A 121235-nucleotide genomic window follows, 5' to 3' on the forward strand; every position below is an offset into this window, starting at 1 on the left:
ACAAAGTCTTCATAAGCTTCAACTCTCAGTTTCTCAGTGTCTGCAAAATATTTTTAGACATAACGACTCTCTGGGAGTCACAGAAGAGCACCGATTCCTACAGTCACTGGATTATTAGGTAGTTATCGACCGCATGGGCAGGGTATTGTACTTTCTGAGCCTGCAGTTGGCTCTGTATGGTGTCCGTGTGGGCCAGGACTACAGGGCTAACCAAGGAGGCTAATCAGGGTCTAACTGAACACTTCAAACCTCCGAACCCTTTGGCCTCCCTCTCTTCTCTTTTTGCTGTTCCTGGTTTGTAACATAGATCAAAATGGATATATTTCTTCATTTTCTGTAAAGGCTGTTAACAGTTGCATAGAATCATTTGTTGTAATACACTGTAAATGCTTGGATGATATTTTTGATTATAAAAAGACATTTTTGAGTATATAAAAATGTTTGAGTTTATTTTTTATATATCTGATGCTCGGAGAGGCTGGTTGTAAAATATGTGTGTGTGTGTGTGTGTGTGTGTGTGTGTGTGTGTGTGTGTGTGTGTGTGTGTGTGTGTTGAGCCTGCCATCAGTCCTGAGAGTGGCACACACATACACCTGCACAAGACAAGTTGTCTACTTTCAAGTTTGTGCCCATTTTTGCTTGAAGGGCATTATTTTTTCTGATGAGATTTGAGTTTTTAAAACCAGCTAAGAACAGTAGCTGGTTTAAAAAACAAAACAAAACAGCTACTTTAGAACTTTATATAAGGGCATTGGTGTCTTTCAAAAGCCAATTAAACCTGGCTCTCAGCCTGGCTAAAGGCATAGCACAGCAGCATCACATTTAACTGGGAAGCACACCTAGGGGATCATGTTAATGATGTTTAATTGGCGAGGCAGTGTGTGCTGTTCCTGCCATAGTGCGTACACAAAATATTTGTGTGTGTGTGTTTGTGTGCTACTTGCCTGGATCCATATATTAAGTGGTTATACAACACTCTACAGAGGGGAGTTTTCTTCTCCATCTTCGCCAGATAGAGAGCTCTTGCCGCCAGGACTGAAGGTTCCTCCCAAAAGCCCAGTCAAGCATTCTTAATGCGCCTCCACTGGGCTATTTGGCGGCCTGCTCTCTTCCCCCCGTTGCTCTGAGAAACAAAGGTTTATTATTACACATGATTTGCTCTCGTCGGCCTCCTCTATCTCCTGCAGGCATTGCATTTGAAAAATTAGCGTTCATGCACTTGTCAGCATACTAGTCCTTGTACCTGAATTAATAATGGGGAATGAGTATGTTTTGCCTACGAGCTCCTACAAGGCTTTCCTTCCTTGTTGCATGTATTCATTATTAACAGCATTGTTTTGAAAGGGGAAGAGGGTTTCATGGGTGAAAAGTAATCTGTTGTGGGAGTGGAGTTGTTTGCACGTTAAATACACTATGTAACCTCCAATCCACTTAGTTTGTAGGCTTCTGTCAGGTGTGATTAGGAAAGAGAGTGAATGCTGGTGCTCTAATGCAGTGTATTATTTTTTTATATGTAGTCATAGCAATATCTCAGAGCAAGGTTCAGGCCTGCCTCTCTCTTCTTATGAGACATTTTCCAGTTTTTTGTTATGGTGATGATGTTACTGATAGATGAGGAACTGCAAATCCAAACTTTTCATCTTCTGCCTGCTTGATGGCGCACATGGGATCGTGAGAGATGCTGCCTGTGCAAAGTTGTGCATCACTACACTTCCTCTCCACACTGTAAGACTTGATCTCAGCAGAACGTCCCTGATGACAAACTCTAGCACACCTCACACCAGCCTCTTCTCTCTCACTCATTAGGTTTGTCTCCTGCTCTCCCTGACATAAACAAAACTCTAATACGGTGCATTCTTTTCTTTCAGAAGCTGCTTTCTGTCTAGCGTTTCCTCCCAGCTGAGTTGCCATTCCTACGCACTGATTGACTGGAGGCACTCGCAGTTTCTCTTTTACAGCTTTGTGTGTGTGTGTGTGTGTGTGTGTGTGTGTGTGTGTGTGTGTGAGAGAATGAGTGAGTGTGCATGCACAAACATGCTTGTGATTGTGCATTAGGTTCTCTGGCATCACACAAGGAGGTAAACACAGACTAATTAAATCCAGCAGTAGTCCCTGGTGAATGCCGCTCTCCATTCACTGTTGTCTTCTCACACAGCGAGGAGCCTCCTCATTAATTCAATTCAAGGTGTAGGCAAGCGAAAGCTATTCATGGGTGTGATTTACCTCACCAGCAGTGACGATGCCGTAGGACGACTCCCACTTTGTGAAGTCTCTGGGAGAGATGTTTGACAACTTCCTTGGGCGTCTGCTGATTTTAAGCTTTAGCAAATACTGAGCTTGAATTTTAAATTTTAGGGCACTAGTATAATTCTGGGTAGATTTCTTAAAATGAGTTCCTAAGTCCATTTATACATACTCGCATCACGTTTAAGATATATATAATTGTATAATTGTACGTGAGGAGATAACCAGGTTCTTTTGGGTGATATCATGATGCTCCAGATACCCTTAATTACCTTTCCCTCTCATGTTGCTTCCTGAAGGCATCCTCATCTACTTAATTATGATTATGGCCTCCCTTGAGCGAGCAGGTGAGAGGATGCTAGCTGTGTATGCAGCACATGTGGCCCATTATAAGATGCACATTTACCCCGGAAAGTGGTTTAGAAGAACACAGAAGGGCATCACTTTTGAGCTTGTCCACATTGGTCATGCAACAGGTTTGCAATTTGAAGACTTTGGACACTGACAGACCGGGATCTCGCAGAGCTGTTTTGGCTGTCACCAGATAAATCCCTACATATCTAGATCTTAACTAGATGAAGCACAAAAAGCTCATTCACGTGAGGTGGTGAGTCAACAGCTCCTCCTATTGAGCACAACAGCAGCTACACCTACATTTTTTTTAGCCAGTGGGCAAGCACCAGGTGTGATTTGCATTGACAGCAGGTGTATGGCCACAGCACAGGGGGACATGTTCATGCGGGTTTCTTTCTCAGTAAAAGCTCCATGGTCCTCGTTAATTTATGTATGCATAAAAGCTCCTAAAATTTACTCTATTTCCAGGGTGCCAGTGCTGCAGCACAGAGATGCAGTACAGCTCCAGAAACAGTTGCCTGCAGGCACTTGGAATGACATCGTAGAAACCAAAAACTATGGAATATTAAAACTAGAACTAAAGAGATTTATATTTCTTTGAGGATTATTAGTTTGGCAGGGGGCAAATCATGTTTTGTACAATGTTTTTTTGTTCACTGCGTTTCGGTATGCTCGGAGAATTGCATGCACTTTCAGCCTGAATGAATGGCAAGTGTTGGAATAATTGCTTTACACTGCTCTCTGGGGTGTCTGGGCACAGGATATTAAGCTGTGGAGTATGACACACAATGCACCTCACTGTTTCTACCCAATCCCTGTCTCTCTCCTTCCTTCTCTCTCCCATACATAGATCTTCATACAAAGTAAGAAAGCACAGCAGTGAATGCCCATAAGGTATTTGCACCCACTAAGTAGGCTCTGCCACATCAAATACCCGGACCTTACAGGTGAAAGGAAAGGCATGGAGGAGAAACATTAGAGGGGAAGACTCTCTCTGTACTTTGGGAAATGTATTCATGGGATTCTTCTAAAAATCTTTGTCGTTTAATACTGTTCACAGGTAAGAAAATGTCTTGCCCAAAGATCCTCCTGCTGTTAAGTCCAGCAGTGGTATTTCTGGCCCATTAGTTGGTGAAACCAGTGGGCCCGATCACTGTGTTTGATCTGAAATGCCAGCAAAGTGCGGCTCATGCCAGGTTAGATGGGATAGTGAAACTCTCTCCTAATGAGCGATGGCCACTCTTCATGCTGTTATGAATCAAGTGACCTTTATCAAAGAGGAATTGCTTTGCACGGACAGCAATTATCTGCACAGTGGAAACTTATTTGAGAAAAGTTTATTTTTTAGACATGAGAAGTGGTTTGGTTGGCATCAGTTCTTTAACATGTTTTATAGTACGATATTCATCATGATGTAGCACATTTTTTGGAAAAGCAGATGGGAATGTCTATTTTTGTCACATTAAATATCTGACAAGTCAAAGTTCCTTAATACATTCATGCAGAAATCATGTAAAACTCCAAATCAGGCATGGTGATTGACTTGTGAGCATTGTGAATATTGTCCACAATGGCCTAATGCAGCTAGACATAATACAAAGACCTATGTTCTAATTATATGGGAAAATCTCTGACAGTAGACAAATTTATATTATATCACAGAATATATTGTTATATTGCCTGAACCACGGAGGTAAATATGAGACTTTCAGATTTCACATTGTGCTTTTGTCATTTGTGCAGATTTGTTGAGTTCCTTGACATTAGATGGAACCAGTGTTACAGTGAATTTGGTTGCTGTATGGGCACCAACACAGTCTCAACGAGTCTCAAAGACAAGCTTAACTTGTGCTTAAACTTGTTATACTAATCCTGTGTAATTTTCACCATCATTTGCTAGTTAGTAAACCAAAGGTCAGTTCTATCATTGCAGACTGAAAGAAAAATGAAGAGAAAAATGATCACTGATATGATTTTATAATGTTACACACAATACACAATCTGTACGGCTAAATAGGTAGAGTCTAAATGATTATTTACATGAAGCCGGAATAGAAATAGATCTGACGATGACTCAGTGTCCGATGTAAACGCTTCCTGGAGTTGCATCTTCAACTCAGGGTAGATGGATGAGACATGGAGCAGAATATCAGATGAGCTCACTGGACCTGGACCCTGAATCACACAGAGGGGCTGGACCTGATGAATGCTGGAGGTGGAGGGGAGACAGGTGAGGGGCATCAAGGCAGCACTAAAATGACAGCTGAAAGCATCCCAGAGATGAACAGTTGTTCTTGTTGAACAACAAGATGATTGGGTAACAGAGGTTGTAGTGGAATCATATTGGTTGAAGTAAACAGTGACAATCAGCTGATTTAGTTGACAGCATGGGGAATATGCATGTGCATATATATGGAGAGGACAGAGCATTTACTCAAGTACTGTACTTAAGTACAATTTTGAGATACTTGTACATTACTTGAGTATTTCCAGTGTATGCTACTTTATACTTCTACACCACTACAGTTCAGAGGGAAATATTCTACTTTTTACACCATTACATTTATTTGACAGCTATAGTTACTTTCCAGATTAAGATTTTGCAAGAAATAATTGATAATCTTATAAAAAAATACAGCCCAGTGTTAAAGATTAAACCAATAGTTCCCAACTTTTTGTCTCGTTGACTCGTACAAAAAAGCAGTGTGTAGTTGGGGCCACCTGTAGCAGTGCAGATGTCTGAGTTGTTAGCAGTTCCACCAAAGAGACATTTCCCCTTTAAACTTTTCAGATAGTTTAAATACAGTAACTGTTTGAGGCCCAGAGAGGTAAAATTATCTGATATTTCACAAAACAAAGAAAAGATTCCAAAAAATGAACCCTGACCCTTTGGAGGGAGGGGCCCGACCCACAGGTTGGGAACCACTGGACTAAACTACTGTATATAAAGTAGTTAAAACTAACTCCACCTCCAGCAGCTACAACCCTAAAATGCTGCTTACACATTGATGCATCGGTATTAAAAACCTGATAATGTCATAATAACGTATCAGTCACAGGGACAAAACGAGTACTTTCATGCTTTAAGTACATTTTGCTGATAATACTTCTGTATTTTTACTTAACTAGCTAAGATTTTGGATAGGCCTACATGACTGTTACTTTTACTTAAGTAAATGATCTGAATACTTCTTCTACCACTGTAACCATGTTATCATTGTGGTTTGCTACACTCTTATCCCTTTGGGCCAATCAAACTCTTGACCTTAGTCAAATTACTAGCTTACTTAGCCTACCTAATACTCCTGATAATTCGCCTCTCTAACAATTAACTGCTGTTTAAACTGTATAAACGTCCCTAAAATTATTATCAAAGGTTTGAATATATTATGTAAGAATGGATGCATTTAGCTTACTGTCATCATCTCATTGAGTCTAAAAATAGTCTACTGTATGTTCACAAAGTCGCAAAGTGATTCTACTGTTAGCTACTAAACATATTGCTCTTTATCAATACCATAGACTTTTATATACAGTCTGTGATCAATACTCACTTGATAGTAAACACAGTACTTTGGTCCATGTCAGGGTATTAGAACGATTAGTCTAGTTTTTCTGGCTGTTCACACATTTTGATCTGCGCTTGCTATCTGCAATCTGAACTGAAGCTGCCCATCACTTCAAGTGGCGCAGTATCGGTTACCATGGTGACCTACTTCATTTGGTGACGTCGAAATTATTCCGCGTTAACCCCAAAGATTGCAACCTAGCTTGTAATAATAGAGGGTCTGCTGGACGTGTAAGTAGACTAATTGTTTACCTATTAATCTAGTTTAACATTATACTGATATTTTCAAAAAATGACTTTGACTAATACTTTGGTTTATGACCATTAAGACTTGCAAAACTAATGACATTTCCACGTAGCCTCAAGTGCGTTAGTAATGTTAGCATGCTAAAGCTAAACTAAAATAGTGAACATGGTAAACATCATACCTGCCAAAAATCAGCATGTTGGCATTGTCATTATGAGCATGTTAGCATACTGATGTTAGCACTGAGCTCAAAGCACAGCCTTACTTTTGTTGTCTACCCTGTCCATGTGCCTGGCACACACTAAAATGCAGTAAACACAAAATCATTCACGTTATCTAACGTTATTTTTGAACCAGACAACAAAATAGGGAAGCCCATTTGTCATTGTCCATCACCTAGCAACAGTGTTCTCATGATTTAAACTACTTAAACGCCAGGCATTGTGGGAGAAAAACCTTCAGCTGGACCAGATGTCTTCAGGTCCTCTCACACACTGTTTAATTCTTTTACAATAAAACACTTGAGTCGAATAGAGTCCAATGCAATACAGATTTTACTGTAATATCAAAACAAAGTACACATAAAACCGAGTTGGTTCATGAAGCAACTGAACAGGCTCAGTTGTGCATTCACTTATATTTTCAAAACATGCTCCTCCTGGCTGGTTGTTGGGATGTTCCCTATTGGCCCATAATCAAAACACAGAAATCATTGCCATCATTGTCTCTGATTGGTTATGAATTATTGTGCCATTGCACTTTTACCCGCGTGAGGGTGCCATTACACAAGGAAACTTCTGATTAAAGACACGAAAACATGATTACCTCATCTGTCCTTGAATAAATTGGATAAAGATAAGGGTAAGGTTGTTTTTTGAGAAACTAAAACAGGAGGATCCGGGCAGAAAGATATGACTCCTGGGAAGAGCGTCTTTTCTGTCTCTTAATTAGACAGAAAGAGTTTATCGCAAAACTTCCCAGGCTCTGTTCAACGAAATACAAACTTTCGTGTGTTGTTTCTGGATCATAAATTCAATGTTTCCTTGTTTAAAATGGAGCACATCATAACTCTGCAACAAATGAGCACCCTCCGACCTTTGGTAAAACACATCAAAGCCCACAGCAGTTGGTATTACATGTGAACAGAGAGCATGCACATGTTCTTCTCTCAACTCTCATGTATGTCCATCTACTGTAGACACTTATTATAATCAATAGTATATTCTAAAATATATAAAAATAAAGGCTTTGTTACAACACTATATGTATTAATCAGGAAACATATTACTTGCGACCAAAGAGTGAGCTAATTCATGCACTAGGAACACAGAGAAGGGGGAGGTCACTCTGCCCTGTGTGCTTCAGAGTGTATACACAATTAGCAGTGTCATTGCAAGGGCAGAGGCATACAATTCATACAATGGGCACCCTTCCACAGGAATGTAGGTGCAGTACAAGACTTGATTGTCTATATATGTCTATATCAAGGAAAATATTTTTCACAGCATGTCTTGTAATTGACTTCCACACGTTAAAGGTACAACTTCATTTTTGGGCCGTGTGTCTGTCTGTTGTGTTTGATTTCTTCTTACCTTACCTCACCTAGTGGGGGGAAAAAAAACAATTCAATGAGAAATGTGTAGGATGTAGTGGCATCTAGTTGTGAAATTGTAGTTTACAACCATTTGAATACCGCTCGCCTCACCCTCCCCTTCCAAGCGTGTAGGAGAAACTACGGTTGCCACAAAACTAGCGAAAAACACGAAATGCCTATCTAGAGCCAGTGTTTGGTTTGTCCGTTCTGGGCTACTGTAGAAACATGGCGGTGACACATGGCGGCCTCCGTGGAAGGGGGACCTGCTCCCTCTGTAGATATAAACGGCTTATTCTAAGGTAATGAAAACACAACGATTCTTATTTTCAGGTGATTGTACACTAATGAAAACATGCTTATGAATATTATATTCTAGTTCTGCCAATAGCTCCTCCTAAATGTTACACACTGGTCCTTTTAATGCAGCTTTAACAACCAGCATAACAGTACCTGAAGAAAAAAATCAACGGAACTAGCATCGCAGTAACTACACTGTGTGCAGGAAAACATTGTAAATCAATATTCAGGTTTAAATCGTCTTGATGCAATTTGAATTATTCTGTGGCCTTGTATTCATTTCTGTAGCACTTTGCCTAAAAATCTCCTTACTGCCATTGTATACATCGTATAGTGGTTACTGCCCATGTTAATCAACATTCATAAAAATTGCTAATAATCATTCATTAATTAACAATATATATAATATAGTTCCCGTAAAATATGAGGAGGCTTTTTTAACTGCAATTACCCTGGATGAACCATAGAGTTGAGTGTGTCAGTGTCATTAAAACTGCATCAGTCTTCAGTTAATGACTTTTGATTCCTTGCTGCACAGCTTGATCAAGATCCCAATGATACATTCTAGCAAAATCAACAGTGACAGCCCCTAAGCTTTCGCTCAATGCGTGACTGACCCCTTATTAAACCTGACTGATTGTCAACTTGTAAGCTCTGTTCCCCAAGTTACTGTCAGGAATTTTGTATTCCTCCAAGGAAGCAGCATCTCAAACAGGAAGTACAAAGATACCAAAACCACTGAAACAAGCTGTGTACATTGCTCATATTAGTAGCTGGGTAGTAGCTTCAGATTAGGCGTGACCATGACATGAAAACTTCAGGAAGTGTAAGATCACTCTTTGAAAGGAGTGCTGAAGCAATTCATTCATTCAATTCATTTAGATGATTGAAAGAAAATGAATCACCAATAATTGTAATACCTGATTAATAGTTTAAAAATGCCAAAAAAATCACTGCTTCTAGCTTCTCAAATATGAATATTTGATGGGTTTTCTTTTGTAACAGAAAAATTAATATATTTGGGTATTGGACTGTTGGTCAGACAAAACAAGCTATTTCACTTTTTAATTTTTAGCTATTTTCTGATATTTTAGACAAAACAATTAATTGATTAATTGAAAAAATAATCAGTAGTAAACACGGCAACAAAGATCATTCTCCAGTGAAGTGACAACATTCACAATTTCCTCCAAAGTGTGTTCATGTTTCGAGCTTGTTTCTAACATGGTAAACCTGAAAAATCTATGGAATTGACTCAACTACAGTTTACATATGCAGAAACATCTTGAAATTAAATTAAACTACACACAGCAGCACTGGACACAATAAACAATTAATTTGGGGGGAAAAGAACCCTGAGTCATGGACAAACAAAGTTGTTTATTTGGATGGCACATACTAATGCAGTACAGGCCTGTTTCAGACTTTCACTCAAGTGCCTCAGTCCTCCCTTTCACATTGATTACACTTGTGGAGTACATGACCTCCTCTAAGGTTAATGAAAATGTCTCCGTGTGAGACGTCTGCTTTATGTCAGTTTCCTTGCACACCCAAATCCTGCAACATTTGCACCACTCTCTTCAGTTGCATTATGTGAATAACAAGAAACCTGCATTCTAATAAATGCCAAGTAATTAGAATGTGCAATGCTACTGACTGATTTATGAATATTAATGACATTTCACAACTCTTCACAAAGAAACAAACAAGCTGTGCTCTGCATTTATCTGCTGGAACATTTAAGGTATCATCAAGGGAGAAAGAATTTGCAAAGAATAGTGAGCTTTTCTCTGAAATACTGTAAACAAACAGCTATGTACCTTGCATATATTTAGCAGTTTGGCAATGTATTTTTCCCTGTGGATAACTGGTCAAATGTAGGCAATGTAATGTCATGTGGAGATATTTCCTATGCAGCTACACTAGAGTTTAATGGAAAGAATTTTCCCAGCCAGCCATCTACATCAGTGGTAAATCTAGAGCTTTTTTTGGTCTCTCAGTCTTGCAGAAACAGCAGCGTCCTTTTTCTAGGCTCACCATTTTACACCTATATTCAACAATCACTATCATAGTAGAGGCAGAGAAACCAATTTATTCCGGACAGTAGCCTCAATAGGCCATAAATATTGGAAATGCCTACCTTACAGCAAAGTTCACAGCATGGTGAGGGACCATATTAAATAACTTGTGTGAGGACTGTGTGAAGGTGAACAGCGAAAAATTCCAAATGTATCTGTGAAAGGACCGTGTCAAACGCTCAAGTCTACATTGGGTACATTTCTGGTGTCAGGAGCTTTAGATTGAGGAATCATTCCCACCTTAGAGCAACTCGTAAAAAATGTACTGTGAACAGATAGCCCTTTCTCAGAACATGTCCATCAATGACAACATAGCCCTTCTTAAATTCCATTATTTACTTCAGTGTACACTTCCAACACAAAGTTTTACACAAAATATAAGCTACAGTCTGAAACAACATAATACACATGGTTGAAAAAGAGCAGGAAGAAGAAAAATGTCATATTACCAGCCCCCTTCTCAACACAAATAACATAAATGGTCTACCACATATGGTTTGCCATCTATTTAACAACCTTTTGTGTATGTGTGTGCCTCAATGCACACATCAAAACAAACGCAACCAAAGAATTCCACAGTTTGACTCCACACACTGAAATACACATCTGCTTTAATGTAGTTTGTGCAAACTGATTTTTAAAATCAAATTTCCTTCTGTGATCATCATCATCTGATTTTAACACACAAAAAACATAACTAATAAGGTTTCAAATTCAACTAGATTTTTCAGTTGTATTACCCTTGACTTGATAAATAGTATGTTGGTAAATGTTCCCTTGAATCCACCTTTGTTATCCAAGGCATCTTACCATAATTTTGTTTCCTATCACACGTCATTATATAAATGTGTATTATTTCAAAAATGTATCACATGCAACATTCACCTCCTCATATACTTCATTCCAGTCCTCCTCTAAAAGGTCATTTCACTTATTTATTGCCTCATCTATTCTTAACCTGACATCTTTAGGCCTTTTTACTTCATTATCTTTCTTAAGTTGACAATCATACACTGCAAATACTAGTAAGTGATCACTTGTATCATTTACTTGTAGCCCACTTTGAACAGTACTCTCCACTACATTTGTATGTAATACTGGTTGAAAATAAAAAGTTGTGTGATCATACTGTGCTCTAGACGTAACTATGGCTTGGCAGTTATCAAGGTCCCAGGAGGTTAATAGCGAAGTCCAGATTCAGAGCAGTGATTGCAGAAGTTCAGCAAATTTCCCAGCTCAGTAAAGTGAGACACTGTCGATGATTTTCTTCACTATTTCATGTATTGCTTTTTTCTGTCTATCAGTGGTGCAGAGAAGGCTGCCAGAGAGATTGCATCACTGTATTAAGTCATAGTAGAGGTAGAGGCAGAGTCTAAAAACTGTTGAAATTCTCTTTATATTTGCTGACAGCACAGCAACTATGCAGTAACTGTTGGATATAACATAATTAGTCTCATGTTGCTCGTATCAAACCTTAAAGTACTTTGAATTAATGATGGAGTAAACCTCTCTGAACAAAAGCCTGTACCGAGCGGCATGCGTTATTTATTGTATTATAAGAGTTTTCCTTATCAATACATCTTTGAAATTGTATTTTGTGTCATTTCATTAAGGCTGAAGGAGAGACACAAACTCAGCAGGTTTGTGCATGGCAAACAGGTTTTCAACACGTAGAGTTTAGCTAAATATAATGCCCAAGGAGATTTGATTAAACACCGTTAGAAGTACTCCTGAAGTGCAAACATGCCCACACCGACGCGACACTTAATCATGTTGTTCACAATAGATGTTGCACATCCTGAGGAAGTGTTATTTTCTATGACAGTGATGTTAACAGCAGGACATCTAAACTAAACGACAAGCTGTTGGTTTGAATCAGAGTTTTCCGCTGCTTTTTCATTATGTGAATTTGGTGCATACACATGGGTAAATGTAGTTCACCCTCTGCAGAGGTGGGACAGTATTCGTTCCCTGTGTAGACAGTGGTCTGGACAGATGCTCTTCTGCCACAATCATGATGGTTCCTCATGATAAGAGCTATCAGATATGTCTATTTTCATCCTCTGTGTGTGTGTGTGTGTGTGTGTGTGTGTGTGTGTGTGTGTGTGTGTGTGTGTGTGTGCTTTTACTGTTTCCTAGTTAGTTAGTTCTTTGTTTCAAGAAATGCAGGTACTTATTCTGGTATCATCTTTTAGCACGACCATCAGTCCAAACCGCAACTAACTCTTTCACCTGTAACTTCCCCCTTTCCTGAGCTCTTTTTTTTTAAGTTTAGTTTGGCAAATCAATGTGACCATAATTTTTATGTGTTTTAAAGCCTTTCTTCACTTATCAACAAAGTCAATCAACCCAGATAGGAGGCATAATTTGGCTCATCCAACTGAAAGTAATTTGGATGGAGAAAGAAGGAAGTGAGTCTGTTTCTCTGCATTGTTTCACCCAATTATAGTCAGAACTGCTCAGGAGACCATCACTGTACCTTTTAGCACACAACAAAACCCTTTAGTACCGCCATCAGGCCACCATCATTGATTGAAGAACCAGTTCGCTTCTGGAAACTTTTTTGCCACTAGAGGCCAGTATAGGAAATTCAGGTACACAATTTGGGTAAATTAAAGTCTGTCTAGCGCCATCATTATTCCACACTCACATTTTGGCCTGTAACTCTTGACACTTTCTTATATTTTGTTGAAAATCTAATCAAGTGGATATTTATGCTCCAAAACCAAAGCTTGGTAAAGGGGACTTTAGTTATGTGATATTGATTTAGTCAAAGTTTGAAAGATGTTTGAATCCTATTTTATCCTATTTTCATCAGACAGACTGAAACATTCAGAACCCGCATGTTGCTCTTGATGTGACACGTAGAGCAGAGGACTGATTATCCCAGGACCACAGGCTCAAATCCATAGTTAAACATAAAATCCTAAATGGCAAAATATATATTCTAAATAGAGAGTACATGCATTATTTATGTGGTACACCACAAAATTGTGCAACCATATTTGTGTATTTTTTTATTAGCCAAACACATATTTTAAGAGGTAATATAGGTGATAATAATGTTAATTTGTTTTCATATTAATTGTGAAGAGAAATAATAAATCCAAGCAGCACCCAGGTGGGAACTTTTGGCACCAGAGCAGCTGCGTCCGGGTTGCCTTGGGGAGAAACTTCCGCCCAAAACCCAGATGTAACCTGGAAGACGAACCGAGTGCACCTGTATCTTTCAGGATTGCTGCTGTGGTACCAACACAGTATAATAATTGGTCTTGCTAATGAATCACAATGCAAGCATTTTAAGATTACGAGTTTCTTACAGCAGTGAGTGAATAGCTAAAGCATGCCTGCCGTTCAGTCAGAAACAGTCGCGTCATTTATTGCAGATCATCTAACTGTGACTAAGTTCGAGCGAAGACAGAGGCCCATATCTCCACAATTCTTTCTCTATAATGAAAAATTGCTCACTGTGTAAACAAGCCTCAGTTTACCTGTGTGCCGTGTACTAAGCTGGATGCATTTTTGCTTGCTGCTAAATTGCAGCTGTGTTGTTGTTTTAAATTAGCTTTATGTTCAATGCTGTTTTGTTGCGCACAGCCAAGGCTTATAAATTACTATTGCTTGACTGCTTTGGCCCATTAGCAGGTCTCAGTGTAGCTGTTATTTGTATAGCAAGCTGGGCTTAAGGTCTTTATTATTTACGTGGGGACAACGTCAAGTCACTATACAGAGAGTTTACTATTTATATGGCAGATATTTCTTCAGTCTAGCTCCTCCATGCACCTGTCAACGGAGTAAACAAAGCATAGTTAGGATGTTGAAACTCTCCCAGCTAGTGACAGCATTTTTATTAGCACCAGCAGCACAGCTTGATAATTCCAGTCTATCACAACATCTGAAGCCCCTCTATATGCTTCAGTGTTTCAATTTCTTTTTGTTTATGGCCTCCTAATTTTGAATCCTTGTCCTTGGTAGGATGAACTGCACCAGTTGGGATTTGAACACTTGGAATTTATGATAAATAATTATTTCAAAATGTTAGATCTAAATGTGATTGCAGATGGTGACAAGTAAACAATGAGGGAGGTTCCTGAATCGTATGGGCACAGAGGTACATTTATTAAAATATGACTGACTTTTAGACTGACATGTGCATGGATTGGAGCTATGTGCAGGTTTATATATAGTGACATGAATATAGGCGCACACCCATGCTGTCGGTCACTTCATGCAATTTCCTGTAATGTTCCGAATTATACAGTTAATTATACATAAAAGCATGTGTTATAGCAAAACAATAACATAAGTCATAATTTCACTTAACCTTAACCTCAGTCAACAATTATTCTAATATGTTATGAAAGATCCAGTGACATAACAAAGCTCTTTGTTGATCACAGGACACTAGGGCTGCAGGTGAAGATTATTCTCCTCTTTTTTTATTAATTAATTTACTGTTTCGTCTCAATACTGTGACAAGGGAAAAACAAAGAATACTCAATTTATAGTGATACAAAAAATGCATGAATGTATGGATGTATTTGTACTAAGTAAATGATAATGATAAGTCTAGTAGTCAACAAAAAATGAATTGGCAACTCTGACAATCAGTCACTGTTTGTCTTTTTTTAAGCAAAAATTATGGTTTCAGGTTTGCAAATGTGACAATTTGCTGCATTTCCTTGTGTTTCATTATAGTAAATTGAATATCTTTGGGTTTTGGACTGTTGGTCGGACAAAACAAGAAATTAAATGACATCACCTTGGGCTCTAGGAAATAGTGATGGCATCTTTCACTGTTTTCTGACGGTTTATACACCAAATAATTAATCGATTAATTAAGAAAATCATCTGTAAATTAGTCGCTAATCTACAGATAATAATATGGTAATATGCAAATAAAGTATATATAAAATGCTGCACACACATCTGACCAGAAAGAGCCACTTAGTTTTAAAGGTGAGCAAGCCAGTGTTTTTACCTTAAGGCCTTACAGACAAATACGCAGTAGTCCTCCAAAAATCAAAGCCCAAGATTGTGTGTGATTTGGAATATTAAAATAAATAAATAATAAAAAGCATGTTGCACCTTCCTGCACTCCAAAAATAGGGATAACCTCACACATGCAATGTAAATAATTATATTATAACCATGATGCCTGATCTGCTAAAAAGTTATTTTACTCAAAATGATGAGGAAAAAATATTGTTAAATAATATTGATTATTGTTTTGAATTTTTTGCTGTGAATGTTTTCATCATGATTGTGATTTATTTGATATAGCAGCGACTCTTTAAATTAGTTTTTCTTTTTTAATTACTCTTCCAAAAAACTATTAATCACACAATTAATTATTTCAAACTTCAAGTTGCTTCAAGGTGCATCTCTTTTGGTTACATGTTCATCCTTAATTAGTAAAGTGGACAATACTGACGTGCCCCCCCCGACCCCCCCACCCCGCCCCGGGCCCCCCACCCCTCACCCCCGGAGCCGCCCCTGTCTCGAGCGTATACTTCCTTATTAATGTCAGAGGCGTTGTTACTACGGTGACTGTTCAGCACCGTCACCGGTTGGCGGAGCCGCTTTGACGTCAAAGTGATATCGGGAATTCCTCTCCCCGTAGAGCTCCGTGTGACGGTGAACCGGAGCTCCAGACACTGCTGGGAAATAGCAGCACGTACTGTATACACGTGAGCCGTCAAGTGTGCCGTGTTTCCTGCCCATGTTTTCATCTGAGCCCCGGTCCGCTGCTGGAGAAGATGTGTATTTATGGTTGTGGAAATTAAGTTTAGGTTTAATGACAAAACTTAGAAAAAGAGACAACATATGTCAACTGCATCTTCATCTGCATTTCCTGCTTATAAACACAAGAGCTGAGATCTGTGCTGCCGCTAAAGTGACCCGAGCAAGGCCGACTTGAATGTAAGTGTGAATGAAAACTTAAATCAGCACTAACACTTACACTGCAGCACTACAACACAGTTGCTGATGATAGTAATTGTAGTAGTATAGAGTTTGTGTCATGACGATGAGACAAATTAAAAGTGATATTGATAAAGTAAACCAGGCAATTATGCAATATTTCTAGCAAAAATAGTTTGAAAATTTGGGTTTAAAGTTGTATTTGTCACTTAAAGTGATGAGCATGTAGCCCCTTGATTTATAAAAAGATATTCAGAATCGGCTTTTTTTGGCCAAGTATGTGTACAAATACAAGGAATTTGACTCCGTTTTTCATTGCTCTGTGTTACACACAGTTCAGTAGAAATATTCATAGCCTACAGCTAAAAACAAGGACAACAAAGATAGGTAAAAATACACATGGAACTATTTTATATATATATAAGTTGGTGTATATATAAATATATATAAAAAACAACAATGATCAACAACATACAGTGTCTATATATGTCAAGTGTTTCTGTAAATTGTAAACATTATAAATAGTGCAAAGAAATAAAGATTGAATGAATCTTAAAGACAGAAATGGTGGGAAATAATTATGTTCAATGACGTTTTCAAAACTGCTGAGGCAGTAGTGATTATATTTTATCTTAATTCTTATCTTTTTGGAAACACTGATACATGAAAAGGTCGGCTAAAAATATAGGGGAAACAAAACGTCTGTGTCTTTGACATTTACTTAAGTTTACCTTCGCCAATATGGAGTAGTTCTGTGTGCACCATAACTGTACTTATGAACTTTCTATGCCCTAATTTCTAGTTTTATTTTCTTTGTCTTCGTCCTGTATCATTTGGTATATACGCCATATAGAGCTGGTAGTCAGCCTCTCCGTGTCCACGCTGGAAACACAGAGAGTCCGTTGGAGCTTTCACAGTCACTAGAAGCACTTTGATGGCCCTTTGTAAGAGTTTCTGTGTGGTACCTGTGTTGTAGCTGAACTAAGTAAGTAAGTTAGCCGTGGCCCTGCTGTTTATGAAATTCATCAAGGGAAAGAATGCAGTCCAGTTGTGCTTCTACAGTCATTAAAGGCACAAGTCCGAAACCATTGTGCCAAAATAGAAAAATACTATGTAGAGGGTTAGCAAAAACTTTGCAGCTGGGAAAGCTACAGTGCCGACCCATTCTAGCCACTAGCTAACAAATACTATTGCTGCGTTCCAGACAATGTTGGAGGTCTGAATTACCCAGTTTAAATTTCTGACATCAAACGTAAACAAAAAACATGGCTGACCGTGACAAGCTGATGTCGATTTGGCAAGTGTACACACAATTGAACTCTCAGCAGTGCAGCCTCCTTGCATATATAAACAAAACAGAGGAGGAAACAACAACGCGTGAACAAACACCATTATAGGCCTACATATTATTTTACGGCATTTTCATACTCGGAAACGTATCTAAATATTCCATTCACAAACCTAATGCATTACTGTAGTCTACAAATGCATCCCATCCCCCTCCCCTATTGATTGAAATGTAGCCTAATGTGCACTTCCATGGGTGCTGCCATTGCTGTGTGACATCAGACAACTGCTTCTTCGTGAAGTCGGGGTAGATGGATTTCCTCCGAGTTCCCAAGTAGAAACTCCGACTTTAAGTGACGTTTCATTGTACTTTTTCTTGTAGGAGGCTGGAAATTTTCGAGTTCCAAGTTGTCTGGAACGCAGCACAACAGTCTGTAGAAACGAAAGCTGGCTCCATATACGTCACCTGCCTCCAGATCAGCCAATAGCAAAATTTAATGGCAATCGCCGGGTTTCAACCTGTAGAGGGCAGTTGCTATGTATATTTATGTGTAGAATTCAAATACTTCCCACTAAAATGTAAAGATTTGGACCTGAATCCATCAACAACACTAATAAATACCCATATGCATTGGTTTTGGGCTTTGGATTACACGTTACACCCTTAACCTATCCGTTTTAAATTTAATTTCTTTTATTTAGGCAGCTCTCGGATTGCAGGGCTACACTGTTCTTGACTGTAAACAAAGCTCTGCAAAGTTCACAGCCATATGACAAACTTCACATGATATAGGCACTGAGGGCTGCAGAAGGAAACAAAGCCTCTTTTCATGCTTTTTCTCAACCCCAGCATTTGGCTTCCATCACACTTACATATACATGACACGTTACATTTGTTGCAGTGTATTTCTCAGCAGAACTTATTTTATCAGTTTCTGTTATGTGACTCTGTTTGTGCCCCCACTGGGCCATCTGTATTGAATCTCATTATTGACCACATTCTCTGGACAGTCAATCTGCACCCCACGCAGAGTCTGGCTGACCTTGTCACGAAGCTTTGCCATAGAAGGGATCAGTGACAGTGTACAGACGTACTGGCAGCTCAGATGTCTGCTCCCAAGCTCCTGGGGCTGCTGGCAGGTTGTCTTTAAATAGATAAGCATTTTAGTTGTATGCCAGAGAGGCACCGTGACCTCTGAACAAGGTGATTTCTCAAGTCTATCTGCGTCTCAGAGGGTGATTCAGCCGAACACAGCTTTTCTCTAATAGTTCTCTGGGTTAAAGGCAAATTGCTGTGTTTTATTCTTCCTTTTTCCCGCTGAGAATGTAGCTGAAATGTCAGCTTGGAAGTGTTTTTTTCTTGAAGAAAAAAAATCTTGAAGCATCTCAGAAAAAAAATAAACTGTAGTCTACTGTATATCACACCATTCCAACAGATTGCTGAAACTGTGTGAAGATGTTTAATGTTTTCAATAGTGCTTAAACAATGAATTGATTAGTTAATTGACAGAGAATTAATCTACAACCATTTGGATAATAGAATAATCGTTTAAATACTTTTTCAAGTAAAACTGGCAAATAATTATTAGTTGCAGCCCTTGTTTTCAATGATTATGTCAAATCAGATCTCTGACGTATCAAACGTAATCAGATCTTGTGTTTTTCATTGTTCAAACTGCACAAGTTGGAGTTAAAGGTTTTTATCTGCAGCGGTGATACCAGGTACCAATGGGTACATATCTGTAGTTGTATATTTGCAGGCTGTTGTCACACATCTGAAATGTATTTGTGCTTAATGTAGTTTTGCTGCTCTCTCCCCAGAGGGTCTGCCATGTTCCCTGATGCCCTAGAAGCAGCTGGCCGGGTGGAGGGCTTGCCACTGTCCTCCCCGCAACCGCTACCACAGCTAGATGAAGAGGAAGCAGAGGCATCAGTGGAGAGGGGGCCAAAGAGACAAGGCCGCTATCGGCAAAGCCTGCAGCTTTTAAAGCCCTTCAGGATAACTCACAAGTAAACAAAATTGTATTTAAGTTCATGTGGTGACTCTCTGACAGTGAGCCAGATAAAGGTGGACATAAAGACATACAGACAGTTTCTGGCTGGCACATTGACAGACAGATACCCATTTAAAGACACACATAGACACAAAAATTCACATGCTGACTGTTGGGGAGTAGCAGGAGGCCATGATAAGGGGTAGGAACTTATCCCCCAGCGACAGACAGCACAGTGTTTGAACATATGCCGACTGATAAACTGCCCCTGCATGTTTTTTTTTTTCTTTTTTGCTGCTCTCTCAGATTTCTGTGAAGAGCATGCAAATTACTGTTCAAACACTGCGGGCATGACTCACCTTTCATTGACTCTGGCAAGCAAAGACGCCGCTTCTTTCTCAGTGGCCTATGTGGGCTTGCTCCCCCAACGTAGCACCTCTGTGTGTGCCCGCACTTTTAGACATCTCACCCATTTCCACATCTTCTTCTCTATTCCAGGCACCAGCACCCAGTCGATAACGCCGGCCTCTTCTCATTTATGACTTTGCACTGGCTCTCCCCACTGGCACTGAAGGCCTACAAGGCGTCCAGCTTGTCTATAGATGATGTGTGGGGACTGTCTTGCCATGAAGCCTCTGAAATCAACTGCCAAAGGTGAGGTAACTGTGGCACCGCTGAGGTTTGCCTGATGAAAGGGACCTGCAGTGTTCAGAAAACTCCATTTGGTGCTGAAACACAGTATTCCCATAAAACTGTAGTTGGGGTGAGATCTGACATGAAAAGGATTTGTCTAAAGGTGAGGTTATACCGCATAAAGCCATTTATAAGACACAGCTTATTCCTGTGCCATAGACTTTCATTGTTGTCCAAAACTTATTAGGCATCATGAGCCACCTCACTGCACTAAGTGATATGTTCCTTCATTACCATGAACATGGGAACTGTAGTTCATTTATAGTCAATCCCATGTACAGTGTACTGCTCCCGTAAATACTCGCTTGCACACCAACATGGCAACTGAACATAATCCTGAACATATGCACTATTTGCTCCTAAAAAAAAGTGCCCCAGCTGTTTTAGGAAATAGCTCAGTCTTTTTTTTTTAAATATAAGTAACAACCTTCATTTAAAAACTGCATTTTGTGTTTGCTTGTGTTATCTTTGACTAATATTTAAATTTGTTTGATGATCTGAAACATTTAAGTGTGACAAACATGCAAAAAAAAGGAAAAGAAATCAGGAAGGGGCAAACACACCACTGTATATGGGGCGCCCCGGTAGCCCGGTAGGGCATGTGTACCATGTACAAGGCTGAGTCCTTACCACATGCGGCCTGGGTTCAAATCCAGCCCGCAGCCCTTTGCTGCATGTCATCCCCTCTTTCTCTTAATAATCTTAACTTTACTTCTTAACTTTTTTTAAAATTTGTGACATATTTTTAAAGTTTCCAGTGGGCGTGAGGCTAGGAGACCCAGACATGCTGGGGAATGCGAAAAGTACTGAGAGACTAATTTAGAGGTATGGTTGGTTTGGGTCTTTTCATGTGATTTGTTGACATTAAGAAAAGTATATAATATTGCCAGCTTTATTCTTTTCGTACAGTGCAAACAGCAGACTGCACATGGCATCTCCCCTATATGCTCAGACACCCAGAGATCAACTAGCACTCATATGCTGGAATGCTACCTCGTCTCAGGTTTTCTATGTGTCAGTTAGTTTGTGCTAACTTGATAAAACTCAACTTTTGACACAAGGTACCTCTACAAAACAGGGTCTCAATATTAGCTAATGCTATAGGATCTGCTTTTTTAATAATGTACATAAGTGGTGCAAATTCCCTTACTAAGTTGCAAATAATCAAATTACTATTAACATGTAATGAACCCGGGATGTCTTGGGCCACTGGGCAGTTGCCTGCTTTGCCTAGTAATTCATCCCTGGTGGAAATGCATTGCTGTGCCAGTGGAAGATTTTATGTGTCTGCTAGTTTTCCATTAAATCCAAGTCAAAATGGTGCTATAAACCTGTAAGTTTGTCATGTTTTGTAATGTAGACACACATTATGATACAATGAATGATCCACTGAGGTGAAAAAGTCATGTTTTGTTTCAAGTACCCAGTGGCGCTTGTTGTATCAGGGCATATTCAGGTGAACATATCTACATCACACTGTTTCACTCTCACACTGTAGGGTCCCTGGGATTGTTTTTCTTATTTGAACAAATATTGAGAAACCTTCTTTGCATTCCTTGCCCTATATGTGAGCTAGATTCATGTGGTGATTAAAAAAAAAAACATACTGTAGATAACAAGAACAGGAAAACAGTCCAAAGTTGCATTTTCAGTATGAATATTTAATTCCCTGCTATGTAAACAATTGTATAGGATTTTGTATGTTAGTACTGGATGTGGTCAGTCTGTGCAGTGAAACCTCATTGATGAACATCCAGTCTTTACCAATGCAGGAACATTGTGTTGTTAACACAAGGCTGCTAAGAATAGCAGGGATTAGAGATTACAGGGAGAGTTGGTGCCTGACTTGGGTGGTTATGTCATTAACTCCTCTACCTGCGATGCACTGTGTCTCCCTGTCACATTCATTAGCTGTCATTGACTGGAGCCAGGCTGGAGCAGACCATGAGATAAAAGTCACTGTTTGCCTGCCAAAGCACATCTTGAGAAATGCCTTGTAGTAATGCACTAATTCTATGAATGAACAATAAAGACTTACAATAAGCTTATTAGGGGGCATTTAGTTTTTATTGCTCTATTGAAAAGAAAACCAATGCTTTTTCTATTACTCATGTACTGTTGAGTCATGGTGCCATGACTTGGCAATATAGAGGAATGTGACTATTTGAAGAAGTTCACTCTTGTGTCTGGTGACAACTGTGTGGGTTGTAAATGACCTGTTCTGTTTAAAGGCTCTGGCTCAGGGCCTGGAGATTTAGTGCTGCTGCTGCTTTGTGTGTGTTAAAGAGCACATAGAAGGGCAGCAGCAAACGAGCACAAAGCTATCACATTGGCACGGGTGGGCGCTGCAGAGTCGATGAAGACGGAAGGTCTTTATTTTGTGTTTACATAGCAAGAACAGTTATGCAACCCCTGATGCAAAGCAGAGATGGCGAGAGAGGGAATGGGAAAAGCACCCTGGGAGAGTTGACACTTGTTGGTGCTCAGTGAGGTGCGAACCTTGAACACGATGTCCTGGCCAATACACTCTCGAAACATCAGCTTCTCTTGCCATCTGGCAAACTGAGACAATGGCTGTTAGGAACATTTCAGCCATATTTAAAAGCAAATCATTCCTCCTCTGGATCCCACACTGTTGCCCTGGTGCTCCCATTTTCATTTATGTGTGTGATCACTCATGCGCATAAAGCTCTGCTATTATATCGTGGAGTTTTTAAATCTTGGAAATGATCTGAATTCTGATGATGAAAACTATAAATACACATGACTTTGGATATATAGTGTATTAATATTTACCATTATGTAGGTACATGTTAATTAATTAGTTCTTTCAGTACATTGTTCACTGTTCCTTGTTTGGTCCATTGATGGGATTTAGCAACACAAAATGTATTACTCACATAGAAGTCTCATTTCCACTGACTCAAGCTGTGCTCTATGCAGATATTGGGCTGCAATTAATTGTAATTTCTTAGATTCAACATAATTTGACTTCAACTGGTAATTATCAGGCTGTGCGAGAGTCTAGTTGGTTTAATGTTCTGTCTATCCCTGATACGTTTTTAATAAATTCATTAGGGCATAAATTACTTTCTGCAGCTGCTCTGCTGCTGCTTTATAGTGTCATTAGCAATGATGCATTTGGCCAACAAGATATTTTACCCTCTTTAAGGGGTATTATACAGCAATAAAAGTACATTAGCACATCTTTAACATGTGCGGGAGTAGCATTCACATTCTAATTATGTGATGCATCATTCATGATTGTATATTGTAGGTCACCTTTAGATTATTATCAGCCTAGTTGCCTTAATTTTTCTTTTGTGATTATCAACTGCCATGATTGCCTGCCAAACTGTTTATATCCCCGATTGTGCTTTCAGTTAGTCGATAAATCGGAAGTGCAACGCTACAGTTTTTAAGGAAAAATAACAATACGTAAAGTGTTCTTTTGACTTAATTTTGCCCTTCAAAAAATGCCACCTTTTACGTATATTTAATTGGTACTATAACAGCACGTTGCATAGCATTCATGTGCAAGAGTGGAAAATTTGACTCATTATTCAGTAAATTAAGTTCAATAACAATGTTATGATGTTTGGTTGAGCTTGTCATCATTTTGCGCTCCTGGTTTCTGGTTCTAGGCTCGAAACTTTGTGGCATGACGAGCTGAAAAGACGAGGGCGAGAGGGGGCATCCCTGTTAAGAGTCTTCTGGAGGTTCTGCCAAACCCGCATGCTGGTGGCCATCTTTTCCCTCCTCCTCACAATGGTGGCAGGCTTTGTTGGGCCCGTGAGTACTGTCCAAATCCTCCTTTCCCTTTATATTCCGGTGATTTGGGTAATAAGACTTTCAGCATGGTCGCTGGCTTGGTGTCTGGGTGTATTTTCTGAAAATCGCTTTATCCCGTTTCACGCTGGTCTGGAAATTTAAATGAAACCACACTGGGAGATAACAAAGCCCTAGATAGTGAAACCCATTTTAATACATATATTAGCTGGTTTGTACCCAGTCGCGCTTTGGTCCAGAAATATGCAGTTTTTTTATCTGCCACACTTATGGCAGATTGGATTTCCCTCCAAAAAATGCACATAGATGAGCATCTGACAACAGAGAGCTTCAAAGTGCAGATTTTTATAAACATTCCTTATCAGAAATTTAAAATAATCACCTTAAACTAAAGGGTAATTATGTTTGGAATTCCCAGTTTATGATATTACTGAGTCAGTCCCATTGTTCCTCGTGCTCTAAGCTGTTTATTTTGATGTGATGTTATGTGTACACTATGTGCTTGCTACTATCCACAACTAATAGCATTAACCGGATTTAGTTTACACAATGACGCATGTGTCTCACATTCCTGGCTGATTTATTTTATGCACTTGCTGATAAAGCCGTGTTGTATATATTCTCTCTGCAGTTTATCAATTTCCAATCTTATTTTACATATTTGACTCATCACAAAATGTCGTTGGTCTTCTCATGTCATCCCCATTAGGCCTTTAAATTGACAGCCTGTCTGTTTAACCATTCTTTCCAGTTTTCTATAATTATTTTACTCATATGATCTTTAACCTATTGATTTAAATTATTCTCTTTCATCTTCTTCTACTCATCTTATTTTTTTCTTTTTCATATGGTTGCCCTGCTTATCTCTATCTATGGCATTTCCTAAATCGTGCCCTCTCCCTTTCATCTCCTTGTTCTTTTTCTCCTCCTCCTCCTGTCCCACTTTATCTCCTCCATGTTCCTGGTGTTTGTCTGTGCTGTTTTCTGCTCATTTTTGTTTTGTTGCTATTTTTCTGCCATTTCCTTTACCTTCTTTTCCACTTTCTTCCCTTTCTCCCTGTTTGTCCCCAGGCTCTCCTGGTTCGAGCTCTGCTGGAGTATTCCCAGAGCTCACAGAGCTGCGTGCCGTATGGCCTGTCTCTGGTAGCCGGGATCTTCCTTATGGAGTTGATGCGCTCCTGGTCTCTGGCGCTCATGTGGGCCGTCAACTATCGCACTGCAGCACGCCTCCGTGGGGCAGCTCTTACTTTTGCCTTCAACAAGATCCTCTGCCTACGCAGCACTAAAGACATCAGTCCAGGCGAGGTAGGTGATATAACCCTGGAAGGGACTCATCTCCAAATGAACTAAATCATCCCTCACTGCAGGGCACTACATAGAGATGATTGAGATGGATTTAATTTCTGCTCTTACACCATTCCTGCTTAGATCTCGACAAATCCCATAGCTTGAGGGAAGGGAGGCTGTCTAAGATTAGTCATTACACAGCTTAAAGGTAAACATGGGAGTAAGGACAACTGTATTTGTAAAATTGCTTTTATTGCTTAGTGGTGAGGTTTCAGTATGTCTTGTTTGACAACATTTAATTCATTGTAGATTTTTAATGTAATTTGTAATGTAAATCACTGTCTGTCTACATAGCTGATCAACATCTGCTCCAGTGACGGCCAGCGGGTGTATGAAGCAGTGTCAGTGGGATGCCTACTGGCCGGGGGGCCCCTGGTGGGAATACTGGGTCTGTCCTACACTACATACTTCTTGGGCCCCACTGCTCTGCTGGGGTCAGCCATTTTCATCCTCTTCTATCCTACCATGGTACGACTTCAGCTAGAACATCTGTAGCAGTGAGTTAAAGGATAAAAAGCTCATTCAGTTCACGTTTAGAGGCTTTTGTGCAATTCTGTTGTTACAAAGACGTAAACAAAATACAGGATACATTTATTACAGGCACACAGATTAGAGTAGATTAATAACAACACACACACAAAGACAGGCAACTGTCTGTGTTTTTAATATAGTTTAAACTGCTGTCAGTAACAGAATGTAGCTTCATTACAGACTTGAAAATTTACACCAAGTAATGATCACATGCATTATAGCAATGAGAAGCAATTTAATTACGACAGTTTTAATTTCTAAAAGTTTTACCAAAAGTTAATGACCAGATATGATATTTTAGATATGATACTTTATTACTGACTCATTATTTTCTGAGCTACAACTTATTAAAAACTGTAGAAGACACGAGTACTCATCGTTTTAGAATCTTTATGTTAATTCAGATTGTTGAAGAATACCACCAGCACTCATCATAACTCTTTTGCTATAAATCTCCTGTCAACTTTGTAGCTGTTATTTTCAAATTACACTCAGTCTAAGCCGGAGCCTGACAGCCGGAGACCCTGGTATTGATGTGAAAAGCATTTATCACTCTGGTCCCCCGGACAGGCCTGCAACACAGCTAATGTGATTGTGTCTGCTTTCATTTCCTCCCCTGCCACTTATTTCTCTTGTCATCATTTCCTCTGTTCCCGTCTGGGCAGATGCTTGCATCAAGACTGACGGCGTATTTCCGCAAAAAGTGTGTGGTGGTGACTGACCGCCGTGTGAGGCTGATGAACGAGATCTTGGTCTGCATAAAGTTCATCAAGATGTACTGTTGGGAAGATGCCTTTGCACAGAATATTCACAGTGAGTGGCTGTCATGTTCCCAAATGACTCAGCGGTATCATAAAACACTGCTCATTTCTTGTTTGTGGTCAGGATCGGGTAGTTTTCTAGAGATGCAAACTTCATGCTACTTATTGTTTTTATTATTATTCTCACCTCACTTAAACTCATTTAAACACCTGTCACTGTTGCAGATTAGTAACTAAATGGTCAGTTTATCACCTGAAATTAGACTTTTTCTTAGTGAACTGGCAAGATAACCCTGACCCTAATTCCATTTTCATTAGCTTGCTCTGTCTTTCCCTGTGCCATCCTTTATAAACAAGGCCAGTTGAATCCCCTGGCTTCAAGGTTAATTTGCAAGTTGTTTGGGGCCTTATGATACCTTGAATGACTGTCAAGGCTACTCTACTTATCCATGAATTAGCGATGGCCTTTTCTCATGAGGCCCTTGCTGTAGGTTGTGGATAAGGATCATTTTCCCCGTTTAATCATGCTCCAAATTAGCCAGGTGGGTCTCGTTTCCACTGCTGTCCTTTGATTACTTATTATAATTATAATCATAATTAATTGGCATTCAACATAATGGCCATTGAGTCTTAAGAGTTACAGTGTCATTCCCTTCGATTACTATTGTTGTTAAATTGATGATCACAGTGTTTTTGCCCCGGGCGTGTGACTTGCTTTGTAATCCACGCAGAAACACACATAACATCCAAAGCGAATCCCATGGAAAATAACATGTACCAGGAAGAGGGAGTTCTTTTATTTCACACACAGTGCTGCTGGGGCTGAATTAAAGATGCACATTAGCTTTTTGTTCCAGTGTTTGCGCCCAAAGAACTGAACTGGGTGAACAAAGCAGCTAGCGTGTGCATTTGGGAGATACAAACATAGAGGAAGGGGGGCAGGATTTGGGCATTACACTTGAACAGTTTTCAAGGTTCAGCAGGTTTTGAAGCCCCTTTTATACCATGTATGGATGTGGGGCCCTTGTCCTCCCTGTTGTATCTATTTCTGTCCACTTGCTATGTGTTGGTTAGTGACTCTTATGGTGTTGATTGAATGTGCACTGGAGAACCCTTTGGGAGTCACTCAACCCTCAACCCAACTTTATTTTCTCTCTCCCATCTTTGCCTTTTTATCATCTCTCTCTCTCTTATCTCCTTAACAGAGGTGCGATCAGAAGAGAGGGGGATACTGGAGAGAGCTGGGGTCATCCAGAGCCTCACAGTGGGTGTGGCTCCCATCGTCGTAGTGATAGCAAGCGCATGCACTTTCACCCTACATATGGCTTTGGGCTATGACCTTTCTGCAGCTGAGGTATTTGACTACGGGAACCTATAGTCACAATGTTTACTGCATATTTCCATTTTGTATTCATCTGTCTTCACTGGAAACACACTTGGTATATGTTTTTGCTAACCATCAACATGCCCCCGTGGTTTAGGGATTAAGACCCCAACCATTAACCGCTACATTCCCGGTTTGAATCCGGCCAGGGACCTTTGTTGCATCTCTTTTCCTCATTGCTTGTCATCCCTCTGCTATCACTGTCTAGTAAAGGCATTAAAATGCCCCTAAAATAAAACATTCTTTACATTAACCAAATGGATATTTTTTCAATTTGGAAGTTGTTTTGAAATTGTTGTGACAAGTCTCTTGCCATTATGAGCATTTATAGATTTTAAAGTCAGTTGTAGCGCCAGGTAAAACATTTTGCAAATAACTGTCTCCATCTCTACACATCCTACTTCAGGCTTTCACTGTGGTTGCAGTTTTCAACTCCATGACCTTTGCCTTGAAAGTCACACCATTGGCTGTAAGGTCACTGTCGGAGGGTGCTGTCGCAGTCAAAAGATTTCAGGTGAGAAATATAGACAAATATAGACAACTTGTCAAAATGTACATACACTTTATAAACATCAACAGACTAAGTAGACTTAGAGACTGTGGTTACAGTACGTCAGCGGGCAAGCAGGTTTTACCATGCCAATCAAAAGGTCCTCCTGTTGATGCTAAAAACACACCCACCCACACCACATACTAACATTTTCGACATTCTGTATTCGAAACACATGTAAAAGTTGCATGTTAGTGAGAGATGGTTTCACAGAGCCAGCTAGGGTTAAGTAAGCAAGCGTCTCTGCCAAGGATGCACAAAAAGGCTTGAGACATTCTTTGTTTTTACCCTATGCATAATGAAGTAACGAATTAAAGAAAAAACAGCAGTCACTTGTCCTTTTGCGAGCACAAATTTTAGAAATTTTGTCAAGTCACAATGTGTGTCAAAATTAAATGTTGAATAAAGTAACTCATTGTGTCTGTCTCCACAGAGGCTCTTTATGATGGAAGACAGAGAGGTTGTTTTGGTCAAAATGGAGGATCCTAGCAATGCAGTGGAATTTCAGGACGCCACATTGGCTTGGGAAAAGGCACGCTCTCTGGCTGCAAAACCTAATCCGCATCCCAAGAAGCGAGGAGGGATGAAGCGCGTGCTGCGCAGGGAGAAGCTAAGCCTGTACATTTCCACAGAGGACGAAAAAGGAAACAAGGAAGGTCCCAATGCACAAAGTCTCCTTACAAATATGGAGCAGGAGAGTCCACAAAGCACCATCTCCTCCACTCAAAGCATACGACCTCCGCTGCACAAGACCCTGCACCGCATTGACCTACGCATTAAGATGGTAACATCACAAACACATACATTAAGTGGATTAAGAACATTTTTATTTAAGGAGTTGGACAAACCTTTGCTGCTTCATGTAATTCCCACATTTTTTTCCCTTTGTAGGGTTCACTAGTTGGAATTTGTGGAGGTGTTGGTAGTGGAAAGAGCTCTCTTCTGTCTGCTCTACTGGGACAGGTGAGATTCAACTGGATTGCTCAGTTTAAGTTTCCTTTTCAGACTCCACAGACATGAATAACAGGATATAGTGTATGTAGCGTAATAAAGGATAGCATTAGTGTTTTTGAACCTTTTATTCACACACAATGCCACGCAACAACCTACAATTCGAAAAGGAATGTATCAAGTGTTCTCTCTGCTTCCAACCTTCTGTTTTTATGTTGCAGATGACCCTGTTAGAAGGCAATGTAGCAGCCATTGGTGGCTTCGCTTATGTGTCACAACAAGCCTGGATTCTTAATGACTCACTGAAAGAGAACATTCTGTTTGGAAACGAGTGTGACCAAGACAAGTACGATCAACTACTATATAATGATGTTATGCAGAACAAAAGTAATAAAGGTTGAGATTTATCCCTAATTTAACATCTTTCCTCATTGTTTCCTCATCAGATATAATGCTGTCCTGGAAGCCTGCTGTCTTCTACCAGATCTTGCAGAGCTCCCATATGGAGACATGACTGAGGTATCCTTAAAATAGTCTGTGCTCACTGCTGTGCAGCAGTTTTAGTTTATGTTACTGACTGTTTGCAATTCATTGCAACCACAACAAAAGGAGTTTTATGGAGCTTTTTTTTTTAACTTTCTCTTTCTAGATTGGAGAGAGAGGTGCCAACCTGAGTGGAGGGCAACGTCAGAGAGTGAGCCTGGCACGTGCCCTTTACAGTGAACGGCCCATACTTCTCTTGGATGATCCTCTCAGCGCTGTTGATACTTGTGTGGGTTCCCATGTCTTCCATAAAGCTATCAGGGGTGTTGCCAAAGGCAAGACGGTGCTGTTTGTAACCCACCAGCTGCAGGTAAGGGACCTGTGAATTTCTAATGATAAAAAACTTTCTTTCAGAATGTGTAATTTTTCCTAAAGCATACAAACTAACTTTTTGTCTGTCTCAATCCTTTTTGCTACATTAATGACCAGAAGGGAGTAGTTCTAAAAGCAACCTTGATTAGCTGATTAAAGTGTAAAGCTGTCCGCTGTATGTGTCTACAACATTAAATTCTTGCTATTTTGCCTCTGTTTTTTATCTTTTTATTTTTTAGTATCTGTCTGAGTGTGACAACGTTATTCTGATGAAGGACGGGCAGATTGCCGAGCACGGCACCCATGCTCAGCTAATGGGTAAAGAGCATGACTACGCCACCCTATTCAGAAGCATGCAACAGGAGGTAAGGCCAGGGGCACATGAGGCACCAGGCCAGCCCTTTTGAATTAGGCATCTTTGCCCCCACTGCACAATAATATTGAACATTACAAGCTGAATAATTCATAAGCCCAGTAAGGCAGGCCCAATAGCTGGGAAATGTTAATGCATACATGGCCTAATTATTTATGCATGCATTGATTTACGCGTGAGCTGCTAAAGACCTTGTCACCAATATCTCTGTTTAAATGACTTGCAGGGTGTTGTTGTTAGGCTGCTGTGATTTGTGCTGGTGGCATGTTTCAAAACTCACTTTCTTTCCCTACCATTTTGTCTCTTAGAATCTGGTGAAAGAGAATTTAAAAAGCAAACGGCAGAGGGCAGGTGCAGAAAAGGTTGACAGTGCTGTTGATGTTGCCAAGGTCGGACCAAAGGTGGAGAGCAAGAAGAGAGGTGAGAGACCCTGCCATGTTTCATGCACCACATGTAGAATGAAAGCTAAATCCTTATTTTCCTTGAGAATGATTCACAAGTAACTTCTTTCTTGCTTTCTTTCTTGCATCTTTTATTTAGAACAACTGATGAAAGCTGAAGAGAAAGGCTCTGGTGCAGTCGCTTGGTCTGTGTATGGTGCCTACATCAAAGCAGCAGGAGGTCCAATAGTCTTCATCATCAACGTCTTCTTCTTCCTCTCCACTACAGGCAGCATAGCCTTCAGTAATTGGTGGCTGAGCCACTGGATCAGGCAGGGCAGAGGGGTGAGTTTGGAGACGATCCTGCTTTACTATAATAGACACCTCTCTTTAGTGTGTATTTGGCTCCCAAAAGAAAAATAACTACTCTTCTTCATTGAGTTGTGGTAGCCGACTGAGCATTAATCTGAATGTGCGTGATTAAAAAAGTAACGACACCACCGTAAACTTAATTAAAAACAAGCACGAGCAGTGAGGAAACAGATGTGCAGCAAAGCAGGTGGTGGCTGCTATTGAGAAATGTGCTTGTAATAGTAAACATCATTGAACTGAACTTTTTGTGTGCCAAAGTGTGCTTTTCTCAATTTCATAAGAGGCTAAATTCCTACATGGGGAAAAATGTGATTTTTTTTTTCTCAGTCTTTGTAATTTGTTGCTCCATCTGCCCTCAGAACACATCATTAATCTTGGTGAATGAAACGATGGCGAGCAACAGCATGAGACTCAACCCTCACATTCAGTATTATTCAACTGTTTACGTCTTATCCATGGGAGCTGCTTTATTGCTGAAGACAATGCGAGGGCTGGTGTTTGTGAAGGTAAGCTTCCCCCACTGTTTTCCTCAGAGACTCGTCTCTTTCTGTCACACACTTAGTCCTCCTAATCACCGGTGAACTTTAAAACGGTATTGATGTTTGAGAGGAATATGAAACATTTATATATTAGTGGTGTACAGTTAGCAGTGCTCCTCTCTAATTGTCATTTGTTCATGCTCTCATGATTCCAGTGCTATAATTGAAAATGCCTGTGGGCCAAATCCATTTATCCGTCCACTGCCGTGTCTTACAGCTTTACAACGACTGCATGTGTGTGTGTGTGTGTGTGTGTGTGTGTGTGTGTGTGTGTGTGTGTGTGTGTGTGTGTGTGTGTGTGTCTGTGAGTGCAAGAGAGAAAAGAGGCAGCGAGAAAGGAAGGATGTGTGTGCGTGGATGTCAGTGCCCCTTCGGGTGTGTGTCCTCTTTTTCAAGCTAACCCATCCTGACACTGCATTGCAGAGGTTAGGTCCCCACGTTAATGTGTGCCACTTGAAATTGCTAATTTTTCAAAGATGGCTAATCTTTTTTTTACCCCTAGCTGTGATGAGATCTTTGGGAGTGCTGAATATTTCATTAATAGATTTAATTTGTTCTCTACTGCCACATGTAATTTCTGTCCAATTGGTGAAATGTCTCTTGCTCATTAGGTCATGACCTTTATGTCAGCCTCCCAGAAACTAATTATAAGTGAAGATTTGACAGCTTGCCTTGTATGAGGAAAAAAATAACTACCCACCACTGTGCACATGCCTAGCATATGGTGAGGTAGCGTTTGCAACTCTGCAGGCAACATATGTGGCCATTGTATTTATCCATTGTGTGTTTTTGTGTTTGAAGCTGAGCACATTGACAGACGATTTCCTTCCAACTGTCTGTTTATCCAAGCCGTGATTCTTTCCATATGTTTCTTAAAGTTGTTTGTTTACATGTGTCTGGTCTCATGTTCAAACACGGCTGTTGTTTGTGTTGACAGTGCACGGTGAAGGCTGCTTCCACACTTCACGACAAGCTGTTCCACCGGCTCCTCCTTAGCCCCATGCACTTTTTTGATACAACACCTCTGGGTCGTATCCTGACCCGCTTCTCCAGAGACATGGATGAGGGTGAGGCTTGATTTGTCTTGACGGGGAACCTTTCCCCAAGAGAGCTCTCAGACAGTGAAGTCACCCTGGTTGACAAGGTGTAGTGCCAAGACACAGTGTGCACTTACATGAGTATTTTGCCTAGTGAGTGGCTTTCTGTTATCCACTTCACTGGTGTCCTTGCCTGACGTGTTGATTTGTACGTTGCTGTTTTTTTGGATGGTTAGTTTTGTTTCTAAGCATAATATTTTTGTTTTCTTTCTCTGTTTGGTGAAAAAAACACTAAAAGACACTTAGGGGGACACAAACAGAAAGTTTTCTTCACATATAGAGATAGATATATCCAACACCACACAGTGTGTCTGATATATAGTATGCCTCCTCTCCAAAGTTGATGTGCGTCTCACCATGCAAGCTGAAATGCTGCTGCAGAACCTGACCCTGGTGCTGTTTTGCTTGGGAATGGTGGGCATTGTCTTCCCCTGGTTCCTGATTTCCATCTTGCCCCTGGGAGCCTTCCTCTGCATTGTCAACCGTATCTCCAGGTGAGACACTCATCACTCCTGTTGTTATCATTGCTATTGGCATTGAGCCTGAGATTCAAACACATTGTTTGCACATTACACTTCATCTCCCTGCGAGCAATCTGAGCAGTGTTTCCGGTGGCAAGTGATTAATAAGCAACAAGTGCTCAAGTTACTTTAAGTGGCAAATAGTAACTTGAATGATTTTTGGCCACTTGGGGACAGAAAACCTTTCAAATAAGCTGACAGATAAACGCTGACTTATAAAGTTAATAGGGCTAACGTATCAGCAAACAATTGCCAGCAAACACAGAGTGATATTTGCATCATGTTTACATGTAGTGTTAGAGCCAAAATTGCTTTTTTGTTATTGTGGTTATGGAAGTATATAAATATGCAAATATAATTTAAGTTAAGACGGTGTAGTCCCTCATTCGTCCAGGAGTGTTCCATCGTAGAAAAGGTTTCAGTCGTAGTCATCTGACACTGTTTTCAGAATCAAGACGTTTCGGCTCCCATCCGGAAGTCATTCTCAATTGTGGAAATGGTCTGAGAACTCAGAAATTTAAGCTAATCTGTGTTGCTTAAGCCCTGCCCTCAGGGAAGAGTCTTCCTGAGTGTCTGCTGTTTACCCTGCCTTTCAGGTGAAACTAGGCATGCCGAAACGTCTTGATTCTGAAAACAGTGTCCAGATGACTACGACTGAAACCTTTCCTACAATAATTTAATTTAGTTATATTGTTTGCAAGCAAAGACATTACATGGGTCAAATTATTTAAGTATTGTTTATTTTGTTACATTTTAAATTGAATAGTATAGCACTGTGGATAAGTAGAGTATTAGACCGAACCTTTAATACAGGTGTGTGTCTTCATTTTGTGTGTCAAGCGGGAGAGCGAACAGTTTTTTGACCGCAGTGAAAATGTTTTGTTTTGAAAGGTTTTAGGCAGACAAACTAGCATGACATTAGTTTAGCATTCAACAACTGTTATGCACAGATTCAACCTCACTCATTCTCCTTTTTGGAGAAGGATGCATCAGTGTACTGTAAACATGCAAGGGTATTTCCACAGCCCATCTTAGAGGAATGTTTGTTTTCTCATTGTTAAACCGTCCGATGTTTGGCTTTATTATTTTTTTAAATGCTCAGTGCTTTAGTGCATGTCATAATCGACAGTTGTGACAGCCATTTCAGAGAATTGTGAGGAAGCCAAATCTGTTTATTAGGCTGTACATGTTTTTATTGCTTTACTGCTGATTTGTGGAAGTGGAAAAGCACATGTAAATACCAATACATGTTTGAGTCATGTTTCTGGCCACCTTACAACTGCAAACAGTAAAGTATACATTTTGCTCCATTTAGTTCTCCAACAAGTCCTGAGAAAAATGTCTAGCTCTTAAGCTGCTGACTTTGTCTGTCTGTTGTTTAGTTCAGGGCAGGTAGTCTACAGTGGGTTTATCATTGTATTTTTGCTTCTGCTGCAAAAGGGGTTGATGAGAATGATGAGACTGAACCATATAGTAAATGTGGGGCTGAAAAAACACTGACCTAAAACAGGCTAGAAATCTATGTAGAGCTCCAAAGTTGTGATTAATTTTTATTGTTCTCTCTGATTTTAGCACTATGAGCGACCTTTTTTTTTTTTACAATGATACATTTGATTAAATGTTAAACCAAACAAGTTTCATGCACAAAAAATGCTGCCAGTTAAAAGGAGCTTTCTGTATGCTGTGAATGTGATTGGCTTCGTATTATAAAAGCAGAGCATGAACTACATTACAATTTGAAACAACAGTACACATGGCAGCACAACCCATAATGATTATGAATTAGGTGATGCAAACTTATTCTAATCAGTAACTTTTGTTGGAGGGTGATTTTAAAAATGTAACAGGACAGTACTGAAGGTGCAGCGAAAGAAGTGCACTGATAACCTTTATCTGCAAGTATGCGGAGTGTTATCGGTCAATGATTTAATTTTCAACAGCTTCTGTTCTGTGGTAGATGTTCTGATGACTCTGCTTTAGACATTATTTATGGTTTTGCAGCAATTGTACAATATAAGTAAATCCACTGAGGGGAACAACAGCACGCTGGTATCATGGGAAATAACCACAATATCTTGTTATTTCCTCTATCTGAGAGATCAAGAAGAACATGACAATGTTATTGTGCTGGTGTAGATCAGAAAGTACAAAAACAAAATACATGACTGTTCCAAATGTCATTATAGATATAAACAATGCATGTGATTTGTGGCTTTACATTGTCTAACTAAAATGGAAGGAGTCTCTGTCTCTCTGTATGGATGTATGCCGGTCCTTTGATTTTCTCAACAACCGTTCATCTGATCGACTTCACACTTGGTGGGTGTGTTTCTGAGGACCCAAGGAAGTGTAGTGTCGAGTGTGAAGTTGTTTGGATGAGCGGTTCTCGAGAAAGCTGCAAGCAGCAATACTGGAGGCCAAGCAATCGGCGCATTCCCAACAGGCACGTTTTGAACGGACACTGCACTAGTATTAAATAATGACAAATATATAATATCATGTATGCTAATTTTGGTTTAAAAACATTTTTTTGAGTTTTTTGGGGAAAATTAATGACATTGATTGGTTTCGGTTCACCGCTGAGCTGCCTCCCTGCTCAAAAATCACACACTACTTCCGCTCCCCTTCTGCAGATATGAATCACTTGATATCTTGTCCCAACATAAACTGGAATTCTTGATTTCTTTAATCAGATCTAATACCAGTCTTGTCTCCTGAGGGATCAATTTAATTACAAAATATCCTCATTTATCTTTTAAGAGACACTTGATTTGTAGGCAATGCAAGTGGAATTAATGTTGAACTTTGATAGAGTATATTAAGCACACAAGAACCAAGAGGAAGAGAGGATTCCCAGCTGTTACCCAAAGGTAGTGATCACCTTTGGCAGCACTTTAAAAGAATGAAATACTGTGTCTTACAAAGTCACGACATCCCAAGATATGTATGGATGTTACATCAAACTAAATCTCCCATTGAAATTACTCACTTCTAAAGCAGCCTTTATTGAATTCTGAAATGAAACTGCCCAGGGCATAAATATGTTTGTCTGGATCACAGGCTGGAAGCGAGGAAGTGTCATGTTCTTTCCCTCTCTCTTCTGGGATTTTATGAGAAAACCAAATGATTCATGCAAGACTTGTAATTCACATGCACCATCCATTCTATCTTGGTGTCTAAAAGTAGAAAGACACCTCAACTTTGTCAATAAACCTCTCTCACTCACACTACCACGTGGACGGCGAGTCTGGTGTCTCTCTGGCTGCCAGTTTCATGGCCATCTGTGTGACGATGCTCATAATATTGCACATGCATCAGATAGTGGGAAACGACCGGAGGTCTGTCAGGAAAACGGGTGCTGCGTCCAGGACCATATCCCTCTCTGTCCACTGTGTCATCATTACCTGTCTGCCACACAACTGCATCATTAGAGCTGATGCATTTTCCATTCCTTCATTCTTTAGTGATGTTTCGGTATTTAGGTGTGATGTCTGTGCTCAAGATCTTACAAAATAAATAAGTGGTAGATGGCAGCAATGTGACCAAAATGTGACGTGCATATTTGAGATCTTAAAACCAGAACAAATTACCTTTACAAAGGTTTGTACCTCACATTTCATACAGGATTTTAAAATTCTGCCTTTTTTGTACTTGCTGCGGCTCATTGAAGGAGTAAAGTGTTCTTCATGATGTTTTCCAATTTAACGTAATTTATTTGAATGATTTGCTCCTCAATGCTGTAGTCTATTTGCACCCTACCATTTTCATTCAAATGAGGCAAACCTGAGTGGAGGCTTTCCAATTCTGCAGTGCTGCAAACTTGCCTAATTAGGATTCTCACAACCATTTAGGGCTACAAATCAAAACAAACTTAAGTTGTAGTGCATTTCTAGATGTCTGCCTGTAAATATGAATGGATATTTTAAGTCAGTATAACTTTCAGTCACTCACAAAATGTAATTTATGAGTTACAGACAGTAGAAAAACAAGTTCAAATGATATAAATGTTTAGCAAACATCTGCATTTAATCATTTTGAATTGCATATTTACAAAATATTAATTATTAATATTATTAATATTATAATATAATATAATAATAAGATTCAATTCCTACAGTAGGAAAAAATTATCTTTCTCTATTTCCAGGGTTCTGATTCGTGAGCTGAAGCGCCTGGAAAACATCAGCCAATCACCATTCACCTCTCACATCACCAGCAGTCTTCAGGGACTCTCCACAATCCACGCCTATGGAAGAGGGCATGACTTCCTCCAAAGGTTTGTATAATGGTGTCTGTCAGAGATGGAGATCATTAAACTTTAATTTCATCTTATCATATTTTTCAGTTTACTCCTAGGTTAGTAAATATACCAAACCTCATTCCAGAAAATTTCCCCTCAGCAAGCACGGGAGGATAAAGTTCTGCTTGCTTTTGCTCTGGCTGAAATGGGTTTATCTCTCTTTTTCCAGATATCAGGAATTACTGGACACCAACCAGGCCTCCAACTACCTCTTCAGTTGCGCTATGCGTTGGCTGGCTGTCCGCCTGGACCTCATCAGCATCTCTCTTATCACTGCTGTAGCACTTCTCATTGTCTTCATGCACAATCAGATACCTCCAGCCTATGCAGGCCTGGCCATATCATACGCAGTGCAGGTTTGTAAACAAACACATGTAGTAACACAGAATGTACAGGGACACTGGCAGTCCTAGTAGTCTAAAAGATTGAAAAGAGAGAAGTTTGAAGCTACAGACAGGATGGGAAATGCGGCAAAGTAAAGTCTTTTCTGCTTCTAACAGTGTTTTAGGGTTTACTTTTGTTTTCACATTTTGCCTTAATGGAGTTGCTTGTTTCATGTCTTGCTGGCCAACTGTTTGGATATAAATATGAGCTAAAACTTGTCTGCACTTATTTAAACTGTTCCCTAGATATATAAAACTTAAAGTGAGACAATGTAACTTTAGACAGAATATTTTAGCTTAGATTCAACCTCACTCATTCTCCTTTTTGGAGGAGGATGCATCAAAGAACTGTATACATGCAAGGGTATTTCCACAGCCCTTCTTAGAGGAACATTTGTTTTCTCATTGTTAAACTGTACGATGTTTGGTTTTATTAGGGAGGGAGCCATATCAACAAGACTGTTTATTAGGCTGTACATTTTCAAATTGTTTTATTGCTCATTCGTTGAAGCAGAGGAGCACATGTAAATACCAAGTGTTTCATAGTCATTGGTGCGACAGTGTTAAGGATTAACCTTCCAACTCTCTCTCTCTGCTTTTCTTTCACCTCCAGCTGACCGGCTTGTTTCAGTTTACAGTGCGGCTGCTCACAGAGACTGAAGCTCGGTTTACATCAGTTGAGAGGATCAATCATTATATAAAGGTAAGAGCATTGATTGGCACATTCTGGGAGGTGGATTATTTGGCACTCAGACACATTGTACATGTTCACATAGACTGGGACACTGTCAAGAATCACACCATCAGACGCAGACCAATCCAGTATAACAGAGCAGTTGAATTTAGGGTAGTTGGCATGTCCGGACATGTGATTTTGTTGTGTGCGATTGTATATGTGTGATAAACACAGCAGGAAGCAGATAGAAACCCTTACACACTCCATAGCACATGACAGGGCTTGTTTCACAGAACAGCCGTCAAACTGCAAAGATACGAACATCAACTCAACTTTCTTTTCTGTCTCAAGTGCAAAGAAAAGCTCATAGAGAGAAAATCACTACACATCAGTTAGGGGACTTGCACCTCCACAGAGATTTAGAGATTATTACCAGATACCATCACTGCACCTTGTCTCAGTGTCTAGAGAGTGAAGCACCTCAACGAAGTACTGAGGCAGCCGCCCCTGCCCCCTCCTGGCCCCAGCAGGGAAAGATTACCTTCCAGGAAGTGGAGATGCGTTATCGTGACGATCTGCCGCTGGTGCTTAAGAATCTATCCTTCAACATCCTGCCTGAAGAGACCATCGGCATTGTGGGCCGCACAGGATCAGGTATAAGCGACCCTTTCTGTTCCCCAGCCAGCAGCATTTTCAGCCTATTTGTACATCTCTTTTTCAACATGTACACACATTTCTTCATGCAGTATCTTTTCTGTACGTGTTTGCAGGAAAGTCCTCTCTGGGTGTAGCTCTGTTCAGACTTGTGGAGCTGACCGGAGGCTCTATTATGATTGATGGAATCAATATTGCACAGATTGGTCTGGATGACCTGCGAAGCAAGCTAGCCATCATTCCTCAAGAGCCGGTGCTCTTCATCGGGACAGTCAGGTAATCCAAATGATAATTACTTGTATTAACAAGCTTTGTAATTTATCCATTGTTCCAGCTTTACAGAATTTCAAAAGCAGAGGAGAGGGAATGAATGAGAAACACCTACCCCTCAACCAGTAATGTGCTCTTCAGCAATTTCTCTAATGGAAAATCCCTTAGTGTCTAGTGGTGCAACAATGTGGTCAAACTGGGCATCTGTAACTTTACATATGTTTAACACTTCCTTCCCAAATAGTGGGCTACTCCTTGCTGCAAACAGTGATGTTCCTTCAGTCAACCTGCTTGTTTAAAGCCACAATATGTTTTTTACATATCAAAACTTAGCAGGATATATTGTACATCTGTGTCTGTTTAAAATGTATACCCATATATCCCACTGTTTGCCTGGAAATGGTTTTCTAAAGATTTTTGAGTTATACTATATACCATTTGCTGTGTGTGGGCCCAGCAGTGACCTGGGCTACATGTGTGTGAATGTAAAGCCACACCAGAGGGAAATCATAAAAGAAACAAAAATGGTTCTATGTAGTAAAAAATGAGAGACCAGTAGCAGCAGATACAGTAAATTTGACGGGCAAGACTGATTCAAACAAAACCTCAGCATTGCTTTTATAAAAACTAGTGGTCAGTTGTTTTATGGATGCCAATTACCTCAGGCTCAGGTGAGAATTGACCTTGGTAGCAGTGTTGTATCGGCAGCATACTGTACCTCTTGTCTTAAGATGTTTGATCCAGTTAATGAATATCACAATTATGTCTTTTTTTCCAATAGGACAAATTTAGACCCGTGGGATCAATACTCTGACTCCCAGATATGGGAAGCCCTTGAGAAGACACATATTAAAGAGATGGTAAGTGACAAGATGGTTAGACACTGTCAGAATATGCCAAATTCTGCTTTACTTGGATAGAATAAGCCCCTAACATTTGTCTACATACCTCTATATACCCCTTTGACCTTCCTCAGGTAAGCCAGCTGCCTCATTCGCTCCACTCAGAGGTGACAGAGAATGGAGAGAACTTCTCAGTCGGAGAACGACAGCTACTCTGTGTGGCTAGAGCCCTGCTGCGCAACAGCAAGGTGCTGATTGTATAATACTGCTAGTTTGGCATGGATGATGATAGCAGCTCAAGTAAGAGATTCTCCTCAGTTTTATAATAAGGAAACAGAACCTCCCCATATCATAGAATCATCAGTGTGCATGTATTCCTGCATGGGATAACACTGCCAGCTAGTGGTATGTATCAGAACTGTGGCTCATAAACTGTCACATGACATAGGCATGAGCAGCATACAGTATATAGTATGATGTTTTTCCCAATTTTGTGTTAATAATAATCTATAATTTTACATTTTATACAGCAGGCCCAGGCACCAAGACCATTTCTTTGTTTGGAAAATCTCATCTCCTGTTTTGTTGTTTATTGTCCTGTCTTCACTTCACTACTTTGTGTTATTTCTGTAACATTTGCAGTTTTTTTGTTTTTTTTTTAGATTCTTATATTGGATGAGGCAACAGCAGCCATCGACACTGAGACAGATCGTCTCATCCAGGAGACCATTCGCTGTGCGTTTGGCAGCTGTACCACCCTCATCATCGCCCATCGTCTCAATACAGTGATGAGCTGCAGCAGGGTCATGGTCCTGGACAACGGCCAGGTGTGTATAAAGGCAACATGACTGACTGCACGTTTGCAAGATTCAGCTCCTTGGTTGAAACTCATTCCCAACATAAAACACCCCTGATTTATTGTGTGAATCGGTCCCTTTGAGGTGATGCATTGGAAAAGGCAGTGCACATTTTACTTAGGTGGTCTGCTCAAGCTGACATTTGATGCATGTAGTGAAAATTAAATGCACACGAATGATTACCAATTTCAGTGTCACCCCTTAACCCTGTTAATAAGTTGAGTTTACCTCTCTAAGGATTCATCAGTATGCAGAGCTTAAAGGGGTGAATGAAACGTGATCAGGATAGACAAGATTCTTGGTGTAAATTTACCCCTAATTTGTTGCCACTGTGACCACGTAACCATGCTCTCTGGCCTCCCTGCAGTGGGGTGCCAGTGAAAAGGCAGTTTCTACACAGACACTACTGAAGTTGAATTATTTTATTATTATTAGATAGCCCTAAATAGTTTAATACTTGTTGTTACAGATTGCATTAAATAGCACATATTCAGCTTTGATGGTTGGTAGCTTAGTTTGCTAGTGTTTACTATGTAGATGTGACAACTTAGCTTTTAATTCAAGTTTTTCATCTGTTGTATATCATCTCCGATCTAGTCTGGCTGTACTATAAGATATCCAATGTAGCAGAAATTACAAAAAAGGTCTTTTAGTTTGTTTGAGCCACGTCAACAGCATCAACATTTGAGTGTTAATAACTGAGTGTAAAGTACCTTTTAGTGATCAATTGGCATTGGTTACAGAAACTTGTGTCATACACCAAAAGGAACAAGACTGTCCGGGGACAATATTTTATGGACATTAAAATTCTTCTCATATGCTGCCTGTGGGAAATAACTTTGGTAATAATAAGGTTACAATATTCTTAGAGAAAATAATATGCCTTGATTTTTATTCTGTCTGTGCAAGTTTATTAAATGAGCAAGTAGGACCTCTGAATTTATATGCTGGTTTTATCCTTTTCATTCTCAGATTTTGGAGTTTGACAGTCCCGCTGCCTTGCTGGCAGATGAAAACTCAAGATTCAGAGCCATGATAGAAGCATCAGAAAACCAAAGCAGATAAAAGACAATGGAGCTGAACTTTGGATGTGAGTGGCGACGCCACAAAATATTCAGTGGCATACCTGAATTGCACAAAAATCACAATTAACTCAGTCCTGCCATGGTGTGAAAGTGATGTGTTAAGAAATACAGAGGCTCTTGCGATGGCTGCTATGTGTAACATTGTCTGTTTATTTCCAAACCAAAGACCCAGGGACCACGTTTCTGACGGACACATCAAATGTCACTATGTAAACAAAGAAGTAATAGCCTCCTACTCTTTGCCACCGTGTCACAAGAGTTGTTTCCTGGAGGCCAAATAATTAACTACAAGTGAAGCAGAGCAATGACTCTGAAAATAGCACTTTATATTTCACATGGACACATGGAAGGACATGTAGTGCTTCCTTTTCCTCTGGAAGTCAGCTAATCATTGAGACTCCAAATTAGTTTTAGTCATTTTATTTCCATAACTAAGACCTCACAGTGCAGGAACTGTTGAGAATTTATTAGTTATTATTCAATGCAGTATATCTAAATATATGTCTAAAAAATCAGCTATTAACCATTCATGAGGCGCTGTCTAAAATATGCTAAAAATGTTTCACTGTCACTTTTTTTAATTAATTTTTATTCATCTAGTTCAATGTTATGATGCAGTATTTTCAGTAAATTATCACAGACGCGATATGTGCCTAGAGCTGTAAACATTTTCAGGTCATATAATGGAGTAAGCCATGTAAGCATGCTTTTTTAGACTGCATGCAAGTACTGTGTTTTGGAATTAGCTAATAGTTCCTCTAAATCCGAATGCTGGAGTTTAAAATCTGCACATTTTACACTGATTCTAATGTTTTTACCAGCAAGGTAATTCTGGTGTTGAACAAAGTGTGTTATACAGTTGCAATTGAGATTGTAAACCATGGATGTATGTAATGTGCAACAAAGCTGAAACTGATCAACGTCAGGATGTGTCTTCAAATGTTGTGTTTTCACAAAGCTGGAGATTGTAAACTTCTGCCTTATAATCAAGTATGTGCTGAACAATCTTTAGGGGTGCATCATCTTTCTATTGCATTGATACATTCTCAAGATTGCTTTTGTACACTTGAGATTGTAATGTTGCAATATATTTTTGCAAATGTTTGATTTTTGGTATTACAGTTCTTGTTTTTCAATAAAAATGTTTTTATATATGCTGATGTCCAATTGTCTAAGGTGTTTTACGTGTTGAAGGGGAACTCCACTGATTAAACACATCAAAGTCTGTTTACAGGCCTTGGGGAGTACTATTGCATATGTGAAAAAAGTAGTATAAAGCCTTTTGTGGCTCAAGGCACTTAATTTGCTGCACACATACCTGTTCCACAGCTGACAATGTGCTGCTGTCAGCCCATAAGGTGCACTGTGGGGAAAGTGATCAGCTGTTTAGCAAACAACATAAATTCCTTAACAAGGTAGGAAAATAGTTGGAATTCTCGAAAGCTGCACAGGAGTAAAAGGATACTTATTTATTCATTTATTTACAAAACTTGCAGGACAACACAACACAAAAGTTACACTACATGTCATTTGCCAAAATATGTGTGTATGTCTGTGTGTGTGAGGTGGGGAGAGATAAACAACAATGTCCACAAACAACTAGTCTCCATATCACTTACTTATCCTACTTTTTTTGCTTCTTATTTTCCTGACACTCAATTTTATTTAACAGTCAGTCTACCTGTCTTCCTAGATTAGAGTCTGAATTGGAAAGTCCTGTTTTAACATTGCATTGAGAAGACTGCTGAACTGCTATTGCTGGATGTTTTCACAAATAAGATTAAACATAAAACAAATTGTAAATATATGTCCTTCATTCTTTCTTTCTTTCCTTTGTTCCAGGGAAAAAAATAGCTGCTGGGTCCCAGTTAAGCCCCCGTTCCTTCCACTCTCCATGCAATGTGTACAGTTTTCCTTTGCTGAAACAGCTTTTGCTGTGTGGTATTTTGATTAAACACATTAATTTAGGAATATACACCTGCTGAAATACTTAAGCTCCTAAAACTAGATGTTGACACAAGGAACCTTTTCAGAACAGGGCCTTATGAATAGAAAATAAAGCAGGACCACCTTAAGGCCCATATCATTTCAGATGCGCTTTTTTTTGTATTGCAAATTTTCAAATAAATCTGCACAAACTTGCTGACATTTAGTAAGCCTGGAGCTGTCAGGGCCCCTGGGATTCTGGGGCAACTGTTTGTTAATCAAGCCTGCCCTACAACTGCACATTGATCAACCCAGAGATAAGTTTCAGGCTTGCACAACAATGTCTCCTTACTGTGTCTATTGGCTCAAATAAGGTTAATAGGATTTTGAGCTTGTAAATTTGTGCGAAAACTGCATGAGAAATTCAAGTTTGTGAATGTGTAGAAAGGTTACACATTAAAAAAGAGGCACACACAAATTTAGCTCTGCTTTTACGACTGATAGCAGTCAGGGCCAGAATTTATACTTGTAACATACAAATACAAGTGCTGACTTTCCACGTGTTTTCTCACATGTTCACAAAAGCAACCTGTACGAATCTTTTCTACACATTCACAAACTTTAAATTCTCATGCAGTTTTTTGTTTTTGTTTGCACAGGTTAACAAAGGTTGCTGTACAACCACAGGCTTTGAAATTATTTCTGAAGACCATTTCATGAAATCTTTTGACCCTTATTTTAGCCCAGCGTGTTCCCTCCATTCATCCTAATGTCAAAGGAGCTGATTTTTTTTTTTTTTTTACATTACAGCACGTGTTAATGTTATTGTCATTTTTTTTTCTTGTTGCAGAAATTATTATAAATTTAAAAAAATAAATAAATATCCTTTTACTTTGAAGTTCAGGGATGAAACCTTACCGGAAGTGTGTTTCGGCGTTGTAGCTCGGTTCAGGCTGCTGGTGAGGAGGAAAAGCCCTGGCTGTGATGCCGCTGGATGATGGCTGCTTTCGGGATCCTAAGTTACGAATACCGGCCATTAAAGCGGCCCAGACTCGGCCCTCCGGACGTTTATCCTCAAGATCCAAAGCAGAAAGAGGTCAGTTTTTACGATGTGCAATATGAGAGACCAAGAATAATGTTTTGGGGGAAGAACATTTTCTGCCAAGAAGCTGTGCAAGCTAACACTAGCTAGCCTGTTTAGCGAGCCCTCAAGACGATTTGGGCCTAGCAATAACAATGAACAGCACCTAGTTGTCAGTTTGTTAGCTAGCTCGCCAGCTTTACTTAGAAAACAAACGGCTGGTTAAATAGCAGAGTTCGCTAAGCTAGCTCATCGGCTGGCGGATGCTATTCAGTTTGATATAAATTACAACCAGTATTTTGCTTTGTGATGGAAAACAATATGCGTTGGTTTTTTGGATTGTGCGTGAATGGTAATTATTTGTTAGCTTGATGTTTTGGTATAACGAGTTAACGTTAGCTAAACCTGCACAGCTAACCTTCAGCAAACTGTAATGTAAGCTAAATTAACTGTGCTCAGGTTAAATATTGGAGTTTGGCCTAGCTGGGTAGTGCTGCTGGCTCCTGATCTATTATTAACCTAAGATAATCTGTTGATGTAGATGGGAAAACTGGCTGCTTTACCTCCGGGGTATTCTGTCAGCGTTGCTGCAAATATCTCTAATAATGACATAGTAACGTTTCATTATAGTTATGTCCATTTTCCTGGTGTCAGCAAACCCTGTTAAACACATACCCTGATTTTCTCCAACTACAACTAGCTGGTCTGGGATCAGAAATGATGAGATATTGTAGATTGCTACTAGTAACTTTGCATGAATGTTTTTAATTTTCTATCAATATGCACTGAAATGTGTGTTTGTTTCAGGATGAGCTGACTGCTCTGAATGTGAAGCAAGGATTCAATAACCAACCAGCTGTGTCTGGTGATGAACATGGCAGCGCTAAAAATGTCAACTTTAACCCATCAAAGGTAATGACTCTGGCACTTTAGCTCAGGTTCTGGCCTCCATGCTACTTGTTATATTTTTTATGTGAGTGATTTTGATTGATTTGGCCATCATACGTGTTTCCCTCAATGCTTTACAGATCAGTTCAAACTTCAGCAGCATCATTGCAGAGAAGCTGCGTTACAACACGTTTCTAGACACAGGGAAACGTAAGCCGCAGGTCAACCAGAAGGATAATTTCTGGCTTGTCACAGCAAGGTCACAGAGCTCCATCAATAATTGGTTCACAGATTTAGCCGGGACTAAACCTCTAACACAGCTGGCTAAAAAGGTAAGACCCTGGTGTGAGTCTCCAAAAGCCTTCTTTTCTATATTATGTTTCTTCATGTTGGTTTAACGGGTAGTATAATTGCTGGAGAAAGGACATGTGGAGAAAACAAGGTGCCACCTTGGCCTCACCCTCTGCGCTTTTGGCGGATTAATCAGTCTCCTGTGTATGGTTTTTGTTTTGTTTGATTGTTTTCATGTTTTCTTCTGCTGATTTCCATTATTTACATTTGAAAAGGACTGGTATGGATTTATTAGGCTGTTACCAAAACATTTTCACCCATGTCCACACGAAAGGAGATGAATTCCCCTAAAAATCTGATTACTTTGCTTTGTTAAAGCACCAAAGTAAAAAAAGCCTTTGTTAGTGCAGTTATATGATTAATGGCATATTGGTTGCACTAGTCTTTCTTCAGGCTCAACCATTTTCCCACCCACATTGAACAATACTGATAAGATGTGAATTGTGTGTCTCCTGTTTTTTCTTACAAATACTAATGAAAATACGCTTTTTCATTTTTGTCTTCCATGAGGTAATTAAGTGGCTTTCAAAATATTATTATATATTATTCTATAATAGCATGCTAACATGTTGAACGTTAGCATGTTGAATTCACAGCTAAATGTTAGCATGTTATTATTCTTAACTTTTGCTACTGTAACAAAAAAAACTGCTACTGTGCTATCCTGCTAACATTACTAGGCTCAGCTGTGCCTTGAGTTGAGTACTCAAGCCTGAACAAATCACAGCTGAGCCTAAATACAGCTGAGCCTAACAAAGTCACACCTGAGGATGACAAAGTACATCTTAGACTGAGGAAAGTTAGCCAAGTCTGACAATGTAGCGTTGAGCTTGACACGCTAGTCTAAGATGTCCTTCCTTAATCGCTCATAATGACCAGACTTCACCTCTTTGTCCAATTAGTAATAATAATGTAAGAGTGTGTTTTCTGGCGTGTAATGAGCATTACATCCTCACAGGCTAGTGTTACTACATTCATTTCGTTTTTTAAAGCTGATATTGCCCGATACTCACAGAATGCAGATATATCAGTGCGTGTTTATGTTAATTGTGCTAACATCTCATAATTTTGCGACATCAGCCCATGGTCTGGCAGGGTTCGATGGACTTTTGCTGCCTGGGCAGAAGTAGCTAACAGATTAGGTGTGTAGGATCTGGGTGTGTATATCACTGCTTGGAGAAATTTACGTGCCAGTTCTGTGAAAGCCAAGAAGAGAACGAATGGCAATAGTTGGAATGGCCGTGGTGATTAAACAGGCCCTAAACTGTGCCGAACTCTCCTGAATGATTCAATTCAACATCACAAAACAAGAACAATTCAGAAAAAGTAAGTAATACAGTGTTTTCTATTTCCTTGTTAAAACAAATTGATGCTTTTGTGTAAATCAAATGTATTGTCAGTCTTGTTTGGTTGTATTGATCCAAACACAACGAATGTCAGTGTTTGTCAGAGGACATAGGTTTCATTGCTGTGTAGTTGTTTTTTAAACTTTATCTATATACTAAATCTATTATTTATAGTGTTTGTTTGGTGGGGTGTTTTTATTCTCACAACAAAAAAATTTCTCTGTAAGTGCTCTTACAAGCGGCAGCAAATAAATCTTGAATTTTGAATACATCGGCCTAAATTAAAGGCGAGCTTCCCCCCTTTCTCCTTTTATCATTTTCTTTTATTCCTTCTTGCATTGGTACATACATATTTCATTGTTTTCTCACTATAATGAACAATGTTTTCTAACTGTGTTTCATGACTTTGACAGATCACTTTTCCAGAAGAACACAATTTCCAGGTTTTTCCTCAGCTACTTCATTCAGACAACAGAAGAAGTAGCATCAGGAAAACATAGCAGATGTGTTTAATTGAATTTGTGGACTTCATGGATGCAATTCCTCTAGTGCATTCATTTTCAAAACAGAACAGGCACAGTTGGAAAGGACATGTCATCTAGCTAAAATGTTTATTTTATTGCAACAGACAAGGATTTCTGAAGCCTGAATTTACATAATTTGGAAGTAACATGTACACCTAATGTATATGGTTTATCTCATGGTTTTTATTTTATTTTCTGTTGAACTGTCAGCTGTTTTGAAAAAGTGATTAGCACTACTCTTGTCATACTATTCAAAATATTTTAAATAAATTACTTTGGCCTTACTTTTGGCAGAGTTCTTTTTTCTTGCAGTTTGTGGTGTTTTTGAGAAATATTCTTGGTGTGTGCATTGTTTCACTCACATCACTGACACACATGAACTGTCTTTGTTACAGGTTCCTATCTTTAGCAAAAAGGAGGAGGTTTTTGGATACTTGGCCAAGTACTTAGTCCCTGTCATGCGTTCAGCATGGATGATTAAGATGACCTGTGCGTATCATGCAGCCATCACAGAAACTAAAGTCAAGAAAAGGCATGTGATTGATCCTTGTATAGGTAAGCAAGTTACTTTGTTAATCGTTGGTAAAGCTGTGTGTTTTTGGTTATTGTTTCTTGCTGTGATTGATTTGTTTTGAGTCATGTTTCATGTTCTCTTTTGGCTAAAGATAATTAAAACATAAAATGATTTTCTTCTATGAGATAAGTGATTTCTTTGAGTAGAATATGTTTTGCCATTTATTCAGTTTCTGTTGATTTTTAAGATGCATTTTTGTGTGTGTGTAGAATGGACTCAGATTATTACTAAGTACCTGTGGGAGCAGCTTCAGAAGGTGGCCGACTTTTACAGACAGTTCCCCAGTCAAGGCTGTAGCTCACCCCTACCAGCCACTCCTGCTGATGTGGAGACAGCCATGAAGCAGTGGGAATACAACGAGAAGCTAGCCATGTTCATGTTTCAGGTCAGTTCACGCTCTGAAGTCTGCTGCTTGACAGTGTTAGGGGTAACATGTTACAGTATAATATGTTACTGTAATCAGATAAATTTTTCCAGTAAAACAGTAGTGTAATGCGCTACAATGGATCTTCACTAATAGCATTAGTTATTAGGTATTACTTGCATTACACGTAAAATTTCAACAGAATTATCTTACAACATATTGATGAGCTGTTTGTTGCTTTTCGTTCTGCTTTTCGTTTCGCTGGAGTACAGAACAGCTGAGGAGGCTACAAGCTTTATTGAACAGGCTGATCTTAAGCTTTTTTAATAACCAGGCTAAGATCAGTTTTAACCAGATCTACTGCAACTGCCCATGTCTGCTGTAAAATCTGTGTCTTTCAGACAAATTGTTCTCTATGAGTAATAAATAAAATAATCTCACTACATTTGGGAAGAATAATTCAGTCAAGGAATTAGTAACGGATTGCTTTTTCTGATTAAACACTGCTTCTATATACTTGACCTACCCAATTCCTTGAAGAGAAGATGGTGATCGCTAAATATTTCAACGAATGAATTTTAGTTCTCCACATTAAACACTGTAATTATTGTGTTCATCTACATGATATTCAGATGCCCTTGTGTTTGGTTTCTGTGTTCAGGATGGTATGCTAGACAGACATGAGTTCCTGACATGGGTGCTGGAGTGTTTTGAGAAGGTGCGACCTGGTGAAGATGAGCTTCTCAGACTTCTCCTGCCCCTTTTACTACAGGTATACCCCATTCCATCCATTTACTATCATCTCACCATCTCTACCTCAGCCTCACACCACCACCTCACACCACCACCACTTGTGCACTGATGGATTGCTTTTGGGAAACATGCAGTCTTGCTTAACATTCATACAGCTGTACAGTGACATGCACTAGCTGCTTGGCGTTATGCTCCTACAGCTGTCAGCAGTTTAACATGAACCAGTTGTGTGTCTTCGTCCACAGCACTTTGGTGGTGTTGACCTTTGCTTACAGCGGCCCACTGGGGCCCACAGCCTCTAATTTTGTTTCTATTTCCAAAGCTGACTGATGTTAATGGACACTGATGTTAATGGAGTGCTGTGGGTAATGCTGTGACCCTCTCCTCCGTCTTTCAGTACTCAGGGGAATTTGTACAGTCGGCTTACTTGTCACGGAGACTGGCTTACTTCTGCACACGCCGCCTCAATCTGTTGCTAAGCGACGGGAGCCTGGGCCCCAGCACAGGAGGCCATCCAGCCCATGGCATCTTGGCGCAGCAAGGTAACGCCCTGCCCCCCACCCCAACCTCGCAGCCGGCAGGAGGGAACCAGCCCCAGACACCTTTCACAGACTTCTACATCTGCCCTCAGCACAGGCCTCTGGTGTTCGGGCTCAGCTGCATGTTACAGGTATTATGTGTTCATTTTGACTGATATATAATCGATACATAATGTATGAGACATGTTTTCTCTGTTTTGATAGATTATCAGCTTTTTAAAATGTAAGTTAAGACTTAAAATTCTTCACTTACCAATTTGTCTATTTTTCTTTCCCCTGTTATTTGTGTATTTGTGCATCAGAGCATAGCGTTGTGTTGCCCCAGTGCTCTGGTGTGGCATTACTCTCTGACAGACAGCAGAAACAAAACCGGGTCACCTCTGGACCTCCTGCCCATCGCCCCGTCCAGCTTACCAATGCCAGGTGGCAATACTGCCTTTACACAGCAGGTACCTCCATCATTGTTCTTGTTCTGGCAAACTGTAGTTGTTGTTTTTTTATTTTATTTTTATTTGGAAAAGCAGTACAGGTAAATATGAAATACACTGTAACGGATTTTGGTTACACTTTATTTGGATAGTGAGTATTTGTGACATTTCAACAGCTTATTAGTTGAGATTCAACAATTCTTCTGTTTCACAAATACAACCATTTTCTAGGTTTGGTTAGGTTTAGGCACAAAAAACATCTCGGTTAGGGTATGTTCATGAATGGTCACATATACTCTATTAATAATCTGTTAAACATCTACAGATGTTTGCCATTTAGAGCCAAGGAATAAAAGAAAAACAAACAACCGATGCATATACTTTATACTCGTACACATACACAAACATACGTACATATACACTTACATGCACATTAATATCTGTGTACATTTATACCTACTTACACGCATCCATACATATGTACATAAAAGGGATTTAATGAAAAGAAAATGAAGGCAAATAAGAGGGAGAGGGAAAAAGTCAGCTGCATACATGTATACTTAAATGTATAATCATGTCCCCAAACCTGCCTTAACTTATGCAAGAAATACCAGAATAGCTAATAACACTTGAGTAGCTAAGAAATTAATTAATTAATTTATGTAGTACTATCGGTTTACTTAAAATCTGTTCTTAATGGTATTAAATACTTAATCCAGGATTCCCAGCAGCTTTCAAACATGTCCTGTTAGAGGCTTAAAGCAAGCATTAATTTCTCCATCACAAAAATTTTGTGATATAGTTTTCTTTCTTTTTTAAAAAAGTTTCGTACATTTCTGCTAATGCATTTCAAGATGATTTGTAAACGTGTATTTACAGCACAAATGCGTTGTGGTGCTTTTCTCATTTGTTTGTTTTTATTTGAGATGTCAAAATAATTTTTTCTCACCTTTTCTTTCACCACAGGTCCGTACAAAGTTGAGAGAGATCGAGGAGCAAGTTAAGGAGCGAGGCCAGGCAGTGGAGTTCAGGTGGTCGTTTGACAAGTGTCAGGAGACCACAGCAGGTTTGAAAACTGTTCCTTCATCTCTACAGACAGCTGTTTACAGCTCATGAGAACAGGTTTGTGTGAGGACAACAAAGTCAGTTTTTGAGATGATTTCTGTAATCTGTTGCCAGGGTTCACCATCGGAAGGGTTCTCCACACCCTGGAGGTTTTAGACAACCACAGCTTTGAGAAGTCTGACTTTAACAACTCACTGGATTCACTGTACAACCGAATATTTGGCTCAGGCCAGAGTAAAGATGGCCATGAGGTATTCATTTCTATTTTTGTTATGCATAAAGCATGAAAAGACTGTAAATCTTTATATTACAAGGCAATGTTAGAATGATCAAAAATATACTGTTGGCATTAACAATGACCAAGTTGTTTTTAATCACTTGGAACTGAAAAGTGGGAATTTTGATGCTAGCATCTCTACTGTACTGATAACATGTGATTACTGATCACCAGATTATAAAATGTGACGAGCACTTCTATTTCTAGCCGTATTGTCTCATAACGCATGTTTCTGCTCAGATGTCACCAGATGATGATGCCGTGGTGACCTTGCTTTGTGAATGGGCAGTGTGCTGTAAGCGTTCTGGCAGACACAGGGCCATGGTGGTGGCCAAGCTGCTGGAAAAGAGACAGGCTGAAATAGAAGCAGAGGTAAGAGACGCGCTGCCCTCTGTGAGTTACTACATGTATCCGTCACAGCTCCAAACTAACTGTTTTAGTAGTGATCAACTCAACTGCTCAGTCATAGTAACTGTACTGTCATGTCTGACTCTATCAACAGGGTTATAGTACAGACGTTTTTTTATTATCTTGTAAGGGTGCTCTGATTGATCGGCCGATGTTCGTTATAAATACTTTGATACTGCTTCCAGAGATCGGTGATTGGCCCCAAATATCCTGATCGGAGCACTCTTATTATCTTGCACTTGTCTCAGTCCCGGCAGTCAACCTCGCCCCTCTCCTGTTAGTGTTCCCCGTAAGAAGTGTTGGATTCCACCATTCAACGCAGTTGCAGTCAGCAGTCAGCAAAACACGCATTGGTATCGTAAAACTAGTGGCACCACAAACACTGCTACTCATTTAACAAGAATACATGGGCGCTGACTACCTGAGGCGCTTGCTTTAGCAGCTACTACGGCACATGAGGCATACTAGAACATTTTTTTTAGTTAATATTGATGTTTCTTTTTTAGCTATTCTAAACTGATACACTGAAGTTCAAATCTGAGCTGAATCAATTTAATGATCTTAATAAAATCGTACTGCATCAGCTTGGAATGGCAATATATATATATATATATATATATATATATATATATATATATAATATAGTATTTATACTGGCCACCTGGCAAAAAAAAAAAAAGTGTATTTTATTTTTCTACTTTTTCATTTTGTTCAATGAACCAATCTGATTTTCTGCACATTTATCTTCCAACATGATGATCTAAATGCTGTTTCGAAGCCTTCATGACACTGCCAGGAATATAATACTGGTCAAGAAAAACTAAATACATTTTATTTAGTTAATAAAAAGTTCTGCCAAAAACAAGTCCAAGATACTGATTTAATAAATAAATGGTATACATGGTTAATTTACATGGTTACAAGGAGCCCTGAATATCAACCTTTTGATATTAGTCTGCACAGTGCTTATATTTGTGTTTTAGGGTTTAGTCAGTAGAACTAAGTCCCAAAGTGTATTTTCTTGCTTCCTCGTGGCATTTTATCTGGTATGAATTACTGCTGGGTTGGTCCTACAGTCCCATCATGCCTCCCAACATTGCAATAACATGTAAAATATTCAGACTGCATAATTCATATTTTGTGGTGTCTTCTGTGACATCTGTAGACAAACTCTAAAACCAAATGAATGTGTCAAATAAGGAAAACTTGTAAATAGGTTTTCTACATTTAGCACTCAAAGACTGCTGTGTGTTGTCTGTCTGTCTGGTGTGTATTTGTTTGCAGAGGTGTGGTGAGTCGGAGGTGGTGGATGAGAAGGGCTCTGTGTCGTCCGGCTCCCTCTCAGCTGCCACGCTACCAATCTTTCAGGATGTACTGCTGCAGTTCCTCGATACTCAGGCCCCCACGCTGAGTGAGTCTCTCTCTGGTTTTTTCTTTTATCCTGTGGCTGTGATTCTCAAATGTGTCAAACTTGGTCTCAATCTGATAATAAAAGAACATTATATCCTTTTGTCTTTGCCTCTTATTTCATTACCCAGTGCATATTTATTATAAATGATTTGGCCAGGGAAACCTGGTATTAAATTATTTAAATCCTCTTTCCCCCTCTGTAGCGGAGCCTGGGAATGAAAATGAACGAGTGGAGTTCTCCAACCTGGTCCTGCTCTTCTGCGAGCTCATCCGTCACGACGTCTTTTCCCACAACATCTACATGTGCACACTCATTTCCCGTGGTGACCTGGCTTCTGACTCCCACCTACCGCGTCCTCGCTCCCCGAGCGATGAGCCCTCCGATGAATCAGAACGCAAGGAGCAGGAGGCAGGCAGCAGTGGCAAGAATGAGGCATGTTGGAGGCATCTGTTGTTGGTGTTGTGTAGTGTGATGAGTCATTTGTGCAACAGTACAAAGTAACCGCATGGTGTGAAAGGCTAACATGAGGTTATTGTTTATTCAACAGGATACCGGTCTGTCGGAGTCCATGGAAATCGATCACAACTCCAGTGCTAATTTTGACGAGGTACACACCACATTTAACATGTTATATTTCCTACCATAATGCATGCATAAATATCATTTGGAATCAAGTGATATTTTTTGTAAATTATAATCACCTCTTTAGCATGCACTTTGCTGCTATTTTGAAAATTTGGAAATTCTCATGTACCTTTGCATGAAGTCATTTCAGTCTCTTTTTGCCTCGCAGATGTTCTCTCCTCCGATGCACTGTGAGTCTAAGGGGAGTCCCTCCCCTGAGAAGCCAGCTCCAGAGCAGGACAGCAAGGCCAGCTGTAAGGACAAGGGCATGGACCCTGCCTTCCCTCAACTGTATGAGCAACCTCGCCACATTCAGTATGCCACTCACTTCCCTATTCCTCAGGTAAGAGAACTCACAGCTTGGCATTTAAAAAGAAATCCCATAAAATTACACTTATGCGTTGTGCAGCTTGTCACAGGAGGCATTTCAGTCATCCAAACAGATGCACTTATATTTTAATCAGTACACAGGCCATGTAACTACATTGATTTTGTATTTGGCTCTGAGTGCTGCCAAAACACGGGTTACCTACACTCTATGCCTGCTGCTGCTCTGCTGACGTGCTGATTTGGCTACACGGGCTGTGTAGATTGTTTTCTGGTCTGGTTAAACCGCAGTCCGTTATACATATAATGGCATGACTGCATGTAGTGGTGTAGTGGACAATAATCTTTATTTCCAGAGTAATAATGTCAACTAAATCATTTAGAGCCATCCTGGAATGTTAAAATATTAGAGCTCAATTAGTTGGTTAATCGATTATTTCATCAACAGAAAATGAATCAACCAGTTTTAATAATTGATTTTAATAATTTTGTCATTTATTAAGCAAAAATGCCAAACAATTACCTAGCTCCAGCCTCTCAGTTGTGAGGATTTGCTGCTTTTCTTTGTCTTATGTGTATTTTTGGGTTTTGGGTTCTTGATTAGGGGTAAAAAAAACAAAATGAAGACATCACCTTGAGCTCTTGAAACTTGTGACTAGATTGTTGCTGTTGGAAACCCAGAAATCTAAAACAAATTAGAGAAACTGTCTGTTCTTGTAGTTTAACAATTCCGTTAAATTTATTCCTCAAACCTTGTCACTTCTGTCTGGCCCAAATACGTTTTTTGTGTTGTTTGTCTTACTATGCAGTTCAGGTTATCAGGCGCATCCAGTTTATGAGGATCTTTTTGTCACCACTTATAGGAGGAGAGCGCCAGCCACGAGTGCAACCAGCGGTTAGTGGTTCTCTACGGTGTGGGCAAACTGAGAGACGAGGCTCGACACACCATCAAGAAAATTACCAAAGACATCTTGAAGGTGCTCAACCGAAAAAGCACGGCAGAGACAGGTAACTGTTCTTATTTTAGCAGCTTTTGACTAATAGCTTAATGTCCTGTATTTCCCATTTACTTATGTTTTACATTACCTTAGCTGCAGGCATGCAGTTTGTCTGGCAGCAAACTGCTGTTTTTTTAAGATTACGTTTCAGTTTCATTTCACCTACTTTTCATGTTTACAGATGAAAATGGAGTCAGTGAAATCACTATAAAGTTTTGATATGTGTCCCCCAATTTATTTTCTCTGCAGAAAAATCCATGTCTATCACATGAAAGAGATAATGTTTTGACAGACAGCAGTGTGGAAGCTTCATGTTTGGATGTTTGTAAAACATCGCTCACATGCAAGCTGATTGCTTGCTTTCTCACTGTGGCCATTCCAGCTGTTCTAATAACTCTCCCTCTTTGAATACATTTCATTTGTATTCCCTTTCTTTTGCCCTTCTTAAGAGAACAAGCTTTTTTTTTCTTTCTTTATTGACCCTAGTGGGGGTTGCATCACTCAATCTTCTTTCCACTCAATTTCTATGCTAATAGCTCTCATCTGTTCACAGCCACTTTATCTCAGATACATGTGACCTTATTAAGGTGATTTAAGGTTTTCAAAGTTACAATTGCATAGATTGGAGTGTTTTGTGTCACCTTATCACATCCCTGTGAGCTGATGATGACCTTCAACTCAAAATCATGCTTCTCTCAAAAGAAAAACTACCATTTTTCTTTTCTTTAAAGTGCCTTTATAGCAGTGTCTTTTGCACTGAAGCTTCAAATCGAAGAAGGCTGGAAATAAGATAACACACCATTGGCTTAACTCGATTTCACGGCTGGCCCGTTCGGCAGACTGGAAAGAATACCGCTGACAAGTTATGAGTTGCTACACCCACTCTTATTTTTTTATTCTCCTCTCGTTCCCACATACACAGGAGGGGAGGAAGGACAAAAGAGGAAGAGGAGTAAGCCTGAGGCCTTCCCCACTGCCGAAGATATCTTCTCCAAATTCCAGCACCTCTCCCACTTTGACCAGCACCAAGTCACCTCCCAGGTTAGAAACCTGATTATTTCATGTCCTCATGTGTCTCATTATTCAATGTATGTAGGAATCAGTTAATTATTTGGGGGACTAGCCACAGGGTTTATTTATGCAAATACTTTAGCTGCCTAGAACAAAAGACCTCCCAAGGTGACTCATTTGAATGTTAATGTAATTTGAATTTATTTTGATTTCTCTTGTGAGATGTCTGAATACAGTTTGACTGGATAATGCACTCAGGTGACTGTCACTAAAAAAACACAGCAGAACATAATGTATTTAGATTTCTCAGTAGCAGAGGTTGTAACCGAGAATGTAGTTGATCCTGAATGTAATACTGTCAATAATACCCATAGATTATAAAATATGAAACACTTTGCGTTTGAAAATGATGTACATTTGCATTTTTAAGTGCTTTTACAGTAATTCAAGTATAGCTAACATAAATCTCAGGGTCAAGTCTCTATGGAGCCAATACAGATTTTAAAAACATATGCCCTGTTTTGTCACCTAATAGTCAATTCAATATATAAGAACAACTTTCCAATAGCATTATGGTTGTGTTGGCACCCTTATTTGTATTAAAGGAATAGTTCATCGTTTTGGGAAACACCCTTTTTCGCTTTCTTGCAGAGAGTTAGATGAGAAGATTGACACGACTCACATATCTGTCTGTTAAATATGAAGTTACAGCCAGGTGATGGTTAGCTTAGCTTAACATAGAGACAGCAAACAGGGGGAAACGGCTAGCTTGGCTCTGTCCAAAGGTAACAAAATCCACCTACCAGCAATTCTAAAGCTCACTAATTAACACGTTATTTCAGTTAATGGAAAACATGTTGTTTAATCCGTTATCTGGGTTTATAAAGTAAGAGCAGTGTGATATTTTGTTCCTATTTTATGTCTGCAAGGCACAGTTTGAAGGGTTAGAATTCCCTTTTGGTTGTTTTTGCCTTCATTTATCCAGTTTGTCTGTCAAAATATTTTGGCATTGCTTAATGTTTCTGCTTAGTTTAAATGTAGACTGTCTGTGTTAGAGCTTAGCTGAATAGCAGCATATTATGTTGCAGCTCAGTGTCAGAACCAAGGCTGTAAATATTGTTGTTTCTGCATGTTAATGATGTATGATATTTTGTTTGTGTGCAGGTGTCCAGAAATGTGCTGGAACAGATCACCAGCTTTGCCTTAGGGAGGTCTTATCACCTGCCTCTTGTCCAGCACATTCAGTTCATCTTTGACCTCATGGAGTACTCTCTCAACATTAGTGGCCTCATAGATTTTGCTATTCAGGTATGGGCAACTTCATCGCTAATGTCATTTAACATGGATCAGTCCAGATAAATCTCTTTTGATTCATCATTGTTTGAAAAAAATCAATTTACTGTGTGTTCATGTAGCTTCTGAATGAGTTGAGTCTGGTGGAAGCCGAGCTGCTGCTGAAGTCGTCCAGCCTGGTGGGCAGCTACACCACCAGCCTTTGTCTGTGTATTGTAGCTGTGCTGAGGAGGTACCACTCCTGCCTCATTCTCAATCCTGAGCAGACAGCGCAAGTTTTTGATGGGTATGTCACTTACAAGCTTTGATGTTTGTCAATAGGATACCTCAAAATCTCAGTGTCAAGCCATTTCATAAAGACTTGCTTAGATTTTAATTAGTGGCCCAAACCTGGGACTGCTTTGGTTTGGTTTTGTAGTCGTGGAATTAACAGAGATTGAGTTCCAACCCTAAAGCAGCGTTTTCTGGGTGAAGAAATTAGTTAAACTTGTAATTAGTGTAGTTAAAAGGATGTCTTGGGTTGTAAAAGCAAATTAAGTAATTGTTGGTGGTTTGCTCTCTCTGAGGCTCATTCTACTGTCTTTTAATGAGGATTGTTAATGTCACAGGATTGCTGACAGGGCACTTAGCTCCTGAACGGCATTCTACTAAGAGTTGATGCTTATAATTTAGGAATTTTAGCTGATTCTGCTGTTGCATTTGTTGAAAGTCATTTTGGATTAAAGCCTTAGCTAAATGCCTTAAGTGTAATAAAGATAAAGATAGCTTATATAAAGCCTCTAATTAAAATAAATGTCATTAAAAATATAGGAAGTGCTTATACAAAAAAGAAAAGAAAATATGCTTATTTGCTTTCTTGCTGAAATTTGGCTTAACTTAGCTTAGCACAAAGCCTGGAAACAGCTAGACTGGCTCTGTCCAAAGGTGACAAAAGCCTCCTAGAAGATATCAATCTTCTCATCTAACTCTCAGCAAGAAAGTGAATAAGCATTTCCCAAAATGTCTGACATTTCTTTTAAAGTATATAGCTGAAGGAGTTGTTGTTGAGTCATGTGTGTAAATGTCTTCTCAGGTTGCGCATTGTGGTGAAACCAGGTGTGAACCCGGCAGACTGTTCCTCTGCTGAACGCTGTATCTTGGCCTATCTATATGACCTTTACACTTCCTGCAGTCACCTTAAGAACAAGTTTGGCGAGATCTTCAGGTAGAAATAAATCTTACCTTAACAAAAATGCATATTTGGCTCTGTTTCGGGGCCTTTTTTGACTAATCCCTCAAGAATGGATGTCTTTTCTTTTTTTTTTCTCTTTTTTTTTTGGAGGAGGGAATCTGTCAAATAGTGAATCATACTAAAACAGCATCCTAACATTTATATGCATCCAGTTTTATTTGCCATCCTAGTGTCCTTTTAGGTGCTTCTATCAATCAGGAAAATCCAGCAGTTGTGTGCAACATAAGCCCTTATTCTCTCCTTTCCCCCTTGTTCTCTCAGTGAGTTCTGTTCCAAAGTGAAAAACTCTATCTACTGCAACATCGACCCATCAGACTCCAACATGCTTTGGGATCCTGTGTTCATGATGGAGGCCATTGCAAACCCCTCCGCCCACAACTTCAATCACTCCATGGTGGGCAAGATCCTCAATGACAGCCCAGCCAACCGATACAGCTTTGTCTGTAATGTGCTCATGGATGTGTGTGTGGACCACAGAGACCCTGAGAGGTGTGTCACTTTTGTTACGATTATGTTGTATGTGTGTATGGCTCAGATTGCTACAGTTTTCTAGTCTTTGTTGGACTTTTGTTTCATATCATGTAATGTGCTTTCAGGGTGAACGATATTGGGATCCTGTGTGCAGAGCTGACGGCGTACTGTCGCTCCCTGAGTGCTGAGTGGCTTGGCATCCTCAAGGCTCTCTGCTGCTCCTCTAACAATGGCAACTGTGGCTTCAATGATTTGCTGTGTAACGTAGATGTAAGTTGTGATTTCATAACTTCTTAAACTGGATTTAAAGTCAACGCAAGGGGTTGATGGGAGTAGGTTTTGATTTGTAATTTAGTATTTGATTTCACCCGTTGATATCACGCTGGACGCGAGTGTTGTGTATAATCAGGCCATATCATGCTTTATATTCCCCACTGTAATATGTTTTACATTCTTTCATTTACTTTGTAAATGTGAGCTACACATAGAGTTATAGAACTGGAGTTACATCCAGGTAACATTATTTCGCTGACAGAGCGGCGATTGGGGTGAGCAGAAGGTTTTCAGTGTAATCGCTCTGTTAAATTTTTGTTGCTGAAAAGGAGAAGCCTACTGAGAGTCTTTCTTTAACTTCCTTAATATAACTTCCTTAATATTGTCTTCACACATGCAATGGAAAACACAAGCAGCCAATCACAGTTCTTGCAGTCCCCACATGGTATCGCCATCGACGCCATAGCCCTGACGTGTAGTTACATTTTTGAGGAAACACACATCAGCTAACCTCTGAGCCTATGCACGTAGCCACCGTAGGTGCGACGTAGCCTCTTAATGCAGAAGTATTAATCCAGCTTCCAAGCACTTCCTTTATCTCGTCAAAGGAGTAATTGTTAAACCTATTCTCTATAAACTATGGTTTTCGCTCTTACCATCATTTGCTTGCAAATTGTGGTTGAAGGATATCAGTTCTGTTGCATTTTTTTGTATCTTATTTTCAATGATAATGTCAGCCAAATATGTTTTTACTTGTACCATCTGTCTGCCTTTTAATTTAATTGTAGTATAATTCCCATTCTAATATTTAGTAGTTCTCTGATAACAGAAGCGTTTCTCATCTCACAGCATTAATTATAAAGTTGATCTCTGTACTCATATCCTTCAGGTTAGCGATTTGTCTTTCCATGATTCCCTGGCAACCTTCGTAGCCATTCTCATTGCTAGACAGTGCCTACTCCTAGAAGACCTGGTTCGCTGTGTGGCCATTCCTTCCCTCCTCAATGCTGGTAAGGATTATTTAATCTCAGACGTCCTGCTATACAAAAAATATGTGTTTCCAAATCAGTGCAAAATGAGGAAGGGTTATCAGATCATCATCCTTTTTAAACCAGTGGTTCTCAATTTTTTCTGTCAGACGTACCCTCACAGCCCTGAAGTACCTCTTCAGCAACTTGTCATGTTCAAAATGTGTTCATTTTAACCTGGATATTATTTAACACGGTTTATGTTATAAAAGTGGATGTTGTTACAACATTAATAATAAATAATAAATTAATAATTAATAATAAATTATATTTATTTTATGTATATATTTTATATTTTGTCACATTAGGTGAGCTAGTTTATTCCCCCAGGCAACTGCAGAAGTACCCCCTGGGGTACAAGTACCTTTGATTGGGAATCACTGCTTTAAACTATTCTTTAAACTGGGATCTTTTTAAAACTTTGTCCACTAATACCCACACTTTAGTTGTTACTATCTTTGATACATCTTTACCAAGGTTCTTCATGCCATTAGACTTTCTGCTAATGAGTGAGCAGTACATTGCAGCTTGGCTTGTAGGAAGGAATGCCAAGCTGTATAATGCATTACTTCTATCAGAGAGGAGAGTAAACGCAGCGTATTTGATCTGGGTCCATGAAGCCTCTGCGCTTTGTACACTCTCCAGAGAAGTGCCTCTCTCTCCCCACTGATAATCTTTTTTCTCCCAGCTTGGAGACAAAGACCCATTCAGCCATGCTGTTTGGTCGGGTTTGGCTCATTTTATAACGCTACCACAGATGCCAAATGCCAGCAGCTCTCGCTTGTGGTAAATGCTTTGTTCTCACTCCCTCTTTCACGACAACAACTCAGTGAAAATTCCACTTCATTCCGACTGATGAGAAGTCTGTCTAGGACAAGGTTTAAATTTAGATGTGTGGCTTTGATGTAGTAGATTGTGTAGCCTATCCAAAAAATGTGAACCTCAGTTATGTTACGTGAAGAAACTCAACTCTAACCAATGCATATGTGTAAACTCACTTTAGCCTGCAGTGAGCAAGATTCTGAGCCAGGAGCCAGACTCACCTGCAGGATTCTGTTGCACCTTTTCAAGACGCCACAGCGCAACCCTGTCCCCCAAGATGGTGTGAAGTCAGGTAGAAAACACAACCAAAAACCTTTTTTTACCATTGTTTCAACACATTTTTGTTTCTACCTGATCGTCTTATACTGGTGTTATAACTTTGCAGATAAATCCTCAGTTGGTATCCGGTCGTCTTGTGATCGCCACCTTCTTGCTGCTTCTCAGAACAGCATAGTTGTTGGAGCGGTATTTGCTGTCCTCAAAGCTGTTTTTATGCTGGGTAAGGATCTTTGCAGTGCTGTCATATATAAATAAGTTTTTCAAAAATGTTGATGGTGAGGTTTGGTTAGTTTGCCTGGTCAAAACTCTGTTCTCCTTCGTCTTAATTGCCTAATATATAGGATTGATGCAGATTAACATACTGTCAAATTACTGGGTCATAATCTCACTCATAGATTTTTCTGGTTGGTTTTAATGGTCTCTCTATGTTGTTTTAGGTGATGCCGAGCTAAGAGGCTCAGGACTGTCACACCCTGCTGGCCTCGACGACATATCAGAGGGGCGCAGTGTCTCCATAGAAACGGCAAGCTTGGATGTATATGCAAAGTATGTTCTGAAGACGATCTGCCAGCAGGTGAGGATATGAATGTCTGTACTGTGTTTTTATTATGTTGGTCTATTTTGCACACACGTCACACATGTCTGGCCGTCCTGGGAGAGGGATTCGTCCTCTGTTGCTCTTCTGAGGTTTCTTCCATTTTTTGGGGCGGGGAATTTTTCCTCATCCAAGTCGAGGGTTTAAGGATAGAGGGTGTTGTATGCAGCACAGATTGTAAAGCCCCTTGAGGCAAATTTGTGATATTGGGCTACATAAATAAAAATGTTCCTAACTTGATATGAGTTGAAATGGTGTAAATGATATGAAAACAATGAAATTCACAACCACAGTTCACACAGTAAGTCTGAAATGGAGAAGTTGAAAATGAAGGCACTGAGATCACTAATTGATGTGTCGGAAACAAATAGCTTTCTACTGCATGGAGCTATGCATGCATGCTTTCTCCATGTTCAGTATTTTCTATCTAAAAGCTTTTGTGGGACTCAGATAGAAACAATGAACATTTTATTTTTGCTTTTCTAAGCTACTTGTAAATGCAGTAAGGCAAAGATGCATAAAAAGCATGAATGAGATCATTTTCTGCACCAGATGTCACTTATGCCACATAGATATGAAGGCCAGAGAGAGAGCTGGCAGTCGTTCAGTGGCCTGGACATACTCTTAGACCTCAAGAGGCTAAACACATTCTCTATCCAGCGAGGCTTTGGCATGTGCAGTTCTATTCCTGAGAAATAACCCCATGCCACCCACCCAGCTTTAGTCAAGCTTGTTTTGCATGACTCATGAGTTTGATACTTGTACTTAAGCTTGAGGATAATTGAAGTTGCTGACCACTGTCACATTTCCCCACTCTGCCTCTTTTTCCTTCTTCCTCTGCTTCCCCTCTTGTTCTGTCGTGCAGGAATGGGTTGGAGAGCGCTGCCTGAAGTCTCTGTCAGAGGACAGCAGTGCCCTCCAGGACCCGGTGCTGGTAAACATTCAGGCCCAACGGCTACTGCAGCTTATTTGCTATCCACACCGCCAGTTGGACAGTGATGATGGTGACAACCCTCAGAGGCAGCGAATCAAACGCATCCTACAGGTCATGAATACACAGAAATTCGCAGTGTTAAAATGTACTTCTGTGTCTTTGATTGAGCCAGAGAATCATCTATTTTTGAGTTAATGAAGATTCTTTAGTTCAAATGGTAAATCCTACCATCAGTAGGTTTTAAGAACAATTGGGTATACCTTAACCATCTCTGATTATTCTCTCAAAAATGCTAATAACTTCCATAAAATCTGCTATTAAGTTGTCTTTCTTGAATCAGAACTGTGAGGTTTTGCTGCCCTCTCCTGGCTGAATCAGGGGTTGAGGAAATGTCTTACCAGTGCCATGAACTGTGCATACTCAGAACTGGCTGGCTGACTGACGAGAAACAGGAAAAAATGTAAAACTAACATTATTCTTTTCTCTTTCATAGAACATGGACCAATGGACAATGAGACAGTCGTCCCTGGAGCTGCAGCTGATGATCAAACAGAGCACAAACAATGTAAGTTGCTGGGGTTTTTTTTAAGAACAAAATATGAATGTGTAGTCTTTGTCAAATTAATCTGAATATTCCTCATTTATTTTCCAAAAGGAGCTCTACTCGCTCTTGGAGAACATAGCCAAGGCCACCATAGAGGTGTTTCAAAAATCAGCTGAGATGAACTCCAATAACCCCTCAGGGAATGGAGTAGTGGTCCAAGGTGGCTCCGCATCCAACAGCACCACCAGCAAGATGAAGCCAATTTTAAGGTGTGTAGCTTTCTGTCTCTTCTATAGGCTTATAAAAAAAAAAAAATATTTTTTTCTCACACAGGTTTCTTTGCATTTTGTAGGAACACATATTATGCTTAAAGTCATAGCAATATTGTCAAGGTCAGCTTTGCACTCATTCCAGTTGGTTACTACTTTAGGAGGTGTATGAATTAAAACTTAGTCTGCTGATTCACTTATTTCTTGTGATAAACACACAAAAACATGTAAATGTATAAGCTCATACATCTTTATGGGTCAAACACTTTTTATCCTTTTATTTTTTTTAATTAGTGATGCTGAAATACCAACATGTTTTGTTTGCACTGTGTGCTGCAGCTCATCAGAGCGGTCAGGTGTGTGGCTGGTGGCTCCGTTGATAGCCAAGCTACCCACCTCAGTTCAGGGCCATGTACTAAAGGCGGCAGGAGAGGAGCTGGAGAAAGGACAGCACCTGGGTTCTTCCTCGCGCAAGGAGAGGGACAGGCAGAAGCAGAAAAGGTAAGTGGCAAACTTATATTCCTTCAACACTGGAATAAATTAGATTAGATTTCATCTGGTAGTGAAAATCATTTTCTAGCATCTGGCAAACTGTATGGCAGAATGGGCATTTTCGGCTATTGAAGCTACAAAAACAAAATTAGCCAGCCATCTGAACATGAATTCTTCTTCATTAAATAAAAAATGTTTCCCCTCCTCAGTATGTCTCTGCTGAGCCAGCAGCCATTCTTGTCTTTGGTGCTGACCTGCTTGAAGGGGCAGGATGAACAGAGGGAAGGCCTTCTCACCTCCCTCTACAGCCAAGTGCAGCAGATTGTTACCAACTGGAGAGAGGACCAGTACCAGGATGACTGCAAGGCAAAGCAAATGATGCATGAGGCTCTGAAGCTACGACTGAATCTTGTAAGAACCTCTTGATCAGCACAACCAGCTAATACAGCATCCCTGTAAAGTCCATATATAATTTTTAATATAAAAACAATTTTTATATAATATCTCGTAGGTACAAGTTGTGCATGTTGACTTTTAGTTCTAGATTTTTATCAGACAATTTTCGCAACATAGTTCTCGAAGACCAGAAATGGGCCTCATTTCATGAAGTTAATCCCAAAAAATGTACTAAAACCATTCACTTCATTACTACTCTACTATTTTAAATCCAACATTGGGTTTGATTACTCATGTTATGAGCAGACTAACAGTATTATTTCTCTCCTAACAAGGTGGGTGGCATGTTTGACACGGTGCAGCGCAGCACCCAGCAGACCACTGAGTGGGCCGTACTACTCCTTGACATCATCAGCAGCGGCACAGTGGACATGCAGTCCAATAAGTGAGTGTTGACTAAAGAGAGAACCCCATTCCAAAGTGCAATCCACACATTGGATACTTCAGTTATTATTTCTAAGAACAAATTTCGTTGCCAGTACAGTTATCTGTCACTTTATCTGCCTGGCTCTTATGTTTGCTTCTTTCCACCAGTGAGCTCTTCACAACAGTGTTGGACATGTTGAGTGTGCTGATTAACGGCACACTGGCTGCTGACATGTCCAGTATCTCCCAGGGCAGCATGGAGGAGAATAAGAGAGCCTATATGAACCTGGTCAAGAAGCTCAGGGTAAGAACAGCATTAGCTGATTACTCTGCAAGCAAGCAAAGTGTCACTTGGTCCTTCTACAGACAGGCTTTTCATTAACATTTTCATAATTGCTCCTCTCCTCAATGTACCCATTTTATGTCCACAGAAAGAGCTTGGAGATCGGCAGTCCGAAAGTTTGGAAAAGGTTCGCCAGCTTCTGCCACTGCCCAAGCAAACCCGAGATGTCATAACCTGTGAACCTCAGGGCTCGCTAATAGACACAAAGGGTAATAAGATCGCTGGATTTGAGAAGGAGGTACGTGGTTCCTCACAAGCTGATGTGACTTGACATCAACCTGCAAAGTTAAACACATAGTTTCAGTATGATTTGTATCACCCAGTCAAACCAGGATGTTATTCATCTAGTAGGACTTATATTTTGTTGTATATGTTGCTTATCACATTGCTCATGCTGTTTCTTCAAAATCAGATACATAAAATGGAGTTAATGGAATAAAGTGAAGTTTACATTGTACCACAATATGCGTACAAATTAAATGAAGTAACTGAGTGGGAGAAAAATAATGCAGCTTGTAAAGGTAAAACAAATAAAATTATAAGAAAACCTTAATGAAGGTTTCCCTCGGTCAAGGGTAGACAAGCAATATTCCATACAGCTATTAACCATCAGCAGTATTGTAGGTTTTTTGCTATTATTGGGTTTTTTGTTTCTGTGCCATCAGGGCCTTCAAGTATCAACCAAACAGAAGATTTCTCCCTGGGACGTCTTTGAGGGTCTGAAACACTCCGCCCCTCTCTCCTGGGGCTGGTTTGGTACGGTGCGTGTGGACCGCAAGGTCACCAAGTTCGAGGAGCAGCAGCGTTTTCTGCTCTACCACACCCACCTTAAGCCCAAACCTCGTAGCTATTACCTGGAGCCACTCCCCCTGCCCCCCGAAGAGGAGGAGCCCCTGACACCCGTCTCCCAGGAACCAGAGAAGAAGATGGAGGCGGTGAAGCCAGAGAAGAGTGTGCCCTCTGTGCCCTCTGACTCAAACAAGAAGAAAACCAACAAGAAGAAGAAAACGGGATCCGCCAAGACTGAGGTTTATAGTTTATGATTTTAGAATAGTACGATTTTACTGACGGACATTCTTTATATGTTTGTTTCCTGGACATAAGTCGCTATAATCAGTTTAAAAATTAATACATTTTCCCCCCTTTTTTCAATAGGACTATGTGAACCGTACACCAGGTGGTGTGACCTATGGGACAAATATGCAACCTGAGCTGATGCAGAACCATCCATATGGCAGGCTACCCTACGGCCAGCAGACCATGAACATGTACACACAGAACCAGCCTCTACCTCCAGGTCAGTTCATGGCGCATTCTCTCTATCATTATCATCTTCATCAGTAGCAATATGACACACTGGGTTAGCACTAATTAAGAACTTTCCATCGGTTGAATTGCCATCTGGGATTGTGGTTTACGTAATTTGTATTTCCACAGGAGGTCCAGGTTTAGAACCTCCATACAGACCTGCTCGCAACCCACAGATGAACAAAATGATGACCACTCGGCCCAGCTACCCAGGCATGATGCCTGGCATGCAGGGAAGCATGCCTGGGATGATGGGACTGGACAAGCAATACCCAATGGGTTATAAGCCCCAGCCTACCATGCCACAGGGCCAGATACTGCGGCAGCAGCTACAGGTCAGACTGGTGAGTCAGTCCGCACTGACAAGAGGTCAAGCTACTACAGTCAAGTAGAGTTGACCAAAAGCAGGCAGTAGCTAGTAAGATGGAGCAGAATTAGAATAGCTGATTCTGTTTGATTGCTGCTTAAATTCAGTTTTTAAGTCTAAGACAAGAATGATATGGTTGTATAAAGTGAAAAAAGCTGCTATCAAATCAGTACTAAGAATCCTTTTTTTTTTTTTTTTTTTTTTTTCAGAATCAGAGCATGATAGGGCAGCAGATTAGACAAATTGCACCCAACCAACCATATACTTCAATGCAGGCTTCTCAGGTAAGTCCGTTTTTATTTTAAGAGCTAAGAAATACATTTGTTGTCTGACACCTCTATTCTTAGAAAATAAATGTCATTTGACACTTTTATTCGTACACACTAATGCTGAAGAAATTTAAAAAGCTTTTTACGTGTTTAAATAGGATTCCGTTCACCATGCCAGCATTTTCAGATCATTTTCTAAATTTTCGTCGTCCACACAGAAATACCTGCAGTTGTATATTCTCGCACATGTGCACTTACCTGGTCTTGTTTAAGTTCACTACCTAAATAATCCTTAACTAGACGCTGTCAATAACTCAATAAAGGTCTCCTTCTCTGTCTTGGTTTTAATTATCCACATTGTCTCTGTTTGTTCAGAACATATCTCAGGGCTATACCACATACGGATCACACATGGGGATGCAGCAGCATCCGTCCCAAGGTGGTGGTATAGTTCCTTCCACTTATGGGAACCAAAACTTCCAGGGCACCCATCCTGGAGCCAACCCTGCTGTGGTGGATCCTCTTAGGCAAATGCAGCAGAGGCCCAGTGGTTACGTTCACCAGCAGGCTCCAGGCTACGCACACAATATGCAGAACACACAGAGGTCAGTATTGTGTTGCAAGGAAGGCTGCTGCTTTGTTAGCTGCTTAGTAGCATTTGAAAGTCCAATTATAGAAGGTTGACATTATTCTCATAACTTTTGCTGTGTTTGAGTTTACATTGCAAGGTTTTTGTCCTTGATTTTATATTAACTACATTGCTACCTGCCCTCATACTTCTTCCTGTCCTGTTCAGGTTTGCCCACCAGCCCCTCCAGCAGAATCCAATCATGCACGGTCTCAGTCACATGGGAGGCCAGGGCGTCCATCCAGGCTTGAGGCCCAATCCGATGCTGGCAGAACAGCAGCAACAAGCAGCACAGCAACAACAGCAGCAGTACCTCAGACAACAAGCACTCAGAGTACGTCACTTGATCATTAGTTTACCCAGGAGGGCTGGTTTACTTTTGTTGCATCACCTGTTGCCTGATTACTGTAACAGTACATTTTGTTCCTATTTGGAACACCCAGTGTTTGAATTTGCCTTGTATATAATATATAATTGTATATAATGGCAACACAGAAAGTCCTTTCAGAGAGTTAGGAATTACACCAATTTAAAACTGCCTGATAGCTGGATATGCCTACCCAATGCTTAAAACGTTTAGTTAAAATCAAGTGGGCGACTGTATCAAAAGTAAGATTTAAATGCAAGATGTTTGGCCACTGTCAGCTGCTAAACGAATATCATTAAGAACTCTTAACAAGTGCTGTCCCGCTCTAAAACCCGACTGAAATTTATCAAGGAGACTGTTGCCATTCAAATAGTCAATGATGCTCTGCTACTATTTAGTCCAAGACCTTAGCCAAGTGAAGAATTGATTATAACTAGAGTGACAGACCAAAATATGTCTTTTTTTTAAAAAGTGAGTTGGAAGAAAGTCCAGGAAACAGGAAGATGATTTCATTTTAGTAATGTTATTGGATAGATGCATAGCAGTGACGGATTTAAATGCTATCAGGGTGCAGGGTGTGTTATTGCAAAAGTGAGGGAGAATCTTGGTGGGTGTTCCTAACAACCTGAACCTTATTACAGAAATAAGATAGAAACTCTTCACATTTATCAACTAACCTAATCAGTGAAATTTAATTTTTAAGACAGAAGTCTGTACCTCAAACACCATTCATTATTTCTTTCCTACATTTTTGCAGCAGCAGCAGCAACAACAACAACAACAACAACAACAACAACAGCAGCAGCAGGCCCAACAAGTTCAACAACAGCAGCAGCAGCAGCAGCAGCAGCAGGTCCAGCCCCAGCAGGTTCCTCCTCAACAGCAAGTTCCGCAGCAGCAGCAGCAGCAGCAGCAGCAGGTGTCAGTGGTGCAACCACCAGGCCAGGCACAGAACCAGGGCCTGGGCATGCAGCCACTGCCCCCCCAGCAACCCATGGTAGGTTCAATCCAGGTGACAGGGGTCGTTACTAGTCCAGCTGTTTGTAGGATAATAGTTTAAGGAGACGTGTTTTCACTGTCACGTGTTAGCATTTGTAGTGGTATTGTCTGTCACAGAAAGTCTTATATTACAATATGTAGTGTGTAGTATGAGGAAAGAACTACATGGGCTTTGGTTGTTTTTTAGTGTTAGTTTAGTGAAGAAATGTTAATGTATGCTTTGCATTCAAATATGCTAGTAGTCAATTAACAACAAATGTTTTTTGTTTTGTTTATTACATTTATTTAGCTTTAGTTTCTCGTGTCCAGGGAGCCACTAGTTTGCATTTATTTTAGTACTCTATAAAAAGCAACTTGCAGAGACTTGAACAAAAGTGCACAGTTTATTATTGTCAAAATTACAATGATCGTTTTGGGATCATTCCTTTTGGAGCATTCAAGACATTCTGACACTCAGAAAGGTAGTTAGCTGTGAAACAGCTACTTTAAAAATTTTTTACCAATAATTACATTTAGCTTGTAAATGAGATGCTTTTTGGTAGCCAACTCTTAATATTGTGGACATTGTTGCCTCTTTAAATGCACCACTACAGGTTTGGGCCATGATTGTTTACCCTGATGGAATACTTACTCCAAACAACTCATAGCATACTAAAATTGATGGAGATTATTGGTCGCCTAAAATGTCAGGAATCCATCTAAAAACTTGGTATGCATTTGCAATATGATGGGTAATAATGTTACGTATATGCAACTAGTAGGTAATGGGTTAAAAGGTATACACCTCTGAAATTGCTTTAATAACAATGTGTGTCTCTCTATTTTAGTTCCCACGACAGGGAATGCAGCAGACTCAACAGCAGCAGCAGACTGCAGCTCTGGTCAGACAGCTGCAACAGCAACTTTCAAGTAAGTCAGAAATATTTTTTTCCCATGTATGTGTGTGCCTACAGTTATTGTTTCCATGTTTGTGTAGTGATAAACAACAGATTTCATGTTTTATAATGAAACTTTCCTACTCTTTTCAGATACTCAACCAGGACAAGGCACCAATTCATATTACTGATCATGCTTGTTTATAGTAGTGTGCGGAGACTAGGCCCTCATTATGTGGGGTGGGGGTCAGCTCTGCAGATGACTGCGTCCAGTCCCGTGTAGGCTGTTAGGAGGGAAGACTGTTCGAGGCACAAAGGACCACCAAACAGATTAACCAAATCCCATCTCGACCACTGAGGCAGCGATCGGATACTTCATCGATACTTCAGTCATGTAATTATGGATTATCAAAGGAGGGATCCTGCTCTGAAGTAAACAGATAATAATGGAAAAGTCTATGTAAAAAAAAAAAAAAAAAAAAGTACCAGAAATTATAAGAATAATGCAATTTTTTTATTTTATTTCAATTTGTACAATTTTTTCAGTTTCGTGTATTTCTCATTAAAAAATCATGTCAGTTTTTATGTCTTGTACTTGTGTTGGCTGCCTGTATACTGTATTTGAAAACTGTCAATGAAATCTGCCATGATAAAGTGGGGATCAAAGGATTTGATCTATCAAACAAGGCTGCTGTCATGCAAACAAAAATCTGTAACGTCAGTTTTAAGTGACAAGGTCAAAGTCTCCTAATGCTAAATTATAGTCTCTTGTGTTTTGAGTAACTTTTACATCTCCTGTTGAGATGAGATTGGGTCGGCCATCGGTTAGTTGATCCCACAACCAATTGAAATTAAGGTGTTCAAACAGCAACTTAATGTACATGAGCGTTTAATTCTCCAGATCTGGGGGAAAAGAATACGTCTGTTATAACATCAATAGACTGAAAGGATAAAAACCCAACATGATGCATACTGGTAGATGGCTGTTCATAATAACACGTGTCTTAAGGTGTATAGTCAATCCCTGGAGGCCTTTTTTCTGTAGTGATTGGCACTTTTTACAGTTATAATTTCAGTATTTGTCTCAATTTTGGCATGACAATATTAGTGACTAATGTCTGCAACTTAACTGCAATAGGCCTTTTTCACCAGACATTTTGTCTTGTCAAAATAGGAAATGCACAGGTGTTACCAATAACAAATGATGGCTTTGTTCTTTTTAAGTGTGCCAGTAAGCCATGACAGTGAGACAGCATGCACAATACTAGGACCCTGCAACCAAAGCAGTTAAATGGTATTCAGCCATCGTTAATTTTATTCTTAAACCTGTAATTTTCCTACTGTGACATGTCAATATGTCTTCCATGAAAAAGGCCTATTGGTAATTGGATGACTTTTGCAGTTGTAATGTCAAGCTGTGTCTCATTTCAGCATAGGGAGTATTACTGATAAGTGAAAATAACATCTGCAACATTACTGCAATGGCCAAGAAATAACTTCAAAAGAAGAAAAGCAATATTGTTGTGAGTGTATTGAAGGATGCTTTGACATACACACAAAGTAAAAAGGTATTAACCGTAAAATTCGAATCACCTGTACACCCACACAGGTGTTTTCACTTATTCTGCTTAACTAAACTTCCGTTCAAGTTAATCTTGGGCAAAGCTATACTGGGAATAAACCGCAGACAGTTTGACATGCCACCATAGGAAAAGCACAGATGTAATTAATAATAATGGCTGCATTGCAGTTAAGATGTTTCAGTTTCAGGGTCCAGGTACTGTGCATGCTCGCTCACTGTTTTGGCTTACTGAAATACTTCAATTGAACAGAGCCATCATTAACACTTAACTCCACCTGTGCTTTTCCTGCTATGACAAGTCAAAAAGTCTGCTGTAAAGGCTTAAGGCGTGATTAAATCAAACTCACTAATAAACTTGTTAAAAGGTATAAGTTGTCCCGCCATGACAGTTGGCAGCAAAACTAAGAGTGAGGAAGACGTCGGTACACGTCACAGAGTCTCGAGAAGATTAAGTGAAAACAGCCACAGTAGTTTTATTTCTTTATTGATTGAATCGGTGTACAGGCAACATAAAACAATTCCTCATTTCAATTTTGCTGCCTTTTTTGTTTTCTTAGGTTTTTCTTTGTCTACATTCTGACTTTCCAAGCGACTAAAAAGCACTCCAGAGTCAGATCCTAGCGCTCTTCCTTCAAAGGGACTGTCCATCCCCTGATACCTTGGCAGAAAGTTCACATCTGCCCAGCTCCTCTTGCCCGGTTGCACCCCGAGTCTGGACAGCAGCTTGTTAGAAATCTCTGGTACTACTGGCTGTAAGAGTGTGCCGTAAATTCTCAGGCATTCAAGGGAGACATGGATGATGGTGTCTAGCCAGCGCTGGTCTTTACTGTCCCTCCTATCCAGCTTCCAAGGTGCATGGCGCTGAACAAACCCGTTGGTCTGCCTCACACAAGCACTGATGGCCTCCAGAGCTTTGTATACATGCATGCTCTCATAGTGCTGCTCCACCACAGCAGGGAGATTTTTCACAGCATCCAACATGTGGTAGTCTTCAACCACAGCCTTGCCTCCCTGATCACTTGGGAAGGACTGAGGGCAGAAAGAGGGGTAGACCTGAGCTGGGTTAAGAGCTGGAGCTGTGCAGCGATTAAGCAGACCACCCAGAGAGTCAGCGAGCTCTGCGTTGAGCAGCTTGACAACTTTGTTGTCTGTGTAATCACAGTCGGAGTCTGGGACACCCTGACGCAGAAGAAAGTACCGCATACCATCAGTTGTGAACATCTGTGAGCGTTCAAGAGGATCCACCACATTACCCAAACTTTTAGACATCTTCTTTCCTCCTACTGTCCAGTGAGAGTGCACGTGTATTGTCTGTGGCAGCGGCAATCCAGCCCCTAGAAGAAAAGACGGCCAGTAGATGGCATGAAATTTTAAGATGTCCTTTCCGATAATGTGGTGGGCCACGTTCCACCATTGGTCGTGTTTATCTGGATAGCCAGCTACTGTGAGGTAGTTCACCAGAGCATCTAGCCACACATAGATGGTTTGTTCAGCGTCCCCCGGGACTGGGATACCCCACTGAAGCCGGCTTCTCTGACGGGAGACCGAGAGGTCAGGGAGGTCCTCCTGCAGCCACTGGAGAACAGCCTGGTAGAAACGCTCAGGCTGTACGGCCCGGGGATTTCCTCTGAGCCAGTCAAGCAGCTGAGACCGAAAAGCAGACAGACGGAACATGTAGTTCTCCTCTTTCATCCACTCCACCTGCAAAATAGTGGAAAGAAGACTTAAGTTTTGTTGCTGGAGTAAAACTGCACAAGCTGTGAAGGTGTGATTTGATTTCTGCTTAAAGGAGTAGTTTGACATTTTGGGAAATACAATCATTCATTTTCTTGCCAAGACTTAGAAGAGAAGATCAATACCACTCCTACAACTGTCCATTCAATATGAAGCTGGAGCCAGGATGTGCTTATAGCATAAGGACTGGTAATGGGGAAGTAGCTAGCTTGGCTCTGTCTTAAGGTAAAAAACAGGAAGGCACTGCTCCTCCCAAGAAATAGTCCGGCACATATGCCCTTGTAAAACAACACCTTGTTTTTACACTGCAGCAATTGTGCGGTTTAAACCAATAAGATATAACAGATTAATAAGTGAGTTTTAGAGGTGCTGGTAGGCAGATTTTTTAACCTTTGAACAGAGCCAGGCTAGCTGCTCCCCCCCTGTAGACATCCAGTATTTGTGCAAGCTAAGAGGCTGCCGGCAGACATGAGAGTGCTATCAATCTAACACTCCGTCGAGAAAGCAAATGAGCACTTTTCCCAAAATGTCGAACTATTCCTTTAAAGGAACACTCCAGCAATTACGTATTGCACGTTCATAAAGTTTGGGGACTTGAGAGAGAGACTAAAAACAAGAATGGTCATCGTAGCATCAGAGGCTGAGATATCCTATTTTAGTCCCTAAAAATTACAAAACACTGGATTCTAGATTTGTCATAATGCAACTCAATGGCAATTTTTTGTTGGACCCTGCCTGCCTGGTAAACGCCCATGTCTTTCCAACCCCAAGGTTATTTTCTTGGACTTTAGAAAGCTCCTTTAGAGCCACAGAAGACATTATACAACTGTTTTTACAGTCTGAGTAGAACTATCCATGACAAATAAACTGACCTTAATGTGTCAAATCAGTGGAGTTCCCCTTTAAAGTTTGCACTCATTTAATTCCACAAAAATCACATTTATGCTAAGATCCTAATATTGCTTGAATTACCTTGTGGCCACTCTCCAGCGATACCTTGATCTCATTCCCTGATGAGTCTACAGCATCGGTCACCTGCGACGGCGTGAGGAAGCTTTCGTCGTGGGTGGAGTACCAGCCTTCATAACTCCCCTTGTAGATGAGCCCTTTGTTCCAGAGCACTGACCAGAAATGCTTCACGGCCTGACGGTGTCTCTGCTCAGTGGTTCTTATGTAGTCTGTATACGATATATTGCAGCTGCTGAAGAGATATTTGAATCTCTCAGACACATGAGTGCAGAAGGTCAGGGGATGTTTTCCTGCAGCTTCAGCTGCTTGTTGGATTTTCAAGCCATGTTCGTCTGTGCCTGAAATGCAAGATAATAGGGTGTATTATTATTATTATCTGCTTGATAAATCAAATAACCATTTAGTCTATGAAATGTCAAGAAAATTTGAAAAAAGTGCCCATCCAAATTTCCCAGAGCACAAGATGATGTCTTCACATTGCTTGTTTTGTCTGACCAACAGTCCAAAACCCAAATATATTGAATTTACAATGACATAAAACAGAAAAAAGTAGTAAATTCTCATATTTGAGAGGCTGGAACCAGCAAATGCTTGTCCTTTTTGAATGAAAAATGACTTAATCGATTATCAAAATAGTTGCCAATTAATTTTCTGCCAATCGACGAATCAACTACTCTCTTCAGTTCTATTAGGAATGTTACATTTACATACATTACAATACATTCTGCACACAGATTTCTAATATAAGCTTATGCCTATAATGTAGAGATTTATGCTGCGACTAAAACCTCAATTATTAGATTGTGGACATTACATGCAACCAAAAATGCAAAAATAGCATGAACAGTTACATACACATGTATATTATGGTCAATGGAGGATTTACCTGTCACGAACTTTGAGTTGAAGCCCTGAAGTAGCTTATACCTGTGTAAGCAGTCAGCTATAACAGCTGAATACAAGTGTCCTAAATGAGGGGAAGCATTGACATAGAAGATGGGAGTGGTTATGTAGTAACTCCTGTCGTCTTTGCAGAAATGGGTGCTCGTGTATCTCAACTCAGCGATCCTCTGATGTCTCGATAGAGCTGAAACTGGTGAGAAAAATGGGCTTTGTTGCAGTTTGTGAACAGCCTTACAGCTTCTGGTGACAGACAGAAAAGGGGTCCTCATCATTGGATAGCAGGCGATGCCCACATCAAGTCCACCAAACGATATTTAGTTCAGCGAGTGTAAGTTAGTAATGATTTGGTGCTAGCCATTCATTTCTCGTTAGCTAGCTTAAAGATTGAGTTTTCGCGGAGAAACGCAACCACTATCTGAACATTTATTTGGACGATCTTAGAGTAAGTTAGTCCTGGTAAATGGTTTATATTACACTGGCAGGAATCGTTGAATCGTTGAAGTTTTTTTTCCTAAAACAGCAGCGCATGTGTTTTGCTCGGTTGTCAAGGTTAGCTCTTCTTCCGGTTTCTGTAAACAACGATGGCTCGTCCAATCAAAACGCTGCATAGTGTGCAACAAAAACCAACTACCAATCAGATGCGAGGACTCTTGTTAAAGCTATCTTGACATGAAGTTTTCAACTAGGTAAGCAGTAAAATGTTTACGGAGAAGCCCAGTGATGATGGGGAAGCATCAGTGAAGCATCTTTTTTTTTCAAATAACTTTATTGGAACAAGTAGAACAGGGGAATGACAGATACACATGGCGTTAAGACAAGGCATGCCAACAAGACAAGGACAGTATAAAAATACAGTAAATGAATCATAATAAAATGTAATAACTGACAATAAAATCAAATGTGCTTCACAAGAGGAGAAGTATCTTTATATTTACTTATTGAATTGTTACATGGATCAAAGTATTTTTGATTTCACCTCTTTTACATTTTTTTGCTATAAAGAATCTGGGAGGGCCTCAAAGGAAATTCTGTTGACCACCAGTAGATAGCTTAGGATGATAGACATTACTGTACATTGTAATGGTCCTTGTTATATGCAAATAGTCAGTCAAAGATATGTTATCCTTTCGATACAGAGTCTTGGGATTTGTCCACAGGGGCCATACTGCAAAAAAAGACAGTATAATAGTGTCACTGTTATACATTTTGAGACCCTTTCAACACCCTTTTTTGTTTATTGTAATTCCTTTTAACTCAGAGCTTTTCATATGCATAAAAGTTACCATGATAATTCATATTAACAAAGTTATTGCCACTGCTACTCCAATTATTTAAATATATGGTTTTGCTTTTATATAAAATGTATTGATTGTTATATAATAATGCAAACATGGGTGAAAGGTCCATTTTAAGAGAGAAATCAAACATGTTTATGAAAATTAGAAACTCTTTAATTAATTAGGGTTGTATAGTTAAAAGCCAATAGAAATTGGAGACCACCACACTGATTAAAAATAAGACTGGTAACAGGAGTAAAAAAAAAACACACAACACAAACAGTACTTGCAGTATTATCAAACTGGTAGTCAAATGCAAATTTCTACATGTTGCTGCTTAACCCAGTGTTAATTATGAGCAAGAAGAATTCACGATAGTCTACACTGCATTAATTAATGCATTAAATCATCATGAATTATGCATTAGTAATACATTAGTTAAGCATGTGTTTCGTACAGTTAGCCTATTACTGAGTGTTATAAGATTGAGGGTATAGTGACAGGGGATAGAGATACATTTTTTTAACCAGTTTATCTTGAAAATATGAAATGTAACACATTAGCCTAAACCGATCCTCAAGTTATAGTATCAACATACAGTGACAGGGCTGGAGAGAAGCCTCCTGCTTTTTTAGTTTCCTTGGCAATGACCAGGAAGTACCGGAATGACGGCCAACCAATCAGGTGCTTCACTTCCTGCAGTCAGTTAACGACGACGAATGGGTTTGACGTGACAACGGAGGTAAAACATTTTACAAACTGTAACGTGAAGCGGCAGTTAAATAGTGTATCAGACTTAATCAAATCAAAACCAAGCTAGAGAAGTCGTTAGTTTTAACATTTCTTGGCATCTTTAACCGTCTAAAAATCTAGTTTCAGCTTCGTCGCAGTAGAGAGAGTTAGCTTATCATGTGATTTTAAACATGGGGTGCCTGTTGCTCGACTCCTGAAAAGTTCGGGAAAGCTTCGCTTCTCATAGAAGTGCGGTTATTTAAGCATACGCAGGAAGGTCATTTTGTGTTATCCGTTATTTCAGATGGAAGTGAACCGTTTGGACTTCTACATCGGTCTCTCACTGGCTATGGGCTCCAGTGCTTTTATCGGTGCAAGTTTCATCCTGAAGAAGAAAGGCCTGCTGCGATTGGCCAGCAAGGGTTCAATGCGAGCAGGTACTGTAAGCTTTATTAAATTGAAACTACACTTGAGCAATCTTAAAAGGTCAGTGGATGAAGAAATACTCAGAACTTTTAGTAAAAAATAACTAACAGTACCATAATGTAAAATACCATAATTAACGTTACATGTAAAAGCTCTGCGTTCAAAATGTGTATGCAGTACGGAAGTGTCATGATCAAAATGTACTCAGAGTACCAAAAGTAAAAGTACTCATTATGCAGCAGAACGGCACTAACCCTGTCAGTGTTTTATTGGCATATAGGACTACAACTAACGATTATTTTAATTATCGATTAATCTGTTTATTATTTTCTCTGTTAATTGGATTAATTGATTGATTCCAATCAATCAGTCCAAAACCCAAATATATTGAGTTAACTATCACATAAGAAACAGACATGCATCAAATCCTCAGTTCTGAGAAGCCGGGACTAGATAATGTTTAGCTTTTTGCTTGAAAAACGATTAGTGGTTTATCAAAATAGTTGCTGATGAATTTTCTGTCAATTGACTAATCGATTAATTGACTAATCATTGCAGCTTTATCATTACGTATTATATTTCTGGGTTATTACTGATGTATTACCGTGAGCAACAGTTTACTGTTGTAGCTGGTCGAGGTGGAGCTAAATTCAACCACTTAATATAGTATAGTATAGTACAACTTGTATAGTTTAATCTACAACAGTGGATAATATTTTATAAGATGGTCATATGTTTTGTATGTAAAATGTTGATGTGCAAAGTTACTATAATGTAGCTGTCAGATAAATGTGGTGGAGTAAAAAGTACAATATTTCCCTCTGAAATGTTGTGAAGTATAAAGTAGCATAAAATGGAAATACTCAAGTAAAGTACAAGTATCTGAACACTGCACTTGCGGTAAACATTTAAAGCCAATAACTCTAAACAGGACTTTTATAGGATTAAAGAAGTTTTGTTAAGAAGTGTGTTCTAGGTGAAAGAAGCAAATGACCCTCCAACGTTTTCTGTATCTCACAGGTCAAGGGGGGTATGCTTACCTGAAAGAATGGCTGTGGTGGGCAGGACTAATTTCAAGTAAGTGAATGATTCACGGACTTAATTCTGCAAAATGGGCAACACGGTCAGCTGATTTCTTTTCACTTGGTTACGCTGCTCACAAGCCATGCCCCAGAAACATAGTGGTCTTTGTTTTTCAAGGGGGACATGAGGCTCCTGTGGGTTTGGTATTTTTGCTGGTGACGTTGCAGTAGATGCAGCAACCACACCATATCTTTGAAGTGCACATTCCTCCAAAGAGCACATTTGCACATGTGGGTTGGAAGAGAATCATTTTTCAGTGTTTAACCAGCTGCAACCGCTATGAATGTGTGGACACTGATGGTCATGTTTATATTCTAGTGGGAGCTGGAGAGGCCGCTAACTTCGCTGCATATGCATTTGCGCCAGCCACACTGGTGACTCCTCTTGGCGCATTGAGTGTGCTTGTGAGGTAATTGTCTTTGTCTTGAGTTTTATTTTGCAGTACTTGAGGCTAAGTCTGGTGATATTCTATTTTTTCTTATTGTCAATAGATCCAGTGAAAAGACCAAAACCAACAATGAATTGATCCCACTATTATGTAACTATGTATAGCTAAAGCCTGATATAGCTTATTCCTCTGTGTTATAGACCTCCATTGTTATCCAAAAACTGTTAAAAACACACCATTGAGCCACCTTGTTGCTCTGGGTGACACGTTCCTTCATTACCATGAACATGGGCATTTATAGTTTATTTTGAGTCTATCTCATGTACACCATCCTGGCGATGTAAATACTCTTATTATATTTACTTGTGACCCCTTATCACAGGTTAGGGCCTTACTGTGGACATATATTGTGAGAAGCTCAACAAGAAAGTGATTTTTCCCTCTGACTTTTTGATTTGAATATTTTTTACAGGCCTGAAAATGTAAAAGTAAGATTAGAGGAAAGTCAATCACCAGACTTATCCTTTTAATATGTAGTAGCAACATTTGTGCTAACTCTCTGTGTCTGCATAATTTGTTTTTCCTTCCAGTGCCGTGCTCTCCTCTTATTTTCTGAATGAAAGGCTGAATGTGCATGGGAAGATTGGTTGTTTGCTCTGCGTCTTGGGCTCCACAGTGATGGTGATCCATGCTCCGCAGGAAGAGGAAGTTTCTTCACTCAGTGCCATGGCTGAGAAGCTCAGAGACCCAGGTAGGACCAGCCCTTCATCAGTGTGATTTCATTAACCATGCTGTGGAAACTGAATCCCAGATAAGGGGTGGATGGACTTTTTTCAGGATACTAACTCATTCTTGGATGCTTCCACTAGGTTTCATTGTGTTTGCTGTGTGCGTTGTGGGAAGCAGCCTGGTTCTTATCTTTGCTGTGGCTCCACGGTTTGGACAGAAGAATGTGATGGTCTACATCCTGATCTGCTCTGTGATTGGCTCCCTCTCTGTGTCTTGTGTCAAGGGCCTGGGAATTGGCATTAAGGAGCTGTTTGCTGGGACAGCAGTGCTGAAGGAACCCCTGTTCTGGTCCTTAGTCATCTGCCTGGTAATCTGTGTCAGCGTTCAATTAAATTACCTGAACAAAGCCCTCGACATCTTTAACACCTCCATAGTAACTCCCATCTACTATGTCTTCTTCACCACCTCTGTCATGGCCTGCTCAGCCATCCTCTTCAAGGAATGGTTGAGTATGACCACTGATGGAGTAGTGGGAACGATTAGCGGGTTCCTCACCATCATTTTGGGGATCTTCCTTCTCCATGCCTTCAAGGACATTACATTTAACTGGGATTCCCTCCCATTCTACTTGAGGAAGGGCCCTCAGGGCTTTCCATGGGGGCAGCAGCCTTACATGGCTCTTCCCAGCCACGACACCCAAGCAGAGGATGAGATGAAGCTGCCCAGAGAAGGAGGCTCAAAGGGGGGGTGGAGTACGCACCAAAGAGCTCCTTAAAGAGGACCAATAGTCTTTACTTACAGAAATTGCTTATTGCAATTCTTAAGCTTTAAAGGTGGGGTATGTGATTCTGGAGAAACCCAGAACAACGACAGAACAAGTAATGTAACTAACGTTAGCTAGGTTGTGGATTAGCAAACTGTCCCTATAGTTGCTGCTGCAAAGCTAACAGCCAGAGAGGGAGTGATGTTTTTCAGAGCCAGCAAACCAGCTCCAAACAGCGATACTCACAACTCTCCTGCTACTATAGCTAACATCACAACAACAGCATATCTTTGGCAAACTAGAAAGTAAGCTGAATGTCCGTGGGCAAGTCATTAAACGTTACCTGACACACAAATCATGGCTGGAATAGTGCTGTGTGGCTCGGTCTGAGCCACTTTGTTTCCCATTTACAGAGCCAGGGCTGTGTACAAACACCAGATTTTTTTTTTCAGCGCACACACTGAATGAACTAGTGGACCGTGAGGAGATATTCGCTGAATTTGACAAAAAGACGTATATTGGATTAGAACAGCATACCCCACCTTTAATGCACATCACAGCTTTACAGTGTGACAAGTTAGTTTACTAAATCTTCTGTCTTACACAATGCAGTATGCACTGAATGAACAAAGTTACCTAAAGTGAGCATAATGTCCCTGTCAGCACACTGGATTTCATATAAAATGTACATTCTTAATTGCACATGATTGTGTATCCACATCTTTTTCCCTTTGGTTAAAAAAAAGACAAAGGACAGAATTATAATCTGTAGTATAATTTATATCAATGTAAATGTCTGTTGCAGTACTGTGTAGGTTTTTTTTTTTAACAGTATATTAAGTAAAGAAAATTAAAGGTTGAATATTAGCCTGCATAAGCAAGATTGTTACTTGCCTTCTGTTACTGAAAACAATAACCTTATTCATAGTTTTGCACTTTTAACCTTAGCATATATTGTACAAATGATTTTACAACCAGTGTAAAGCTAGAAAACTTGATTAGCTCTGAATGCATTTCAATCATGTTGTTGAACAAGTTTGAATAATTCCTCTGATGAGTTCCTGTAATACCTCAGTGTTATATACAAACTGCACCAAAGAATGTTCTCTGTATAAATGAATTCCCAACATGTGCCAAGCTGTAACATAGCTCTGATGTAACTGCACTTTGTGTGTTTGATAATGCTGATTAAAACATAACTACAACATTACTTGACTTCACACTTTTCCAAGAGATACAGAATTATTTGGCATTTTGTTTATTGCATATGTACAGTCCAGAACCTTACGCCACTTCAGTCAAGACAATGTTAGTTCTCTTAAATTACAGCAGAGTGTATGGTGAATCCTTGTGGCTGTCAAAAACAGCTGGCAAGCCGAATGTCCCGGATACATCATCTCCCACACTTAACCCACTAGTTAAAGTGGTGGATATTAACATATTTAAGCTCAGTTTGACCAATGAACTGACTTGACAAACAAAACCAACATAAGGTCAGTGCTACAGCAACAGATCACAATCTAAACGCTTTGCAACACTCATATCCTGTTAAGTGGAGGACAAAAAACCCCATAGACTTCTGCATGAGTCCATACATGATGTTAATCTCAGGCACTTGTATCAAAAGTAACACTTATTGTTGTTCCTTTTTCCATTTGAAGGGACAGTTCTGCAACATACAAACAGCTGCGTCAGGACCACACGGCCTCGTCACAGAGTAGGGGCCGCGTTGCATGTGTCTTGTCAGTCCTTTCAGTGACAGTTTTTAGTCTGACATGGTCTCAGAGAATGAGCCCCTGCTCCTCTGAGTCTGTTCCAGTCTGTTTAGGATGAACTGGCTGGTGTCAATAAATCGCTCCACACAGTTAACGAAACACACTTCTGTCCTTGAGTCCAGCTTTGGCCCGGGTTTATCCATACATTTCTCCTGGAGACAGAGACAGACCAATTCAAGCGAGGTGCAACGGATGATACAGTGTATTAGAAGTACTACATCATTTTTAGCACAAAAACTCGTCTGTTCAAAACGTGATAAATGGACGTTACAGTAAATACTGGTTGTATTACAGTATCGCGTGGCCTGTGACTTCAGCACTCAGTACCTTACGTCGTCATTAGGTCACATAACGTTCAAATCGTTATCAAAACATATAACTGGCTGGACTCAATGATATGGTCTGTCAGAGTTAGGTAGATATCCTTAAATTAAACTAGGACATGACTGTAAGCTACAATGCCTTGCAGTTTGCCTCAGTGATTTACATTCATACTAGTCATCTAACATACAGATATATCATTAGCTAGCACACACATAAGTCATGACAACAATTAAGCTACAGAGGCTGTAACATTTCCTGTCACGTTCTTTAAACCCTTGTCTGTTTCTTTTACACCTTCACGAGGATTATTTCTTACTAACGTTAACGGTTTTATCTCAAAATGAATGTCTCAACAGAGAGATTACTGGCTAACGTTAGCTAAACAAAGTGCAAATGCTGACTTCATTGACGAACAAACCAAGTGCCGGTAAGTGATAAAGGTCCAGATTTACAGAAGTATATAAAATGTGGCGATTAGCGCCACCTCCTGGCAATAATAGTAAACATTATCGAGAGAGATGGCTAACGTTAGCCCTCCTGAATATTATTAAATTATCTCGACTTCGGTGGGTAAAGGCCCCAGTTTCACACTTGGCACCAACGTGCGTTCACCCGCTACACAGTGACGTAATGACCCTTCTTTTATAGTTTACTTGCATTAGAGGGGGAAGTTACTTTATAAGCGTTATATAGCAGCAAGTTGTGTCCCCATGGGCATTTTCGTGATGTCACAGATGTCTTCTTTCAGTCCGGTATGATAAAATGTTTGCCATGGACGAAACCAACGTTTAAATCCAACACATTTTCACACACTGACGGTCCGCTTTGCTCTTCTCGGCGGCTATTTAGCTATGGCAGGCCGGAGCAGTAGTGGCCATCACAGTCATATTAGATTTAAACGTTTGTTTCGCAAACATTTTATCGTTCCAGGCACACAGTAGACGTGTATAGGATCACGAAGAAACTTCGATATACAACCTGCGGCTGAATAACAGGAAAAATAATGTTCCCCCTACATTTTGCGTAGGGAACGCTATGTGACCGAATCCCTGAGAGGCATACGGAGTGCTGGATCAATGGGGCTACGTGTGGCCTAATGTATGTATTTGGACATCATTATTTGACAACAGCAAATAAAACACGTATCTGCAACTTTTGTCAATGTAAGACAAGCTAGCTATCAGTTATAGCTACAGACAAAAATGTAACAAGTAAATTGCAGAGCTGCACAACTAACTTAAAGCTGATCTTACCCAGCAAACCTCAGTCATTTGATGCACCAGCTGCTGAAATCTCTGTTTTTGAGACTCGATTTCGATGAAGTGCTGAAGCTGCGGGTCGGCTGTCGCTCCCTGGCCGTCCATATTTAGCTAAAAACAGGTCCTAAGAGCAATATTTTTCTAATTAGCAATTCCTTATGGCTCTATTGCTGACCTTCACGTGTATGTATGGACGACGGGAAACAGGAAGTAGTTCAACCAATCACAGAGCACGTTCTTCTGACGGCTTTCGTCATCATACATACGTGATTTTTCATAACAGCCATAACTCGTCTTCTTTCTTCTTCTTCAGGTTTAACGACAGCTTGCATCCTTGGTGTTACTGCCATCTTCTGGAGTTAGTTAACTCCTACAGTGTCCGGGCTATCAATCCTGTCCTCAATAAGAAAGTTGACTGGACACATCCTGCCTTGTCCTCTTCCACCACACTCCAGTATTCCCTTTAAACCTGCTCTTGTTATCTCTGATGTTTTCATTCCCCCCATCATGTCCATTCTTTCTGAGATATTTCCTGCAGTTAACAAGTACATGTTCTACTGTTTCTGGTGCCTGACAATGTTCACAAAGTCCAGTTGGATGCTTCCCTATAATGCGGAGAGTCCCATTCAGGTTACTGTCCTATTCTTAGTCTGGTCATTACTACCTCCTCTTTTCTATTTCCTCCCCCGTTTCTCTCAATACCCACTCTATTTTGTATTGCATGTAGTTCTTCCTCCTATCTCCTGATCCCAGTGCTGCTGCCACTCTTCCATGTAATACCCTTTCCCTCTGGTTTTGAAAGTTTCATTGTGGTGTCTATGTTTCCTTTTTTAACAGCTTGTTTTGCTAGTTTGTCCACTCTCTCATTACCCATAATGCCCATGTGCGCAGGAACCCAAATGACTGTCAACAGTGTCTTGTTTAACTACTCATGAGTGTATTTTCATTATTTCAAATAGTAGGTCTTGGCGATTACTGGATGTACCTAGTTTTAGGCTGTACAGAGCAGATGCTGAGACACTACAGATCAGAGCTCTGTTGGGTTTGGCTTGTTCCACCAACTCTAAAGCCATCCATATTGCGTACAACTCAACTGTGTATACACTTAACACTTATTACTAGATCCAAAGTACCCCTTCCTTTCCTAAATGCACTTTGTCATCCTGCAATTATATCCTGTGTCTCTAAAAAGTACATCAGTCTTTCATTTACCATTTGTTCCATCAGTTTACATATGTGCAATGTTAAGGCAATAGGTCTATTGTTTGTTGGTTTACAGCCATATTCAATTAATTATATTATTTAATCAAACAAACAAAGCTAATACCAACTTATGCAAAAAGTATTACACCAAAAACATTTCATATTTGATTAGAGTGAGAACAACAGCTCTATCAGATGTTTTGACACTCATTTGCATTTCAAATTATCTTTCAGTCAGTTCAAAGCCTGGCATACTTGGCTTTTATTCGTGCAATAGATATGTTTTCACAAAAAGCTTGTTTCAATATGCAAAGCTATCTCCATTTCAGAATGATTCCACATAATACAATACACAGAATACAATAAAGACCTTCAATAAAATATACACATTTTAAATGCTAGTCTGTAGGACTGTACTTCTAATAATGTGATAGAGAGGCTATTATTATCATTACACATATTCACATTACACCTCAGTGTGGCTGTGCAGTCCCGTGTTTATGCTATTAACTGGTTTAATGATTGTGTTAACTTTCCAGGGACATACGAAGATGCTGCTCTGAGGGGAGATCAGAGTGAACTGTTTGTGTGTGTGCTGGCGTGGATTATTTTGAGATCTACTGGAGCTCATACAGCAAATCCTGAACAGTCAGAGCCAGCTCCTCAAAGGTGGGTCTCTCATCTGCTTTCTGAAAACAAAAAAAAGAGAACCTGTGAGATGAGCGTTCAGAAAATATACTATCATCATTCTGTCCAAGGTCTTTGTCATAATCTCTACTGAGGCCCACAACACAATATAAATTCACTTACATCAAGCCAACAGCTTGTCATAATGCTGTAGACCTTTTCATTGGCCAGCTGGGGGCGGTAGAGGCGGAGGCCATGGGACACCTGTTCCACTATTTCCGTGTTGTTAAGGCGTTCATACGGAAGCCGTCCCAAAGTGTACACCTCCCACATAAGAACCCCTAAGTATTTATAGAAATAGTTAATGGGACGAATAATAGTTATGATGCTTTAATACAGATGTGAATTCTTAGTTTGTGAAGACATTTAATCATAGATTACACTCATAACTGACCAGAAATGCAGTAGGCAATAGACAGTCAAAACTGAAAAACATATTGTACATTGTGTTTACTCACCATATGCCCATATGTCTGACTTGCTGCTGAATTTGCAGTAGAGGAGGACCTCAGGAGGTGACCAGCGAACTGGGAACTTGGAACCTGCTGAGCTTGTGTACTCATCATCTAAGACATACCTAAGGCAGTGGTGGAAGCAGTATTCAGATCTTTACTTAAGATGTAAAAGTGCAAATACCACAATGTAAAAATACTCTATAGGCCTACATGTAAAAGTTTGCTTTCGAAAAAAGTAAAAATACAGAAGTATTGTTAACTACATATACTTAAAAGGACAGTTCACCACAAAAACAAATATATATATATATATATATATATATATATATATATTTTTTTTTTTTTTTTTTTTTTTTTTTTTTTTTTTTTCTTACCTATAGTGCTATTTATCCATCTAGATTGTTTTGGTGTGAGTTGCAGAGTTTTGGAGATATCGGCCATGGAGATGTCTGCTTTTTTGAATATAATGGGACTATATGGCACTCAACTTGTGGTGCTCAAAGAATCAAAAAATATATTTGATAGGGTTAGCTTGTTGTATGCAGTTTCATGTAGGAACTATCGGTAGAAAGAAAATAGTCTCTACATGAAACTGCTCACAACAAATCTGTGGGTTATCTTGAGTAACTGGGTCATGATTTCTGGAAAGAGACATTGTTTAGTTTTTCAAATGTATTTTTTTGGCGGATTGAGCACCACAAGCCGAGTGCAACATAGTCCAATTTTATTAAAAAAATGCAGACATCTCTATGGCAACTCACACCAAAACAATCTAGATGGATAAATAGCACTAGAGGTAAGAGAGGGGAAAAAATAAATATATATTTGTTTTTGTGGTGAACTGTCCCTTTAAAGCATCAAACATACTCATTGTGAAGAAAGAAAATTCCCCCGAGTGTTACATTATTATACGTCATATTATTGGAGCAGGAGCAATTATTACTTATGCATTCATTTGTATGTAAAATATTAATATACAAAGTAACTAGTAACTAAAACTGTAAAATAAATGTAGTGGAGTAAAATATACATTATTTCCTTCTAAAATGTAGTGGAGCCAAAGTATAAACTAGCATAAATAAATACTCAAGTAAAGTACCTAAGAACTGTACTTAACTACAGTACTTGAGTAATAAAACAGTACTTGTCCTATAGTTTATGTGAAGTATTTTACCTTGATAGTCCAAAGTCAGTCACTTTGATGGTGCCATTGCCATCTACTAAACAGTTCCTGGCAGCCTGGGGACAAAACAAAACTCTCTTGATTGAAGTGTAATCATTAAACATTGTTATCAGTGTTATCTTTAAATACCTAATCCCAGTATATCTCAACATAACATGATACAATGATCTAGAAATGACCTGGGATCTTTGTTGCACAGTTACACATACATGCAGTAGATCTATGTCTCTTACCAGGTCTCTGTGGATGTACTGCTTTGACTCAAGATAGGCCATGCCCTCAGAGACGTCTTTACACATCTCTAGGAGCTGGACAGCTGTTGGGTGCTGCTTCAGGCCCTCCCTGAGGTACGTCAGCAGGCAGCCATTGGCAAGGAACTCTGTCACTATATAAATTGGCTTTTGTTTGGTGCACACGCCGTACAGCTGGACCAGGTTTTCATGGCGAAGCTTCCTGGTTTGAGCAAAAGGAGAAGGAAATTAAATATTATGACTTGGTTTTTCTCACAGAAGTTATAGAAACTACACTTCCCAGTGTGACACTCATGCACAAAATTCTCATTATAATTTTAACTGCAGTCAATTCAAGTGTTGCAGCTGAATGACCAAAATAAAATGTCAGCTCAGTCTAAATTCAGACTCATTTAGTTCTGCTTACATCATGATTTTGGCTTCTTCTATGAAATCATCTTCAGACATGGAGCCCTCTTTGATCATCTTTATGGCAACATCATGCTGGCCCTGCCACTTTCCATACTTCACCACTCCAAACTGACCAGTGCCCAGCTCCTTGATGAAGGTGAGGTAATGGGGGTCAATCTCCCACACACCTGGAACAGACAAGAGAGAATGGAGGAGCATGTCTATACTTGCAGCATTCACATTAAAGGAATACATTTTGAAATATAAGCTTTTTTGCTGTCTTGCCGAGAGTTAGATGAGAAGACTGATACCACTATCATGTCTACATGAAGCTATGGCCAGCAGCCGCTTAGCTTAGCATGAAGACTGGAAATGGGAAACAAACAAAGTGACTGAGCCACACAGCACTATTCTAGCCATGATTTGTGTGTCACGCGACGTTAAATGACTTGTCAAAAAATTCCTTTCACGATCATGGGACTCATTACTTTTAACAAATATGCTTGTGCTCCAAAACGCTATTAACAAATAATCATTATGTTAATACATGCAGCATTTATACAATCTCAGAAAATTGGTGTTTTTTAAACTGCACACACACACACAGATTTCTAATCAGTCACCAGAGGTTAATCACCAGACATTATGATTAACAAGAGAATATATTCAGAACCCAAGAAAGCAGGTGTATTCTAGGTCTGTGGCCTGTAGTTTAAGTCATACTCATAGTCATATATCATATACTCTTACCATAGCCAAGCCCTGCTGTTGATGGAGGCCGTGCCCGGTTGGATACAATGTATTTCAGCCTGCTAACCATACCTGGTGAGGGAGATAACAAAATTACATTATTTCCTGTAAGGTCAACATTTGTGACGTAAAGACTTTGACTGTTTCCATTTTTTGATGTCCTGCTTGTGTGCCTATATTTTGTTGCCTTCCCCCTTGTTGAATCATTTTCTTTATCCTGCTGCCACAACTCAGTTTTAATTGTATGATAAATACCAAAGAATTAAAATCTAGAAATTGCTTTCATGGGATATCCATATAGTCACAGCTACTGTATTAACCTGCTGCATTGTGCTGGTGGTAGTTGATGAGCTCTGGGATGGTGTCGAAATTATGCTTCTCTGCCAGGTAAAACTGTCCCTGTGGGGCAGTGCAGATGTTATAATGTCTGCAGCTTCCACCAGTTTCCCTGTGGATAGAATAGAAAGAGTAAGTAAGTATATTTAGTCAACAGGTTTTCATTGACACAGGAAGGATTATTTATCATGTATGCATGAGTAGGTAATGTCTTCTCAGCGTTATCCACAATACAGTTCAGTCTCAGAGTCCTGTGATGAAAAAGTTCTGCAGGCAGATTAGTTCTGGTTTTGCATGAATAATTTACATCTCCCTCTCCCTCTGTGGCCCACTGTTTCCGCTTTCATTACAAACAGTTCTTCTTTTGATACGTTCACTCATGACTGGAGCCAGAGGATACAGTATACAAATGGTGCACCATGCAGCAGTATTTAACACCACTGAGCTTACTCACCCGCCACCCTTACTGAACAAAGACACGGTGTATTTTCCAGCCTTGCTCGAGTCCCGTACCAAGAAGCCTCCATCTTTGTTCTGGGAAACAACATACAAACGTATGTTTCATAAGTTGAATTTAGTCCAGCTACATGCACAAAAATGTCAAATCTGTCCTATGACATTCTGAATTTGAATCATTGAGTTTACCTCAGTCTTTAACAGCTTTTCTGCCTGGCTACGGTTCATATTCTTGCAATACCAGCTGTGAAAATAAATGTGGATATAATTTTTCTTGAATGCTGTTTTTGCAGCATTTATTGCTTCAGCAATCAAAACTACATTCATGTACAGACAAGGGACTTTACCAAGTATTAATCTGCTAACATAAAAATAGTAGTAACAATAGTACCGATACTCACTCAAATCTTTCTAGCCCATTTTCTGCTTCCACAACATAATTACTAGGTATATATCCTTCATTTCTACAACAGAAAACAAACATATTTTATTTATTAATAATGTCTACATGCACACACACAGATACACAAACCAATGAGCATCTTGGATGGGCACTAAAGCGCTCACCAACACCAGTAGCATCTCATAAACACATTCTTGCTCCTAGAATTCTAAATGCAAATTGAATTAATTCAAATTACAGATCAGCACTATATAAATATTTTTTACTGATCATGCTATACAATGTTGTTATTTTCTTATTTATATGGCGCGAGGGATGAAATAGCCCGGAAAATTAATTTGGTCAAATATAGTAAAAACACATCCATACAGATATACATATTCAGATCTGCATGTCCACTCTTAGGGCTGTCTCCTGCTCTTTATGCTCTTGTTTTAATTCATTTTAACGTATGGGCCTCAAAGGCCTCAATGAATATTTCCCCTTTTGCCAGCAGTGATCTTGCAATTGTTTTACTTTGGACAGCACTTTTGTCATGTGGGATCTGAGAGACACCAGACACCAGGGAGTCATTAAAGTGTAGACATTGTTTTTTAATTATTTTTTTTAGTGGTTAGGCCTCTTGCGTTATTTTTTCCGTCTCACTCATCTCACCCATATTTGTCTTTGGCTCTCCACCAGTTTTGATCAGACATCTCCAGGATGGTGTACTCTTCATCCTTCCTCAGCTCGAGGTCTTGGGGTGTCATGGGTGTGTAACTATACTCTGCTATGACAGTCATGCCTACAGAGGGGCCAGGTCGCTCAGGAGGCTGTGGAGGTAAAGGCCGATCAGGCTTCTCCTGCAACATAAGATTAATGGATGCATCATTAAATAAATTAAATCTGTAGTCAGTGAATATCATTCCAAAGGGACTGCGTGTATACCTCTGTTGGGGTAGGAGGAAGAGGTTTTCTGGATCCCCTTCGCCGAGATGGTTTAGATGTGAAGCCTATTAATGACATAATTTAATATATGAATGAAATAATTTAGTCTTTCAGGCTGAAGTTTAGTTGTTGATTGTTGCAGATTTTAAACCAAAGGGAATCTCGTTCTCACCGTTCTTATTATCCAGCACCTTGCAACCCATTGCTTGTTTAACTTCCTGGTGGCAGCACAGCCACATCCCTTCCATCCAGGAACAAGGATGGTACTTCTGCATGAGATCCTTGTTGAAGCGCACCACTATGCACAAGTAATGGACACACACACGAATACATACACAGGAGTTTTGGGCATTATTAAGATATGGTCTAATATTCCATATACTATATGAGATACTGTGACTGAAAAGACACATAAACACCAGATACATTTGTAAATTTGTATGCATATACTAACTGTCTTTCAGCTTCTTTATCCACTGAGCCCGAACATCCTCAGTCTTTGCAAAGATGTACAGTGGCCCCTCATCATAAACGATCTGTGGCAAAAATGAAAAAGAAAATACCCATCAGCTGTTTTTGTCTAAGCTGTCTATTATTTTAATTTTGATTGTGATTTTCTATTTCTTAAGTTAGCTCAGTAAATGTGATACCAGAATATATACGGTAAGTGTGATAAAAGCTGAAGAAAAATTCTACAAAAGCTAGTGTGCTATTATTCACTGCAGTTCAAGACATAAACTCTTAAACACTGCTACTTAGTGGTTTTCTTTTATGGAAAGTTCCAGACAGACTCCTTTTTCATGCTACCTTGCAACACCTGCACGGTCACTGAAAGCCCCTAATTCATTTGAGTGTGAGAAATGGTTTCACTTCTTAACAATGGACTTTCACATTATTAACTGTTGGAAAATTGGACACTTTTTCTCTGCCAAGAAGAAAACTTGGTCTCATGTTACAAGCCTCCCATGTGTTACTTCTTGCAGCCTTTACATAGTTTACAACTATAGTAGTGACAGGTGTGAAACGCTATCAAATAAGAAATATGTTCCACGCTTCATTATTGTACTTTAGTGACATTAGTGATATTGGGATACAGGACTGTCTTGTTAACACTTTCTCTCCATCTCCAAAATAAACTTGATCAGCATAGAGGTAGGAGTGAAAGCAAAAAAATGTTTTAGTCCTGATTTTAGACCAGCAAGAGTGTAAAGTGGCTGGAATATTACACATTGTTGCAGCTTTGTCTGTAATTGATTGTCATGAGGCAGTTTCTGAAGAGTCCCTCTCTGTTAGACATGTAAATTGACAAAAAATGTCTACCTGGAATGCATACATGCGCTCTTGTGGGGCATTGGGCTCAGGCTGGACAGTCTCTACACACTTGATCTTCTCAAGGTCAACTGATCCTCTCAAACCTTTTCGCTTCTGCTTCACAGATGGGGAAACAGTCAGGTAACTCCGGTGAAAACAGATAAATGTAGCTGCACAGTTCTCTTGAAGTTCAAACATTAGAACATCAGACAAATGTGATATTATCTCAGTAAAGGATTTCTGCAGTTCCATATACGCACCCCTTTGTCAGGATCAAAATCATAGTAGGCTATTTTTTCTTGGGTAAGAACAAACCATCTCTCCTTGTAGTTTAAAGGAGAGGTCTTCTTCTTCTGCTGAGATCGTTTAATGAAGATTTCTTCCAGAATATTGTCTGACATGATTCAGTCAGGATTAATCTACACAGGAACAAGGAATAATTAATACTTTTGTAAAGCAATATAGCAGCATAACATCCAGCTGTTTTCTTTGTGGCAGAACAACACTGAACAGCACATTCGCACCTTGATAGTTAACACTTGTCTGAGAGCTGTGACTGACTAGCCCATTATCTCTGTGCTTATCTTAGCAATATAAGGCAGCCTTTGGGGTGAAGTTACACTTCGCACTTAATTATTCAGTGCTTCACTGCCAATGAAAAGTGTATTTTAACAGAGTTTAAGTTAATATCCACTCCTCATAGTCAGAGAAATGCCACTATAATGTGAGAGATCTGAAAAGAGATAAAGAGACATGCTGCCTGAGTGCGAGCACATATCAGCGTGTGATTAGCTGTATTTGCATAAGCCCTGGTTTTCCTGCCAGCAACATCTGTTTCCCTAAGCTACTGTATCTTGGTCATCATCACACCAGCTCAGTAACCCAAATGCTTTTGTGCTGGGAAACTGCGTAAGGAGAGTTTGTCCACCAAATCCTTTGTCTACTATGTATTCCTAATATGATGAGTTGACATTAATGCTGTTTTAAGGATTCAGCAACCCAGTTAATGATACAGTAACCCAGTTACTTATGTTCATGACATTCAAATGTATTTTCTTAGGTCTTTAGTGTTTACAGAAACAACATCTAAATGGAATTAGTTTACTGGCAAACTCAAATATCTCAAATATCAAACAATCTCATCATCACAAGGCTACCTTTCTCTCTCACATACTGAGAGTGGAGTGGGGCAGAGATGCCTGTTAAGGAATGAGGATAATGTAGACTCTGTAAACATGCCCTCATTCCTAATACAACAAAAATAGATGCTGTCTTGACATTTTGGAAAAACAAGTTAGCAATGTGTAACATATTTCACTATATACAGTAGATTAATGTTTTATTCAGAATCAACTGGCAGTACAGGAAGAAAATCACCACAAATGCAGGGGAAAAAAGTGAAATGTTCCTTAAGATGTTGAATAATTTATCCCAATTTAACATCAATAGATGGACCAGTGAGGGGCCAGTGTGTAGACTTAGCACCTACTATGAAACAGGCAAGTAATGTCAGCTTTAATAACCGAGCACTATTCGCAGATGTATTTCCATCAAGCAAAAACTCTCCTTCAATGTCTAAAAAACACTATTTTACATACATTATTTTAAAATACAAAAAAAGTACACAATGCACTAAAGTCATAGTGTCATATTGGCAGGTGAAACACAGCTCAGTGCTAATTGTCTGTTTCTGTCGCATGTGTTTGTACTTCAGCTCGGCCTATTTTCAGCTTGTGAGCACTTCCTTGTATCATCTGAACTGTAACATTACCAGAAGCTTCTGTCACTCCCTGTTAACCATGAGTGTGACATTTCTTCACACTAGACTGACAATACCAATTGGTTTTGTTTGTGCTGCCATGAGCAGACAGCACTGTTCTCCATTCTGTGAAACATTGTTTATTCATTACTCATTCGTCACAACCTAATGTTTTCTCACATCACTAACTTGAGTAGAGGTCAACAAACTCTGTAGATAATCAAGACTGATGTACCATCTCTTCTCTCTTTCCCTCTGATCGAATGGAGCCAGTCAACTGAAACTGTATGTCTATATATCACTGTATCATGGCTACCAAAAGTCTTTTTTGAAGGGAGTTGACTCATGGTGGCTGACACAGACAAACGCATAGGGAAGTTGCATCAGTGTTGTACTGCAATATGAAGGGAGAAGAAACCCAGCACCCTGCCGCACTTCAACCTGACTGTCTCAAACATGGTTATCTTTCATTAGCACATTTAATATGTGTGTTACATACCTGTGATGCATGCTGTTACACATCACTTCATGACGTACACACTGACAACTATGTACAATACTTGCTTATTTAGATTTTGCGGAATTCACCTCTGTTTCTGCAAAGCACAACAACACTTTAACACTTTGCAGAGCAGTTTTTTTCTCCCACTTTCTAATGCTTATCCTTTCAGTTGCATGTGTGTTATTGGGTTGTGAAATTCTGTAAACTATATCACCCCATTTCACTCTATCTGTTACAAAATTGTGTTAAAAACTTGATTAAAAAATTCACTTATTACTGTACACAAGGCAACTTTTCAGCAACTCAAAAGCCAAGAGTAACCAAAGTGTATCCTCAGAAAAAATGTTTTAATCTCATAGAATCATCTAATCACAACATAACATATATTTGAATATATCTTATATATATATATTAATTAAGTTAGAAACACTAATGAATGTGTGTATTATGATAGAATATTATAAGTAAGTAAATAAGTATTTATTTTGTTGCTTGATGTATGACACAGCAAACACAATAATATCGTGAAAGACTTGGTTTAACAGGAACCTGTGAAGATGCTCTTTCCTGACGTTTCCGGACAGATAAGTAGTATATGTATTTATATTTGTGTGTGCTTGTGGGTACTTAAGAAAGACAGTGAGAGAAAAAGTCAGTGACAAGGATTCTCAGTACAGCACATAAGAGATAAATCTAACCACAAAGAATTGCTCTCCCACACATTTTAAGATACCACATCAATTTAACATCGGGGTGTTCTAGGGAGGTAAAATTTCTGAATGCACAAATAGGAATTAGTATTTCCTGTGATGCATGTAAATAAAGGCATTTCAGGGAAACCTCTTGTAATGCATAAAAGTCCTCCACTGATTCACAACATAAAAACACATTTGTCATGTATAGATTATAAAGGTAACCACATGAAACTACTATCTGATTATAACCCCACCATCTAAACCACTCTTCTGCTACAAGAAAGGTTTAAAAAACATGCAACACCTTCTCATCACTGCAAAGTACAGCAGAATACACCATAGTCCATCACTGTCAACACAAAACATTCAGAAACAAGTACAACATCTGTGCATTTTGGCAGATAATGTCACTATTATTTGACTCATGTATGTAAGTGTGTGGCGAATACACGCTTCATTTAGGATTTGTATAAAAACTGAATATCAGTGGGTTTCAATACGATACTTGCACAAATACACATAATACTACTACTACTTTTGTCCATAGTCTTTCAAATGAAATGCATTCATATAGCTGCTTTTACCATTTATACTTAGGTGAACAAATCACAAATAAAAATACTTCTTGACCTTACAGCCTACATTCAAAGAGCTTTATTACTTACCCAGACACGCAAAAGAGTCAAGCATCAGACATACAACTGCAGATGCTGAGGTTTAAAGCGGTAGCATGAACCTTTGCCTTAGTTGCTTGCCTTCCATAAAATGTGTGAAGTCTGTGATGCAAGAAGCTTAAACCCACCCACAGAGAGGAATCGACTCCGCTTACTTCCCCTTTTTCTTCCTGCTCATTTTCATATCAGCCCTCTGGACAGTTTTGGTGATAAGTGGAAGCGGGCTAAACATTAACACATATATATACACATATATTATAATCTTATACTTTTATTTCAGGGGATTTCTTATTCAGTATACTGCCAATTTTAGTGTTGCAGGCACAAGAGATAAAAAAACCTTAAAACTTCTGCAGCCATTAGAAAGTCTGGTCGTTGTATTTTACAAAGACTAAATTTATAACTCCCTGCATTTACTTAAAATTTTATTTTATTTATTTTTGGTTTGTTTGTAGTTTTTGGCCTCCTGAAATGTCCCGCCGCTAGGGGGCAGTCTGTACAGCCAGTTCACCGCTGAGGTCTACATTAGGGACTCCTTCCGGCCTCTTCCTTCCTCTTTTCCTCTGCATCGGGTCGCAACCATGGTATGAAATGATTACACGAATACATTTTACAGAATCAAACTCAATCTTGTCGATTAAAGAATCGTTACTGCATTCAGTTAACTCAGATACGTAAACAATGTTTTGATGCACACAACGATGTTAATATTAGACATCTTGTGTACATTTTAGACTGTTAAATTAGCCTTTAGCAATGCTTGCCGTGTTAGTGGTGAAATGCCTCTGCTAGCATACTTTCACTCCAACCGGCCTTTCTTTTAAGGAAATTTTAAAATAAGATGTCAGTTAAAGTAACAGTTATGGCAACCAGTAGCCTTTTCGGTTTGTACATAGTTGCAGCGTCACATGTTTACACACCCGTCTCACTGAATTCACGTTAAATAGCCACAATGCTAATATTTTAGCTTGCTAGCTAGCTACCTTTATCCTGACCGGGGCGCTAACAGTTAAAATGATAAACACGAGCCCTCTGTCTATTAACGGCAAGTTTCTAAATGTGTCAATGTGACATGATCTCGACAGAGTTTGAACTTAAAAACCGTCCCGTCGTTTTCCACGTATAGCCAGCTAGTTGGCCGAATTAACGCCAGTGGTTAGCATTAGTCATTAAGACCCGTTGGCGGTGGATTTTAAATTTCACTCACTGGCTTTGAATGCGAATATGGTTAATTTTCCAAATTGTTCCCGGAGATTGACCTTGAACTATTTGATCAGTCTACCAGGTTTATTGCAAATCTGTTAAAGGTTTATCTTCTGTGTTGTCCAGGTGAACGTCCCGAAGACCCGCAGGACGTACTGCAAGAAGTGCAAGAAGCACCAACCCCACAAAGTTACCCAGTACAAGAAGGGAAAGGATTCCCTCTATGCACAGGGTAAATAATCCCTTATTAATGAGTGGTTATATACTTTGTGTGTGGTAAATGAGCTGTATCGTGAAATGTAGCTGAACTGTACGTGTTCTGCAGGTAAGAGGAGATACGACAGAAAGCAGAGCGGGTATGGTGGTCAGACGAAGCCCATTTTCAGAAAGAAGGTATGCTCAGATTTCTAGTGTTTGATTTCTCATGTGAAGTACAGCCTGTGTGTGTGAAATCAGACTCAGTGATATACTGTCTCTTTAGGCTAAGACTACAAAGAAGATTGTGTTGAGGCTTGAGTGTGTGGAGCCCAACTGCAGATCCAAGAGAATGCTGGCCATCAAGAGATGCAAGCACTTCGAGTTGGGTGGTGACAAGAAGAGAAAGGTAGGCGTCATTGACATTTGGTAATGTCTGTATGTGCCTTCTCACAGTGCACTGTTTCATGGGTGCTTTTCAGAGTGCTTTAATGCTTTCTGAATTGTATAGTGTGATATCTCTGTTTAAAAATCTATGCAGAGCACCCCAAAATCACTTCTAAATCCTCTGTGGCTAACCATGCGCTCTACCTGTGGATGCAAAATTCTCATTTAAACTTGCTATCTTTAGGTAATGGTAGTAATTGGGTATCACATGTTGTAGATCTGAAAACTATCCATAGAAAATAAAATAATTAGTTAATAATTCAGTCACCTCTTGACAAAGCACTTACTTGAAAATGTGTTATGTCATCTTTTGACATGTTGAAATCCTGCTCACATTACGCTGGCCATTGCAATGATTAGAAAAAGCTAATTTGATTAAATTTGACTTGGCAGGACCAAAATAACATACAAAACATCCTGAAACTTAAATAATAGAGGAAGGATCAAATGTTGAGGAAATATGTCCATGAAAATGAGGAATTATAAATATTGTACTTGACTTAAAAGTTTGAGCAGAGCACATTTTGCTGTAAATAGCAGAGGATTCAAGAAGTTTTATTTTATTTTTTGGTGTGGGGTGAAATGCATTGATTTTGATTGGAATCATGTCACTGTAGGTGAAGAAATTAGACAATACTGTGGTGAAGTAAATAGCTCAGTTGCTGCCTGTTTCTGGCCTGATACTGCATTTATGCTCAGTTTGTAGCAAATCGTCTGGATTGCTTCATAACGCAAACGTGTTTGCAGTAAATCTAGAACTCAAGTATAAGTGGTTTATAGCTCTTCACCATAGATGCTTGTGAACTGATGGAAGGGTTCAAGTAAGGACGTAATATCAGTAAAAATTGGGTCTTAACTTGGTGTAATGGTGATTCCCGTTGCACCTTAATACTAAAATGCAAAACTAAGAACCATTGCTAAGCCATTATCTCATGAACCCAGACAGTTCCACAGAGGCCAGAAAAAACGTAATTTCCAGTTCATTAAAGCATAATTTTATGACGATAAGCTTGTGGCGGATCCTGCTCTTTGACTGAGGGCGATTTTTATTATAGGATCATAGGACACCTACATAGCATAGTAGCATATGTCTAATTGGTTTTCATCATTATTTCCTCTTCACCCACCCTACAGTGCAACATTCGCCCCAAAATGTTAGGATCAGAGTAAGATGGCAAAGATATTACAAAATATACGACTGCTGTTGTTGATGTAAGGTTAAGCCAACAAATGTGAAGAAAACCTGTTCATCAAACCGTTCCAAAACCATCTTTATTTGAATACAATACAGAAGTGTATAATCATAGTAGAAATTGTCATTTCCAGCAACATTTAGAGTGAACCATATCATTGACACATCTTTGTTTAACTCTGCTTGAGCATCATTTTAACTGAAGTTTTTATCTGTCTTACAGGGCCAGGTCATCCAGTTCTAAACTGTGGCTCAGTCTTCTGGAGGAAGTTGTCACTATTTTCAATAAATGTATTAAAACATACTTTGGAGTTTGGCCCTTTCTTCACCTCTGTTTCACTATACTTGTCAGATGTGCAAAATTCAAGCTTTGTCTCAAGATAATTTTAAACTATTAGACTAGTCTGGACAATTCACAGCAAGTGTGCAAAAAATGTTTTCCAGTGATTTATTCAACATGATAAAAAGTAGGTGTACTATAGTGATGAGCGGGTGAAGCTTTGGGGGTTTCTTTTAAATCGTGCTGAAAAAGATTTGAGGCTTCAAACTCAGCAAACAGTAATATCTGGTGGCTTATAAAACTTATAGCAGCCCTTCAAAATGGGTCGAAGCACCACCACACTGATATTAACTCTCTTGTGTGCAATAAAAGTCCATGAAGCCTGCATGTTATTAAATCTCTATACTTTTGTTCAGAATTGCAGCATTAAATATAGATGTGCAATATGTGGTTTAGATAACTTAATAGTTAATATTTCTGTGATATTTCATAGTCACAATGTGATGTGACTGGAGTGTGATATTCATTCATTTGAAACCGTGCTTCACCGGAGTGAAACAAGCTTCGGAATCATCCGTCCCTCTGTAGTGCCCCATAATCACAGTATTAAAGCAAATTTTATGGACCAAATCATTTTCCTCTCTTTAAATTTAGACACTTTGGTGTCTTACCAAGCAACACCTGTTCAAATTTTAAAATCAACAATTTCCCACTTAATCGGAATAGTGTAGACAGTGAAAGTGCATAACAACCCGAACCCTACAAAATGGTGGTGTGCTCACGTTTGGCTGACGTGTCCTGCCAGTGCAGCTTGTGAATCCTATTAAAGTCGCTGCTAACGGGAGTGACAGTCAGTAGAGCGGTGCCTGAAGGGTTGACAGACAGAACCATTTTGCTTTGTGGAGTCTGAACACCCATTTCTTTGTACTGAGGCAGGATCTGCGTGACGTTACACTGGGGGTCACAGATGTTCCAGCCAGGAACTGCTCTGATGACAAACCCTCGGGGGCCACCGATCTCCTGTAGGTTCAGCACGGCGATAGCCAGTCGGTTCTTTGACAGAGGCCTCTCCCACACTTCAAAACTGTCAAACTGTAAAATAAGTTATTGTTATATTGTGTTTTGACAGTGGATAGTAGTACTATTCCATACTTTGATTTTATTAAGATCTAAAAAGTCTTAGTTTGTGTCTACAAGACCCTTCCGAGGTGACCACAAAGGATTCAACAGTTCTATATAGAAACTAAATGTACTATAAATGCTGACAGCTGCTTCGTGTCACCTCTCCACCCACCTTGGCAGTGCGGTATCCTTGCTTGCCCAGTGGGTCCTGGCTGATGGCTACGATGTGTCCGTTCTGCAGCAGCTCCTTGGAGCGAGGACAAATGTCCCTCAGATCATTAGACATGAGCAGAGGGGCTGCCATGATAGCCCATAATGCCATCTGAGACTCCTGCTGGTCATGACTCAGGCCAAAGTTCCCAATCACGAGCTAGAGAAATGGACCAATGTCATAAATATGTAAATAACAGGGCAATTTAGGCTTACTGACAGTATGCAGTGCATCAACGACCTACTATTGATAAATGTGATACTTTTTACAGTGAAGAGAGACAGGAAAGGCGGGGGGTGTGCATGGTATATGCTCTACCAGGTGAGCTACCGGGGCGCCCCAGTGATGAACGCTTTTATGGGAGTGAATAATCCTATAGTTTCATAACTCTGGCATTTAAATCTTGTGTAGGCTATACAAATAAAAAAGGTTTTAAGCCTGAACTAAGGCTTTGAGAAACAGCTTGGTACTTAAAGGCCACTGGTTCTATGCTTAGTTTGAGGTCAAAGAGGAGTGTATAAGAGCTTGAGTAGAGCAGAGTACCATATCAGGGTCGTTCCAGCCCCCAGGTCCAGCTGAGGGGACAATGATGTCTTGATGAGAAGCAGTCCAGTCAAAGATGGACTTGACAGAGCTCCATGAGTCGTACACGTCAGCGAAGTTGCGCCAGTGGTTACACGTCTCACGAATGGCTGTGTAGTTGGGCTGCAGGCACAGAAGTGCTCTTTTATGTCGTATAACACATGATGTATGGTGTCATCATGCAGCTCATTAATAATGTATATGTTTTTACTGTTGTTTGGGTAGAATCTTGGAAAATAAACCAGAGATCAATAATCTATCTTGCGATTTAAAGTTGGGCTGCAACTAACAATTATTTTCATTATCGATTCAACTACCAATTATTTTCATGATTAATCGGGTAATTGTTTAGCCTAGAGAATGTCAGAGGATAGTAAAAAAATGTCCGTCATAATTTTTCATCTCTAAGCACTTGCACTGTGGCACTGAACATGCTTTTAGTTATTTGTTTAAACGGGATACCCTCCCAATTTTGAATGATATCTAGCTCTTGCTTAAAGTGGGGTAAAGACAAACAACATCTCTCTCACCTGTCGGAAAGGCCACTCATATAAAGGCCACTCACAGGAGTACAGGATACTTCTGCCGGTTTTGTTCAGTGCTTTCGACATGTTCATGTAGCCTTAACCAGATCAAACCATAAACTGTTAAACCACATATAACAGCTTGTCTATTGAGTTCTGCATGAGAGCAGAACCACAAAAAGGGACCCAGAACAATGATAAAGATGTCATGTGGAAGTTAAGTCGTGACGATATTAATTACATACTGTATATATCAATGGGCCTTGTTAAGTAGCATTTGCTGAAGTAGGCTGAATAGGTGAAGTACATAGCAGTAATCAAAGACTAAATTAACAGTTTATATGGGGACAGACATTGCCATATTCAAATAATTGCAAATTATACTTTAGAATTAAAAACTCACCTTCTCCCAGCAAGGTCCAGTCCATAAAGCAGCCATCAAATTTGAGTAAATCCACATCCCAATCAGCAAAAGTCTGAGCATCTGTCTCATAGTACCCCAGACTGCCAGGGTATCCAGCACAAGTATTTTTCCCCACATCTGCATAGATACCCAGCTTCAGTCCCTTAGAATGGATCTTAAACAGAAAAATACATAAGAATGCACTGATTTATTTATTAATACAAGTACTGACTGCAGTTTTGTTCTTGGCAGGTTGTGGATATGTACCAGTAGGTGGCGATGTTGCCCAGCTAAAAACTTTATTCCTCTGTTGCAGGACACTGCTCAGCCTTAGTGGGCCTAAATATATCCCTTTCCTTCCTATATCGCTTTTTATCTGCCTGTGTAAGACTCAGCCTGCCATAGTGCTCTCCAACTCAAGAGAGAACGACAGCATACTAAGACAATATATTCCTACATATCTCCCTTGGCTCCAGGTGCAGAATTTCTACCGGTATGAAATCTGAGACCTGGGTTCCACATCTGGTCCTTTACCCCTTCATTATGTAAATAATTGCAGGTCGGCTCAGATGGATGTATAATGAATATATAATCTGACTGTGCAATCACTTTTACTTCTAGAGTTATTTAACCAGGCGTTTCCAAATGTTTTATTTGTCAAAGATTTCCAAACTTAGGACGCATTGCGCCACATATTCGTTTAATACTGCATCTCATGGAATCACATCTGTGGGAATATGTGTTAAATATGACATGGTTTGCCATTATATAACTGTGTTTACTATTCATAATGCAGCCCACAGACTGGAAACTATAATAAAATTTAGTACATACTCTCATTCTGCTCCTTCCAGCTAGTGATATAACTGAAATTTAAGTATTTCTTACTTTCTTTAAGTCTATCTGAACTCCTCTCTCTTTGATGTCTATGGAGGAATTATGGCATTAATAGTATATTCACATCCAGAGTCTCCATGCCTCTTTTATACCTACTACTCACATAGTCGGCCAGTTTCTTGATGCCCCCCGGGAATCTTTTGGGGTCTGCCTGCAGGCGGCCCTGGGCATCGCGCTGGTGGGAGGGCCAGCAATCATCGATGCAGACATACTCGTAACCAGCCTCTTTCCAGCCCTCCTTCACCATCACATCTGCCATCTGCATGTACAGACGCTCACTGCCAGGGCAACAGGAGGAGACAGGCGGGGCTGATAGTATCAGTTAGATGCCAGTGTTCAATGTCATGTGCAAGAGCAATATGGCAGACACAAATACATGCTATTTTCATAAAAACAAATGCCAGTTTTTCTATTGTTACAACAACATTTCACCCCAATGGGCTGCCATTTGGTGTTCTCAATGTTTTGTTGGCCAGGTCTTTCTGGGATATTTTTTGTTGTTGCTGTGCACAGGAAGTGAGGCACTGTATGTTTGTCACTAATCAGCATAGAGTTTTTTTGAGGGGAATTGTTCCTTTTCCAAATCTAGGGTCTAGAGGGTGTCGTATGTTGTAATGATTGTAAAGCCCCCTGAGGCAAATTTGTGATTTATGATATTGGACTGTATAAATAAAATTGACTTGACTAGAGGTCCCTAAAATAAAACACGGAGCAGGATCTTGCATTACTTCTGAAGCTCTGCATTCATCAAACAAAAAAATGGTTAATTGATTAGTCCATCCAAGAAAATTAATCTACAACTATTATGATAATCGATAATTGATTGTTGAAGTCATTTTTTTAAGCAAAAAAACATTTGCTTCTCAAATGTGAGGATTTGTGATATATGATAGTAAAGTGAATATCTTGTGAACTGAATATTTATCTGGAGACTTCATTTTGGGCTCCACTTTTTGACATTTAATAAATTAAACGATCAATCAGTTACTCAAGAAAATAATCAGCAGATTATTCACTAATAAAAATAATCATTTGTTAGCAGGAAAACTGGACTGGCAGAGTAACCTCAAGTAGATCAGAGTGTTTTACCTGAACCTTCCCAGTGAATTAAGATGCCCGTGCAATATAATAATGCAATCTACATAACTTTGAGAGCTGATTGACTTATCGATTAAGTCAACTGACACAATTAATCAGCAACTATTTTGACAATCGGTTAATTGTTTGTTTTTCAAGCAAAAATGCCAAATATTTGCCGGCTCCGGCTTCTCAAATCAGAGGATATGCTGCATTTGCTTTCTTTACAGTATAGTAAATTGAATATCTTTGTGTTTTGACAGACGAAATAAGACTTTTGAAGATGTCACTTTGGGGTTTAAGAAATATTGATGGAGCAAGTTTCACTGTTTTCTGAGGTTTTATAGATTAATCTATTAATTGAGAAAATAATTGGCAGGTTGATATTGAAAATAATGGTTTCTTGCAGCCCTATATAATTTCTCTTGATCTGTGTTTCTCTTATCTGTCATTTTCCTCTTTTGAAACTTTGTCTCTTATTACTGATTCTATTTTCTGTCTTTTTTCAATTAATCCGGTGAAGGTCATGGTCCATCCCTGTACATTACCTATTGCCTTACAGATTTCCTATTTAACTCCTCTGGAATGTGTGCAGGCTTTTATGTTCCTCGTTTACAAAGAGTTTTGCAAATTTAGATTATGACATTAAACATCAATATCTCCCAGTGCCTCAAACCAAAGAACAAATATAGGCAAATTAAATAAGGCGGTGTCATTATGGCCTTTCTTATCAAATGGCCACTGCTTTTACAGTCACGTGTTGGTTGATAATAATTACATGGAATGTCATAAATGCGAAATAATTGTTACACATCACCATGTTGTGAGTTTGTGGTGAGATAAGTGATACGTTTTTTTTTTTCATTTGTGAAACCAACGTGCTTCTGTAGATTAATTACCACAAGCATTTTCTTTTTTGTTTTTGTGGCACTTCCTGTACACAGCAGGATCCTACGTGACTCGTCCACAACACAGTACACTTAAGAGCTTTCATATATGTTGAATCACTTTTACGCGATTTTAGAACAGACATTTTCTAAACAAGATGTTTGGAGGAGGAGGAGGAGGAGGAGGAGGAGGAGTTTGGAGGAGATGACCAGGGGTTACAGTAGTAGGAGTTAAGTAAAGTCGCCTTGTGTTTTAGCTCACAAACATGTCAGACTGGTTCACCGCCTTCTGACAGCTCTGATGTCTCTTACCTGATGCAGTTATCGGGGTCCTTCTCACAGTCGATATTACACATGAATCTCTCCCAGTGCAACCAGCCCATTGTGGGTTTCAGCGCCAGACCATTGTCCAACGCGTCAGCAGCAGGACTGATTAAAGCAATGAGCGCGAGGAGAAAGGCGGCTCTGTACATTTTTACTTTTAAACTCGACACTTTCCGCACAACAATGACAATAAGCGGCTGTGTCTGCAGTTGGATCTATTTCCTCGTTTAAAAAAGTGTTCAGCCCGCCCCCCGGGATGATAGACGTAAATGTGGACCAATAAAATCAAAATGCGTCTGTAACTGTCCAATGGCGTTTCGCCTTTATTCCCTTACTACAAACTAACGAAGCGCCTCGGTTCAGGTGAAAATATGTCAGCTGACATGACATGACAAAGTAATAATCATGATTTGGGATTTTCTTTTACACTGAAACAACAGCAAGAATGCCAACAACATTCATATATATTCTGGTTTATTCATGTTAGTAAATTGGGATGTTAAAACCCATTTAAAACAACACTTTATATTCATGTAGTGACAAAATTAACATAAAATACCATAAGATACGTTTACATTTTAGAGAGCCATGGCTGGATTAACTTGCTATGGAGCCCTGGACCAAAGATTCACTGCATTACTGTGTGTGTAATATGTGCAGTATTCCTACACTGGACTGTGACATGGCCCCAAGTTTGCTGTGTTGTAATGTAACTAATGGGCACCATGTAAGCTCACTATCAGCTGAAATAATGAAGGTTTTAAATGAGTAGTTTGACATTTTTGGAAATAGGACTGTTGTCGTCACTGTGGGTTGCCAGTCAACTTTAGGAAGTCACTGCACTCAGCCAAGAAATAGTCCAGCACATGACCCCCTTAAAACCACCACTTGTTGTTTTTACACTTCAGCTTTTCTACGAATCAAACAAACAACATATAACGTGTTAATTAGTGAAATTTAGAGGTGCTGGTAGGTAGATTTTCATACCTTTGGACAGAGGGAGGCTAACTGTCTCTAACTGTGTAAGCTAACCACTTGCTGGCTTTAGCTTTATATTTTACGCACAGAAACAAGAGTGGTATCGATCTTCTCATGTAACTCTTGGCAAGAATTATTCCTTTAACCTGCTGAGGGGCTCTAAGACAAAACCCCCTATTCCTCCCACTCTGTGTAATGTGTACAGTAACCCTATGAATGCCTCAACAGTCTTCCTACATATACTATAGTATTTTTCCATTTAGCGGTAAATTGAGGGAGTGAACCACCATCTTGCGCCCAAAATAAAGTCTGATTTTCATATTAGATCCTCAACTGTAAATGAAAAACCAGCAGATACCCTGGATATCTATTTGTATTCGTTTTCCAACAGACACTAAGAATGAAATAAAATGGCCCAATTTACCCTACTGTTCTGGCTAATCAAAAATGCTGCACACGCTATCAGCAATAATGTAGGACTGTGTACATATTGACGCCGCTTCAAGCTGTTTATTAGTTCCGTATCCAAGACAATAATTTGTCTGGTGCAGACGTTAAATTAATTACAGATAGGTTTCTTAATTCAGCTTTAAACGGACACCCTGCTACTGAACCAAATTAATCCTGGACGTTTTTCCTTGTGAAATTGTCAGAGATCTTCTCACACGCAGAGAGAGTGACGAATTTTGTGTTTATTGTAATACTTTTTTAACCGTTTTGTTGAAAGTTTAGGAGACAGCTACAAATTGTTTATTTGCTAATCAAATCAGCTGTTTGAGAGTTTGTACAAAGGCACAAAAGAGTTGAAACTTCACAGAGGTGACACTATTTTAATCAGCAGACCGCCTCAGTAAAACCTTCCTGTGATCTTGCTCCTGATGGTCTGTCACTGCTGTGCATGACTCCTTGTGTCCTGATATTGAGAGGAGTCCAAACAAATGAGGCAACATTCATGAGTTGGCACAAACCCAGATTATGAAAATAATCCTCATCCCCACTGCTGGCTGTATGTAAAAAGGGAGCATTAATGAACACAAATCCTGACCTTTCAGCAAAATGTCAAGGGTGCCTGTTTCAACCCTAAACATTATCAGAGGCTTTACCCAGGGACAGGCCTGATACAAACAATTTGTCACTTGCTATAGTTCATATCAGTGCCAGTGAGCAAAGGCGTTGAGGCTCTAAATGTCAGATTTCAATTTGACTTACGCCCCCTGCTGATGGATGGCCCAATCCAGCTCACTTGAATACATAGTTTTCTCTTTGCAAAAATGGGATCTCGCCCACCATCGTGATAGAGAACCTTGTTTTGTTTTTTCGCAGCGCTGCATAAAAGAGCAGTGTGCCTCTATCTGTACAGTGGTTAATTGAGATTGTTGACAGATGGGCAACCCATGATTTCTGTCTGGCTTATGGCTCCCCAGAGCTTTGGCACCAATCCATCATGCCCCTTTCTTCGCCAGTGTCACGTAATTGAAGAGACTGTCATGGCTGACTTACGTCTGTAACTTTGTTATGAAGTGTATGGGGATAAAATGAAAGGGAAAGCTGTGTTATGGTATGCCATCTTGCCAAGGAGTTCCATTATTGTATTGATCTATAGGGACAGGTGGCGGCACGAGCAAATGTCATCAAAAAGATGTGCCTCCATAAACAACTAACACTATATGGCTCATACACTCTCAGTGGAAAATCATTTATTGTCTTGTAATTAGCTGCTTACGTTGTTTATGTGACCGTCACAGGGGAGGGAGACTACATGTGCTGATGTTGCTACTTTAATTAGGTCCTTGTTGAACTGAGGACCTGAGAAATGGCTTTTGGTAATAAGCTTACAGTATGACCTGTAAATTACTTTGTTAATTGATGATATTTTTTAGTTCAGTTGATTTTTTATTTATTTAACATTTCTGTACAGTTCAAGAAACGAGGTGACGATTAAGTTTAAATTCTCTGATTTCCTGATCGCAGGCAGTTGATTTAGGGTTTCCATGTTGTTTGTAGGGCTTCTTTGTTCGGTTTTATCCATTTGAAGCCTGAATTTATATGCCGTAGATATGGAGTTAATATATCCTGTATAATGTTTCACTTGACTATCCTTAATTACATTTTTGACATCTGCAAATGCTTTTTGACAAGTCATAATTACAATGTGACCAGTCAGATATACTCAAGATATGTGCAATTACACTCTGACTGGTAGGAGTGATAATTCGAGATATCCACAAAATAGATTTTGACTAGTCAGAAATCCTTTTACGATATCCATACTGATGTCTCAGATATTGTCACACTATTTTATCATTTATTGCCACGGGATTCACATATATAGTAATTTCTTTTAGCTTTTTTTTGACAGTGAACGGTCAAGCTGCAACAAGAAACAAAGGAAGAGAGAGAGAGTGACATGCTGCAAAGGTCCCTGGGCTGGATCCAAACCAGGGATGTTTCAATCATAGTGGTATGCAGCTTAAACATTCAACTACCAGAATTTTTGAAAATTTGAATAGTAAGAATGAATCATTAAATTGTATGGTGATTCAAAACTGTAAATATATTTTGTTAGATTCTCAATGGTTTATTCTTACTAGTCAAAATGTAATTAGAAAGTCTTAAATGTAGTGCGCATAGCTTTAATGTGAATACCCTCAATTTTATATACTGTATGTTAAATCCGCTGGAAGGAATGTTTGTGAAGTGTTAGTGAAGTGTTATTGGTTATTTTATTTTATTTTCCTAGATACTCACAGCTGGGAAGCATGTATGGTGCAAATATAGATTTCTCATTTCTTTGTGAATTAGATTAAATCTCTCTTGACTCACAGAAGGGGACCACAGTGTGTTGCATCAACAGCAGTTTTCATGTTGCAGTAGCTGCATGTTCTGCATTCCAACAGATTAAGACATTTTGAGCAAAGTGGATGGTTGACATGTATTCTTTATTCAAATATGTTTAACCAGCTCATGTGAGTTTCTTAATTTTCAAGCCTTTGAGATGCTCTATCTGTCTCTGATGAATTGTTTGACATTATATCTGACACATAAACAGGCAGGGAATTGATTTGCTTTTCAAATGTAGAAATTGTCTTCACTTTAATATCTGCTTCTCTGCAGCTCCCCTACAGATGTTTAGGTGCCATACTGAGGGCAAGTCGTTTTTGTCAATAAACCTTCATAATAAATTATTCACCAAATGTATTATTCACTGCCTTATAGCTAAAGGGTTTAATCGAAAGAAGCACCTCTGATCCTCCTGTTTGTTCTTTTCAAATGTTTTTCCTATTTAAGCATTGTGATTTTTCTGAGAGAAAAGAGACCCTTCAGTATCTTCAGTTCATGCCCAGACACTGCATTAAACATTTGTCACATTTCTGTCCTGGAAATTATGTGCCTAATTATGATTTTACTCTCTTGACAATGTGAAAATGGTGTTCAATAATAGTCTCCTAGTGATTACATCTGAAATATTATTACTAATGATCTTAGGAGCAGCTACCCCAGCAGAGAGAGTTACAGAGCCTCAGCAGAGGGTACTTCAGTATATTTTGAGAAAATCCATTTTAATAGTGTAATCGATACATGAGTCATTTTGTAATTCTTAAAAAGTGAGGGAGTACACAAAGGCTGACCTTCGCTCTGGCTGCGGTTACAAAAGCAGCATGGACCTGCCAGGACTAATCCTACCTTTGAGGAGACCTGATGATGCACGTTCTCTACAATAATTAGATAGAACTGTGTATTGTGTGCTATAGCTGGTAAACAAAGTGCATTGCAAAATCAATAACAAGCAAAAAGAGGCAGTACATTTCTGATGAAATCGATGATTTGTTCAGCTCAGTATGCAGGACATTTACTCGAGGATATTTTGAGGCTGTCTACTTGGCGTCTGTTTCGGTCTCATTCTTTGGCATTTGTCATGTCTTTGTCTAGTTAAGTCAAAGCAGATGGTTTCAACTGGAACTTGCTGTTCCTACAAGGACTGGATCGCTTCACCTAATGTAGCAGATTAATGTTAACCAGGTGATTAACAAGTCATTTAGTCAAGTATTGAGTCATTTTGTTTTTATTGTTATATTGATTAAGCAGTGATTGATTTTTAGGCGTGGCTCTTGGGATTGCAATGCCGATCGGTCGGTTGGTCCACCATTTTGGTCCATACTGAAATATCTCTGAGATATCCCTTGGTACAGACATTCATGGTGCTAAGATGATGTATCCTAATGACTTTGGTGATCCCCTGATATTTCCTCTAGCGCCACCATGAGGTTGACATTTGTGGTTTTGGGTGAAATGTCTTGACAACTGTGGGATGGATTGCCACAAAATTTGGTACAGACATTCATGTCCCCATCACGATGAATGATAATAACTTTGAAGATCCCTTAACTTTTCATCTGCCACCATCATCAGGTCAAATATTTAATTCGTCCACTACTGTGGTTTATGACCAAATACTTGCAAAACTAATTACCTAACCCAATGTACTATATACTAATTACCATAGTATACTGCTTTAGCTGTTAGTATACAAAACCTACAAAACCACCTACAATTTATTTAAATGTTTTTCAACTATGAGCTGCTCTTCTATTTTCTTTGTGCAATGCATTATTGGAGAACAGCGTCCATCAACAACACACTCAAATATGAACCGTATTTAGCATGCTGTCTGCTTTTAGTATACTTTATTTTGTGACTTTTCCAGTGTGAACACACTACATACTAAAAACCTGCTTAGAATCAGCATATGGCATGGATTTAGATGGCAGGATGGTGAACCTGGTAAATATCACCTATTAAATATTAGCATCGTTGCTGTTAGTATGCTGATGTTAGCATTTAGCCGTTATTCTTGCTAAAGATACTGTCCTTAGTGACTAATTGTCTGGTTAAAAAGAAAAAGTTTGGAGTGTAAACACAGAACTGTTTGTTGGGTTGAATTGCAGTTCATTAGTAGTTGCAAGATACAGAAACTACATTTATTGCTGAATGTCTGAGAGCAGGTTTTTAGCCTTCCACAAGTGCCACTCATTGTGCTTTCAGCACTAGTTTTGCTGCGTAAGTTCCAGACAGAGTGACCTTTATTTGGGTGTTTTTTCATTTATAGAGTGAATGTCTGCAGGTTATTTATTATTGCAAGTCCTTTTTGTTTTTTTTTAAACAGAGAATAGAATAGCAGCACTGGGCATTACACAGAAGGTCTCATGCCATACATTAAGTGAAGATGAAGATTTGCCACTTCAAACTCATCTTTCATGGGACACATGTTGCATCTGTGTAATGGATGCAGTCCTGACCTTTTCACATAGAGATAAACTGTGATGCCAGAAATGCCCCACCGGAGCTTTGAAAAGCCAAATCAAGCATGTACCAAGCGCTTTGCACCTTGAAAGCTTACACTTGTACATCGGATAGATAGGCTTTAGACTTTATCTGAAACTAAAGCCCTACAAGTTTTTATGTGCTCCATTTCATAGCTGAGTACTTCCTACTGATTCTGAAAGAGTAGAATCAATTTTGTCTTTTTTTGGGGCTGTATTGTTCCGTTTAATTTTTCATTTGAGGTTGAAAAATGTAGCTTGTGTTTTCTTTGAGACACTGCCTGTGTATTACCTGAAGAAATTATTCTGTATAGGAGTTCAATATGTCTCGGGTTACCACGAAGCTGCAAATTGATTTCTCCGGGTGGGTTTGCAGCCTGGAGAGGAAAAACAAATAATTCTACGCACACCATTCTACTTCTTTGTTATCACATGAAATGTATTGTTCTATTGGTCTATTTGGTGATGGAAATAAGCAATAGCCTAAGGGATGTAGGTTATCAAGCCATATTATTCTACCTGGTCATGTAGGCAGTAGAGCCAAGGACAAGGTTTAAAAAACGGCAGTGCTGTTGTATTTCCCCCTTAGTTAAACTAGTAACATTATCTTTTATGACAGCAAAAGACCACATGTGACCTTAATGGTCGGAATTACAGATGGAAGCAAGACTATATAGGTTCTCTGTGAATTTCTAAATGGTTTACACAAGAAAACATGGTCAATGGGGTGCAGGATTCAGGATTTTATGAACAGCATCACCATGGTAACCAGGCAAGATCACTGTGCATTCTGGAGATCCCATGATTGCAATTCCATGTCTATGTTCTCATGCTCCAAACATCCCCCCATTGTTTACAGACCTGTGAAATCTCTAAAATGCTAAAATGTATGCTTCTACCCCGTTACACTTGACTGGTTAAGCTTTTTGACACTTGAATCAAATGGCAAAGGCATAATTGGATTCAAATGGGATTTTAACCTATTAGAATAATTTTCTGTGTGCCAGAAGATGCTAAAATTTTAATGCTTAGTTCTTTTCATATTAAATGCTAATGAGGAATTGGTAGGTCAAAGCAAAGCCTATTCACAGCTCTTTAATTATCTGACACAGAGATTAAAGGTTGTGACTGCTATTACTCTCAGCAAAATGTTCTTTTAATGGTGTGTGCATCTGTGAGTTTTTAAAAAGTTGTTTGACGAAGGACTACTCACACCTGGTTTTGAAGATTAGAAGCCCATTTTAGCACGGGGCATCCTAATTCATCTAATGTGATTAAATTATTTAAAACAGACAAAACAAAACAGACATGCACAGACATTTTGGCTTGAATAACCCCAACCTGCTTTGCTTCACATTTTCTTCATCAGAACTGCAACATCAAAAAACCAAATTTTAGAGCATTCTACCTCTTTTCTCTGGTGAGACAGAAAAGATGTAAAAAGGTGTTATTCTAATGAGCTGTCTGTTTTTGGTGAGACGCTCCAGTCAGAGATAAATTGTACTTTCATGAAAGGAAGCTATTATAAAATGTACACCCATGTTACTGAAGAACCTCAAATGTGTGCAAGTTTTATCTGGAAGTCAAAATTAACCAATAATTTTACTTTAGAATTAAGACCAACAAATGGAAAACTGTTCTTTCAGGTTTGACATGATTAAAGCTGCAATAATTGATTTTTTTGCCCCTTGGTGGCAGCGGAACAAGCTGTAAACACAACATTGATGTACCGTATTGGTCAAACTATAAGATGACCCTGATTATAAGATGACTACCCCTTTTCCAAAAGCAGTTTTTGGAAAAAGACTATATAAAGCTACAACACACTTTTACACTAGTCCTGTTGGGAATGTTTCCCTGAGATACTATAAATCCAAGGAGAAGGGAGTACTCATGCTTGAAACCTTTTCTCTGGTAGAAGTGAAACATGAAATAACACCATTAAAGCAAAAGGTAAATCCCACATTTGTGTGGCTTGTCTATCAGTCACATAACTACTTACACACTCTCCTGTCAGACTCTTGAAGCTGGCAGAATCATTTTCTCTGACAACACTTTTCAGACTGTCTTGTTGACTGTTTGACCTCCTCATCATCTGTGATAGCGGTAATTCTTGACTGCTCGTTTTCACTTGTCATGAATTTATTTCCTCTGTGGCAGCAAAACACGCTACACAAGCCTTTAGAAACTCCTGTAGATTAAACACTTTTACTGCTGACTGACTAACAGACTCACCATAAACAGACTTGACTCACTAGCCTAGCAACGTTAAGGCTACTAATGACCCATAATAACACTCTCTGTAGGAGCTGGTGTTACAGTCGTACTCTCTCCAGTCAAAGAGAACATCTGAATACGTAATTGTCTAGTCCTGAAATATAAGATGAACCTCACTTTTCCAAATGTAATTTCCAGAAACAAATATTGTCTTATATTCGGGCCCATACGGCATATTTTTACCGTATAAAGTTGTTGTGGTGAACGTGTTAGTAAACAGTTGACTTTTTACACATCCAACAGAAAAGTATCAACATTACCATTCATTTTGAGTCGTGTTTCTGGCCACCCGTTGAATGTAAGTCTTAAGGCCTTTTCACACCGGGGACGAAATGGAAAAAACGAACCGAAAATGCAGAATGTCTGCTCACGATTGTTCACGTTCAAACCTTTCACACCAAGTCCGACACAAACATTCATGGAGTCTTCAAGCAGCAGCAGTATCGACGATGAGTTTCTAATGTATCTTTTGGCTCAAAAACAAGAGGAAACATTGGGTACATCCATTTTTACAAGAGAGAAAGCAGAGCGGAGAGTATTATTAACTGGTACAGGAGCTAGCGTTACCTTAATGATGTGTAACCCTCTGTTGTTGGGTACTCACCATCACAAGCCAGTTCAGCCACTATACTTTCCAAGATGTCTTTGAGTCTGTTGTTTTTGTAATCTTTATGTTGTTTGTCAAACAGAGCACTATGCTGTGACACCAAATGGATCAGCCAATCAATATCCAGCTTGATGAGTGTGAATGTGATATTAATGTCTGAATTGATTGATTGTGTGAGCAAAAGTCATAATTTTATTAGTTGGCTGTTTTTTGTCGGCATTCGATATTTGCTGACAGTGAAACAGCTGCGAGAAAAACAAAACCGCACGGCGAAACGCGAAAGTTTTGGACTCAGTGTGGAAAAGCTCATAGAGCTAGATGGGCTCAAATTTTTAAGTTGACATGCGATTTATTTGCACCAATTTTTCGTATTTGGTCTGAAAAGGCCTTTACTTTACTTTGTTTTCGTCTCCAACTAACTCCTGAGAAAGATATATCTGGCTCTTTAGCTGCTAAATGCTCCACTATGTTCACCAGCTAGTCGCTAACTGTGTCTGTCTGCTGTTTGGTGCTGAGCAGGTAGCGTACTGTGGGTTTATCAGAGCTTTTTCACTGAAAACAGCTGCTTGCTGCTGCAGGAAAGGACGCTGACGAGAGCGGTGAGAGTAAAACAAAACAATAAAATTGTAGGCCATAAAACCAAAACATTGAGCTGAAAGACGCTAAAGTGCTTCATAGAGCTGAGGTGAACTGCAGTCAGGTGATAATTCTCTGTGGGTTCATCTCTACGAGCGACCCCTTTCACATTACACATTGTCGTTGTATCCATTGTTAATATAAACATATTGATTAGAGCAGCGTTAAATCGCATCCTGTTAAAATACATATTCATGTTATTGCCACAGATTTTCTGAAATGTTTTGCTCTCTGTTTAGATTAACTTGAAAGAGGAAATCTTGGTGACAATGTGGAAAAGCTTTTAGCGCTCACAGCAGGGTTGAATGCTCGACAAATGTCCTTGGGTGAGGACATTTTATGACATTCAACTATACATCTAATATCTATCACAAGCAATGGCAGGGAATGGAAAAATGGAAGTTTGTACAGCAATTTTTATGCCCATGCAGTTACAGTGACACATTGGATGGAGTGTGTAGTGGGGGGTAACTGGATGGGACAGACCATTACTCAGCAAGAAGTGGACAGTAAATAAAAGGGCGTGGTAGCACCTGCTGAGCATTCCCTGCTGAGTCTCGTCTTTCACATTTCGACTCCACGCCGAGTGTTGTGATGCAAAGTGCAACACAGAAGTAACAAAGAAAGATGTGATGTTTATTTCTGAAGCTGCTGCAGAGACTGCTCATAGCGATGACGATGGGAGTTTTAGAGCAGATGGGGGGAAAAAAGGTGAGGGGGGAGCTCACAAGCTCAGCTCACTGGTGTTGATCCTGGTGCATTCTTCAAACACCAAAGTCCTTTCACTCCAGCACAAGCATATGCATTGTGCATCATGTATGCTCACACAAACACACACCTTCATGCCTCAGCCCCCACAGACTGGTTGCCTCCCCTCCAGTACCATCCCCACATCTCACAGAATTATTCACTCTTGGCTTCTCAACAGGCCCTTTGTTTCCAAGGCAACAAGACTTGGTGGATGATGTGTTGGGTTTGCTGTAGTCTAGAGAATCAGTATTTTTAAGGTTCCATGGCTTGACGGAAAAAGAAATTTCCAAGATGATGAACATTCCTTGAGAAATTAATGATTCCTATAGATTATGCTTAACACAGCACAGTATTGATAGTTATGCATTGTCATGCTTGTTCTCTGATCACAGGTAGAGAGCCCTCTTAAAGGCATCATAACAAGCCTTTTCAACACTATGGGACTACTCCCTATGAAAAGACATGAGATGAAGCTAAACTCCCTGATGTGACACTGGCATGTGAACAGCATAAACACCACTGAACCACCACTGTTCAGCAGAGTTTTTCCTTTAGTCATTTCTGCATAGGAGGGTACCAGCATGAGAGCCACCAGAAAGACTTTTAGCCTCACCTGTTTCACCCAGATCAGAATTTGAAATAGGGAAGGGGAAGTAATGCAGCTTTCTTGGCCATGGCATATTTGGTATCAGTTCTGAATGGTGAACCACAGCAATAAATGAAACAGATTGTGGTCAAACAGGTTCACTTGTGCTCCCACAATGATGTTGGTCCCTGCTTTCATATAGTACAAGTGAATGGATGTGAAAATGGCACACAAGACAGAGCCCTAAAACCAATAAAACAATGGGATTCATGAGTGATTGACTGAGTAGCCAAGACCTCACACAAAGGAGGATGTCACTGTCTCAAGCTGTCAATAACTGTAGCTTATCGTTACAGAAACTTTTAGCCACTGTATTCAACTCGGGGCCTTTCCGGGTGGAGTTTGCCTGTTCTCCCTGTGCCTGCGTGGTTTTTCTCTGGGTGATCCGGCTTCCTCCCACAGTCCAAAGACATGCAGGTTAGGTTAATTGCAGATTTTAAATTGTCCATAGATGTGAATGTGAGCATGAATGGTTGTCCGTCTCTATGTGTCAGCCCTGTGATTGCCTGACGACCAGGGTGTACCCCGCCTCTCACCCAATGTCACCTGGGATCGGCTCCAGCCCCCCCGGCAACCCTCAAAAGGACCTAATGGATAATAGTGTTATCAATACGAGGGGGATACATTGTGGTACTTTGAGCTCTGACTTTATTCAACTACTTAATGTTAACATCTAGCTGTAGTACGGTGGCCTAGTAGGACACACCTACATATAACCATTACCACAATATTAGCCATTGCCAGCTCCACTGGTCCAGTCTAGCAAATGGGGACAATGTAAACTTATTGCACCAAGCTAGACAACAACATTGCCAATGTGTCAGCTGAAGCCTTCAGTTGGTTGGTTGGTTAAAGGTTTTATGTGAGTGTCCTGGCTGAAATGTTTGTTTCAGGTGGCTCTAACACCATCTTGTTGATTGAGGCTGCTGTGATCCAGTGGCTGATCCTTGCCAACACACCCTATCTTCTTGTCACTAGTATGAAGTGTTACAGGGCCAATAACACCACTGTCAGTTAAAGTAGATTGGCGTTACAACTCAACCTTGAAGGCCTCACACCACCTGCTCACCTCACAAGGCAGTGTCACCTCTCAACCTGTCTGGGAGGTGTTTGTAATCACTGACACATGAGAGGCTATTCTCCCCAATCTGTATACCAACTGGCACCCTGCCTGGTTATTTGACTCTTTATCTCCTAAGTTACATCTTAAAATAAGATATCCATCCTTCAGAAAATGCTATCTTTTGTAAATAGATTGTATGCATAATAGCAATACTCTTCGAGACTACTGAAACTCTTACCCAGAGGTTGTGAATACAAAACAATAACACTTTTGAGAGCTTATATTTTAAAACTAGTATTCAATTAATCAAGTTTAAATAATTATGGCAATAGTATGCAGCATAATTTTTGAATGAAACCTTAATTTGTGAAATTTTATGTATAAATTATGTATATTAGATGTAAGAGGTCAAACTCTTTGCTTACATACTAATTTAGAGCAAAAAGGAGGTAGAAGAATAAGCAGGCTGACAGAGTCCTGCAGGCACAGCCTTGCTTTTGACCTGCCAGTGAAAACAAGCAAGATGAAGATATCACAAGCATCCATTATCATGCTGTCTTTGGCATTTTCTGGGACACGTAATATTTAACAAAAGGACTTTTCTTTTCCCCACTTTTTATTAGCACAGAAGAAAATTTCCTTTGTGTCACTTTCAGAGGTGACATTATATGTTTATTGGCATTGTGGCTATAATATGTTTAGATTACAGCATTTAAATTAACATCTATATCTGAATCTATAGATAATAGGACCAACTTGGATTCAGAATAAGAGAGATTTACTTCAGTGGCCCACTGACAATGGGTTGTCTGTTTAATATATTTCTATTAACTTTATACATTTTGCATGTACCATGTCTGCTTCAAGCAGTGCAGTGCATACTTTATCATGTGTTATAGGCAAAAAGTGAAGCAAACTTGTCACAGCTCTAATAATATCACAATAGGTTATGTAGCCACACGTCTATTTTGGGGAAATGTTCACACATATGGGCAGATATACTGATACTGAAAAGATATTGCAAGTTTATCTGCTTGTGAAACTGTGGCTTCCCTTAGGGGCATCCATCTGCTCTGTGGATAAACCAGGCATGAGCTCTACTATGCAGAGAAGAAGAAAAGAGGACATAGTATATATGATGTGACACATCAGAGGAGAACTGAGCTGAGTGTGGTTAGGGATGGTCTCTACCAACTAGCATGTTGGCTCCTCCTATTCTGGATCTTAAAGGAGCAGGCCATCAGTCCACACCTGGGGATGATTACCTTAATTGCTCCTGGGTTATATAAAGGGCAGCTCACTCAGTCAAAGTAAGCTACAAACCAAAAAAGGTTGTTTGTAAATGACTGGAAGCCTTTAACTAAATAATGCAAAAGGGTGTTTTGGAGAATTCCATTGAAGATATTAGAAGTTGTCCAACAAGATTGGAGACTGTTGTGTTAAGCGATATGCTGTGCTACTTTTCCTGAAGCTGTTCTAATGTGTTGTTACCTTGAACACCTCTGACTGTGTCACAAGTGGGGAATACAACTGCCGTACCTGCCCTGTAATGATAGCGAACCAGAAGGACCAACAACACAGAGCCTGCAGGGGCTGCTGCAGTAACTCATGTAGCCTGAACACAACCTGCAGAGGAAACACTACTGTGCTTGCTCAACAGCAACACAATGCTTCAATATGGCACTCTACAGAAGATGTAGGAGGACATTAGTGGCTTTCCAGGATTCCAACTATAAACCAAAATAACGGATGAGGATAAGAGGTGTGTCCAGCTTTGAGAAGAAGGCT

The 121235-nt window shown here is 39.6% G+C and overlaps 9 protein-coding genes across 24 annotated transcripts in view; 5 read left to right on the plus strand and 4 right to left on the minus strand.

Moving 5' to 3' along the window:
* enox2 (ecto-NOX disulfide-thiol exchanger 2) overlaps positions 1–438 on the plus strand; it is a 168463-nt gene extending 168025 nt beyond the window's left edge. For all 6 annotated transcript variants that reach the window (XM_044205606.1, XM_044205605.1, XM_044205609.1 and 3 more), the window contains one exon: positions 1–438. This exon is cut by the window's left edge and continues 419 nt beyond it. The gene's annotated coding sequence lies outside the window, so the exon portion shown is untranslated.
* A 5888-nt stretch (positions 439–6326) lies between these two features.
* Positions 6327–43949, plus strand: wu:fb13g09 (multidrug resistance-associated protein 5). Of its 7 annotated transcripts, none has more exons than XM_044205616.1 (29): positions 6327–6397; positions 19413–19601; positions 20084–20239; positions 23923–24070; positions 25139–25372; positions 25709–25882; positions 26611–26758; positions 27912–28060; positions 28497–28604; positions 29074–29424; positions 29532–29603; positions 29813–29937; positions 30038–30110; positions 30241–30444; positions 30686–30811; positions 31128–31239; positions 31360–31544; positions 31931–32077; positions 33048–33177; positions 33548–33701; positions 37876–38004; positions 38198–38384; positions 39025–39114; positions 39549–39741; positions 39858–40017; positions 40793–40871; positions 40988–41101; positions 41516–41680; positions 42683–43949. In XM_044205616.1, the coding sequence occupies exons 2-29, from the start codon at positions 19423–19425 to the stop codon at positions 42773–42775; spliced, it is 4185 nt and encodes a 1394-aa protein (XP_044061551.1). In that variant the 5' UTR covers positions 6327–6397; positions 19413–19422; the 3' UTR covers positions 42776–43949. The 7 variants fall into 7 exon arrangements, with proteins under 7 accessions (XP_044061551.1, XP_044061553.1, XP_044061552.1 ...); XM_044205615.1 differs by lacking the exon at positions 6327–6397 and adding an exon at positions 15942–16304; XM_044205618.1 differs by lacking the exons at positions 6327–6397; positions 42683–43949 and adding an exon at positions 15939–16304 and having other exon boundaries at positions 40988–41153; positions 41516–41655.
* A 1696-nt stretch (positions 43950–45645) lies between these two features.
* med12 (mediator complex subunit 12) lies at positions 45646–72484 on the plus strand. Of its 3 annotated transcripts, none has more exons than XM_044205612.1 (43): positions 45646–45817; positions 46610–46714; positions 46831–47022; positions 49307–49466; positions 49695–49870; positions 50511–50621; positions 51000–51272; positions 51444–51590; positions 52536–52635; positions 52749–52885; positions 53152–53283; positions 54604–54730; positions 54933–55162; positions 55278–55337; positions 55524–55697; positions 56545–56689; positions 57602–57720; positions 58855–58998; positions 59106–59269; positions 60056–60187; positions 60476–60703; positions 60811–60955; positions 61848–61968; positions 62990–63100; positions 63194–63307; positions 63525–63661; positions 64548–64727; positions 65110–65181; positions 65272–65429; positions 65769–65930; positions 66131–66332; positions 66653–66762; positions 66912–67047; positions 67175–67324; positions 67752–68114; positions 68242–68383; positions 68524–68738; positions 68971–69045; positions 69406–69635; positions 69827–69992; positions 70783–71022; positions 71852–71933; positions 72053–72484. In XM_044205612.1, exons 1-43 carry the CDS (start codon positions 45716–45718, stop codon positions 72088–72090), a joined length of 6507 nt encoding a protein of 2168 aa, XP_044061547.1. In that variant the 5' UTR covers positions 45646–45715; the 3' UTR covers positions 72091–72484. The 3 variants fall into 3 exon arrangements, with proteins under 3 accessions (XP_044061547.1, XP_044061548.1, XP_044061549.1); XM_044205613.1 differs by having other exon boundaries at positions 70786–71022; XM_044205614.1 differs by having other exon boundaries at positions 68524–68729.
* Positions 72485–73948: 1464 nt separating this feature from the next.
* On the minus strand, positions 73949–78210 carry mars2 (methionyl-tRNA synthetase 2, mitochondrial). The gene is made up of 3 exons (XM_044205624.1): positions 77071–78210; positions 76188–76522; positions 73949–75182 (listed from the first exon to the last, which is right to left on the minus strand). The coding sequence occupies exons 1-3, from the start codon at positions 77357–77359 to the stop codon at positions 74004–74006; spliced, it is 1803 nt and encodes a 600-aa protein (XP_044061559.1). The 5' UTR covers positions 77360–78210; the 3' UTR covers positions 73949–74003.
* Positions 77156–83695, plus strand: zgc:101583 (uncharacterized protein LOC494104 homolog). Of its 2 annotated transcripts, none has more exons than XM_044205627.1 (6): positions 77156–77280; positions 79401–79533; positions 80543–80599; positions 80924–81014; positions 81584–81744; positions 81863–83695. In XM_044205627.1, the coding sequence occupies exons 2-6, from the start codon at positions 79401–79403 to the stop codon at positions 82495–82497; spliced, it is 1077 nt and encodes a 358-aa protein (XP_044061562.1). In that variant the 5' UTR covers positions 77156–77280; the 3' UTR covers positions 82498–83695. The 2 variants fall into 2 exon arrangements, with proteins under 2 accessions (XP_044061562.1, XP_044061561.1); XM_044205626.1 differs by lacking the exon at positions 77156–77280 and adding an exon at positions 78996–79106.
* Positions 83696–83727: 32 nt separating this feature from the next.
* On the minus strand, positions 83728–86069 carry timm8a (translocase of inner mitochondrial membrane 8 homolog A (yeast)). Its single transcript, XM_044205630.1, has 2 exons — positions 85838–86069; positions 83728–84412 (listed from the first exon to the last, which is right to left on the minus strand). Exons 1-2 carry the CDS (start codon positions 85946–85948, stop codon positions 84251–84253), a joined length of 273 nt encoding a protein of 90 aa, XP_044061565.1. The 5' UTR covers positions 85949–86069; the 3' UTR covers positions 83728–84250.
* A 1215-nt stretch (positions 86070–87284) lies between these two features.
* btk (Bruton agammaglobulinemia tyrosine kinase) lies at positions 87285–97972 on the minus strand. Of its 2 annotated transcripts, XM_044205623.1 has the most exons (19): positions 97817–97889; positions 97456–97500; positions 94456–94614; positions 94205–94309; positions 93339–93420; positions 93057–93182; positions 92885–92949; positions 92612–92799; positions 91956–92018; positions 91744–91798; positions 91553–91632; positions 91083–91210; positions 90763–90834; positions 90029–90200; positions 89605–89824; positions 89363–89427; positions 88192–88310; positions 87857–88014; positions 87285–87735 (listed from the first exon to the last, which is right to left on the minus strand). In XM_044205623.1, the coding sequence occupies exons 3-19, from the start codon at positions 94594–94596 to the stop codon at positions 87664–87666; spliced, it is 1911 nt and encodes a 636-aa protein (XP_044061558.1). In that variant the 5' UTR covers positions 94597–94614; positions 97456–97500; positions 97817–97889; the 3' UTR covers positions 87285–87663. The 2 variants fall into 2 exon arrangements, with proteins under 2 accessions (XP_044061558.1, XP_044061557.1); XM_044205622.1 differs by lacking the exon at positions 97456–97500 and having other exon boundaries at positions 97817–97972.
* rpl36a (ribosomal protein L36A) lies at positions 96406–101166 on the plus strand. The gene is made up of 5 exons (XM_044205629.1): positions 96406–96413; positions 99155–99260; positions 99354–99421; positions 99510–99632; positions 101086–101166. The coding sequence occupies exons 1-5, from the start codon at positions 96411–96413 to the stop codon at positions 101104–101106; spliced, it is 321 nt and encodes a 106-aa protein (XP_044061564.1). The 5' UTR covers positions 96406–96410; the 3' UTR covers positions 101107–101166.
* Positions 101085–107420, minus strand: gla (galactosidase, alpha). The gene is made up of 7 exons (XM_044205625.1): positions 107158–107420; positions 104985–105159; positions 103985–104159; positions 103588–103679; positions 103019–103180; positions 102437–102634; positions 101085–102234 (listed from the first exon to the last, which is right to left on the minus strand). Exons 1-7 carry the CDS (start codon positions 107316–107318, stop codon positions 101902–101904), a joined length of 1296 nt encoding a protein of 431 aa, XP_044061560.1. The 5' UTR covers positions 107319–107420; the 3' UTR covers positions 101085–101901.
* Positions 107421–121235: the final 13815 nt, after the last annotated feature.

This window comes from Siniperca chuatsi, linkage group LG8, assembly GCF_020085105.1.
Source record: "Siniperca chuatsi isolate FFG_IHB_CAS linkage group LG8, ASM2008510v1, whole genome shotgun sequence".
Taxonomy (NCBI): domain Eukaryota; kingdom Metazoa; phylum Chordata; class Actinopteri; order Centrarchiformes; family Sinipercidae; genus Siniperca; species Siniperca chuatsi.

What these genes read in the sequence shown, in the direction of transcription:
- rpl36a (XM_044205629.1), top strand. An exon ending in GGATTCCCTCTATGCACAGG is followed by an intron (nt 99,261 to 99,353) that starts GTAAATAATCCC and finishes CGTGTTCTGCAG; the next exon opens with GTAAGAGGAGATACGACAGA. An exon ending in GTGGTGACAAGAAGAGAAAG is followed by an intron (nt 99,633 to 101,085) that starts GTAGGCGTCATT and finishes TCTGTCTTACAG; the next exon opens with GGCCAGGTCATCCAGTTCTA.
- gla (XM_044205625.1), bottom strand. Translation starts at nt 107,318, where the DNA reads ATGTACAGAGCCGCCTTTCTCCTCGCGCTCATTGCTTTAATCAGTCCT. An exon ending in ATGAGTGGCCTTTCCGACAG is followed by an intron (nt 103,181 to 103,587) that starts GTGAGAGAGATG and finishes CTGTGCCTGCAG; the next exon opens with CCCAACTACACAGCCATTCG. An exon ending in GCTGGAACGACCCTGATATG is followed by an intron (nt 102,635 to 103,018) that starts GTACTCTGCTCT and finishes CCATTTCTCTAG; the next exon opens with CTCGTGATTGGGAACTTTGG.
- mars2 (XM_044205624.1), bottom strand. Translation starts at nt 77,359, where the DNA reads ATGATGAGGACCCCTTTTCTGTCTGTCACCAGAAGCTGTAAGGCTGTT. An exon ending in CAACTCAAAGTTCGTGACAG is followed by an intron (nt 76,523 to 77,070) that starts GTAAATCCTCCA and finishes CTTGCATTTCAG; the next exon opens with GCACAGACGAACATGGCTTG. An exon ending in CGCTGGAGAGTGGCCACAAG is followed by an intron (nt 75,183 to 76,187) that starts GTAATTCAAGCA and finishes ACTATTTTGCAG; the next exon opens with GTGGAGTGGATGAAAGAGGA.
- zgc:101583 (XM_044205626.1), top strand. Translation starts at nt 79,011, where the DNA reads ATGACCAGGAAGTACCGGAATGACGGCCAACCAATCAGGTGCTTCACT. An exon ending in GGTTTGACGTGACAACGGAG is followed by an intron (nt 79,107 to 79,400) that starts GTAAAACATTTT and finishes CCGTTATTTCAG; the next exon opens with ATGGAAGTGAACCGTTTGGA. An exon ending in TGAGAAGCTCAGAGACCCAG is followed by an intron (nt 81,745 to 81,862) that starts GTAGGACCAGCC and finishes TGCTTCCACTAG; the next exon opens with GTTTCATTGTGTTTGCTGTG.
- wu:fb13g09 (XM_044205616.1), top strand. Translation starts at nt 19,423, where the DNA reads ATGTTCCCTGATGCCCTAGAAGCAGCTGGCCGGGTGGAGGGCTTGCCA. An exon ending in CATATGGAGACATGACTGAG is followed by an intron (nt 30,111 to 30,240) that starts GTATCCTTAAAA and finishes TTCTCTTTCTAG; the next exon opens with ATTGGAGAGAGAGGTGCCAA. An exon ending in TTGTAACCCACCAGCTGCAG is followed by an intron (nt 30,445 to 30,685) that starts GTAAGGGACCTG and finishes TTTATTTTTTAG; the next exon opens with TATCTGTCTGAGTGTGACAA.
- timm8a (XM_044205630.1), bottom strand. Translation starts at nt 85,948, where the DNA reads ATGGACGGCCAGGGAGCGACAGCCGACCCGCAGCTTCAGCACTTCATC. An exon ending in AAATGACTGAGGTTTGCTGG is followed by an intron (nt 84,413 to 85,837) that starts GTAAGATCAGCT and finishes CTCTGTCTCCAG; the next exon opens with GAGAAATGTATGGATAAACC.
- med12 (XM_044205612.1), top strand. Translation starts at nt 45,716, where the DNA reads ATGATGGCTGCTTTCGGGATCCTAAGTTACGAATACCGGCCATTAAAG. An exon ending in GAATCAAACGCATCCTACAG is followed by an intron (nt 64,728 to 65,109) that starts GTCATGAATACA and finishes TCTCTTTCATAG; the next exon opens with AACATGGACCAATGGACAAT. An exon ending in AGCAGCTACAGGTCAGACTG is followed by an intron (nt 68,739 to 68,970) that starts GTGAGTCAGTCC and finishes TTTTTTTTTCAG; the next exon opens with AATCAGAGCATGATAGGGCA.
- btk (XM_044205622.1), bottom strand. Translation starts at nt 94,596, where the DNA reads ATGTCAGACAATATTCTGGAAGAAATCTTCATTAAACGATCTCAGCAG. An exon ending in TTGTTCAGTAAGGGTGGCGG is followed by an intron (nt 91,211 to 91,552) that starts GTGAGTAAGCTC and finishes TTCTATCCACAG; the next exon opens with GGAAACTGGTGGAAGCTGCA. An exon ending in CCACCAGCACAATGCAGCAG is followed by an intron (nt 90,835 to 91,082) that starts GTTAATACAGTA and finishes CTCCCTCACCAG; the next exon opens with GTATGGTTAGCAGGCTGAAA.